Source organism: Momordica charantia (assembly GCF_013281855.1).
Source record: "Momordica charantia cultivar OHB3-1 chromosome 11 unlocalized genomic scaffold, Mcharantia_2.0 BLBB01000011.1, whole genome shotgun sequence".
Taxonomy (NCBI): Eukaryota; Viridiplantae; Streptophyta; class Magnoliopsida; order Cucurbitales; family Cucurbitaceae; genus Momordica; species Momordica charantia.
This window is the reverse complement of record NW_028275159.1, coordinates 11327358-11471536: the sequence shown is the minus strand read 5'-3', so window position 1 is coordinate 11471536 and position 144179 is coordinate 11327358. Positions and strand designations below refer to the sequence as shown.

The 144179-nt window shown below is 34.0% G+C and overlaps 4 protein-coding genes and 2 long non-coding RNA genes across 7 annotated transcripts in view; 3 read left to right on the top strand and 3 right to left on the bottom strand.

Moving 5' to 3' along the window:
• APC11 (anaphase-promoting complex/cyclosome 11) overlaps nucleotides 1–4914 on the bottom strand; it is a 9049-nt gene extending 4135 nt beyond the window's left edge. Inside the window, exons 1-3 of the transcript XR_015788862.1 lie at nucleotides 4699–4914; nucleotides 4513–4569; nucleotides 3149–3197 (exon numbers count right to left, since the gene is read on the bottom strand). The gene's annotated coding sequence lies outside the window, so the exon portion shown is untranslated. The remainder of the gene's footprint in view (nucleotides 1–3148; nucleotides 3198–4512; nucleotides 4570–4698) is intronic.
• A 48360-nt stretch (nucleotides 4915–53274) lies between these two features.
• LOC111013494 (exocyst complex component SEC5A) lies at nucleotides 53275–89449 on the top strand. The gene is made up of 21 exons (XM_022287941.2): nucleotides 53275–53853; nucleotides 54178–54329; nucleotides 64535–64629; nucleotides 71751–71945; nucleotides 72107–72234; nucleotides 72314–72472; nucleotides 74223–74327; nucleotides 75654–75728; nucleotides 82003–82140; nucleotides 82236–82400; nucleotides 82790–82933; nucleotides 83525–83651; nucleotides 83737–83947; nucleotides 84350–84465; nucleotides 84563–84797; nucleotides 85050–85146; nucleotides 87025–87102; nucleotides 87243–87299; nucleotides 87556–87705; nucleotides 88058–88267; nucleotides 89057–89449. Exons 1-21 carry the CDS (start codon nucleotides 53455–53457, stop codon nucleotides 89270–89272), a joined length of 3252 nt encoding a protein of 1083 aa, XP_022143633.1. The 5' UTR covers nucleotides 53275–53454; the 3' UTR covers nucleotides 89273–89449.
• A 5243-nt stretch (nucleotides 89450–94692) lies between these two features.
• On the top strand, nucleotides 94693–96984 carry LOC111013491 (uncharacterized). 2 transcript variants are annotated; one of them, XR_002601701.2, is made up of 4 exons: nucleotides 94693–95699; nucleotides 95763–96085; nucleotides 96163–96332; nucleotides 96532–96984. It is a non-coding gene; the product is annotated as an uncharacterized LOC111013491 (long non-coding RNA). The 2 variants fall into 2 exon arrangements; XR_002601700.2 differs by having other exon boundaries at nucleotides 94694–96085.
• A 5656-nt stretch (nucleotides 96985–102640) lies between these two features.
• LOC148208116 (uncharacterized) lies at nucleotides 102641–106011 on the bottom strand. The gene is made up of 4 exons (XM_088119701.1): nucleotides 104988–106011; nucleotides 103239–104711; nucleotides 102814–103118; nucleotides 102641–102646 (listed from the first exon to the last, which is right to left on the bottom strand). The coding sequence occupies exons 1-4, from the start codon at nucleotides 106009–106011 to the stop codon at nucleotides 102641–102643; spliced, it is 2808 nt and encodes a 935-aa protein (XP_087975827.1).
• A 13885-nt stretch (nucleotides 106012–119896) lies between these two features.
• On the top strand, nucleotides 119897–120223 carry LOC148208115 (uncharacterized). Its single transcript, XM_088119700.1, has one exon. The coding sequence runs from the start codon at nucleotides 119897–119899 to the stop codon at nucleotides 120221–120223; it is 327 nt and encodes a 108-aa protein (XP_087975826.1).
• A 10924-nt stretch (nucleotides 120224–131147) lies between these two features.
• LOC111013523 (uncharacterized) lies at nucleotides 131148–131785 on the bottom strand. The gene is made up of 2 exons (XR_002601703.2): nucleotides 131661–131785; nucleotides 131148–131562 (listed from the first exon to the last, which is right to left on the bottom strand). It is a non-coding gene; the product is annotated as an uncharacterized LOC111013523 (long non-coding RNA).
• Nucleotides 131786–144179: the final 12394 nt, after the last annotated feature.

Here is a 144179-nt window from a genome sequence, read left to right as displayed (position 1 = left end):
TTTGCTAAAACCAGTTATCACACCAACAGCAGCCGTTTCAAATAATTCCATGGTTCCAGAGATTTTGTGAAGCTCATCATTGCTGTAATAACAAAAATTTAAGATGTGATCAGCAAAATAGAGCTGATTAATAGGAACATTATGTGAGGTATCTCCTCACAGAGTTCTTTGATTGAATTTCCAAAAGCAAGCCCAAAGGTGATACAGAAAAGCAAGATAAACAACCCACCAATTCGAGAGGGTGGGGAACTCTCCTAAGCTACAATGTAGCAACCAAAACACTGAAATCCAGACTGATTCTTCCTAACGACATTCCCTCCCTAAAAAGGGACAACACATCCCACTAACAACCTCCAGCTAGGCTCACAGCTAGGCCTACCTCACTCTCTCTGGATTGTTTGGCCTACAATCACTCAATGACCATCTTACCCTTCCCCTTCTCCTTCCTACTATATGTCCTCACTCTTTCACTCTCTCTGCACCTATTCACTCTTTCAATTTGTCCATCCGTCTGAGGGTGGTACGCGGTGCTTCGTTTCAGCGTTGTGCCCTAGAGTCTAAACATCTCTGCCCAGAAATGGCTAAAGAACACCTTGTCTCTATCCGAGATGATGGAACGAGGAAATCCATGTAGCTTGATAATTTCTTGGACGAATGCGGCTGCGACCATCTTAGCAGAGAAGGGGTGACTAAGGGGTAGGAAATGAGCGTATTTGCTCAATCGATCTACTACCACCAGAATCGAGTCAGCCCGTTTAGATCAAGGCAATGCTTCCACAATCCATTGTTAAATCCTCCCATATCCTTTCCGGAAGAGGCGGGGGTTGCAGTAATCCAGCGGGGGATAAAGCCTCTGTCTTGTGCTGTTGGCAAACATCGCACTCCATCACGTGTTTCTTAACATCTTCCTTCATCCCGGGCCAATAAAGTTGCCCTGTAAATCGCTTGTAGGTTCTCAAGAACCCTGAATGTCCACCTATCACTGAATTGTGATACATTTGCAAAATAGTCGGAATAAAAGAAGAAGCTCTTGACAATACCAGTCTGTTTTTGTAATAGAGGGTCCCCTGGCGCAGTTGGAACTTGGTGGACCCCTCTGGGTCTTCTGCTAGCTTAGTCATCACCTTGGCGAAGTGGGGATCAGCGGCTGTTTCTTGCCTAATCGCCTCGATATCAATCACTACTGGAGCTGACAGAATAGTTAACTGTGGGGTCTCGGGCATTCGAGATAAGGCGTCTGTGGCCTTGTTTTCCAACCCCGACTTATACTAAATCTCGAATTCATAGCCTAGAAATTTGGAAATCCACCTCTGGTATTCCGGTTGAACTATCCTCTGTTCAAGGAGATGTTTCAGCGCCTGTTGGTCTGTTTTCACCACGAACCTCTGGCCCAACAAGTATGGCCTCCACCTCTAAATCGTTAGCACCACGGCCATTAATTCCCTTTCATTGGTTTTGCAGGGATAAGGTGTGGCTGAAGTAGGCGAGTCCTGTTCCCGAAGCATCCGTCTCGATCACGAAAGGAGTTTTGAAGTTCGGGAGTGCTAGAACGGGTAGTGTTACCATGGCTCTCTTGAGCCTTTCAAAGGCCTCAGTAGCTTGTTCTATCCAGTGGAATCCATCTTTCTTGAGTAATTGAGTCAAAGGGGCGGCTATCGTCCCATAGTCAGCCACGAACTTTCTATAATACCCTGTCAAACCTAAGAAGCCTTGAAGCTCTTTGACATTGTTGGGCATCAGCCATCTTAGCATTGCTTCTACCTTGGTGGAATCTGCTTCCACCCCTTGGCAGACACCCAGTGTCCTAAGTATTCCACTTGCATAGCACATTGAATACCATCGGTAAGTGCGTTAGGTGAGTCTCCAAATTTGCACTATAGACAAGGATGTCATCAAAAAGACTAATACACACCTTCGCAGGAAGGGTCAAAACACATTGTTCATTAGTGATTGGAATGTGGAGGGTGCATTGGTCAGCCCGAATGGCATTACTAAGAACTCGTAATGTCCATTGTGTGTCTGGAAGGCTGTCTTGTGAGTGTCCTCTACTGCCATCCTAATCTGGTGATCCCAATATTGAGGACATATAGTAGGAAGGAGAAGGGGAAAGGTAAGATGGTCATTGAGTGAAGGCCAAACGGCCAAGAGAGAGTGAGGTAGAAATAGCTGTGAGCCTAGCTGGAGGTTGTTAGTGGGACGTGTTGTCCCTTTTAGGGAGGGAATGTCGATAGGAAGAATCAGTCTGGATTTCCTTCTATACCATTTCACATCGCGTTTCTAACTCTTTCACTGTCATCCTTGCTCGCTATTCCCACAATCGTACTGCTCTGATACCGATGTGTGAGGTATCTCCTCATATAGTTCTTTGATTGAATTTCCAAAAGCAAGGCCAAAGGCGATACAAAAATGCAAGATAAACAATCCACCAATTTGAAAGGGTGGGGAACTCTCCTAAGCTACAATGTAGCAACCAAAACACTGAAATCCAGACTAATTCTTCCTAACAACATTCCCTCCCTAAAAAGGGACAACACATCCCACTAACAACCTCCAGCTAGGCTCACAGCTAGGCCTACCTCACTCTTTCTTGGCCGTTTGGCCTACAATCACTCAATGACCATCTTTTACCCTTCCCCTTCTCCTTCCTACTATATGTCCTCACTATTGGGGCCTAACACATTAATAAAACCACTCACAATATTATTACAACCATTTGGTTGAATCAACCTGCTGGCCTTGTTTTGTAAACCTTTCCATTATAATGCATTCTTATTTCTATCCAAAACAGGGGCTTTATCACCATGCCCAATCTTTTAGGCTTAGAAAAGGATTAAGATTTAGAATGGTATCCATGTTGAACATCATATTTGAGCTTCAAGCATGAAAACATATGGATTAATTACCCATTTTGCATCAGAGATCAAGGGGTTCAAAAACCAAAAGCAAGGCAGTACATTGAAATTTTCTTTTTTGGTAAGAAACAAGAATTTCATTTATGATATGAAACATACAAAAGCCCACAAGGGCAAGTTACAAAAAAACGCCTTCTAATTATAGATTGAAATTTTTGTTGTCCCTCAATGGGATAAGGTATAACACAACAATATAGCAGCAGATATTTTGATAATGGGCAAGAAAACAGATATACAATGGATACGTAATATTTTTACTTTCATCTCCTCCGAGAAAACCAAGACCTGTCATCAACAAAAGTAATTGTTAAATAGAAAATGGCATGCATGAAGTAATATCATTTACAAAATTTTGATTGAATAAGTCTATTGAGAAAAGTGGAAAATTAGTTTCAAGGAACTAGCTGGAAACAGTGCAAGGGAAACAGCAAAGATTATCAGATCTTTCTCAATTTCGTATTCGCGTGTAAAGGCTTAAAAAGCATTCACAGAACTTATTGATAAAAGGATAGCACTGTAGATGGCAACAGAATAATAAAAGTTGCAAAAGGAAAAAAAAATGAAAAAACGAAAAAGAATAAAAAAAGAAATAAACTAAAGGGAACCATGCAAGACAAAGAAACGACATATTCAAGGGAATTGTTAGCAACATAAGGTATGATGCCTGCTATAGGTTTCACAATTGTTCTATGATTTTCATGTGAGACTGCTCTATGACAGTATTCCTTGATGGTAAGAAGGCTCTATGATAGTGTTGCTTTTTTTTTTCAAATGGATATTTAGTGGGGATATATTCTTTGAAGAATATAACCCTTAGAAGCAAAAGCAAACATTATAATGTTACACGGTATATTTGTAATTACAATGCTTCCAATCCAAAGCAAACACTACGATAGATCCCTTTAGAGAGGGTTCGACACCAAAGACAAGACCCAAAAGAGGAACCCATACATAGCTCTCTCCCCTAGCGTAGGAATCCTCTGCAATAATGCTAGCGAATCACAAGACCATACATTCATACATTATCATTATGCTACCTCCTTTTGGCACTCAGTTCTCTCCTCTGGCTAGTTTCTCCCCATGGAACGTAAAGCCACATCTAATTTACACTCTTTTTTAACTAATCATCCCTTGAAAAGGAAGGGATAAGCCTGGGTGGTTGTTTCACAAAAAGTACTCATTGTCTCGGCATATAAGCATGGTTATCTATATGCTAGTAAAATCACGAAGAAATTTTAATACGAACATTCTTCTTTAGGGACTATAATAAGTTGGGTAGTTGACCTTTCCAACTGTTAACCTTCCTCTCATTTACCTGTGCTTGGTAAGACTGAATCCAGAAACTAAGAATTACCAGCATATGTTGCCTAGTGCAAAAAATTTAATTTTAATTTTTGGGCCTCTGACGAAACACAGAAAACCAAAAAGCCATCAAACCTTTGCATATCTACTTTTAAGAATCAAAAATTAAATTCTGTGGTTCAGATCATAAAACCCATATGAAAATTTAAACAAATTGTTCAGCATTTATTGGTACCGGAATTGAGGAACACAAGTGAATTATCTGGAAATTAAATGGTGAGTAGAAATGAGAGAATACCTGTTTCTTGCCACCTGCTGTTTCAGTGACTTCCAATCAAACCGAGAGTAAGACGATCTGAAAGAGACCAGAGAAAAACAAGCAAATTAGGAACAGAGGAGAGGAGTTGTGACAGATCAAAGAAAGAAAAGACGCCGAATCCTAAAACTAAAACAGATTGATGAGAGCAAATAAGAAAGCACAAACCGACTTGCAAGCAGAACCAATAGCGATCATCGGAAAACTTTGGCGCCTTGATCGTCTCGTGGAAATCTTCGCCTACATGAGAGAGGGTGAGAGGGAGAAGACGAGGGAGGGGTTTCGAATGCTTGGGAAGCGAGGGAAATTGATTTTTGGGATTTTTTGAGGAGAGGGAAATATTATTGTGTATTTTTCTTCCTCTTCACTTGCTTAACAGATCTCATTTTTAACTGCCTAATCGAAGTATATAGTTTATTGAGTTTTCTTTTAATACGTTCGGGTGGGGATTCGAACTCACACCCTCTTGCTTAAAAGTATCCAATTTTAGAGGTATGCTCACTTTGATTAGAATTTCACCCTCTCATCAAATACTAAAAAAACTAATTTTTGACTACATTTAAATTTTTAGCTTAAATTAAATCTCTTTTAATCTAATATAAAAATCTTGGATGGATTTTAATTTTTAAATGTATAAATAAAATAGAAAGGAAAAATTAAAATTTCAAAATTTTTTGCATTAATAATTAATTAAAGATCTTTTTCCTAAAATCAAGAAATTTAATTTATATAGATGAATAAAAACAAAATTAAAACCAAATAACTAATTTAAAGCTCTTAGCAACAAAAATCAAAATTTGAATCCAGTAGGGAAGAATTTGAATATGTAAATTAAAAGAATTCATCCCAACCATTACCTAAACATTAAATTTCTAAAATTTTGAGCATTAATATTCAAATAGAGATATTTTTTCCAAAATCTAGAAATTTAATTTATAAATTATGATACTCGAGTAGAGAGGAGGGGTATATGAATGAACCGATACCAGATCCGAACGAGAGGGATCCTAAGATCATAAAATAATGGTCAATAAATACTTAAAAGAATTGATAGTCACTACCTATATTAACAAGGTACACCTTCTCTTTCAGTAACTCAATCGTAACTTGGAGCAATATTCGGCTCGGTGACCTACTAGTTCCTTTGCTAGGAAGCATGTGAGTGAATATTAACTATATGGAGTAAAAGGAAAGTTGAGTATAAGATTTATAGGTCTATAAAGATTCTTGAGCATGTTGGATGAGTAGTATATCAACTATCATGCTGGAAGAACTTTTCAGAATTTAAGATGTGTTTCATGTTTCTGTGTTATACAAGTATTTATCTGGCATGTTGATTGTTCTTAGTTGCAGTGGGTCCAGGTAAATGAGAACCTGTCTTTTGAAGAGAAGTCGAGGCAAGTTTTAGGAAAAAAAAAAGAACTAAGTATTGCAAAATAAGATTATTCCTTTCGTTAAGGTTTTATGAAAATTGTGTGTAGTGAAAGAGGTATCTTGGAAATGTGAAGATCATATGTCTGTTCAGTAATCTCAATTGCTTTCTCGATAGTTGTGGCTGAATTTCGAGGACAAAATTCTCAAAAAGAAGGTAATATTTTGTAAGGAGTTGTTCGTCAGTTATTTCTAAATTGGAAAAAAATTGAATTTATTGAAGTTAAGGTTTAAAGGGTGTAATGGTCTTTTAGCTTCAAATAAAAGGAAAAGAAAAAAAAATATAAGAAAATAATTTGGTTTTGGAAACCAAATTGGTGGGACACGTGTGTTCGTTTTTTTTAGTGTGAACATGTGGCTTGAGTTAAATAAAGAAAAGAAAATGAATGAAATAAGAGAAAAAGAAAAGCAAGGGTTTGCTTCTCTCGTGGATTTGAAACATGGGATGCAGGAGAATACCGAACCGATTAGGACCAAATCCGAATTCCGAATGTTAGGCATGGACGTTACATAAAAAAAGAGAAAAACTAAATAAAGCCTCCTAATAAATCATTAAAAAAATCTCATAATAATAATAATACAATATAGTAAAAGCTCAACCCATAAATATCGAGAACTAAATAAGTTATTGGATAAAGAATTTTTAATCACTTCTCCAACTTTAAATCATTTCTTGAACATTCTTGATGTCAACACACACCCAAAATTATTTGTGACAATTTTTTTTACGTATAATTCGAAATGGTTAGACAACTTTGTGATGATTCAAAATACGAGGGCATGATTATATATCATGTTTTTTAATTGTAATGAAATAGAAAAAAAATAATTGACATTGAATAAAAAAATTTCATTTTTTGTGACAGTTTTTTAATTGTCACAAAGTTATACGAAATTCGAAAATTAGTGGTTTTTCCCTTCAAAATTGTACCTCATCATTTTGTAACAATTTTTAACTGTCATTGAATCATGTTTTCGTGACAATTTTTAATTATCATATAATTAATTATGCAAAGTAACGCTTTTTCCCGCAAACAACGTGCCCCACAATTTCGGACAGTTTTTTTTCCTCTCTAACTTTTGCATTGTTCATAACTGTCATAGAAGCATAGTTTTGTAGCAGTGAAGTTCAATTTTTTGTATTTCTTGTGTGAAGATTTGTTTCCTGGTATGATTCGTTGCATTTCTTTTTTCATTCCTCATGAGAAAAATATATTTCTTTCCTTGACTAAGCACCAAATTTTTGCAATATTGACATTTTTATTTAGTTCCACGCTACAACAGTAAAAACATTATAAACGTTAAAAATTAATAGCATTCAAATCATTTATATCAAAGACGCAAATAAAGAAACATATTAAAATTAACAAAAGGATAAAATTTTTTCTTATATTTTTCATTTCTTTGGCATACTCAATAATAGAAGATCCCATGGGATATTTTGCTACATCAAAAAGAGCAACATATGGTTCAATTCCACAATTTGAAACAACCATTTTTAATAACGTCTTTGTAAGAAGTTCTTGGATTATTACATTGAAGACATAAAGTAGTATCACTATCTAGAGATGACTAAACTCTTCCGCTACAAATTTTGCAATTTTCATACCATGTTGTTCTTTGTTGAAAACTTTGATTACAGTCGCCTTGAATGAATAGTGCAACTTAGCAATTTTTAAAATCAACCATTACACCTTTCTTCAAGTCTCTTTGATGATGAGATGATATGATGAATATTTTTTCCACATAGTGATGATTTACACATTTGAAAAAATAAGTATAATTAATATGTAATAAAATAATTTTAAATGTTAACTTAACCAATTACAAAAAATACAATTTATACAGTTTACCAGTCTCATGCATTTCAAGATTAACTTGAATGGTACTAATTGATGAAGGCGAAATTTTATTCCAAGGACATGTCATCGTTGAATCGACAGTTAGTCGTGCGTGCCAACTCTGCAGGGTGAGTTCGAAAGCAAGTTCGGAAAAGTCGAACTGACGAACTAAGTCGATAACGTAATAAAAGTTCCAAACTTTATTCTAACGTTTAAATACGTAACCGTACAACTGTATTTCAGTCTCAACGTATATTCATGCCTAGAATTTCGAGGATAACCGTGGGTTTGAATCCATGATTCCAACGGTTATCTACCCTCCATATAAATATCATAAAATTGAATAAGGGAGGTACGCAAAACTTTGTTGTTTAAGATTTTACATATTGAATCATGTCTAACAAAGCCTTCAAAGTGCTAACTATTTTATGCAGGATCTATTTCTTATCTTCGAGTGTTTTTGGAGATCTTAATGCTTTAATCGAATTTCTCGGTTAAAACACTAATCGTTGTAGTTGCTAAACTAAATTCATCTACGATTATAAATATAATAGTCATAGTGACTATTAATTGATATAATTAAAAAGTGTTGGGAATGACAAGGTTGGATAGAGTTGTGGGAGTCAAGGGACACATGAAGACCTTCAATTTTTTAGGTTTTTAATTTTTACAAAATAAATTTCTATACTAGGCATTTTCAACACTTTAAATTAAGTGTTCCCCTCCACTCTTTCATCATTCATTATTTTCTCTTCCTCTTTATTCAATTTGTGTTTTCTTAAAGATATTATGAGCTAGTTTGATTCCACTCTTTTCCGACGACTGCACGTCTGAGTGGGAGGTTGCGTTAACCTTAAGAATCATTCCGGCAATACAACGATTTAGCGTCAAGGTCATGCCAATTTTGCTTTCAAGGCAGTGGTCTTGTCCACATGACAATGAAATTATTGCTCATGGTTCTATTTTTGTCCTTCTTTTCCAACAATTTGAAAGCAAAATTCTCATCATGGTTGCCATCGAATTTGGGAAGGTCTTGCTAGACCTATCAAAATTGGAACCACTCGACGTGTCAAATTACCACCACTGGTCCTAAAAGCTGCTGATTTTCTTTGAGCAGTTGGAGATCGACTACATCCACATTGGTGCCCAGCCTACTACCGTTGTTGTCACCACTGTGGCTGCCACCACCACTACTAAGCCCGTCAACATTGTTGCTGCTCAATACACCGCCACTGCTTTAGCCGTCACGGTTGACTCCAGAACATCTTCTGCCATTGTCATCGATATCAACAAAATCGAGAAAGACAACAAGACGGTCTGTGGGCATCTTCTCAACCATATGAACGACTGTCTCTTTGATTTGTTTGTAGTCCAAAATCTGCAAAAATTATTTGGGATACGTTAGAGTCCAGATATGGTGGGGACGATGCAGGTAAGAGGAAGTATATGTCGTCGGTAAATGGCTGCAATTTTAGATGTCAAATGACAAACCGATAATGGATTGGGTTCGTGAGTATGAAAACCTGGTGGCAAGTGTGTTGTTTGATGGCATAAAGATGTGCGAGATTTTTCAAGCAAATGTGCTACTCGAGAAATTCCCTCCTTCTAGGATTGATTATCGCAACCACCTGAAGCAGAAGAAGAAGGACCTGACTCTACAAGAACTTATCAGTCACGTTCGCACAAAGGAAGCCAACGAGCAAAAGGATAAGCTCTCTTCTCAATCCATAAATTGAGTTAAAGCTAATCTAGTTGAATTGTCTAGTGCTTCCAATGGTAGGTTAAAAAACAAAGGGAAACAAATTTTAAAGGATTTAGCACAAAAGTACAAGGGATTCTAACTAAAAAATACTGGTGGAAGAATCGAGAAAACAAACTGGTATGTTATGTCTGTGGAAAACCAACACAAATCATACCAATGCATGTAGAGGAAAGAAAGGAAAGATCAAAAGCCGGCTCCACTAGCCAACCTTGCAGAGACGGACGATGTCATTACAACTGTGGTCGTGGAAGCCAATCTAGTAGAAAATAAGTCTAACTAGATTCTTGAAACCGAAGCGTCCAGACACTTCTGCTCGAACCGCAACCTCTTCCACGACTTTCAAGACTCCATTGACAATGAGTGTGTTTTTATGAGGAACTCTGCTACAGCTGGAGTACTAGGAAAATAGAAGGTTCTCTTAAAACTCACATATGACAAAACTATACCTTAAGTAATGTATTGTCTGTTCCTTCCCTATGTAGGAATTTGGAGTCAAGAGGTTTGCTAAATCGGGCTAGACTTAGACTTGTGTTTGAGATCGAAAAAGGTTATCATCACCAAAAATGGTGACTTTGTTGGTAAGAGCTATTTAGCAGATGGTTTGTTTGTTCTTAACACCACTTCTACTAATGAAATTATTTCTCATTCCGCTTATATCGTTCAATATCTTGATGTGTGGCATGGTAGATTGGCTGATTGGGACATGTGAGTGTTACATCAATTAAAAGACTTAGAACTTTAAATTTAATTAATGCCTCTGAATTACCTGAAACTGTAAAATGTCTTATATGTATAGAAGCAAAGTTTGCTAAAAACTATTTTAAACCAGCCTCAAGATGTACTGAACTACTAGAATTGATTCATTCTGATTTAGCTAATTCAAAAAGGCCACTAACAAAGGTGGGAAAAATTACCATATTTCCTTTGTTGATGATTTTTCTTGATATACGAAAATATATCTCATAAAATCTAAGGATGAAACAAGTAGTACGTGTTTTAAATTCAAAGCTAAAGTAGAAAATCAATTAGATAGGAAAATAAAAAGGTTAAGATTAGGTAGATGTGATGAATATAGTGATAATTTTCTTAAGGAATTTTGTGAGTCAAATAGAATTATACATGAATTTACTACATCCTTATTAACCTCAACAGAATGGAATAGTCGAATGCAAAAATAGAACTTTAAAGAAAATGACGAATGCTATGCTGTTAAGTTCTGGTCTGTCTGATAATATGTGGGAGGAAGTGTGCTTTCTACCTGTTTTATTCTTAGCAGAGGTCCTCACAGAAGAAAAAGAAGGAAAAAAATGGATAAGACATCATATGAGCTCTAAAAAGGATACTTGCCAACCTAAGCTTAAGAGTGTGGGGTGCTTAGTGTCATGGTCATGCTTGTCCAGGGCCTGTTGCCTGTGGCCGCATGCCCATAACAACATCTTTCCACATACTTTTATGTCATGTATTTAGTTTTGCTTGTTATTTTCTTTTCCTTGTACTTTTGGTGGTGAGTGACTCCTCGCCACTTTGCATGTTCACGCCTGCCATAGCAATTATGCCTTAGAATGTACTATAGGGGGGTACACCTAGTCATCCTCTCTACATTGCGTTGTATTCTTGTCTTGCCGCTAATCTATTCTCTTGCATTCAAGCTTACAACAACTTTCTAAAATACTTTCAAACGTTTTCCAAAACCTTTTTCTCTAACCCCGTTTTCCAAAACCGTTTTCTCGAGAATGGGGGTGGAGGTTGCGACATATAGCCTTTGTGCCACCGACTATTCGTTTCCGCATTGACTGACTTGCTAGAGGGTGAAAGCAAGTGTCGCACAGTCGCTTTCTGAGTCCCCTTAAAGTGCGATTGTGACACTTAGCAAAGGTGGGCATATCTAACATTCAAATAACCTACAATTAGATCTAAAACTTTTGATTATGTTTTTATTGGCTGTAGACACCGTATTCGATCCAGTTTAATTTTCATTATTTTTATTAAGTATAATTTTTAATTGTTTTGGTTAAAAGTAACATAAGTTTTAATGTAAAGTTTTAATTAAATTAAATTTTAAAAGTAGATTCTGTTTTAAAAATAATTTGATTTTTTTTATTATTTTTATATACAAATTATGATTTTATTTAAATAAATGATTTTTTTATTAAGAAATAAATTTTGTTTTCCTTTGATTTTTTCTTCGTCAAAGTTCCACATGTGGCATTTCCTATACTTTTCCTTCCTTTTTTTTCTCTGGTTTTACTTGACTCACGCCATATTACCGTTATTTTTTTTATGTATTTAAGAGCCTGTAGTGAAGAGGAGGCAGACAGAATAAGAAAATAATAGAGCAAGGAAGAATCAAAGAAGTTTTTTGTTTCTAAAAGCCCTAGCCTCCTTTTTTTTCATTTCATTCTTTATCTAGAATTTAGCCACTCCCACTCTAGCCTTCACTCTTCCCCCGTTAACCTCAACACCACACCCTCTTTCTTTCCACCAACCTTATATATATATATATATTTTCTCTCCCTTTGCAAATCCGACGAGGCACCACCACAAATTCCGGGTCTCGCAACGAACAGATCTAACAATATTTCGGCCACTACCCAACATCAACAAACTGATGGCAAACGGCAGTACAGTAGCGGCACAAGCGAGACCAGCGAGCCACTCTAACACCCACAAGCTCCAACGTAGCATATTCGGCGATGCGAACGACATCAGTTTTTGGCAAAAGTCCGACGGTAGAACACCCTGCACAAAAACAGTAAACCGGATACTTCTTTTAATATTAATAAAAAAAAGTTTCTTTTAAACAAAAGTTCCTTATAAAGCAAAAAAAAAATAATAATAATAAGTTTTTGAAAATAATGTAAATGATTTCACAATCAAGATTTGTTTTAAAAATAAAATAAAAGAAGTTTTTAAATGAAGTAAATGATTTTTTTAAGGAATATGTATTAAAATAAAGTTTTTTTAAGATTAAAGAAACTTATTTATTATTGTGATTACCGTGCCCGATAAAGTTTTTTTAAGGAATCATAAATAAGTTTCTTTAATTAGTAAAGTTTTTTAAGGAATTTGTTTTAAAATAGGAGTAAATATTTTGCATATGATTTTAAAATAAGTTTCTTTAATTAGTAAAGTTGAGTTTTCAAAAACGGAAAAATTCTTGTTTTCGCTAAGAGAAAAAGATTAATGAATTACTTGTTTAACGAGGTTTTATTTGCATCACTTTGCAATCTTCTCTTATTCTCACTTTTTTAAAATAAATAAAAGGTCTTTTTTAAATAAAGGATTTTATTTCAAAAATAAGTTTTTCTAAATAAATTTCTTAAAAAAAAAAGAGTGAAAGATTTTTTAAAATAATTTTGTTTTAAAAATTAAAATGAGTTTTTTTAAAGGTGAAATTTTGATTAATTAAAGTCTGGAGAACTCAAATCTACCATCTTTTTTTAAACTTATTCCAATTATAAAATATTCATCATTTCTCCCGTGGTTCAAGCCCCCCTCATCTTCTATCAGAACCTATGTTTGAGCCTCCATCTGAAGTTTCTTTTTTTTTCTTTTCTTGTAATCCGTGTTTTTTTTGTCTTTTAATGTAATTCGTTTTCTTTTCTTTTTTCCTTCCCCCGAGCCCACGTTCGAACCTCCATCTCAACATTTGTATTTTGTTTTGCCTTTTAATATAATTCGTTTTCTTTTTTTTTCTCTCTTTTTTGTAATTTGTTTTTTTTCCTTTTAATGTAATTCGTTGTTGCCTCACCTTACTATCATTCATCATCTGTGTTCGAACTGTACATCCACACTTGTTTTTTTAACGTAATTTTTTTTCTTCCATAATTGATGTTTTTTGTATAATTTTTCATATTCATTTTTTCGTGAGTTTTACAAAAGAAAATTTTTTTCATTAATTTTATTTTTGAAGACAAAAGAAATCGTCAATTAGGTCAATTTTAAAAAATGAATATAAAATGGGAAATTACAAATTTTCTATATAAATAAATATGTCAAAATTTTTTAGACAATTAAATATGTCAATTTAAAAAAAATATTGAAGTTGGTGGAAACTTTATGGTCTAATTATTGCTAGCAATTCAAGACTTATTTTTGTTTTTAATTTATAGGTTGTCATTATAATATTTCTTCTTATAAATTCATAGATTGAGATTCAATGTTCTGTTTTTATATAAGTTTAAACTTTAATTTTGTATAATCTAAAAAAATCAACGATTTCGAAATTAATTGTCTATGGTATATTTTTATTAACTTCACATTTTATATACTATGAGTTTAACTATTTGATGTTATTTTAAAAGTAATAGTTAGTGAAATCTTCATATACTATGAAACTAAACTAATTTTACTATTTGGAGAATAATTCTTATTTTATCTTTTAATTTTTTATTTTATTTTTATTAATATTCTTGTAGATTTAATTTGAAATTTAAATGAAGAGATACTATAAAAAAATTGATAACATGATTAAAAAGTAACAATAGTTCTTATAGATATTTTACATAATAAATTAAGAAAATTTATAGACATACCTTGATCTAAAAGTTAAAATTGTTATTACAATTGTAATATTCGACACTAAATTAGTAGAGCATATTTACAAAAAAAATCTTGCTAGTTTTATGAATTTTTTGGAATTACTTATCCTAAATTAAAATGAAGCCCCCCTAACAAAATTTCTGGATCCGCCACTGGTGGTTATGGTTTTGGAGAGAATCTTAGCAAATACATTTTGTTTTAAGTAAAACTGATTTTTTTTGTTAAATTAAGAAATACAAATTTTTCTTTAAAAAAAATCTCTTTAATTTCAAAATAAATAAATTTTTTTTTGTCATTTAAAAAGTTTCGTAGGTCTTTTTCTTTATTTTAAAAAAATAAATTATAAGTTTTGTGTTTTAAAAGAAAACAAAATCTACGTCACAACGTGTTGGCGTAGCGACAAAAAGTCTGAGTTCAAGCCCTCCTATACCTTGTTTTTATTAAAAATAATTCAAGTTTTCTTTCCCCTAAATTTATTATTTCAAAAACTCCCATGACGAAAATTGAAATTTTCCAATATTCTTGAGGGGATAAAATTTTTCTAATGGCTTTCGTACCACTCATACCTATTAATTCATATCTTATATCAAAATGTGAATTAGCATAATATGAGACATTTAAATAAAAACACAAAATGTTTTATTTTGGACAAAATAGTAATTCATGACAGAATTTGGTAATCGTTTTTAAACAGGTGTTGTAGGTGCGAATACATTCCCTACGCTCAACCGACTCCCTAATCAAAAATCTCTTTTCCACATATCGTTTTTATTTTTTTAAGGTGACCAATCACACCTCGTGAATGATTGGTGGCCACTTCAAACCTTTATCTTGCAAAAGACCCTTGATGGGATGATGTCGACCACTCCATGTCGCGAAGACGTTGCGACATTGGTTATGCTCATAATAGTTCTGCATATAGGTTCATGTGCTTAGGTGATAACTTAATTTGTAAATATAGTGATGTTTTTTTTTAATATTTTCCATGTAACTAAAATTGCTGGTGAATCTAAGGAAATTTCAAAGTAAGCATCTATTATCCTTGCCCTTTACTTCTATTGATATGATAGATCCTAAACCTAGGACCGATGATGCAATATATTCTAAACCTAGGGAAGTAAAAGGCAAAAGATTAGTACAAATATCAGACCTGGCCTTTTAACTAACTACCTAGTGGAAATTTATGACAAAACAGATGATTAATTTGCTTAGATGTGTCTGATAGATGAAGAACTAAAACCTACCAAGAAGCTATACATTCTTTAGATTCTAGCTGATGGAAAGAAGCAATTAAAAGTGAACTAGACTCCATAGTTATGAATCAAATCTAGGAATTGGTAGACCTACCTGTAGGAAATAAACCTATTAGGTGCAAATGGATCTTTAAAAGGAAGATGAGATCAAATGGTGCAATAGAAAAATACAAAGCTAGACTAGTGTTTGTGGGTTACATACAAAAATATGTAACCAAAGTAGCTACTTAATACATCAGATAGATGTAAAAACGACATTTCTTAATGGGGATTTAGAGAAAGAGATCTATATGACACAACCTGAAAATTTTCTAGTTGCTGGTCAAGAAAATAAAGTATGCAAGCTTAAAAACCCTCTTTATGGTCTTAAACAATCTCCTAAACAATTATATGAAAAATTTAATGGTACTTTAGTAAAAAATGTTTATAAGGTTAATTGTTCTAATACATATGTTTACTCAAAATTGTTTGGAGCTAAACTGTGTGATTATATGCTTATATGTTAATGACATGTTTATTTTTTTACAAACTTAGATGTCATTAATGAGACCAAGGTACTCCTATCTTCACATTTTATAATGAAAGATTTAGGAGAGGCTAATGTAATACTTGGTGTCAAGATGAGGAAAATGACAATGAGTTTTCTTTAGGTCAGTCACACTATATTGAGAAAATGTTGAAGAAATTTGATCTCTTTGGTAAAATACATGTAAGAACACCGTATGATGCTAGCATGGGTCTTAAGAAGAATCAGGATAATAGTGCATCTGAAACGAATATGCTAAAATCATAGGTAGCGTCATGTTTCTGATGAACCACACTAGACCGGATATTGCATACATTGTGAGTAGACTGAGTAGATATACACATAAGTCTAGTAAGGAACATTTGATTGCTCTACATCATTTGTAAAGGTATCTTAGAGGTATAATGGATTATTATTTGCATTTTAACAAATTTTTTGTTGTGCTATAAGGATATGTTCTGATGCAAACTGGGTTACAGATAATGATGAGGTAAGCTCCACTGGCGGATATGTGTTTACTTTTGGCAGATGAGCTATCTCATAGAAATCAGCAAAGCAGACTTGCATTGCTCGTTCCACCATGGAATATGAGTTCATTGCACTTCAACTAGCAGGACAAAAAGCTGAATGGCTTAGAAATCTTATTGGAGACATGCCACTGTTGGAAGAACATGTACCTTTATCCTTACATTGTGACTCACAAGCTTCCATACGGATTTCCAGAAACAGTGTATACAACGATAAGAGATGCCATATACGCCGAGACGTAGAGTTGTGAAACAGTTGCTGAGATATGGAATTATCTCCTTGGAGTACATGAGGTCTAAGAGGAACTTGTCGGATCCTCTCACCAAAGGCCAAACGAGGAAGGTAATTCTAGCGTCTTTTGGATGTATGGGACTCAAACCATAATGTTTCTCACTTATGTGAATCCGTAGCCTATCATTTGGGTGATCCGTGTATGGACTTGATGGATGTAGTGAAGCATTATATGAATCCATAGCCCTTCTTTAGGTAGTCCTTGTACAAACTTGATGGATAAATGTTTAAAATCTTCATAGCTCGAAGGTTTGAGTGGTTAATCTATGATAGACTTGATGAAGCAATACGTGACAATGAAGTTGATGTCATCTTCTATGAAAGAGTTAAGAATATCATTCTAAAGTTTTCACTATAACCCAAGGTGTTTATTTGCATGACCATTAATAGCACTTGACGAATATCGCGGAATCAAAATCAAAGATTTATACGTGTTATTGGGGTCTCAATCATAATTATTGGAAGTTCAAGAGGCAATTTACTTTCATGACTCTGGTTGTTGCCCTACTTTCACTATGCATTAATTCAAATCGAAAGATATTAATGTTTAAGTTTACTTTCTTTTTGCTCAGAAAATCTTTTTTCTCTCTTATCTTATTTTACTATCTGTCATTCGTGGGAGATTGTTGGGAATGACATTTTAAAAGAAACTTTTAGCCACAAATTGTCCGACACGGGAAGATTATCCCTTGGGAAGAGGCTTTATAAACTAAAGTCTTGTAATGGGCTTGTAAACATGGTTTGGGGTAAGCCTAAACCATGGGCCACATGCTTGGGCTCGGGCTTATTTTTTGTACCTCACCCCTTTCTAATTTAAATCTCCATGGATTTTTAATTTTGTCAAACACACGTGGCGTACTTTTGAGGGAAATAAGCTTGGTGAAATCTACAAAGGATAGGTGGCAAGGTTGGAGAGAGTTGTGGTAGTCAAATGACACATGGAAGTCCTTGGCACAACGAAATTATTGCTTATAGTTCCATTTTTGTCCTTCTTTTCCAACAAAAAGATATTAAGTAAATGTTACTCAATTATATAATACTTTTATACAAATCTTCCTATACATTGGAAAGATGCAATTGGTTTTTGGTTGACTTCATCTTCGAGTAATTGTCCCTCGTTTTCTGCTAAATCTCCTAACAAACCTATCTTCATACCTTCGAACCTATTTAAAATTGTAAAACAATAGTGCAATGTTTTTGTTAAACCTTAACTATTGTTTTTTTCTCTATACTTTATTGAGATTTATTGTTGGGTGAATCGAGATAAGATATTGACTTTCCGTTTTAAAAAATGGATTTTTTTTCCTAAAAAGATTTAAAGAAACAATTTATAATGCTAGAAAGTTTATTGGATTAAATATATATAAAAATAAAAAATAAAAACTTATCTTTAATGCTCAATAATTTAATCAAACTTTGTTCAAAATAAAAAACGATTTAATCAAACCTATCTTCAATGTTAAATGATTTAATCATATAAATATTATATATATATATATATATATATATATATATTAAAAAAATTTATCTTTAATGCTAAATGATAAATGATTAAGAAAAATGTTAATGATTTATGATTAAATCAAGCAAATTATCTTTATCTCTATTTAAGTCGTGCTATTCTTAACACGATTCTCTTTTTAATTAATCTCTAACAGTTTAATAACATTTATAACAATTCTTTCAATGTCTAAGAATCTATAGTTTACAAATATTAAAATTAATCAAGAATAAAATTCATTAATAATTTTTTTTCAAATATTAAAATTATCATATTCTACATTTAGACATTTTTATAATCAAAGGTAACTTCATAAATCTTTCTCTCATATATATATAAATTTTGCTATTTCTACCATGATTTCTCACTTGAGGTAATCTCTAATACTTTAATAATTTTTATAACAATTCTTTCCATTTCTAAGAATTTATACTTTATGAATATAATTTTTGTAGGGACACTTGCAATTATAGCAAAATAATAATAATAATAAATAAATAAAATTAGAAATTTAGCATCTACCTTCTGTTTTTACAGATATAGCAAATATTCCTAATAAAATCGAGGCCCAAGTGAGTAAATTTCAAATTTACCCTTAATTAGCCCAAAAAGCACGGAGGCCCAATAGCCCAGTTTTGTGGGATGTTGGATTCAATTTCTCTCAGATTTCTACTAATATATATGTCTGATAATACTTGATATACCTCTAATTTACCACTGGTATACAACTGATGTACCACTAATATAACTATGATATATGTTTATATAACTTCTTATATGATTACATGATTTACCATTTATTAATTTACTACTGATATATACTTGATATACGTCTGATATACAACTAATTTACTTATGATATAACTATGATATCCAGTGATATAACTTCTTATATGATTATATGATTTACCACTAATTTACCACTGATATAGCACTGCTGATAAATAATTGATATACCTTAGATATAACTATGATATCTGTGTGTTGATATATATTTATGATATGATTATATGATGTACTATTGATTTACCATTGATATATCACTGATATACTAATGATTTCAAATATATTACCTCTATTTTTTACTTCAGAAAAAAAAATTTACCTCTATTTTTTTGTATACTACTAATATATCCATTAATTTTTTTTTGATGAAAACATACCTCAAGATTGTGAAGAAGAATCTCAATGAAGAAGGAGAACCCATAAAAAGAGCTCTCTCAATAAGTCAATTTAACACAATAGGAAAATTATCAATAAGAAAAAGAAATTTGTCTTTTCTCCAAATAGAGAAGAGATGACAATTATATTAAAAAGTGAAAATTTTGTGATGGCAACTAATAGGCAATAAAGCGGCTAGGTAAAAGCCTAAGCGAGGTGATTAGAGAGAGGAGGGAGAAGAAGGTGGGTGAGAAGGAGGATCTATTGGGGTGCCTTCTAAACTCCATAGATGAAGAAGGGGAAGTTCTAAGTGATGCCCAAATTGCAGATAACATAATTGGAGTTTTTTTTGCTGCTTAGGACACCACAACCAACGTCATGTGTTGGATCGTCAAGTACCTCCACAACCACCACAAGCTTCTTCAGGTTATCATACCATCTTTAATCTTTAATCTTAATTGAACATTTTCAAATTTTTTTATTGGTTTGTGCTTTCAGTAAGAGGGAGTTCGACAATCAAATAATTTAAGCTTGAACTAGGTTCAGACTAGAAACATGCCAATTAAAAAGAATCCCTAAGTTTCACGAATAATTTGAAGATGGTGAATTAAAAAGAAGTCCAAGGAAAAGAAAAAGAATCGATTCTATGTGAGATTTGCTGAAGATGCGAAAGATGAAGAAATTAAACGAATTGAAGAATAATTGATTGTGAAGATGCAGGAGATTATGAAGCTGTAAACGAAGGAGAGTGCGAAGAAGAAGATTACAATTTGCAAATTGGAATACAATAAGAAAGGATAAAATTGAAATATGAAAATAATAATTATGATATTTTGCTATATTTATAAATTTAAAAAGAGGTTGACATTTTTTTAAATATACAAAAGATTTTAGCTACCCAATGCAATTAAAATATGTAAATATACAAAAAAAAAGCTTAAATATGTAAATATACAAAAGAAAGCTTAAATACATAGCTATTTATAGTAGGCAAAAAAACCTTACTATAAATATTTTTTTCAAATATTAAAATTTAACCATCTACAGTGTCTAAAAAACAATTAATTTTCTTTAAAATAATAATTAATTTACAAATAAATATTAATACATTGACTTGATCAAAATAATCACTTTTTCATACTTTGGCCATTACTATTTTGACTCTTGATGTTTATAATTGGACTTATGGTAGCGACAATTCCAATCATATCTGTACGAAAAAAATATATTGAATTAATAAAATTGTAACCTATCATACTATTTTAAATGTATAAAAAAAACACATACCTATTGTCTTCTTTTCACTCAACAAATTCACTCTGTTGTTGACAATAATGAAATTGTGGGTAAATTTCTTTGTTGACATTACTTCATTGGACTCTCGAACTTTAATATTTGTTGATAAAGATATCTCAATGTCTTGGTTAACATTAAGAAATCTATTATCAACTGGTTTCACATTTCCATTGATAATGAATTTGGAACTATTTTTCTTCAAAGTGTGCTCTATGGCAATAGTTTCATTATACATCATAGTCTAAATTTTGAGTTCCCTAGAAAAAAAAAGTATTAGAAAACAACCAAAATATAAAAATAGATATAAATTAAAACGAAATGAATAATTTCAAAATAATTTTATGTATAAATAATAAATCTTCATTGGAAAAAATACCTCTTCATTGATCAGAATCAACTTCAACACTTAAAGTAAACCTTGATGGTTTGTATAAGTCTCAACTATTCCTCTTCAAATTACCATGATTTTTACTCTCCTATTCCTTTTCAAATGACTCCAACTTCTTCAACATAATATATTTTTTCAAAGACATGTTCATATATTACTATTAAAAAGTTGAAAAACAAAGATGTGATTTTAATTGACAATGAAAAAATGATGAATGTGGGGTATGCCTTAAACCCAAGACAATTCATATGTATAGTAAAAAGGTGAGAAAATGAAAAGCTGTTAGGGGCCATTTGTTTTTCGGGAATGTAGATGCCAAGCATCTTGAAATGCTTGGACTTTCAGATGCTCAGAATTTTAAATATCCAGCATCTTTATATAGCCACGTTTGTTTTGTAGAAAAAATTATAAGGATATTCCATAATATTTGGACAGCCACGTTTGTTTTGCATAATGTATTCTTGTGAATGTGTTAAATTTATAGAATGTTCCAAAAATACCCTTGCGAATACTCAAATAATTTAGGTTAAAATAATATTTTGGTCATTGTACTTACAGCTTTGATTCATTTTGGTCCATGTACTTTGAATATGTTCATTTTCGTCCTTATACTTTAAAAAAACAATTCATTTTAGTCATCGCTGTTAATCTACTGTTAAAATACTAGTAGATTCACCATGTGACATTGACTATTGAAGGGATCGGATCCCGCAGCAGAAGTGCAGGAACGCGTGTGCTTCGAACTTGTTTTAGAATTACAACAAAGAAAAGACATAAGCATGAGTAAAAGGAAGTTAGTGAAACATACATTTGAAGACACTTCTTCAATTTTGACACTAATGCCACCAAAAGAACTTCCTCGCTGTCATATGGATGTCAAAAACTTGGTTTGTGGGAACGGTCTTATAATTGACAGGGAGATCGAGAGAGAGATTTCTTGTTTGGAGTTTCGAAAACTCAACAACCGTGGACCGAGTTAAAAGGAAGGGGAGAACCTCCCTTCTTATAATGGAGGAAAAGTGGTGGGGAAGTCACAACTTTCCCACTCACCACTTTCCCACTTCCCACCAAAAACCTCCCCACTTCCAACTTGGGAAGTGGGGGTTTTCCTCTCATTTCTTTCCTTTTCTTTCTTATTTTTTTCTTATTTTTTTAATTAAAACAATTTTAATTAAAATAACAATTAATTTAATCTAATTTAATTAATTAGAAAAAATAAATATTAATTAAATTAAATTAAATCTAATTTAATTTAACCATATTAATATATCGCATTAATTTAATTAAATCATATTAAATTAAATTAAACTTAAATTAATCACTCGGACCAAGACATAACTTTTACTTGTTCAAATAACAATTAAGGTGAAGCAGGGTCAGGAACAACGAATCTCTTTATGATAAACAGATTCATTTTGCAAGTTCGTTATTACGGGTAGTTCTTACAAAGGATCAGACTAGTGACGTATACAATACTTGAATTCTCGACATAGATGTTACATAGTTGGTTCTCATCCTTCAGAGACTACGAGTGTAATAAGAGCATCCGTCGACAAAAGGATCACCCTAAGATGATCATCACATGGCTATTGAGAACGAATTAAATAAAAAAATATGGTTCTATTTCTCAATCTTTTCGACCTTAGTTCCGTATATTTAATTAAATTAAACTTAAATTAATCAACTATATTAGAATCAAATTCTAATATCCATCTTTCTCGTAATTTTGAATCCAATTCAAAATTAACTTTATATTATAGTGTAAACATACATTATATTAATTGCATCTCATACAATTAACCTTAATTCCCTTTAATTAATTTGAACAATTCAAATTCTTTTCATGACTAAATGTTCTTAACTATCCATTACGAGCTAGCAAGGGGACCTAATGGACCTACAGATTGGAAGCTCCAACGATACGATATTAATTGATTAAAGTCATTAACCATATTAATCAACATTTGTTAACTGTCAATCACTCCACTAAAGACCCACAGCTGCACTTTTCTCATTATAGAATATTTTGCGTCCACGGATTTTGACCATTTATGGTAAGTCAATCATTCACGAGTGTTCGTAGCCACAGTTGGGCTAAATTACCATTTTACCTCTGTATTACATTTTGTACCATAAGTACCGCTAATCCTCTAATGAACAACTCGGTTATGGTCCAACTAATAACTGGAAGTCCCTCTCAGACCAGTAGAGGGTGGGACCCTTGTTCAAGTCCCGGAGTCAGTATTTAAGAGAACGCCCATCTACTTACCCTAAGTCGGGAATGAGTGAATTTCATCTTGTGTAGTTATGTTTCCAACTCTCCATTCGGTCTCGTCTCCAAAATGGTAGGAATATTGAGTCGGCGACTCGGCCCACTCTCACCCATACAAATCAAAAGATAAGCCCTAAGAGGCAAGAGTCCACAACTCACTCAGGATTGAGATCAAGTTACCTGGTCATCCTATTGAAATATTAATCAATTAGCTAATGTTTTACAACTAAAGATTAATTATTTCGCAGTTCGGTCTTATACAAACTCATTGTATAGGATACCCCCACTCATATGTCTCTACACGAACGACTTGGATCAAGTCATTTGTAACTATTACAAAGTGGGTCGTATCCATAGTGTTACCAGGATAAGGTACCCAACCTTATCTATATACTATAGACCCTTTAAGTTACTATTGGAAAATTATCCACTTGTATATCGAATATATATTGTATATATACATTGTACATCAAATATATATGTTGTATATTAAATATATACTGTATATCTGTTATATATTGTTCAAGTTACATGATATAACCTCGGATGTTAGTTTATTCGATTTGGGTTAATGCAATTCTAAGAGAAACGTTAATTACAACATTGAATGAATATTTGTTTTATATTTACAAACCACAAGTTTAGGGCATAAAACTCAACAAATGAGCCTAGGTGGAAAACTTAGACTGAATCCCTAAAATCACCATCATGGTCGAATTGGTACTAACCAGCCAACCCACTCGCACCATGGAAAACCGACGTTGCGTTGAACCAACAAGCCATGAAGTTCATCATTCTCCCACTCACAGAGAAACTCAAGGTAGAGACTTCACGATCGATTGGAATCGAAAATGAGATGAAATGTGGGAAGCGATTGCGAAAGATGAAATTGATGGTTCTCCTCCTAAAAATTAGGACTTAAATCAGTTTTGAAATCCTCTTTGGGCCTGACATGGAAGAGCTAGACATTGTAGGGAAAACCCAAATGTAACCGATCGTTTTCAGGAATCCAAATGCCTTCAAAAGGAAGACGACGCGTCAAACAAAATCAGAAAACGTGAAAATAACCCTAAACAATAAATTTTAATTAAAAAAAGCCTGGGAATATTCGTTGAGAAAACGAGGGATAGGTGAGGCCAAATTTTTTTGCTCTGTTGGGGGGACGGGGAAATTTGAGTTCAACTGGAAGCAGAAAAAGAATGTCCGAAATTAAAAGTAGAGAATTTTTATTTTCCTTTTGTGGGTTTAAAGTAAAGAGTGATGATGAGTGAGAGTATAATTGAAATGTTGGGATCTCCACCGTAAAAAATGAAACTGAAGTGTAAGACGATAGTTGGAAAATGATCTGAAAAATCAGAGAGAGAGAGAATATTATGCTCACAAAGATGCTCATGGTAGAGTCTTCACGGGATTAGAATTTGGTGGCGATTGGAATCGAAAAATGAAGATGAAATGAGGGAAGCAATTGGAAAATATGAAATTGCGGTTTGTCACTGTGCCAGTAGGCTAGCTAGGCAGTACCAATTCAGATCAATGAGATTTGATGGTGAGTTTAGGGACTTAAGCCTATTCTACAATTAAATTTGCCACCTATGCTCATAGTCAATGCAACATGGTGAATCTGTTAGCATTTTAACGATAGATTAACAATAAGAACTAAAATGAACAATTTTTAAAAGTAAAGAGATAAAAATGAACAATTTTCAAAGCACAGGAACCAAAACGAACCAAACTTGTATGTAGAATGACCAAAAAAGTATTTTAACCTATAATTTATATATTCATTTAATATAATAGATTTATTTACATTAATTTAATATTTTTTATATGCTATTTTGTACAACAAATCAATTCATATTAATTTAATATAAAATTTATTATCAACTTAATTTTTTTTCTTCAAAAATGCAACCATATAATTGATGTTATCTTTGGTGAAATTTCTTTATCTTATCATCGCATTATATTTTTTTAAGAAGAAAAATATCATAGGTATGCCGGTCGACAAAAAAACTTTGCTTGAAAATTATATATTTATGATAATAAATATTATTAATAATATAATTACTTCAAAATATTAAAAATAAATAGGGAAATTATATAATTTAATTGTAGTTGATTTAGTGGTCATTAATATTTTAAGTGGAGTTGGGTTATGGAAGAAGCTAGAAAGTTTTTTAATTTGTTTTTATATATATAATATAATTTGTGTTATTAGGGTGAGTGTTGTTGTAAGTGATAAAATGAAAATCATTTAATTTAGATGAAAAGTTTATGATTTGATGTCAAAATGTATTTGTTTTTTTGGAAGAAAATGAAAAGTGTTGCGTGTGAGAATTTTTCTTTAAATGAATGAGGTATGAAGTTTGAGAAGTTTCTTTTTAATGTGAAAATATTTTTGTGTTTCCGGAGAAAATGAAAAGCCAAGTCTTACATGTGGATTTTTTTCTATAAATAAACAAGGTAAGAAGTTTGAGAAGTTTCATTTTAATGTTGAAATGCTTTTGTGTTTGGGGAAAAATGAAAAAGCTTTTGTGTGAGTTTTGATAAATAAACGAGGTCAGGTGGGTTGAATAGTGAGGTGTGGCCAATAATAGGTGATTAAGAATAAGTTTTTTTTTCTTGGTAGATTTACTTTCTACTTTTGATATTCTACAACTTATAATATTCTATAATTAAACACTATTAAATAATGATGAGATATTTTTTTATATTCTAATATGTTTGATATCTATAGAAGTGTTAAAAAAAAGGAAGAAGTAAAAAAAATTAATGAAATCAAATCTTGCGGGCAGAATATTATAATGGGTATACATGGTATTTAATAAAAAGTAAAGGATAATTTTGTCCAAAAAAAAGTTTATTCCACATATGCACTTTTATATATATTATAGATTTAATATTTATTTGATTCAAAATTTATTAAAAAATTTAGCGAAAAAATAATTTTCACCCAAATTTCCAAGGTATATCAATTCTTATCTGAATTTTTTTTAATAATGTGTTTTTTTAAATGACATAAATAATGTAGTTTAAAAAGTATTTAAAAAATAAAATATGAAAATCGCAGTCATTGGCTGCAATTTTATATAAAACGCATCCAATGGCCACGATTTATATTCGATATGTTTGAATAAGTCTCTAGCTAGAATATTAAAGGTTGTTAGTCTGAATAAGTCTCCTCGTTTGTTGGAGTTCTGTTTGCTCCTTTCTACTTGGGTAGTTTCTTGAAATCAACACTAATTTGGTTTAGCCGTTATCTCTTAGATATTTTTCTTTTGTAAATTGGGTATATATATATTTGAAACAATAGTTATTATATTATAACTATAAGCGTCTCTTATTTAAATCATTCATATCACATGAATAAACTAGTAGTTCTTTCTTCATTAAATACTTTAACAACTACTCTATTTTTTAACATTATAATATCAGAGCCTCTCATAGGCCTGATAAAGCGTAGTTGCAGATAGTTAAGTTGTCAAAGAGACAGAGAGTGATGGCAACAGAAAATACGTTTGTGCAACCTTCAATTCCTAAGTTCAATGGTCACGATGATCATTGGATAATGTCGATGGAAATTTTTCTACGGTCAAAGGAATATTGGAGTTTAGTAGAAACTGGAATGTCAGTTGTACATGTTGGAACGACACTAATAGAGGCGCAAGAACGTCAAATTGATAAACATAAACTTAAGGACTTGAAAGCAAAAAGATATTTTTTCAAGCCTTAGATTGTTTCATTCTCGACACGATTCTCAAGACGGACACATATCCAAGGACTTATAGGACTCTACGAAGAAGAAATACCAATGTTCGTGTTGAGTTAGTTAGAAGTTTAGATTGTGTGGACTTAGTTAGAAGTTGTTTTAAAAGTTGTTTGGGTTATTTGTTTAAATTTACCAAATAAATCACCTTTTTGTTAAGAAAGTTAGGAGGTTAATCCTAGATTTTGTTTCCTCTTGTAACCTATATATAGTATCTTTATTCCTCATCTTGATCATTAATTTGGGAAATAAATAATTTTATTTCTTCTCTCTTTGCTTGTGTATGTATCTCTGATATCTCTATCCTTAGTTCTTATAGTATCAGAGCTAGGTTTAGATTGACACCAGAGTGGTTAAAATAGTCATGATGACTAATGTGCATAAGAACGAGAATTCCGAAGGATCGAATAAGACCTAAATTTCTCTCATTATAAGCACGTCCATGACACCTCTCATCTCTCTCTCTGAAAACACTTCGTTCCAAATTATTTTTCCAAAACTCAACGGGAAAAATTTTCTACAATAGTTTTGATCAGCCCTTCTAGTTGTCCGCGACAAAAGTCAACTAAGATACATCAATAGCACGATATTAAAACCAGATGAAGCCGACCCTTCTTTTTTCGTATGGGATGCTCAAAGCTCGATGGTCATGACATGACTCATTAACTCGTTGGAGGATGACATTAAAGAATCTTTCCTTTTCTACTCAACGACAAAGGATCTTTGGAATGCACTCACTACGGTTTTTTCCGATTTTAATAACTCGGCTCAATTATTTGAATTACGGAATAAGGCACGCTCCCTACAACAAGGTGAATCCGATGTCACCCCAATACTACAGCTCATTACGTCGGTTGTGGGTTGAACTTGATCTAGCCATGACATAATCTTCGCAGAAGTCTGCTGGGAGTCAAGCCACAAACGCGTGATGATGGGTGATACATTCGCACAACCTACATCCCTCCCGCTAGAATCATCAACTCTAGTGGTGCGAGGCCCACCACCACCTCCATCTCGATCTACTCATCAGAATAACCTATGGTGTGATCGCTGCAAGTGCACAAACCATACAAAAGATCGGTGTTCGGAACTCCATGGTCGTCTGCTAGGAAAACTGACCACATATACTCCACTTTCTCGAACCAGCTCCTCTAGCTATTAGGTGTGCCCTAGTGTGTCAAACTCCCAAGATTTGACCATCTCTCTCCCTCCATTTTCGAAGGCACAACTTGAACAACATCATCGCCTCTTAACGCTTTCTTTTGTGTCTACTCCTTCGTCAAGTTTCATTGCACAACGAGGTATTTTTAATGTAGCTTTAACAAGTCAGCAACATTCTGGTTAGTGGATCTTAGATTTAGGTACGACTGATCATATGACTGTTTTTCATAATATGTTTACCATGTACTCACCCAACAAGATTCATACACATTCAAGCTTGTAGATGGGTCATTGGACATTATTAACGGCTTTGGTTTTATTGTTTTTAACCCGAATATTACATTGCAGTTAGTGCTCCACGTACCTAATTTATGTTGCAATCTAGTTTCTGTTTAGAAGTTGACTCATTTAAAGTGTCAGGCCCTGTTCACTGACTCTAAGTGTTTGTTTCAAGACTTGATTTCGGGAACGACGATTGGTAGTGTTGATGGCTTTGAAGGGCTCTACTACTTTATAGAACCAAGTCTAATAAATAAACAAGTTCTCTAGGTTGGTGGTGAGTTAACTTCTAGAGAACAACAAATTTTGTACTTTTACATCACTGTTTAGGGCACCTGAGCTTTCAATATCTTAAACATTTGTATCATTCTCTTTTTCATAAAGACGACCTTTTGAATTGTGAAGTGTGTCAACTTGCAAAATACTCTCGTACATCTTATCCTACTGTTGAGTATATACCATCCACTCCATTCACAATGATTCATTATGATTTATGGGGGTCATCTCCCATCAAAACCATGTCCAATAAACGTTGGTTCCTTATCTTCACTGATGACCATACTAGAGATTTTTTGGTCTATTTACTTAAAGAAAAATAAAAAACTGCATCAATCTTTCAACAGTTTCACTCCCTCATCACAATCAATTCAATATGAGAATCAAAATTCTTCATACCGATAAGGAGACAGAATATTTTAATGAAACATTGGGTACTTTTCAGTATCAAAATTGAATCATTCACCAAAGTTCCTGTGTCAAAATGGAATCATTCACCAAAGTTCCTGTGTCATTACCTCCAACTAAATGGTATAGCTTAAAAGAAAAATCAAGTTCCCTCAGCCCAAAATGCCTATCCAGATTGTCCCAATCACTCAGACAAAAGAGTCAGTTCCTATTATTTCCTATAATAATCAGGATGATCAAGCCAACCCAAATCGAAGTGACAAGCAACGTAAGACTCTTGTTTATTTTTGGCGACAAACGATTCAAAGAGGAGTGGAGCCACCACAACCTCAATAGCAAAGTCATGAATCCATCTCGTCTTTAGATACTGAACAATTTACCATTGCCTCAAGATAATACTAATGATCTTGTACTCAGCATCCAATTGCTCGATGTGTTGGTTATGGTTATTTATCTTTAGCAGTTCAGACCTTGGCTCTCAATCTAGAAACCAATGAGGTGCCAAAATCAATTCAACAGGGTATGAGTGATCCACGGTGGAAAAATGTGATAGATGATGAAATGAAGACTTTGAAGCTTAATGATACGTGGTGTCGCAAGGCTTAATTCCAAATAGAATTTTTCCCCCTGTGCGGCGGAAGGTTTCCACCTTAGTACAACCTAACACCTTTATACCCAAGATCTTGACATAATAGAAGAATGTAGAACACAAAAAATAGCATCACAACACACATAATTTGAGGGGGCAATGCCCCCAATTTTCTTTTATAGTGTTACAATCTAACCAACCACAAACCAGTAATTGTAGTGTCACCTAAATAAGTGTCACTCACTCCTAAATAGGTGGTTTACTATTAATAGTCATGCATGACTTTTGACTTGCCTATATTTAGAGTTCACTACTACACATTGTCTAACCTCCTCCCACTATCCTCAATTGTAGGAAGGTTAACCATAATGTGAGAAAAACTTTAATCTAACACATAGATATGATCTACCCACGTGGATGCCACCTATAAAAACATCATCATGTCTAGGAACATCGTTTGGACTAGAACCAACCATTACTCTGAACCCACCTGTGCGCGCGTGACTGTGTGGACACCCGAAACTTGCGAACGCCCAGCCACCTACGTCTGTTATGGCACCCGCCTACTATGTCATGCCTGTGGGGCACTCGCCCACCTTCGCGCATTTGCTCTCGCTCCTACCCCCGCCTGCGTGTCCTACCTAACGTGCACTTACCTACGCTCTCGCTTACGTGCATCGATCTTTTGGCCATTCGATTAGCCGCATGCTGTCCGCATGTCTCGGGCTACCAGGCAACCTCCAGAACCCGTCTGCATTACAACATGTCGCCTTGATGTCAACACACATCATCCTACGTGCTTCACGACCTGCTCACCATCAGTGTCAGTCTCCCGTATGCAAAGTAGACTAGATGGAATACTCGACAACAAGCTTTGAGACTTGTTTGAACGTTCACCTACGCTCAATGTCTACAACTTGTACTCCTGCATGCCTGCTGCTACAAATTTCTTCACATGTTGATCCACCAACTTATTGTTACTCAAGCCCTTGGTCCAGTCCACAATGTTATTTTTATTCCGAAATTCACCCTTATAACACATGGACAGTAGTTGATCATCATCAAGATAAACCAACAGTAGGATGCCGATGGATCTTTACTGTCAAATATAAGGTTAATGGGTCAATTGAAAGGTATAAAGCAAGGTTGGTGGCCAAAGGATACTTTCAGACTTTTGGGGTAGACTACCAAGAGTAATTTTCACTCGTTGGAAAACTAAACACAATCTGTGTCCTCGTGTCCCTTGCTGCAAATCTAGATTAGAAACTATAACTACTGGATGTCAAGAATGCATTCCTAGAGATTTGGAAGAAGAGGTGTATATTGACCTTCCTATTGGATTTGACATTGATAAGTATGATGGAAAGGTGTGTAGGTTGAAGAAATCTCTTTATGATTTAAGACAATCCCCACATACGTGGTTCGTGCGATTTTCAAAGGTTGTTTGTAAATAAGGGTATACCCAAGCTCAAACCGACCATACAATGCTCTACATGCACTCTCAAGGTAAGATCACTATCCTTATTGTTTATGTCAATGAAATTATCGTAACAGATGACCACCATGAAGAAATAGAGAGACTAAAACAGACATTTAAAAAGGAGTTCGAAATAAAGGGCCTTAGGGCACTTCGGTATTTTCGTGGGATGGAAGTCGCAAGAAGTAGAATTGGTACATCTGTATGTCAAAAAATATATATATACTAAATCTCTTGAAGGAAACCGGAATGCTTGGATGTAACTATCTGATACTCCAATAATGCTCAACATAAGTTGGGAAAGAGTCTAGATGGGGTACCAGTTGATAAAGGGAGATATCAATGTCTTGTTGGAAGATTAGTCTATTTATCCATGCATGCTCCTACGGAAGAACACATGAAAGCCGTGTATCATGTTCTTAGATATCTTAAAGGAACTCTAGGACTTGGATTATTTTTCAGAGAGGATGATGATAGAAAGATTAAGGCGTTTATGGATGCAAATTGGGTAGGTTCTGTTTAAGATAGGAACCTACAACAGGATATTGTACCTTTGTATGAGGTAATCTTATTACATAGAAGAGTAAGAAACAATCAGTTGTTGTAAGAAGTAGTGCTTAGGTTGAATTTAGGGCATTATCTGATAGTATTTGTGAAATAATGCAGCTGAAGCTTCTTCTCCAAGAACTCAATATCATGTTTCATAATTCAATAGAAGTCTATTGTGACAAAGCATGTTGAGGTTGATAGGCATATCATCAATGAGAAGATTAAAAGAAAATTATAAATCTGATGTATGTTCCATCATCATATCAAGCTGCAGATATCCTAACAAAAAGATTATTGAGGCTTGTATTTGAAAGATTGTTCGTCAAGCTGAAAATGTTCAATTTGTATAGTTCAGCTTGAGGTGGTGTGTTGAATTAGTTAGAAGTTTAGATTGTGTGGACAATTAATTAGAAGTTGTTTTAAAAGCTGTTTTAGCTTGTTTGTTTAAATTTAGCAAATAAATTTCCTTTTTGTTGGGAGGTTAGAAGATTATTCCTATACTTCGTTTCCTCTTGTAACCTATATATAGTGTCTTTATTCCTCAACTTTGGTCATCAATTTGTGAAATGAATAATTTATTTCTTCTCTCTTTGCTCGTGTATGTCTCTCTGGTGTCTTTATTCTTAGTTTTTAACTCAATACGAGTTAAGCTAGCTCAATTGCAGGCATTGAGGAAGGAATTTGAGACACTCCACATGAAGGCTAGAGAGACTGTGAATGACTATTTCGCACGTAGACTTACGGCTGCAAACAAGATGAAGGCTAATGGTGAAACCAAAAGTGACAGAGAAGTAGTGGAAAAGATATTGCGATCGATAACTTCGAAATTCAACTTTGTGTTTGTTCGATTAAGGAGGCACAAAAACTATCAAACTATCCATGGATGAATTGCAAAGCAATTTGATAGTGCATGAGCAAAAGATGATTAGTCCATAAGAGGAATAAGCTTTGAAGGTGACTTATTGAGAATCGTTTAATTTAGAAAGGGGTCGTGGTGGCTATCGAGGACGAGGAATCGCAAACTTTGACAAATCCACTGTTGAGTGCTTCAATTGTCACAAACTATGATACTTTCAGTGTGAATGTCAAAGCAACGAAAGCAACCATATTACACATGGCGTGGGTTGGAGATAAATAACTCCATAGTGACAATTGGTTTTCGGACTCTGGTTGCAGCAATCACATGTGCAATAAAAAAGAATAGTTTGCATACTTTAATGAGCGATTTGCAGACGATGTGAAGCTAAGTAATAATGTGGTGGTGAAAGGAAAAGGGAATGTGTGGCTGCAGGTTAATAATCAAATCCAAGTAATAACTTGAGTTTTTTATGTGCCTAATTTGAAAAATATTTGTTAAGTATTGGTAACTTCAAGAGCAGAGTTAATTGTGCTTATTCAACATGACAAATTGAAAGGTTTATCTGAAGGGATCGAATCTCACAGGGAAAGCGTGTGAACGCTTGTGCTTCGATTTTATTTTAGGAAGAACTACTAAGAAAAGAAAATAAAACAATACAAAGAATAAGAATCTACCTTTGAAGACCGTTCTTCACCGTAGACACCAACGCCACCAAAAGATCTTCTCCGCTATTCTCTTGGCAAAGACCGGTTTGTGGAAATCGTTTTTGAAAGAGAGGGAATTTGGTTTTCGAGAGAGAGCTTTTGAGAAAAATTATTAAACTAATTAAAATAATAAATCAATTATTAAACTTATTAATTAATTAATAATAATTAAATATAGTTTTATTTGAATCATATTCAAATGTATATCTTTCTTAATTTTAACCTATAGTTTTAATGTGAATCTTATTCACATTAATTTTAACCTATAGTTTAAATATGAATCAAATTCATATTAATCATTATTTAAATCTTATTCAAATATAACTCTCATAACATATAGTTTAATTATAAATGTTATTCATAATTAACTTTATATTATAATGTACCGATATACATTATATTAATTGTATCTTATACAATTAACCTACATTTCCTTAAATAAGTTGAATCCCTCAAATCCTTTCACAAGTCTTGATCTTTGTTTTACCCGTTGTGAGATAGCGGAAGGACCTAATGGACCTACAGATTAGAAGCTCCAATGATACAAGATTAAATGATTAAACTTATTAACCAAAATAACCAACATTCGTTAACTTTAAAGATCCACGACTGCACTCTTCACACTACAGAATATTTGGCGTCCATGGATATTGACCATTAATAGTAAGTCAATCATTCACGAATGTTCGTAACTTCAGTTGGGTAAAATTACCGTTTTACCCCTGAGTTACATTTTTTCTCCTTAAGTACCACTGATCCTCTAATGAACAACTTGGTTTAACCATTAAACAAAAGTCACTTTCGGTCTAGTGAGAGAGCGAGGCCCCTTGTTCAAGTCTTGGAGTCAATACTTAAGAGAACACTCATTTACTGACCATATAGTCAGGAATGAGTGAATTCCATCTTGTGTAGTTATGTTCCCAACTCCCCACTTGCACTCATCCCCAAAATCGGAAGAATATTGAGTTGGAGACTCAGGCCACTCTCACCCATACAAATCAAAGGACGCTCCGTTATAGGCAGGAGTCCATAACTCGCTTAGTATGAAGATTGAGTTACCTGGTCTTCCTATGGAATAATAATCTATTAGTTAACTGTATTACAGTTACATATTAATTATTTCGCGATCCAGTCTTATACAAACTCATTGCATAGGTGAATATTGCATAGGTTAATTATTTCGCGGTCCGGTCTTATGTGGAGACACTCGCATTCTCCACATGAACGATTTGGATTAAGTCGTTTGTAATTATTATAAAGTAGGTCTTATCCATAGTCTTACCCGGATAAGGTACCCAAGTTTACCCATATACTATAGACCCTTTAGGTTATTACTAGAATATATCCACTTATATATCGAATATATACCATGTATATCGAATATGTTGTATATTAAATATATACCCTGTATATCAATTATATGTTGTATATTAAGTTATATACTGTTCTAGTTACATGAAATTAATCTCGGATGTTAGTTTATTGGATTTGGGTTAATACAAATCTAAAAGGAACTTCAATAAAAGCTTTATTGAATAAATATTTGTTTTACATTTACAAATCACTAGTTTAGGGCATAAAACCTCAACATTATCATTCTCAGGTTGGTGTTATCATGAAATCTGTGATGTCCTCTAATCACATGTTCAAAATTGTGGCAGTGTCTCCAACATCTAGTCCAACTTGCTGTGAGACAATAACAGAAGATGTTGGTCAATTATGACATCATCTCCATGGCCATTTGAGTTTCAATGGATTCAACACCCTGCAACCAAAAAAGATAATGGTGGACTTACTACAACTTATAAAACCATCAAGGGTGTGCATGGAATGTTTGAATGGAAGCAACAATGAGATCCATTTCCCAAAAAATGTTCATGGAAAGATGAGTTGTTGTTGCAATTGTTTCACCCTGATTTATGTGGTCATATTCAACCAATTTCCAAAACAGAGGTACTTCATCACTTTCATCGATGATTGTACTCGAAAGACGTGGATCTATTTTCTATATTATAAATCAAAAGCATTTAAGTTCTTTAAAGAATTTAAAGCCAAGTTTGAATGTGAAGCAAGTGGGTCTCCGAACAAATTGTGGAGGCGAATTTACTTCATCAAAATACTAAAGTTTTGTGCTGACAATGGGATAAAAAGGCAACTCACTGCTCTTTATTCACCTCAAAAAAATGATGTTGTAGAGCGAAAAAATCATACCATTATGAATACAGTTCGAAGCATGATGATTGCAAAAAAGTATCTCGTAAAATTATTGGCTAGAAGCTACTGATCAGGCAATACATATACTCAATAGAAGTCTAACGTCAGCCATGCAAAACAAGATGATAGAGGAAGCTTGGAGTGGGGAAAATCCTTTTGTTTGATATGCAAAGTCGTTGGATGTGTGGCTCATGTGCATGTGAGAGATAACTCTCTAATTAAATTAGATAAACTAAGTGTAAGTTGCGTTTTGTTTGGAAGTTAGTGAAGAATCAAAGGTGTATTGACTCATAATTCCATTGATAGAAGGATAATTATCAATCGAGATGTGTATTTGAAGAGGATGGATGCTGGAATTTGGGAGAAAATTTACAAGCTCAATTCAATTTTAGTTGGATTGGAATGACAATGAAAGTGATAATGATGATCCAGATGAAGAATAGAAGAAGAAGATGTTGAAGAGGGCTATGCATAACAACATGGGTTGACCAAAAAGGCAACACACTCAACCTTCTTGGATGCAAGATTGTGTAACAGGTGTAGGGTTATCTGATGATGATTTTGAGTGACACCTTACAGTCAACGATGAAAATGATATTGCCTACTTTGGAATTAGAAAAGAATCCAATTTGGAAGAGAGCCATGAACAAAGAAATTGAAGTTATAGAAAGAAATGACACATAGTATTTAACTGAGCTTCCAGGCGGTACTAAAAAGATTGGAGTCAGATTGATCTTCAAAACCAAGCATGATGAAAAAGAAGATGTCAATAAGCATAAAGCACGTTTGGTGGTTCGAGGATATTGTCAGGAATATGAAGTAGATTACACAGAGGTGTTTGCTCCTATAGATCGCATGGAGACTATATGATTGGTTATTGTTGTGTATCTTGTACTTTTTAAAGTTTTCATGTGTCTTTAATTCTATTTAGTGATAAATTTCGACGAATCACAAATTGCACATAATTATAATGACAAAATTATGTCATTAAATTGAGGCCATTAAATAATGTCATATTATTTTTAGGCATTTGAATTTGACTAATCAAATTTTGTTATGACCATATGATGACATGGGTTGATCTAATCAGATTGCGCCACATATGACATATAAATTAGTCCAATAAAAATTTGTCATGTCTATTTGATTACATAAGCTGACTCAATTGAATTGTGTCATGTGGTAATGGACTTATAATCAGATGGGTCCAAGCCCACCTAAGACCCATGAAAGACCCTATAAATAGAGGAGTTCATTCACCGTCTAATCCATCCTGAAAATGATCAAAATCCTTCATCCTTTATCAAAATCCTCCCTCTTATCTGGCAGATGATCAAAATCCTTCATTCTCCATAGGATCAAATCTCTTTGCCTTACGAAGATCAAGGAGAAGCCAAAGAAGATCAAGATCATCATCAACGATCGAGATCAACAAGTCCATAAAGCCTAGCCAATCAAGATCATCAAGCTCGAGGCCTATTAAGATCATCGTCAAGCCAGATGCCGATAAAGATCATCGTCAAGCCCGAGGCCGATCAGATCATCGTCAAGCCCGAGGTCGATCAATATCATAGTCAACCCAGAGCCCGATCAATATCATCGTCAAGCTGCCCAGAGACCGATCCAGATCAAAAAGCCGCCAAGAAGTCGATCCAGATCAACAAGCCAATAATTTAAGGGAAAGAATCAGAGGATAAATTTAGAGATTGTACTAACCCCCCAAATATGAATACAAATTGTATTTAGTCCACGAATTATAATTTATCCGGAAATCTCATGTGAACAAATTCTGTTTATTTGATGACTCTAGTTAGTTTTCTATTTTTGTGAAGATAAACTAATCGGTTAATGAGTTTTTGCATTTTGAAATTGATTTGTTTTGTGTTGTTTGTACCCTAGTTTTTAGTTTTGATAAATTCTTTAGGAGTTACTTTAGTAGTTTTTGTCTTCTTTTAGAATCATTTTCAATTCTTCAAGATAGTTGCTCATCATGGATGGTCCATCTACTAGTTGGATGTTAAATTTGTCTTCTTGCATGTGAAGGGATGTAAATCCCGGAGTGAAAGCGGACCATCGTTCATGATTTTTGGGAAACAAAATCTAAACGTGTTGAGAAGAAAATACAGGGGAAAGACTTTACCTATGAAGAACTTTTCTTCAACAATTTCCCATCGAACACCACCACTGAATCTTCCTTGCTATCCTTTAGAGTCTCGAGACCGTGCTTGTGGGAGCACCTCGTTTGGAATAAGTGGGAGAGTTGAGAGAGAGAGAGCTTTAATTGAGAGAAATTCTTGGAGTTCTACTTTCGTTCTTCTCTTCTGAACTGCAAAAGAAGAAAACAAAAGCACTTAACTACCCACTCCCCTGCAATTTTGCAAGTTAAATATTAATATTAATATTAATATATATATAATAATTAATATATATATAATAATTAATTAATCATATTAATTAATGAAAATTAATTAATTATTAATCTAATTAATAATTAATATATATATATCAAATAAATAATTAACCCTTAATTATTTATCACAAAAAATAGAATCATATTCTATAGCATTTCTCTCGTATAACATATTGTTCTAATGTACATCTTATGCACATTATTTTTAACCTATAGTCTTAATATGAATCTTATTCATATTAATTTTATTTGAATATCATTCAAATAATTTCTCTCATAATATATAGTTTTAATTTAGAATTAACTATATATTATAATGTATCAATATACATATAATTCCTTAAGTAATTTGAACAGTTCAAATTCTTCCAAAAACTTGATCCTCGTTTTACCCGTTATGAGCTAGCAAGGGGACCTAATTAACCTACAGATCAAAAGCTCCAACGATACATGATTAATCGGTCAAACTCATTTATTGAGTTAATCAACATTCGTTAACTATGGGTCACTCCACTAAAGACCCGCAATTGCACTCTTCTCACTGCAGAAAGTTTTCGTGTCTACGAATATACAACCATAAATGACAAGTCAATCCTTCACGAGTGCTCGTAACTCGAGTTGGGTCAAATTACTGTTTTACCCTTTAGTTACATCTTACTCCTTAAATACCACTGCTCTTCTAATGAACAACCCGGTTATGGTCCGACCAATAACCGGAAGTCCCTCTCGGGCCAATGAGAGGGTGGGGCCCCTTATTCAAGTCCTGGAGTCATCATTTAAGAGAACACTCATCTACTCCCCTAAAGTCGGGGAGGAATGAATTTCATCTCGTGAAGTTATGTTCTCAGCTCCCCACTCGGTCTCGTCCTCAAAATGGTAGGAATGTTGAATCGGCGACTCGGGCCACTCTCACCCATACAGATCAAAGGACGAGCCCTCATGGGCAGGAGTCCATAACTCACTCAGAATTTAGAATGAGTTGCCTGGTCATCCTAAGAAATGACAATCTATTAGTTAACGGTGTTACAACTAAAGATTGCCTATTTCGCGGTCCGGTCTTATACAAACTCATTGTATAGGATACCCCCACTCGCATGTCTCCACATGAACGACCTGGATCGAGTCGTCTGTAACCTTTACAGAGTGGGCCGTATCCATAGTGTTGCCAGGATAAGGTATACAGCCTTATCCATATACTATAGACCCTTTAGGTTATTCACGGGACATTATCCACTTGTATATCAGGGGTATATCAATTATATACTCAGTATATCAAATATATACCCGGTACATATACTGTCCCGGTTACACTAAAATAACCTCGGATGTTTAGTTTATTGGATTTTGGACAATACAATGCTATGAATTCAACAACAAATTTATTGAATAAAACTTTATTGAATATACATTTGTTTTTACACAAAATACAAACTACGAGTTTATGGCAACACACCCAACAGCATGGGGAATTAATTGAAGATGTTTTTGTTGAACAACCTTGAGGATTTGAGTAAACGGGGAATAGGGAAAAGTCTAAAAGCTGAATGTGATTTGTATGACTTAAACAGGGCTTGGTACAGTCGCATTGAAAGATGTTTTCTAATCTATGGATTTGCTAAATGTGAGTATGGACCTACTTTATTTACTAAGATGGAGAAGAACAGTATTATTGGTGCTAAGCTTGTATATGTAGATGCTTTGATTTATACCTGGAATGAAAATTAATTAATTAATTTTGCATCATTGGACCTTATAAACTATAGGTCCATAAGATCCCTTTGCTAGGTCACAAGAATATTAATGGATCAATTATGTTGAAAGAAAATTGAATTTGAAATGTTCAAATTCAAACTTAATTATTTAATGTATTTGGATGCATTAAATAATCAAAGGAATATGAATTAATGTATTTGATACATTAAACAGAAAAAAATTATATTTTATTAATATATAAAACATACTGATAAAATATCTATTTGAATAAGATTTAAAAATATAAAATTTTAAGATATGAAATATTAAATTTTTTTTTTGGCTAAATATCATCTCCTAATTAATTTGATACATTTGAAGTAAAATTATAATTTATTATTATATAAGACATACTAATAAAATAATTATTTGAATAAGATTCCAATAATATAAAATTTTATTATATGAGATATTAAAAGATTTTATTCAATTGATGTATTTGATACGTTATAAAGAAAACAAATATTTTATTAATATATCCGATATATTAAGAAGATATTTATTTTAATGTGAATCAAGTAATATCAAAATTTTAATATACGAGGTATTAAATGAATCATCATTAGCTACTATAAATAGTTCCATTTGTTGGCTTTTTGGCCTTAATGTCAAATTAATTAATTTTAATTAATTAATGTTTTGATGATAACAAACTTAATTTTATTTATTGACATTTTTTTGTATTTTAAAGTGTCCACAGTGTAGAGCTCGTTACAACGATTCCAACGACTGTTAGATCATCCAAATCGGAGCTCAAACGGAGAAATTACGATCGAAACAAATTGGAAGGAAAAATACCCGAGAAGATGACGTGGACAGTTCGTAAGCTGACAAGTGACAAGCTTCTTTTTAAAGAATATATATATATATTGAAAAAGAAAAGAAAAAGATTAAAAATAAAAAATAAAAAAAAATTCAAAAAGAAAAAGTCAAAAGTTACCGTTGGTAACTTTGTTAAAAAAAAAGGTCATTGCACATTAAATGCTGTCAGTTTAAAAAAAAAAATTTTTTGAAAAGTTACCGTTTTCTCACATATATATGTATATTATTATTATTATTATTATATATATATATATATATATATATATATATATATTATTATTATTATTATATATATATATATATAATTAAAATAACTTGTCACATCACTTTTTTTATATATTTTTTTTATTTTATTATCATTATTATATATATATATATTATTCTTAATTTAATTTTTTTCAAAATTATCTCAACCGTTCATTTTTAATGATTAAGATCTAATGGTTTAAAATTAAACTTGATTTTTTTTACCATTTTCTTCCTTTTATTTAAACTAAACTTCTCATTCAAAATTATACAACAATTCTCTTATTCTCAATCCTCCATAACTTCAAAATTCTCATTTGCTAATCTCTCCAAGTTTTCAATTTTTTCTTTCCATTTTATTTGTGAGAGAAATTTATTGTTGTGAGGATTGAAATTTTTGTGAGCTCAAATTTGTATATTTACTCTATTTGAGAGTTTGTAAGTGTGTGTTTCAAAATCTTCAACTCATTGTAACGGTGTGATCCTCACCGTGGAGAGGATCGTCTTTGCTCTTGTGAAGAGCAGTGTACCGGTTTGACTCCTACCGTGGAAAGAGTCAGAATTTCAATTTACAACTCAAGAGGTGCTTGGGAAGTGGAGTAGGACAGTTGTGCCGAACCACTATAAAAATTTTCGGTGTCAAATTTCTCTAACCCTCTCTCTTATTTATTTTTGCAATTAATCTTAGAATTTGATTGTTTGCTTTAAATTTCTCTTGTTTGCCTTAGAATTCATTTTACCTTACTTTGTTAAAATTGCATATCTCAAAAAGTGTATTATTTTTGTTTAAATTGGACTCATTTATTAAAAAGTTTATATTTTGTTAATTAAACCCTATTCACCCCCTCTAGGGTTGCCATACCGATCTAATATCATTGGGGTCAACCAAACACACATTTTTCTATGAGAAAATTTTCTCCATAATTTTACTAAGCCTTGGAGGAATTAAGTTTTCATTTCATTTATTTTAAGTAGGTTCCCACCAACCTTGCTCGTTGTTTGAGTCATAGCAAGGAAGATCTTGTGGAGCATCAAATTGAGAATTCTATAAAGTTATTTTCCTAATCCTAATTCATAATTTAGTTATAAATAGACATTCATGTCGATCCAAAATTTCTAAATTGTTTAGAAAAATCAAAATTATGCAACAGAATGAATTGTTCAATCCTACAACTAATGTAGAGTATGAAATTGATCATTTTGTGGAACATAACCAACAAAAACGTCAATTTTCTAAGTGCTGTAAAGTAGCACCGAGGCGCTATCTTCATGGAGTTAGCGAAACGCCTCGTTTTGAGCTAAGGATAGCAAGGACATTTCACAAATATGAGGATTTTGTCTAATTGTCGCAGTTGAGTCCGTTTTAATGATATTTAAGTCAAACGCCACCATTTTAGCTTCAACTCCATCGTTTCGTACTGCATAGTTGCAGTAGCTTTAGATCCTATAAATTCCCACCATTCCTGCATCAAAGAGATCACTTAGGGTTTAGAATTTGTTCTCCATAATTTTTCAGTTTTGTTGAACTTAAATTATTGTTTACAATTTTATTTACCATCGTTTCTTCATTCTTTTCTACTGCATATCAGTTTGTATGTTGTTCTAGCGAGATGATTCTCCCGTCAAGCTCAAAAGAGACAAAGGTCAAGCTAGAAGAACTTATGGTTCTTATTATTATTGAAATTTATTTGTTAACTTCATTTCCAATCAATGACAAGAACTCCTTTCATTTTTACAAGTACTTTTTGCATTATCATCACGAGTTAAGTTAGTTTTTCAACCCCTCTCTATAATACCTTAGAAAAATCTTTTAAAAAGAACATGAGTAGAAAGTCACATGTGCATCGGTATTATTGACTTTTTGGCCCTTTAATCTCAAATTAATTAATTTTAGTTAATTAGTTGATTGATGTTTTAATGATAACAAACGTAATTTTGTTTATTAACAATTTTGATATTTTGAAGTATCCATAGCGTATAGCTCAATAAAACAATTCCAACAACTTTTGAATCACCAAAATTGGAGCTAAAATGGAGAAGTGTGCTCAGCACAAATTCAAAGAAAATATACCCGAGAAGATGCAATGGCGGCTGAGTACTCCCAGCGAGGCCAATAAGAAAGCTACATGAGCAATTTGTATTATTAAAAAAAAGAAATAGAAATAGAAAGTAAAAAAATAAAGGAAAGAGAAAAGTGAATTTACCTAATGGTGACTTGAAGAAAAAAAAAACCATTGCCATTGGAGAAAAAATTATTTATATATTATATTATATTTATTCAATTTAACTCTCAATAATTTGATTTCTATTCTTCTTCAATCCAATGACCAAAATTGATATTGATTTTAAATAAATTTTAAATCTTTTTCCCTCTATTTAAACAACACTTTCTATTCCAAATTTATAATAATTATCTCTATATTTATCTCCCAATTCCTTCATTGTTCTTCATCTTCCAAAGCTTAATGTTATCATAAATTTATTGTGAGAGAAATTTTATTTGGAGAGATTTTAAGCTTCAAATTTTATTTTCACTTAGCCATTCGAGGGCTTTACTTTGTAAGAATTTTTTCTTACAAAAATTGTGAGCCCATAAGCATTGTAGCGGTTTGATCCTGAACCGATCAAGTTTTTTCGTTTTGCTCCCAGAAAAAAAACGTCGTACTGGTTGGATTCTAAGCCGTGGAAAGCGTCAGTTCGTCAATCGAATACCCAAGAGGAGCTTGGGGAATAGAGTAGGCGGTTTTGCCTAACCACTATAAAATTTTCGGTGTCATTTTCTCTAACCCTCTCCTATTTAATGTTTGTAATTATTTTTTTTATGATATTTGCATGAAATTAATTGCTATAATTTGTTGTTCATGTTTATGTTCAATATTTACATTTGAATTAATTAGGGTGCTTGAAATGTATTTCTAATTTATTGATTAATTGTGTGTTAAAAATTATTTATTTGTAAAAAGTTTACATAATTGTTTAAATTGGACTTACTGTGTTAAAAAGTTTAATTAAATCCTATTCACTCCCTCTAGGATAGTCATTACAATCTAACATGTACTTATTAACTCCTTTGAATAAGTTGTTCTAAATGATTCTTACCCATAGAATAAGAGTTGGTTAGTAATATTTAGGTTGTAAGTACCCATAGATATATGTGTAGTGGTTGCCTTTATAAGCTCTGAGGCACGTAATATTAGTTTGTGACAAGTGTATAACTTGTTTTCATTAGAAGTGTGATTAAGGCTCAGTGCTATCTTGAAAATTGTATTTTTATTTCAAAAACTAAGGTATAAAACAGATAAATTGTCCTTATCAAATAGCCTACACTCTTTAAAGCCAAAATACCACTGCATCCCACTTTTGTGACAAGAAAACCGATCTTTTGAAAACTTTCACAACTAAGTTTTATAAATCCCTATGGGCACAAACTTGGAAAATTCACTTTATCTCTGTATTACTTCAGGCCATGTGCACTTGCATGTATTTTTCTTCTATCAAGGTAAAGACTCAACAATGGCATGAAATGATGCAATGATTCAATTCCAAGCCGCTACCATCTAGAGCTAAGTAGCCTCTTTGAGGAACTTGGAAGTGCAAATGGATTAGCTTGCACATGATATCAATCTAGGCCACAAGGTGAATTGCCAAGACATACTAAGATTTCAAAAAGAGATGGTAAGGAGCAACGTAAGACGGTCACTTTAAGGTGCATATTGGCTAATGATAAACCAAATATGTTTGTAGACATAAAAGGACAATCCGCATCAACTCAAGTAAGTCCACCGGAGGCAGAGTTGTCAGTAAGAGAGGAAATTCAGGTAATGGCATAGCACTAAACGCTCTGCTTAAGTTTAAGTGAAACTTTTAAGCATGCTCTCCCTTCCTGCAAATATTCGTAAAGAAAAATCAGGAGTCTAAATTTCATAAATGGTAGGATACTTTGAAACAGTTGCATATAAATATACCTTAGTTGATGTCCTAGAACAAATGTCGAATTAGGCTAAATTTTTTAAAGACATTGTTTCTATAAGAAAAAATTAGGTGAGCATAAAATGTTACACCGACTAAGTATAGTAGTGATGCAATAGGAAGCTCTTTGCTCGTTAAATGCAAAGATCCCTAAAGTTTTACTATCCCATGTTCAATAGCAGGTAAAAATCTAGGGAGAAAGTTATGTGACTTAGGAGCTAGCATAAATTTAATGCCCTTATCTGCATTTAAGGAGTTATAAATACGCAAAGCTAAGTCTACTACTGTCGCCCACCAAATAGCGAATAGATCTATTAAAAAGCCAGAAGGAAAGATAGAGGATATGAAGGTGTCTAATATACTGGGATAACCATTTTTAGCAACGGGAGACTAAACTCAAACGTGAGAAAAATGAGAGATTACAATGAAAGTGAATAATGACAAAGTGAAGTGTAACGTATTAGCTACAATGGAACTCCTTGAAGATATAAAAAAATGCTTGGCTGTTACCCTATATGGTTTGAGAAATTTTATAATATGTTGACTGTCGGTTTAGAGGAAGAAGTAGAAGCAACAGAAAAATTTTATAATATGAGAAATTTTATGCAGTTGACAATGGAAAAGTTCGAGTCCCTAGACTTGCAAAACCATGTGGCAATATTTCTTAGCAGTGTAACTTATGCTAATAAGAAAATGTTGTATATAAGAGCTAAGACCAAATAAGTTGAAATTAAGTAGTTATAGAATGAGATATATGTTGGAAAAATTAAATAAACCCTAATTCATGAGTATTCTAAAACAAAAGCCATAAAATTCTAGAACAATCAAGGCCAAGGATCTAAGCATGGAAGAAAACCAAAATCTATAAAGAGATTAGAATTACCTGAAACCATTAGATAGATTGACCACGATCTGCAAGAAGTTGTGGTTTGTGGTCTTCCTCAACTATGCAACCCAAACCAAATATGGGCAATACTCTCTGTTTGATGGGGAACAGGAGGCTCAAGAAATATAGTGTATTGGGGACCATAACCATATATTTATAGGTTAATCCTAGGGTTTCCCATAATCCCCTAGGATTAATGGACTGGTTTCTACTCAGCAAGTCACACCACTAAATGGGAAATCATATGCCCATAATTAAGATCACTTGTATGCCCATTAAATCGCCCAAATATAATTGCTCTTTAATTTGTTACCCACATATGAATTAATTATTAAATTAATTCCAACAATCTCCCACTTGGGTAACAATTTTCTTTATTAGCAATTATATTAATTTAGTTCTTTACTTCACATCTCAATGCTATTAAAACAAACTTCCCTTTAATAACAATTTGGTCCATCTCGTATATCGATGAAGAACCAAAGCGGCTATTGTCACATGAATAATCACGACTCAACCTTCAATGATCACCACACCAAATATACTCAATGACATGGATCAAGTGTGGAAGAGCGGCATGAGAATTACATGTAATGTGATCTAAACATGTCTATTCTCAATTGGTCCAACTTTATTCTTTAAAGAGATCCAAATTTATGCTTTCTAGCTTTATGTTAGACTACATTTAGAAAGAAAATCATTCAGAGTAACAAAATAAATCATCTTCTTTATTCTGCAGAAAAGAAAAACAACATGTCTAATTTAAGAAAATACAAACTCCCACTCAACTGACATACCATAATTTTCACATCTATATGAGCATTATGCTCGTAAACTTTTGTGAAAATTCTTAATGAGCGGATTCGCAATGATGGAGTTACATTTCTTTAAACAAAAATACTCTGAATTTTCTTTATCAACTAAAGCTTAAATATTCATACAAAAGATTTTGTTGTTATAATATGAAAAAATACAAATCTTTGTCAAAATAACCTAATGACAAAATTTTTGATAACCATATTCTTAAGTTCGTTGCCACATACAAAATGTTATAAACACAAACTTTAGTGGTGAAAGGGACTAAAGTGACTCTCTACCATGAGATAGTAGTATCCTTTAACATATTAGTGAATATAGCCTCAAAGGTGGATCTAGATGACAACTCAAATTATCAAAATCAAATAGCCTTATGATCTCTAATTAATATGATTATGATGAGTGAGCATGCAACTTTTTTTTTTTTTAACACCTTATAACTCTTTAGATCCAATTAAGAGTTATCAAAAATTGCCTTTCATTCTTGATATGAATATTGCAACGAAAGCATATAGACTTTAAGCATGAATTTTTTTAATTTTACTTTATTATTCAAGAGACCTCTATTGACAGTGAGTTTATCTTCACTAGTGATTCAATATCTCCTAGTGCATAAATCTTTATACTAGAGAACTTGCAATACCTTTCAACATAATACTTTTGTGAATTCTCAATGTTCCTTGAGATTGACTTTACAATATCATTTCACAATATAAAAGAGATATGTTCATGCAAGTTTTCATCCTCTAACAATACCTTTATTATGTCGCAAACATATTACACTAGGTAAATAAATTTACTCTCACTAAACCTGTAATTCATAATTATTACTCCTATTACCTTCCGATATTTCATATGATAATATCAACATGTAATGAAAATTATGAAATTGCAGATAAAAAATTCTTCATTGAGATCACAGATGAATATAAACCTTTTGAAACTTTGTGTTACTAGATCAAAAGTTTCCAAAATATACAAATTTATTGATTTCATAAATTATACAATTAAGAAACCAATCTTTATATTCATCTGACAAAACTCAAAAAGTTATAAGTATTGTCATTTACTTGAAATAACTTTTCGAGAAGCCATAGAAAAGATCTCTAAAAAATTAATGTCAGCCTTAAGATTTGAAACCATAACAACTAGATGAGCCTTATATTTGTTAACATTGCCTTTTAAAAGCAATATAACAAAATGTAAAATATCATCGTTGTTTGTTGTTTCAACACATTCTTTATGACATTCATTTTTCCTGTTAAGAGATAAGACTTTGTTTAACTGAAGAGAATATACTCTTTTTATCAAACTTTAATCTTTATAATCATATTTCTCCTATCTCTTTTACTTACTTTAATCACATTTTTAACAATATTGAACTTGTTTTACTAAAATGAGGAGAATCTTAATTCTTTGCTAATATTGTTATAAAGAGAAAATAACTAAATTTCTCTTAAATACAACATTCTTTACTTTATCTTCCCCCCAAACTTAACATCCTTAAGAAACTTTAAGATCTTATCCATATTAACTTTAAGTGGGAACTAACTTTAGAAATTATATATATTGAAAGACTAGTGTATCTAGAGTGACAACTAAAAACCTTAAGTCCAAGTCTCGTAAAACCTTGAATTGTAAGTGATTTTAGTTGTTTCTTTATTTGGTACATCACTTAAACTTTTTTATAACAAACTTGAGTGCTTTCTCCAAATAGACTGAGGGTAAGGAAAAATGATTTGTCATATTTCCTACCACACCTTTTTGAGCTTTGAATCATTTTATAAGCAACATACATCTCAGGTGTGCCTGAAAATATATGTTACTTATTAGCTCTATAAATCCTTAAAAGAGTTAGCAAATGGCTTAGACCTTATCTTTTCCATCCATCATATTTCCTAACGATTTCATTCACTATGAATTAATATATGATGACTTTTAAGATATCCAGGAATAAAGACCTCTCCTATATCAAATATCGGTGCCCTTAAATAGAGTAAATTTAATTTCTTATAACTTTATGCAATGTTGTTAAACATTTAAAGAAGTCATATTGAATAGGCTATAAATTGATGTTCTACAATACTAAAACTCTCAATAGCACCTAATTTGACAATTCCAGTTATGTCTCCTTGATCATTCCTAATACAGACTTAAATGTCTATTTAACCTTGAGAACCAACAAGCAACGAATAGAAATACCAAAGTCTATTCAACACATAATATAAGTTTTCATATGCAAGTCTAGCTTGTTAAATACCCTAAGTGAGAAGCCAAATTTTCTTTATACCTCATGTGACAATGTATTTGGACCATTTTTTTGTTTTTCTTATATATGTTCAAATTTCCTAAAAATATCAAGAGAAGTCCTAAGCTTGATTCTTTTGTGGTTTAGGCGAACATATGTTCCAAATAAACCTTAGTACCAACTTTAATTTCTTTCTTTAAGGAAATAAACAATTAATGAGTAAAACTTTATCTTTTCTTACTTAACCCATTTTCCTTGAAACATCAGTTATAAGTATCATAACCCACTACATACCTACTGTATAATGTCTCAAATGGTATCAAATGCACAAGTAAATCCTTGAATATTTTAAATTTTGTGCATTAGATCCTTTAATGTACTCACTAGTGTTCCTTTATTCTTTATTAAGAAATAGTCAACAAAGATTTAAATTCTATTCCTTTTGTACTTTTCAAAACAATCCTTAAGGAACTTTCCTAATTATTTCCTCATTAAACATAATCCCCTTGAATGTTGCAAAACACCGTCATAATACTTATGTAATTAAGGTTACTCCGACTTTTCAAGATCCCAATTAAACCTTAGAGGGATATTGATTTGCAAAAGTTGAAGTGTTTCCTTTCTTTATCAAAAATTCATGCAAACTTGAATAGAAATTATTCTTAAATACACAGTAAGACAATTAAATAATATTTAACAATAACTAATTCAATAATAAAACATGCTCAAATTAACCTTAAGTATTTATAAAAATACTTTATAATTAAACTCAATGAAGACAACAAGATACCTAACACAAGATTGATAGCCTTCCTTTGGGCCGACAATATCAACTTGCAAGTGGTACTCTCCATGTGGTGATCAAACATTGATAATCAATCATGTCAAGTGAAAGTCTTCCTTTGGGCCGGCAATCACTCACATGACATAACTTTATATTATCCATGTTTATCACCATCTTAACTATATGTGGACCTGTTATTTGGCCAAACTGAAGTCTTCCTTTGGGCCGACTACAGAGTGCATAAATACACAGATCCACAAACATCTGATAATTTTGAAAGATATCAATATCAGAAATCAGAGGCTACTTTGGTAGCATGATTCATCAAATTAACACCAACCAAAAGAATCAAACAATTATGCAACATATATAACTTTAATTATTATTAATTTTATCTTATTGAAAATAAAACTACCAAAATTATTTTCAAAATTAATAATAATATCTTTATATGCATAATTTAATAATGACAAAAGTCCTCTAAACAATTTATTAAATCCAGAAATAAAAAATAAAAACTGGATTTTCTCAAAAGGAATATTATTGATATTATAACTCATCAACAAAGCACTAATTGTAGCACAATAATCTAATATCAATAATTAATTCCATAATTGTAAGTGTATTTGTTATTTGGCCAAATTGTGACCTTCCTTTGGGCCGATCACAATTCGCATAAACAACAATACTCAAATCTCGCAAAATTATTACTTAATTATTATTAATTGTTTTCATATGAAAATAAAATACCTAAGTTATTTTCAACAATTAACAATAATATTTTTAAATCAAAACATTCATAGAAATTTAAAAATTGTGCAAAGTATTGATTAAATTGTTAATTTATTCACCATAATCAACAATCTTTAATTAGCACAACATAAAAGGAAAATTAAATCGATCTCCATATTTAAATTTGCCTAGAATATTCAAAACAAAATATAAATTGATAACTAAATAAATAATTATTAAAAATTAAATAAATAGCCACAAAAAAAACATCTGTAAATTTACATTGCAACATTTAAAATTAGTTGGTGCTAGGGCATTATCTCCATGCACTAGCCGTTATCTTCAAACGACACCTTATTGGAGTGCCGCAATTTCTTTAATTTTTCTTTTAATGAAAACTAAAGATTCACCGTCATAACTAATTTGTTAATAAAAAAAATAAACTTTATCAAATTAGTCAGGGATAAATTCGAACAATTTTCAATCAATTAAGAATTTTAATCATGCGAAAATTGTTCAAACATCTTATCAATCCAAATAATTTTAATAACTTTTTGTTTAAATAAATAAGTTATTAAAAGAACAATGAGCTTAACTCTTAGAGATCCAGTAATCATTCATGCAAAACTTGCTCTGATACCACTTGTTGAAAAAATTAAATAAACCCTAATTCATGAGTATTCTAAAACAAAAGCCATAAAATTCTAGAACAATCAAGGTCAATGATCTAAGCATGGAAGAAAACCAAAATCTATAAAGATATTAGAATTACCTGAAACCATTAGATAGATTGACCACGATCTGCAAGAAGTTGTGGTTTGTGGTCTTCCTCAACTATGCAACCCAGACCAAATATGGGCAATACTCTCTGTTTGATGGGGAACAGGAGGCTCAAGAAGTATAGTGTATTGGGGACCATAACCATATATTTATAGGTTAATCCTAGGGTTTCCCATAATCCCCTAGGATTAATGGACTGGTTTCTACTCAGCAAGACACACCACTAAATGGGAAATCATAGGCCCATAATTAAGATCACTTGTATGCCCATTAAATAGCCCAAATATAATTGCTCTTTAATTTGTTACCCACATATGAATTAATTATTAAATTAATTCCAACAATATATCGAAAGGTCAACCTTAAAAATGTTGCTAAAATGCAAAGGTTTAAAGATGAAGTAAAAATTCGAAACAAAAAAAAATGTTCCTAGAAAAGTTTCGTTACCGCATTCAACTCTAATATCTGATCTCATTCTTTTGGAAGTACGAGTAGCTATTCATTTTCAACCATGGAACACATTACAAGGAAGAAAAATGCAATGCTAGTACACTTGTTTAATTGTACCAACACAGCACTTGATAATTGAATCAGTTCAATGCTTTCAGCTAATTGACTATTTTGTTTAACATCTATATTGAAGGAGTTTTCTAGTCCACCGTGGTTGCTGACTCAGCTATTCCACAATACATAGCTGAAGGATGTGTTGGCAGGAATATTTAGCATTGAGTGTTATGACAACAAGGAGAATTCAAAGCAAAGGTAATACTTGAAAACAACTTTACTTGCTCCATTCAGAGTGTTGAATATGTGAAACTTCAGACATATGATGGTTTGGAAAGGGTGTTGTTAAACGTCAAATATGTACCAAAGCTAAAGCACAATTTGATCTCTTTGGGTGAACTTTATAAAGTCGGTTATTCTATAAGTCTGAAAATTGAGTTTTCAAGGTGTTAGAAGGTTCATTATTAAAACTGAAGGAGAAATTAACGAATGAACTTTACATTTTGGAAGTAAAGATAGTAACTGGAGAACTAGAAGTAGTTACTAATAAAATGAAACCTTTTTATGACATAAAAGGTTTGGACATATAAGTAAAAAGGGTCGGGATATGCGACAATGTGGGCGTATGGATAATCAAGTCTCTAGCTGCATGAATCTAATCGTTAAACTCAAAAGAGAAAAGTTAGATTGATTATCTTTATGGTCAAATACTAAAGTAGACGGATTAGTCACTATACTCAGGATCGAAACAATCCACAAGCTTGGTAACAAAGCTTGAATATTCTTTGTCAATGCATCTTAAGTTCCACAACACAAAGGAATATACCAAAGAGTTTTGCATTTGGAAGAGGAGAAAAAACTCTCACTCTATTCTCAACTCTTCAAAAGACTACAAGAGGGCCTATTTATAGGATGAGACCATCGCCCATTGGATTGGACAAAGATTTGAAAAACAAAAATAAAACGCTAAAATCTAATGGAAATAGAATAAAATAAATGCTCCAAGATTCTTCCATAATCTAAAAAATACTTGCCTAAAACCAATAGAGAAAATAATTCTTAAAATAAAATTAAAGGCAAAAATCTAAGACAAAATAAAATATCTTTTGATAAAATAAAGAAACAACTTTTCTTAAATGAAAATGACGACAGTTGGGCAGGCATGGACAGGCAGGTGCGTGCATTGGCACAGGTGGTGTGGTTGTTTGCAAGGAACATGTGCATGCATGAGGGCTCACGGGGGCGCTGGACATTAAGGTTCTGCGCAGGCAAAGACGTGCGACTGGCGTGTAGTTTAGGGGCTGGGTGCTGGGCTTGCCTTTTTATTATTCTCTCTTACTTCATTTCATAAAATATATTAATTTAATAGTTGCAAAATATATTTATTTAATAATTTTTCTTTGATGATTAGACTTCTTCTCTTTTACGAGCAAACGATCATTTTCCTCCTCTGCACACCATTTCACATTTTTTCAAATTAACAAAATATAGTTAATAACTTAACTATTACATCATCGTACCATAAGTAAAATAATCGTAAAAAGGTAAAAGGACCTTTAGAACCATTTCTAACCCATCTATCAACTCAATTCTTACCATTTTTTTACCCCTTATTTTTAATTACATTGTGATCTATTGGGTAAAAGATCCCATTATTTATTTGTGTTGGAGCCACGTGTCCTCCCGGTGAAAAGAAAGACGACCTCCCCCTCAATTGGGTGCTTCGTTTTCATCTCTTACATTTGTTTCTTGCTCCTCAGGCGCTGTTCATATTCTTCAATTCCAAATTCCAAAATCCCAATTTCCAAATTCCAATTTGATTTGAGGCGTTTACTGCAGTTTCCTCAGATCTACTCTCAATTCCAAATCTTCCGTCGACACAGAATCGGAATCGGGAGGAAATGTCGAGCGACAGCGACGACGAGGACGAGCTGCTGCAGATGGCTCTCAAGGAACAAGAACAGCGAGATGTCAATTATCTCACTAAGTCTCGCAAGCCCGTTGCTAATTACGTCCAACATCCGTCTCAGACTCGGAAATCTGCTTCTGCCGCCGCCGCTTCTTCCAAAACCAGTGGCAGTAATGCGCAGCCTAAGGGTGGTCGGAGGGTTGTGGACGACGACGATGATTCGGAGGTGGAGATGCTGAGCATTTCCAGTGGCGACGAGGATTCCACCAAAGATCATCGACCCTCTGCCTCTGGAGGTCGCGCCGGTAGGGCTAGGTCCGCTGGGAGGGACGATGATCCGGTCTGGGACGGCGAGGAGCCTCACTGCTGGAAGCACGTTGATGAAGACGAGGTTCTTATACATCGTTATCTCTGAATTCGCTTTCTCTTCTAGTTTGAGTTGTTTTAAGGAGAGTGATTAAATTTCATCTTCCCAAGTTTCGTGGAAATCGTTTGAGAAGTATATTTAGATGGGTAGCAATCTTTAATTTGTCAGATTTTTTGGAAATGGGATTCAGTAACTAGCAGTTCTACGCATTTAGATGGCTGCAATCAAGTTTTATCTATCTTTTTGGGTTAATTCCTTCGGTCGCCCACTTGGGTGGGGAGAATGCTGACTCAATATCTATCTATAAATCAATCATCAATTGAGGATGAATACTATTTTCTTTCACAGCTTGCTAGAAGAGTACGTGAAATGCGAGAGACAAGAACGGCACCCGCTCCTCAGAAGTTTGATCGTAAGGTATCTGCAGTCGTTAGACCAGGACTCAACCATTTGCAGTCATTCCCTCGTGGCATGGAATGTATTGATCCACTTGGGTTGGGGTAAGTTTCTTTCTGTCTTGGATTTTGGAATTGCTTCAGGATCTTACGACTACTACTGTTGCAAACTTCTGTAACAACTTTTAAAACAATGCAAGTGTAGGTGTTTTTTTGGTGATGTTGGTAATAATTCTACTTCTAGGAGGCTTAAGTTATCATATCCTTTCAATTTATGCCATGCTTTAGAACTCAAGGAAATAGTTGTACAACCTATAGAACAGATCCCGTTCAAGTAAGGTCGTACAATTTATGCCGTGCTAGACTCCCTTTATCTCGAAACGAAGACTTTTTTTTATTTGAGAAGAAATAATTTCATTGATAAGATGAAATAAGAGAACAAAAAAGTGGGGAAAGCCCATTCCAAGGGAGTAACAAAAAACCTCTCCAAGTATAATGGTGAAAAATAGGAGAACAATATGACAATATAAACTGTAGATTCAGAAAAATGGTCGTTAGGCTGCTCCATTTCTTGAAATATCTGGTGATTGCTTTCCATCCAGATTGCTCGAGTGAAATGCATCCATAAGACCTTCTTCTCCTTTTTGAAGGGGTGACCCACCAGAAAATAAGCCAAGAGTTGTTTTGCATCAGAAGGGATAGGGGTGTACCAACCAAATATGTAGAGCATTTTGTTCCAAAGCCTAAATGAGAATGTGCAAGTGGTGAAAATGTGGCCTTGGGATTTGGTGCTGCCTTTATAGAGAACACACTAGTGAGGAGAGATTGCCATGTAAGGCATTCTCTGTTGGAGCTTATTGTGAGTGTTTAGCGCTTGTAAACTAACCTCCCACAATATCAATATGAATTTCACCTTTTTGGGATAATGTTCTTTCCATATTGCTTTGTAAAGAGTGGAGGTCTCTTTGGTCTGTGGGCTTTGCAACGTATCATGAATCAATGACTGATTTGAAAAAAGACCGGATGGGGGGTGTGCTACAAGAGATGGGTCTCTCTCTTTGTCTTCCGTTTAGAGTGGAGAACTGGTAGAGGGAAGCGCTTAACGGGTGGTCCCTAAGAGCAAACTGAGAATTTTGTGGGGGTGTGCTGCAAGTGTCTTTGGAAGGAAAGGAATCAGAGGATTTTCAACAACAAAACTTCTCCTCTTTTAGTTTTTTGTAACACTGTACAGCTCAATACCTCTTTATGTGCTTTTAAACATAGCAATTTTTCCTATAATTACAGCTTAGTGGTCAGGATCAAGCAGATTGGTTACTTCGGGTGGAATATCCAGAAGAAGTGTGGTTCCAGTAGGGTTAAAATCCTTTATAACCAAACCAAGGATGGAAGTATATTTTGGAAAGAGAAGCTGTTTCCCACTGGAAAGATGAAATTGTTGTCCTTTCTCCTTATGTTTAGTGACCGAAGGCCCTGTCAAGGGTAGTAACACCACCGTTTTGCCCATCCAGGAGAATTCATAGGTGTTGTCACACCCTTTATGAATTGCTTGAGTGTCATACTGCCATGGCTGTCCAAGAAGGATACGACAGACATCCATGTCAAGCACGTCACAAATGATTTGGTCCTTTAGTTATTCCCAATAGTCAAAGGGACAGTGCAAATCATAGTGACATGAGCTTCATCCCCTTTCTTTATCCAATTAATATTGTAAGGTGTTGGGTGAGGAGACACCTTGAGATCGAGGGCAGACACTAATTTGTTGGAGACAATATTCTCTGTGCTCCTCTGTCAATGATAACGTTACAAACTTTCACATTGATGGTGCAACCGAGTTCGAAACAAAGAATGCCGTTGTGGGAAGGAATCCGTTTTGGGAGTAAGAAAAATCCTCTCAAGGATACAAGAAATTGGGTCTCCCTCATCCAGTTCAATAAACAAGCGATCATGCTCATTGTCTAGATCAACCTCTTGGTCAAAATCCTCGCCATCATCCACAATATGGATTGCCTTTCGTTGGGGACATTCATTCGGCAAATGGCCAACCTGCCCACAACAAAAACATTTGCCTAGAGTTGGGCGGGTGTAGGCGTTTGCTATCTTCTTGGTAGTGTGTTGATCCCCAATTTTCAGCTCTTCCCCATCTTTGCCTTTGGAACTAGAAGCCGCACCTTGAGTTGGTAATTTATCAACAACAGATGTTCCTTTTTTATTAGAAGCAGAAGTCGTGTTATCGCCAATATTACGGCGCTGGTATTGGAGCTTAAATTTATTTGCTTGCTATTCTTCGATGGTGACAGCAGTGGTGATGGCTTCATTTAAATATCCGATCAGCTGTATTTGTAGGCGTTCTTTGATGTCTGCACGTAAACCACCTACGTATCGTGCCACCTGGTATTGCTCATTCTAACCAAGATTCGTTCTTGCCCCTAATTAATGGAAGTCTTCGGTGTACTCTGCTATTGATCTTGACCCCTGCCGACAGCTTTGGTACTGATTACAAAGAACTTGTTCATAATTAATAGGCAAAAACCGCTCCTGCATTAGTTTCTTCATTTTCTCCCATGTCCGACTGGTAGCTCACCAAAATGTTGTCAGTTTGTCTCTAATTGTTCACACCATGCGGATGCGCTGGCTTTGAGCTTTAGAGCTACAAGCTTCACCTTTTTATTATTCGGGGTACTCATATAATTGAAAAAACTTTCTACATTCTTGATCCATTCAAGAAAATGCTCAATGTCTAGCTTACCATCAAAACTAGGTAAATCTATTTTCATTTTACACTCATTGTTGTCGCGGTAGTGTTGGTCGTGAAACCGATTGTCCCTCCTATCAGCTTCCCAATCCTGAATATCTTCTTCATCGCTAGATGAATCAACTAGAATCTCTCGTCGGCGGTGGGCAAGGAGGTTTCTGTGATGGTTGGCATGAATACCTCGAGGTTCTTGAAATCTTCTTGGCGCTAGAACGGGATCTTGCAACAATCTTGGAGCTGGTTGCAGGTGATCTTGATTGCTTGCACCCTCTGTTGCAGTTCTTGATCCGTTCTACCATGAATTGGATGCAAATTCATGTCATCCAACCGTGCCACTATATCGTGTAGAAGCTGACAAATCTTCACCACATTTCTTTGGACGTTTTCAAACGCCCATTCAACCATCATTACACGAGTGGTTGTGGATTGTGGAGAGAGGACGAGTTTGCTCCGTCTATTTTTGGGCAAAAGAAGAATCACCAATGCTGGTCGTATTTTTTTCCCCGCCATTAGAGCCTAAGAACAAGGTGCTCTGATACCAATTGGTCTAACCAATGAGAGAGTTGTGATAAGAATGTTCAAACTTACAAGTCGGAAATGACTCCTATTTATAATAGAGGAGTCTCGGGTAAGGGAACAAGCCAGCTAACCGAATGACTTTTAAAACAAATAAGCAACTAACAGACTAATCAACTAATAAAACAGCTAACTAACAAGAATACAACTAAAGACTACATCACTTAGCCATGATTCTCCAAGTTTGGAGGGCTACTTTTATTAGTCTCTTGGGAGGGGCCCCCTCGTCCCCCTGCCCTTAAGCTGTTGCTTTTGTGAATGAAGTTTTTGTTTCCTATCTAAAAAAGGGAAAAAAGACCAGATGGTTCTAGTCTCCAGACCCACCTGTCATTTTCCAAAGAGAGATTTTTTGTTGCCAAGAGCTGAAGAAGAGAGGTACATACCACTATTCCAGCATCGTTTAGGTTTCTTCTGAATCTAATCTCCTAAGTAGCCAATTCTTTGGACCAAAAATCCTCCATGGAAGCAGATCTATAAAGGTATAAGGTGTAAAGAAGGGGAAATTCATACAAAGCGGTTCATTAGTCAGCCATGTGTACTTCGAGGAGGCTATTTCTCCATTTCCCACTTTGATGGAAATCCTATTGAAAGCCAGGGATTGCAGCTTAAGGATATCCTTCCATGGGCCATGAGCGGCTGCTGCAGATGTGGGATTTGAGTATAGAATGTAAATAAATTGTGCCTTTGAGTGAATGACACCCCAAATTCATGTAAAAAATTCCAAATAGATCTTAGTTAATGGTCAAGAATTCGATTTATCAAAAAAAGAAAAAAAAAGCTCAAGAATTTGATTGGTATTTATAGATACATGTTTGCTTCCCAGAAGTTTCACTCCTCTATTTGCTGCCTTAGGCCCCTCCTTTCACCTCCCTCTGCCACCCATGGCATCCTGATAGATCACCTATTATTCACATATATCCAATCAAGGAAAGCATGTGAGGGGATGGGGGCCCAGAGAATGAGTTAGTTAGGGGGCCCAACTTCGTAACTAAATTTAATGCTGTAGAGTTGTGTGCAACAGGGTATTTAGTGTTAGATAGCTGATGAGAAGGGTGCGCTTTTGGTATGTTAAGACAGTAGAGGTGGGGAAAGACAGAAAGCTGTATAATTCTGTCCTTGGCTTGTACCCCATTGTTAATAAATAATATTGATGTTTATCACTTTGGTATTAGAGTGGTTGTATTATGTGAGGTATCTCACCTTACGTTTTGTTATTCAAAGAACAAAATAGCCCATAGGCAATAACAAAGGGAAATAATCAGCCAATTCGAGAGGGCTGGGAACTCTACTACTGTCCTAGCACCGACTTCCACAATAACAAAAAGCATAACCAATCCCAAGGTCTTTCCCTACAATATATTCCCCCCACCTCAAGTCATCCCTGCAGCTAACTAAGGATGGGAAATCCTCTTTTTACCACTCCTAGAATAATTATTAACAATAGGAGGCCTAACATATTATAGGAGACGACAACGAATAAGCAAATGGATACTAGACTGGATGTAGTGGGGAGCACATGGCAAGAATTCAAAGTACCATGGAGAAGGAAATCAGAATTTTGAGGGAAGTTAATGTACATAACTTTGGGAAAGGAGTAGAATAGCTGGTGAACAAGCGTGTGGATGAGATGGTAAAAAGAAACCCAAAAGAATGTGGAAGGCTAGTGATGTGAGAGTGACTACGATGAATGGGAAAGAGAAGGAGCATCAAGGTAAGGTGCTTTGCTAACTCCCACTTAGCTTTGTAGTTTTATTTTATTTCTATTCACTTCTTTCGGAGTTTGTATTTTTGAACAATTTTGTTCATTTTCATTTCTCAATGAAAAGTTCGTATCTTGTTAAAAAAAAAAAAGGTAAGGTGGTGAGGAAGAAGTTACTAGAAAGCTTTACTATGAATATGGGAGTTAGCAGTGGTGATATGAGCAACAGTAATGTGCTCGCAACTATGTTTGACACGTGATTACAAAAGGTAGAGGTTACAATTTTTTTACAGGACAAACCCTCATGGCTGGTTACATCAAGTGGAACATTACTTTACGGTTAATTGGTTAACTAAAAAGGAAAAGCTTGAGTCATTGAGCAATTGAGTTTGTGTGAGAAATTGCTATTATAAATTAATATTCCAACGTTTCAATTTACTATGTGTCTCTATTTATGCCAAGAAAGGTTTGTCGAGACTCGAGAGAGAGAAAAAAGATGAGAAAATTTTAAGACCATGGAGTTGGAAAGCTAAAACACCTTGGTGGGTGGAAATTTGTTCTAGAACAACAGATTTATTTGTTCCAAGGAATATACCTGAAGCCTTAGAAGATCAAAATTGGAAAGTAGTAGTTATGGAAGAGATGAATGCTTTAAAATCAAAATAGGACTTGGGAAATAGTAGAGTTGCCAAGACATAAGAAATCAGTGGGATATGAACGAGTGTTCATCGTAAAATGTAAAGCAAGTGGTAATATTGAGAGATACACGGACAAACTGGTTAGCTCAAGGCTTCACTCAGACCTATGAATTGATTATCAGGAAACATTTGTTCTTGTTGCTAAAATGAACTCTATTAGAGTCATTTTTGTCTCGTGTAGCTAATTCAGAGTGACCTCTCCACCAATTTGATGTGAAAAATACTTTTCTCAATGACGGTTCTAATGAGCTTACCACTAGGTTTTGAAATGGAACTTGGATGTAATAAAATCTGCCGATTAAAGAAATTTCTCTATAACTTCAAATTTTCTTTGAGAGCTTGGTTTGTAAAAGTTGTGTCTAGCCATGGATTTCTTAGAGTCAAGCTGATCATACTATATTTAATAAATACTAAAAGAATAATAAAATATCAATTTTGATATAAAATGTTCTTTTGAGTCATGTGGCGAGAAAGAAATCAATGAATCTTCCAAGGAAAAGAGCTCCCTTTTGACCGTCTTTTGAGGCTATAGTTAATTTGGTTATCTCATGGTGTAAAGGCTCTCATTTGTTTCATCACTATTGCTATATATCCTCTTTTATCCAAATGGAGATGTTTTATGTAACTCCCTTAGATTGGATTCCCCATTTTTTGTAATTTTATCCATTATTCTCATTGGTGATAATGAAGTAGGTTTAGTCGATCTCAAGAAAAATCTTGCAAGTGAGTTTCAATCAAGGACTTGAGAATGTTACAATATTTTATAGGGATGAAATTCGCAAGATCAAAGGCAATATCAAAGAAAATATCTCCTTGACTTGCATGGAGAAATAGGATTACTTGGTTGCAGAGTTGCAAAAACTCCTAGTGAACCTAATCTAAAATTACAAGCAACAAACATATAAGAAATAAGGATAAGAAATAAGGATCAAGAACGATGCTAGAGACTTGTGGGAAGGTAATTTATGTCTCATACACGACCAAATATTACATATGCTGTAAGTATGGTAAGTCCATTTATGCATGTGCTTGGATCGACTCATTTTGAAGCTGCCTACAGGGTCTTGAGATATTTGAAAGGAACTTTGGGGAAAAAATATTTTATTTAAAAAGAATAACCACTCTCAAGTAGAAGTTAATATTGATGTAGACTAGGCTGGAAGTGCTATTACTAGAAGATATATTTATGGTTAGTGTTCCTTTGTTAGAGGAAATCTGGTTACATGGCAAAACAAAAAAAAATGTGGTGGTTAGGAGCAGTGCTAAAGCAGAGTATAGCGCTCAGCCCATGAAATTTGTGAAGCTATATGGATCAAAAGGATACTTGAAGAATTGAAGTTTCAAATGACACCTATATGGAATTATTGTGACAATAAGGCTGCCATATCTATAACACATAATCCAGTTCTATACGACAGGACAAACATATTGAGCTTGGCAAACATTTTATTAAAAAGAGGATTGATGCAGGTGCAATATGTATTCTTTATCTTCCGATGAGGGACTTCCAAAGAAGCAATTTGACAAACTAATCGACAAGCTGGCTATAGAAGATATCTTTAAACCAACTTGAGGCGGAGTATTGGAATCGTCTGTATTATTTTCTTCTTGTTGTAGTAGTTTTTTATCCTATATAAGAAGACTTGGGTTGCACATATTTGAAAGTATCATAATATTACTATTCTTTCAAAATTAAAAGGGTCAATGCAGTCAAAGCCACTATTTCAGAAATTTTCTTTGAACAAAATGAAACAATTTTTCAAGACAAACACTTAGGCATGGAGTGGGTGGATTGATTTCGCTAAATTTAAGTAAAAAAAGTACACTAGGGCCTGTACACCAGGGATCCATCTTCTTGCCATATTCAACTAAATTCACTAATAAAACCTCGGTATGCATGTCCTTTTTATCTATAATATGTAGAGGTGGTGAATTTCCGGGATCATTAAAAATAGGTAATGATCCCAAAAATTCACTTGGTGTGTGAATTCGTATTTTTCATTTATTTTCTAAAAACACAGATATCACATTCCACCTCTATATATTAAAGAAATTATGTATGTAAAAAACTACATATTATAGCCATGTATCGGGTTTTATTAGTGAGATATGGTAAGAAGATGGGCCTGGTACAGAAACCCCTTTTGTACTTTTTTATCTCAATGGTGTTCTTTTTCTTCGTTGTTCGTTAGTTACACTTCATCGCTTGCTTATTTGATAAACACTTGGTATTTTGGGCTTAGAATCTGTTCTGAGAGGGAGAGTTACCTTTGGAAGCGCTAGGGTGGTTCCCTGTATTTTTTTTTGGCTATTTTTCCTCGAGTTATTGTGACTGAAAGGTCTTCCGAGACTTATCAGTATCCTGCCTGTATTTTTCCTCAAGGTATTTCATCATACTTCAGACATTCTTAATGGAATTAGTTTTCATATAAAAGAAATGTTCTATTTGAAATATATAGTTATATAGATTCCTTGTTTTCTATTTCTATTTCTATTTCTTGCAAAGATGAAGACCTTATTGCTATTTATAATTTTCTGGATATATGTTAAGCAATTATTTTTCTAAAAGGAAAAAAAATTTTTAGTCGACAACCTACATAATTTACATAGGAAAGGGATCATCAAACATCAAATACATGAAACACGTACAAAACTGAAACATCAAGAACAAACACAACATTTAAAAGACTTCTCATTTTGAAAATATTAACTTCCACCATCATTTGGTGTAAATTGTCATCTCTTTTTCACTCTAACTTCGTTTCACCTGTATCTCATTGGAGAAGTTTCATGGAACTCTTTTGGTTTGAGGTTTTCTTTCCCTCTTCTTTTGTAAATTTCATACATCAATGAATTTATATCTTTTGTAAATTTTATGCAATTAATAAATGGCTACCAACGGTCAAAAACATCATTGCATACCAGTAGTTTGATGGTTTTGGTTAAGCTAACTTCTTCCTTCAAAATGAGCTTGTTCAACTAAGTTTTTCAAGCGATCTTATAGGTCTCATCCTGGATTACTTGAGATTCAGGCGTTCAATGTTTCTTTGGAGATTGAAATCTCAATACTGGTGCATTGAAATTCACGATTAGGTCTAGATCCTTGGTGTGAAGTTTCTACTTTTGAAACCTCTTGAAAGAAGTCGAGATTAATGGATTGTATTTTATGAAACAGTTTATTTGAGGATTTTTGAAGGTTTTAGAGGTGACAGAATTAATGTTTCTCGGGTTTCCCATTTTTAGGAAGCTTTTTGAAAGTCCAAGCATCCCAAGAAAATTCGTATCATTTCTGGTAGTGGCTGCAAATTTTCAGGTCTATTCTGCTCCCAAGATTGCATCTTGCAGGTTTTTTTTTGGAACAAGAAACAACTTTTCATTGATATATGAAAAGGATAAAAAGTTCAAGGATACAAACTCCCGAAGGAGAGAGAAAAAGAGAAAAGAAATAAAATAAAGAGAGGCCCAACTAGGAGCAATACAGATAATGAAGAGACAATAAAAGCCAAAAAGACCATGCTAACTATTAGCAAAATGATCCATCAAGATGCAAGGACACAATAAGAGAACTTTAAGGATCTTTAACTTCGGGCTCGCTAGCAACTTCATCAATGTCTTTAACTTCTGGAAAAAGGACATTGAGATCTTGAGAAAATTTAGCTTGAATTTCAGCTGATTCTCTTTCCCGATCAGCTTGAATCGTTAACACTTTTCTATAGCATTTTGTAAGGGTTATTGCAGTCAGACGAACAATTTGAGTTATAGTGAGATCAACTCAAAATGTTGGATTGAGCTGTTTTGATTAGGTTAAGTCTAAAGCTTTCCAATGAGGTTCCCACTCTATTTTGTTTGCTATCTAATCATTCATTGATTTTGTATGGATATTTTTATATGTCTAGCGTAGCTTTACTATGCTTTTCTTTCTTATTTTTTCACTCCTCTTGGAGTTTGTATCTTGGAAAATTTTTGCTTTTTTAGATCAATGAAAAGTTTGTATACTGTTGAAAAAAAAAACTAGAATCTTTTCTACAAAATACTCCATCACATTGGACCACCAACACCATCATATTTAGTCAAACACCCACTTTAGTTAAAACAAAAGACAGAACAAAAGCTTTCCTCTGAAACAATGAACCACCAACAGAAGTTGAACGCCTACATCAATCGAACCAGCAGCAATGGAACAAAACAGGATTTAGAAATCAAAACTATAACATCATAAGCTGCAGTAAAACTCAAAAGTGTAACCATGGATTTTCAAACAAGCAGCTGCAAAGCTCAAATGGATACTGTGATTATAGAAAAATCAAAATCTTTCCACATTTTCTACACTTCCTGGGGTTGTTCAAGTAGATCAATTTATTTTTTGATTATTTGTGTTAAGAAATTTGATATTTCTTCTTTAGATATGCTGTACCATTGATGGAATTTTTGTCCGAAAAGATGATGTCATGTCCCCTAGATTCAACGAACTTCTTTTCCTGTTTGTTTTCTTTTTTAATAAAATCTGAAGGTTAATAAAAGAAAACCTAAAGAAATGCTTACAAAAAATCATTCTTGTTTATGTGGGTATGTGTTGCATTTACAGGATAATAGACAATAGATCATTGAGATTGATCACAGAGACATCTGAGAGCTCTCCTTCTAAGTCTGAGAAAGATTTCATTGACGGTAACCTGCGTGGTATGTCTTCTTTTTTGGTTCTGGAGTACAAATGCATGTTGACCTTGTTTTTACTTTTCTATAATAGGAAAGAGATATTTTGTTGAGGAAGAAAATTGCATTTTTCTACAAATATTCTTTGTAATTACTTCAATAATGAAATTGTGTCTTTTAACTCTTTTTTATATTTCAGTTCAAGGTCTAAATCCTCCCAATGACTTGACCTACTTTTAACTCGGTGTGGCTTCAACATGTAAAGTTGGGCTTGATATATATATATATATATTTTAACTACGCACTTTTCATCTATATATGAAAAGGAACAAAAATTGTTAAAAAATACAAACTCCCAAAGGAGGGAAAGGAAAGCTAATACAGAATAATTAGAAAATAAATCAGAAAGTGGTGCCACTGGAAATCCTTGATCTAGCAAGAAACTTTCAAGTGATGGTCTCCTTTTTTCTTCAACCCTTTGGTTTCTTTCAAACCAAAGCTCGGACACAACTTTTATACCATTGACTGAAAGGAGACTTGATTTTGAGGGCAAACACGACCAAAACAGAAATCAGAGATGATCTTTAGGACTTTCGAATCAAAAACCCAAAAGAAATTGAACAGCCGCACCAAATAATTCCAACAACTAGCAGCATAGGGGGAAAAGAAGAATAGATACATCTGGCTTTCACACCAAGCTGCACAAAGAACACATATAGATGGCTGGAGGGCCATGCTAGGGAGCTTTCTTTTCTAGAGAACTTACACTGTATTAACCTTACCATTGAGAAGGATCCAAGAAAGAACATTAACCTTCTTTGGGCTGCCGGAATTCCAAAGATTTTCACAATTGTCTTTTGGCAAAATGGAGGAAAAGCCTCTTGGCTTGCTTAGAACTTACCGAGAAGACTTCTGAAGAGTCCACAGTCCACAGTCCATCTTCTACAATCTTCTTCTTCTTTCAGAACAATCGAATTAAGGCTGGAAAGAAGTTCCAAAAGGTCTTCAATCTCTTCATCCTTCAACGTTCTTCTAGTTTCAACTCTCCAAGAGGAGGTATTCTGATCCCGGCATCATGAACAGAAATAAAAGGGAAAGAAGAGACCCTGAACAAAGTAGAAAATCTGACCTTTAACAAGGGATCACCCAATCACAAATGGTGCCAAAAAAGTATGCGCTTGCCATTCCCTAATTTGAATATGGAGAATTTTTCCACCAACTACCACTGCTAGTTAATGAAATTCCGAGGACTGTGGTCAGAACCATACTTCTTTTCTCATGCGTTCCAATCAAACCGATCAGTACCATTAATACTAGCCATTACCTGTTGCCATAATGTAGAAGATTCGGAGCTAAAACGCCACCCGTTTTTAGCTAAAAGCGCTCGATTCCTCTTTAAAAGTTTCCAACTCCCAAGCCACCTTCTTCATGAGATTGAAAGGTGATGTTCCACCTGACTAAGTGCTTTAACCATTTGCCTTATCTCCCCACAAGAAGATTCTTATAGATTTTTCTATTTGCTGGCTAACTTTCACGGGCAAATGAAATAAAGACAAATAATATAATGGAATACTATCCAAAACAGAATGGTATTAGGTCAATCTGCCCTCTTGAAATATGAAATCTCCTCCACTTATCAAGCTTCATTGAGATTTTTCTTGAATAGAATTCCAAAAATCAGGGTGTTTAGGATTCCCTCCCAAGGGAAATCCCAAATACGTAATTGGCATAGAATCAGCCTTACAATTTAGGCTAGTTGCAATCTGTAAAATTCTTTGCTTCTCGATATTAATCCACTCAATGCAGATTTGTCCCAATTCACCTTCATACCAGAGAGCCATTCAAAGACCTTTATAGTATCAAAAAGAATTTTCAAGATTGCATTGCATCATCATCCTTGCAAAACAGCAAAGTATAATCCGCGGACTGTAAGTGAGAAATATTTACAAAATCTCTCCCAACTAATAAGCTCTAAAAAATTCCCAGTGAATATTTTCAAGCAAACTCCTTAAAACATTACTAATTAAAAGGAAAAGAAAAGGTGAGAGGAGATTCTTAAACCTCTTGAAGGTGCACAAGTAGGTGTACTTGCATGGGTGTTAGCATGGACATGTGCGGTGCACACTTGCTGGCGTGAGGCCCTCTGGTTGTTGGTGTGTAGGCAGAGACATGCAAACAAGTAGATGCGTGCGTGGGTGTAGTTGGTATGTGTGAATGAAGCAAACATGTGGGGTGTGCTCTTGGGTAGCTAGTGCACCACGGGAGTTCCATTGGGGGTTGGTTCTTTGCTTGCCAAATGTTGAAGTATTGCTGTCCTTCCTTATCCAACACTTTAGTTGATGTCACCATGTCTTTGATAAGCTTGAGAAGCACTTCTTGAAGCTTTTTTGCTTTGGATCTCGTGATTGGTCTTTGGGGTACGGTTGGTACCCCAATGGCCATATCACATTCCTTCAAGTTTCATGTTTTCTTTGTACAGATACTGGCCTCTTCTTATCGAAAAGAACAAATAAGTTTTAGCAAACTTCCTTGCTTTCTCTTTCATTCCTCTTAATGAAAAGTATTGTTTCTTGTTAGAGTATTTATATTAGTATAGTTTATATTATTGTAATAATCTGTACTAGTTTGTCCTTTATTGTCCTTTTACATTCTTAGGCCTTTCTTGTATATTTGTCTATATATATTCTTCAGTAATGATAATAGAATTGTCTGATTATCTCAAACCTTAATCTCTACATGGTATTAGAGCATTAGGTCTTTTCCTAAACCATTAGGGTTTTGTGAACTTGGAGTTTGTGAAGTTTGAACCCTTAGGGATTTGTACAAAGATTTTGTCCCTGTCGTTGTCGTCATCACGTCGTCGGCCGCGACCACTGCCACGTTGGGCATCCTTCCTCCAGCCGTCGTTCGTGATTAACGTGGGTGGAGTCGCCATGCTTTGCTGCTTAGCGTGGCCTCTATCCGTCGGTCGTCAATCTCTTCATTGCCGCCCATCCGTGAGGTCCAGTTCCTCCTCGTCGTGAGATCTGGCTGCGCCCCACACTGCCACTGTTGCGCCAGTCCGCCCACTGCCCTTCTCTGCTCGATCGTCGCCTACTCATAGGGCGTCTGTCGTGGGGTCTTTGTCGTCTGTGAAAGCTGCTAGGGCTTCCACTTTCAAGTTTCAATTAGAAGCTTGAGTTGGTATTGTTTGGGTTTGGTTCGCTTTGGTTCGATTTGGTTTGAGTTCGGTTCGGTTCATCCGGTTCACCTGGTTCGATTCATCTAGTTGGTTCACTCGGTTCTCCCGGTTCGGTTCATCCAAGAGTCATTGACGGTATCGTCCTCTAATCCAATTACTGCCATCGTTGAGTCAGGTAATACTAATAAATATCTTCTTTCCTCTGCGTTAAAATGGGTCATTGACTCTGGTGCTACAAATCGTATGTCAGGTAATCCACATTTATTTACTACCTTTTCACCATCTACGTCTTTGCCTGATGTTACTCTAGCAGATGACACCACTTATTCTGTTCTTGGATCTAGCATAGTCCATCTTTCTAAATCTCTCTCGTTAATCTATGTTTTAAATTTACCACAATTCTCTTTTAATTTAATTTTTGTTAGTAGACTTACTCGTGATCTCAATTGCTATGTCTTATTCTTCCCTGGTTATTACTTATTTCAAGATCTTACGACGAATAGAACTATTGGTGGAGGGCGTGACTCTGGAGGCCTTTTACATATTTGATACCCAAATTCCTACGGCCACCATATGCACTATAATGCCATCTCCTTTAGAAGAACATCGTCATTTGAGTCATCCATCTCTCTCAGTGTTGAAGAGTCTCCGTCCTCAATTTCGCAATTTTTCCTCTTTAGACTGTGAGTCTTGTCAATTTGCTAAGTTTCACCGTCTAAGTTCATATTCTAGAGTCAATAAACGAGCTAGTACTCTATTTGAGTTAGTTCATTCTAATGTTTGGGGTCATTGTCCTATTGAATCTAAAAGTGGATTTTGGTATTTTGGTACATTTGTCGATGATTTTTGTTGCGTAACTTGGTTATATTTAATGATAAATCATTCTAAGCTACTTTCTCATTTTCGTAACTTTCATGTTGAAATTCGAACTCAGTTTGGTGGTTCTTTTAAAGTATTCCAGACTGATGATGCTAAAGAATACTTCTCCAATGTCCTTGGCTCCTATTTAGAAGATGATGGTATTCTTCATCAATCCTCATGTGACAATACTGCATCTCAAAATGAAGTTGCAGAATGGAAAAATAGACATCTTCTTGAAACAACAAGAGCCTTAATGTTTCAAATGCATGTTCCAAAATATTTTTAGGCTGATGCTGTTTTGACGGCTTGTTTCTTAATCAATCGTATGCCTTCATCAGTCTTTAAGGGTGAGATTCCTTATCGTTCTTTATGCCTTGCACAACCTTTGTTTCCTATTAAACTTAAAATATTTGGTTGTACATGTTTCGTTCGAGATGTTCGCCCCCACCTCACAGAATTGGACCCTAAGTCATTGAAATGCATTTTGCTTGGTTATTCTCGTGTTCAAAAAGTGTATCAGTGTTATTGTCCTGATCTTAATAGATATCTTGTATCGCCCGACGTCACGTTCTTTGAAGATACTTCTTTTTCATTATCCTTGGTAATAGTCAAGAGGAGCATTCAAAAGAAGATGATGAATTTCTTGTCTATTCCATTGTCTCTTCTCAGAAGTGCCCTCTAGCAATACATCTCCGTCTGTGCCTGATCCTCCTCCCACCTATTACTCAGGTTTATTCTCGTCGGCAACCTCCTCCGGTCTCATGCCCCTATACCAGCAGCTTCTTCGTCAGTGGATCAAGGAATGAGTGATGATCTTCCTGTCGCTATTCGAAAAGGTAAATGTTAGTGTTCTTATCCTGTCTCTTCTTTTGTGTCGTATAACCACCTGTCCCCCCTACTTGTTCGTTTATTGCATCCCTTGAGTCTTTATCTGTTCCTAAAACTGTTCGTGAAACTTTGTCTCATTCTGGTTGGCGTGCTGTTATGTTGGAGGGGATGATTGCCTTAGATGACAATGATACTTGGGACTTAGTTTCTCTTCTTGCAGGAAAAAAACCTATCAGTTGTAAATGGGTATTTGCTGTTAAAATTAATCCGAATGGATCAGTCGCCCAAATGAAAGCTGTCTTGTTGCTAAAGGCTATGTGCAGACTTATGGAATTGATTATTTAGTTACTTTTTCTCCGGTTGCTAAATTGGCTTTTGTCAGGTTATTTATTTCGTTGGCATCCATCTACACCATTGGCCCTTGCATCAGCTTGATATTAAAAATGCCTTCCTACATGGCGATCTTTAAGAAGTATTGGAGCAACCTCTTCGTTTTGTTGCTTAGAGGGAAAATGGAAAGGTATGTCGCATTCGTAAATCCTTGTATGGGTTGAAACAAAGTCTGCGAGCATGGTTTGAAAAATTCAGTCAGGTGATTGAGGACTTTGGAATGAAGAAGAGTAAGTCAGATCATTTTGTCTTTCATAAATGATCTAAGTTTGGTGTTATCTTACTAGTTGAACATGTTGATGATATTGTGATTACTGGTAAGTGGTAATGATACATCAGGCATCCTATCACTCAAGACTTTTCTCCATGATCAATTCCACACTAAAGATTTGGTAACGTTGAAATACTTCTTAGGAATTGAGGTAATAAGAAGCAAGAAGGGAATTCTTTTATTACAGAGAAAATATGTACTTGACTTGCTAACTGAGACAGGAAAGTTAGCTGCTAAGCCACGTAGTACCCCAATGATACCTAATTTACAACTTACAAAGGAAGGGGAGTTGTTGAAAGATCCTGAGAAGTATAGGAGGTTAGTAGGGAAGCTAAATTACCTTAGAGTTACTATGCCAGACATAGCTTATCTAGTAAGTATTATGAGTCAGTATATGAGCTCCTACGACTGACCATTGGGCTGCACTGAAACATATTCTAAGTTATTTGAAAGGTGCTTTTGGACGTGGTTTATTATATAAAGATCATGGTCATCTTAATATTGAATGTTTTTCAGATGTTGATTAGGCAGGTTCTAAGGAAAATAGAAGATCAATCTCAAGATAAAAATAGAAGATCAATCTCAAGATATTGTGTATTTGTCGAAGGTATTTTAGTTTATTGGAAAAGTAAGAAACAAAGTGGCAGTTCAAGTGCTGAATCAGAATATAGAGCTACGACATAGTTTGTCTGTGAATTAGTATGGATATATCAGCTCATGAAAGAATTGAGATTTGACATCACCACTCCAATGAAACTTTTGATGTGACAATCAAGTAGCTCTCCATATTGTATCTAATCCAGTGTTTCATAAACGAACAAAATACATTGAAGTCGATTGTCATTTTGTACGTGAGAAAATACAGCAAGGATTAGTGTCTACAAGATATGTGAAGATTGGAGAGCAGTTGGGAGATATTTTGAATAGAGCACGAATAGATCATCTCTCTAACAAGTTGGGTATGATTAACATATATGCTCCAACTAGAGGGGGAATGTTAGAGTATTTATATTAGTATAGTTTATATTATTGTAATAATCTGCACTAGTTTGTCCTTTATTGTCCTTTTATATTTTTAGGCCTTTCTTGGATATTTGTCAATATATATTCTTCAGTAATGATAATAGACTTATATGATTCTCTCAAACCTTAATCTCTCTCTACATTTCTCATGAGAAGTAAACAAGTTTATCATGAATAGAAATATGGGGTTTGCTCCAATGCTTGGTATTTCCACTAGGCTTCTTTGGCCTTGAACTGTAGCCCTCGGGAGGCCATCGTTCGGAGTCATCTTGAGTTCTTACAATTTTGTTCCTTCTGTTCTTTTAATGGGGACTGTATTTGATTTTGGAGGAGAGTATGTTATCCATATTGCTCCTTCTCTGGTTTAGAAAAAAAAAATACTGCTCCTTCTCTGATTGCCCTAGACTTTATATCTGTCTTTGCTCCAACTGGCTATGGGATATTATTATGAGATCGTAGTTACATTAAGGTGTGGTTGTGAATTCGTACTTGATATTGTTGGTGGTTGCATAAGTTAGGTACTTCAGGCTTTGGTGACATTGTTGCTTTGGTGTCATTGTTGCTGACGCATACATTTTATGTGCATATTTGCAGAGAAGTTGCTGTATTTATCTGAAAAATTTGATGCAAAGATTTTTCTTTCTCGGATACACCATGACACAAGTGCAGCAGACTTGGAGAAAGGTGCTATTGCTTTGAAAACTGACCTTAAAGGACGGACGCAGCAAAGAAAACAGTTAGTCAAAGACAATTTTGACTGTTTTGTATCATGCAAAACCACAATTGATGGTATGCAACAATCACTTGTTAGGTTTATCTTTGGCTGAATATGGCTATTGGCTACTGAGTTAATATTTACTCGAAACATGTTATATTCAGCTTTTATAATTTTATCTTCTGATATACAAGTATTTTCTATTGATCATTATGGTAATATGTTTTGTTCTTAGATATTGAGTCCAAGTTGAGACGAATTGAAGACGACCCTGAAGGTTCTGGAACTTCACATTTGTTTAACTGTATTCAAGGAGTAAGCAAGCAGGCAAATCGGGCTTTTCAGTCTCTCTTTGAGAGACAGGTCAGTGTAGTTTCAAAACTGAAAGGGATTTTGAAGTTTTTTTGATTGGAAATGGATTATATAAAGTTGCATTTTTTAGGCACAAGCTGAAAAGATCAGATCAGTCCAAGGAATGCTACAAAGGTTCAGAACACTTTTTAACTTGCCAAGTACTATTCGCAGCAGCATCAGTAAGGGTGAATATGATCTGGCAGTTCGAGAATACAAAAAAGCAAAGTCAATTGCTTTGCCATCTCATGTAAACCTCAGTTTTATACCCTCTCGTATTTTGTTTACATAATGTCTTACCACTATGCATGAGGGAGAAATCATTGATTTTTGGCTGAACCACTCTTAACTTTGTGTCATCTGTCAGCAGAGGTGTTTTCAATATAATTTGCAAAGTTGTGAGCCTTAGTGCTCCACCCTCCTTCAAAGCTCTGTTTATAAGTTCCTCTCTTCTTTATGCTCTTGTGCAAGTCATATCCAGTTTGGCAAACATATGCTACCTATCTATAATGACTTTCATTCTTAATGTAGAGTGAATAGTGTTGATAAGTACTTTGTTTAAGCTCTCTCGGATCCCTGATTTTTTCTCTTGTTTAGTAAATTGTGCTGTATTGTATATCTTATTTATTGTCTTGTGGAAATTTTCTACATCTATGGAAGTTCTTGCTTGAATGATAAAGATATTGCAAATTTATATCACTCAATTAATTTGATATCTATGTTGCACAGTCCGACAGTGGCAAAGCTACTGGACTCGCTTTATCCTGAGATTATTCCGTACCTTAATATTCTTCGTGTGGTACATATTTATCCTATATTTTCTAGTAAAATGTATCACCTTAAGTCAATGATAACGTATTGGAAGAGTTCTAGTGAATTGTAATTACAGTTTTAGGACATTGGAAACGTTATCTATCATCCAAGCACCTAAAAGTTTGAACTTCTGAACAAACAGAATGATATAACCCATGATATTGAGATATTTTTGCATTGGACCATGCTTTCCTGGAAAAATAAGATAGAACTGGCAAACAAAATTTTCAGCATAGACTCGTTACATTGTTTGGCTTGTAAATTTTAGTCGAAGAGTATTAATTTTCTTCCACTTTCCTGATGTCACTTCTGTTATTTCCTTTGCGAAGAGCCTCTTCCCAGTTAGTTTGACCGTCTCGCTTTCTTCCTTCGCTTTCTTTTTCTTTGTCTTCTCCCCTTATTTTAATGCTTTCCAGTTTTCCACTAATCCACTTCTCCCTTACTTAATATTTTCTGGTTTTCTTTGGTGGTTTTGGGGGAAAAAGAAAACTGCTAGCTATACTGCCTACTGCAACTTTATTTATTTATTTCTTTTTTCTTTTTTAAAAATAATTTCATTTTAATTGCACTTTTTTAATTTTCTCCCTAGAAGAAAATCAATCTTAAGTTTCCATTTAATTTTAATGACTATATTTTATTTTTTGCTTCATTTTTAATGACAATGTTTTTTAGAACCAATAGAACTTGGTTGTTTTATTCTTGACATTTTGATGTATATAACATTTATCTTTAATTTTAGACATTTTAGAGTATATTTACTATAATGCATTTATATTCTCTCTCAGTATTTATTTATTATAGTGGGCCTTGGTTCACTCAGGCGATGCCATTTTGTCACCTCTCACCTTGAGGTGGTCAAGTTACTTGTCTAACTTGACCGCCTTGGAGTGTGCCTCGCTTTGAAAATACTGCTCCTTGATAATGTCCTCTTCAATTACAGTGCAATGCAATATTGGAATTCCTAAGCCTTTAGTCCTATGTGGCATAATAATTTTGCAGAATCACATTTAAATTCATTGTTTCTATGTATCACTTCCTAAGATTTGTTGTATAACATCTTATATCATTCCAAAGATCTATTGTAAAACAATTGTAAGTTAAAAGGCAATGTATTTGGTATACGTAGTTGGATTTCGTTACTTGCTGAATGAAAATTAAGTGTTCTCATTGCTATGCGTTACTTTCAGGTGGGAATTTTAAAAAAAGTTCTTGAAGAGGTTGAAAAAGTGATGCATGAGTTCAAAGGCACACTCTATAAGTCAATGGAGGACCCACAAATAGATTTGACAAACGTGAGCTTTCTTTTTAACCATTTTTATAATTTTCCCTTGATCCAATAAAGGTAGAAAGGTTTGGAGATCATCCTGATGCCTTATGGCTGGCTAGCATGAGCTTCTTTATAGTCTGTGCTGGGAGCAACAATTATTGCTCACAAATTGAAGAGAGAACTCTGTTTTTTACGCATTTAGTCTTCCTGTTGCTGGAAGGTCCGCATTATGGAAATATATTTCAGATAATTATCTTTCATAGACAAGAAAAAAAATGGTATTTGCATCTTAGTGAGTTCTTGGTTTTCCTTCATATCTTTAATTCAGTTTGATTGATTGTATCATATGCATGATTACTGATGATGGTTTTCTTTTGAGAATGGAAGTTTTATACATCAGAGAACCTAGTAAAATGGTCGTTCATATACATGGTTACTATTTTTCCTCCTAGAAAAATGGTTGTTCAATTTGCCTATTGAGCATTTTAAGTTGTAATTGTGGATTAATGCCTATAAAAATTGAAACTGTAAACAACATAATTTTAAATCTTGAAGCTGTGTGATTGTTATTCAGATGGTTGTATATGGAGGATATGCATGACAAACCTTAGAATGTACAAGAATGTGTCTTACATAGGGATGTTAAAGGTGCGCTGCTGGGGCTAGTTCTAAAAGTAGCACTTATGTTTTCTAGTCATTATTCTTTATTGTTTACTTCGGTTTTATCTCTTTTTTTTGTTCCTTATCTCCCATTTCTTTATTTTATTTCTTTCTCTCTCCCTTTGGGAGATTGCATCATTTGAACAATTTCGTTTTTTTTCAAATCAACGAGAAGTTCGTATCTTGTTAAAAGAAAAAAAAAGGATGCATTGATGGGTCAAAGCAACCTGCGACAATAAAAACCCAATATATAATCCATAGGTCAACTTAGTAGTACAATCCATCAGTAATTTTTTTAAAGAGACGGAAATTTTCACCCATCGGGTAATTTTGTAAAATATTTTGTAATTTTCACTAGATGGAAATTTTCATCCATAGGTCAATTTTGTAATTTTTTTAATATGTTGTTTACATTCTTAGGAGTGCCTTTAAGATTCCCATTCTTCCATCCTTTTTATTTCGTACAAGGGGGTGGAGATTCGAAGTCACGACCTTTTGGTAGAAAATATGTGTCTTAACCAGTCCTATTTTCCCATCTTAATTCCTTCCAAAATCACAGAATAAGTTAGGTTTGTTCATTTTGTATATTATAATGTAATAGTATACCAATTGATATTTTGGGATGTTCTTATTTTTATGCAAGCTTTTTTTTTTTTTGGGTAGCTAATTTTTCTTTCGATATTTCATACAGCTTGAAAACACATTGAGACTATTAATGGAGCTGGAGCCTGAATCAGATCCTGTATGGCATTATTTGAACATACAGGTAACCAGTGCTTTCTCATGACATTTGGGTTTTCTGATCATATCATCCAATATGTGTGGCGTGCTGGTGCTATTAATATTGGATTGGCACATTCTATACTTTTTTTATTTTTTGACAATCTATAGTAGTATAGGTTTTTTTTTTTTTTTTTTTTAAACGAGAAACCAAGCTTTCGTCGAGAGAAAATGAAAGAATATCCAAGGGGCATACAAAAAACAAGGCCGACAAAGGGGATCCACCTATAAGAACGGACCCTAATCCACAAGAATGACACCTAATTGGTAAATGATAATTACAAAAAGCCTTAGACACCGAAACTCAAAGAGAGGTATTAAATCTAGCTAGCTCCCATACCTCCTCCCAAGACCTCCCAACTCCACTGAAAATTTTGTTATTCCTTCCAACCCATGTACCCCATGGCAAAACAACAAGCCTGCCATAACAAAAGTCCTCTATCTTGAAAAGGCAGGAACAACAACACCTCCTTCAACGAAGCCATGCAATCCCTATTTCCAGCTCATGAAACCCCTAAAACGTTTAGAAATCGATTCCAAATATGTTCAGGAAATTGACAACTCCATAAAATATGATTAAGATCATCAATATCATTTTTGCAGATGACACACCATTGAGGCCCCAAAAACACAAGGAAGAATGTCAAGGAAGAATGTCTTTGGATATGATCTGTGCTATTAACTTTCCCTTGCAAAACTTGCCGGGCAAAGAACTTAACCTTCTTCGGAATCTTTACCTTCCAAAGGGAGGAAAATAACGAGGTGATAAAAGGGGAGGGATGGAGCACTCCGAAGCTGAAAAAAAGAACTACGAGTGAAACCCAAAGACGGGTTCGGGACCCAAGACACGAATGTCTTTCCTCCTTTACACGTATTAGATGTCCCCCTATCAAAGCAAGCAAAGCAGTAACCTCCCACGCCTCCTTATTCGTCAAAGACCGATAGAGATCCAAAAAAACAGAAGGGGTATTCCTCCAAGACCCCTACACTTAGGCCACTAAATGCAACCTCATCTCGAAATGGTGGTATAATCAAGGGAATAAGAGACAAAAGGGCTTGTCATCCACCTAACAATCTTTCTAGAAATAGGTTTCAGTACTATCCTCGATAGAGCAAACCCTAACCCTAATCCTACCCGCCGCCCTCTCCTTTGCCGTCCGCCATCGTCGCTGCCTGCCCTTACCTTCGCCATTGCCGCTGTCCACATCCGTGCTGCTAGGGTTTTTCTTCGTGGCCGTTTTCTCCAATCTTCCTCCTTCCTTTTTTCTTCGGCGTAGTCGCCCAGTTCTGGGTCTTTCGCTGATGCAGTTGTACCTTTCATCTTCCTCCGACGCCCCAAGCCGTTTTTCGACGTTTTTGCAACCACCAGAATACCCATTTTTCGACGTCTCTGCAACCACCAGATTACTTTCAGGAGTGGGTTATGGATTTGAGAAGTTGCAACATTGAAAACAACTATTATTGGATTTGGAATGACAGTGACCGTTTTTTCATAAAAGACTATAGGAAGAATGGTCAGATTTCTCTTCAAATTTCCCAACTTCAGTGGTTAGAAAACAGTTTGGTGGAACTACTGCATTTTCCATTACATTCGAGGTTTCTTATGCAAGTTAGGGACGGGAATGGAACTTGTCGACTCTAGAAAAAGAGATTCTTGCACGACTGATTTTTGGAATGTGTTGTTTGGCCCACATCGGGTGGAAGAAAATTCATAACTGTACCTGCAGGGTGTAGAAAGAATAGCTGTGTAACCTTTTGGGACATGATAAAACACTCCTGGGTGAACTCCAATGGAAAGCTTTTGAAGGGGGCCTCCAACTCTCCAATGGAAAGCTTTTGAAGGGGGCCTCCAACTCTTCATTTGCAGAGAGGGTTAAGAAAAGAGATAGTATGATGGCATCCCCTACCGTAGAGGATGAGGCTTTTAAGAGAAGCAAAGGGAGCAACTCATATTGGGTTCCAAAGGAATCCGAAGTTGTGGAAATAGATTGAGATAGTGCCATGGTTATTTCACGGTTTAGTGCTCAAGATAGTTGGAAGACAATTGCTATCTCCCTCAAAAAAATCTTCTCAGAAAATTGCCAAGTCAACCTCTTCTTGGTAGATAAAGCTTTATTTAGATTCGAAGTGGAAGGTCTTTGAACTATAATTGGCTCAATGACAAATGGTGCAAGTTGGATGGATTTCACGTGAAGATGGAGAAGTGGGATCTTGAAAAACACGGCAGGAACAAAGTGTGTTTTGGTGGCTTGGTGAAAATTTGCGACTTAACTTTAGAGCTTTGGAACACAAATTGCTTCAAGGCCATTGGAACCCATCTCGGAGGTTTGAAGAAAATCTCTTCAACAACACTAACCTGGTAGAGAAGAATTTTTGTGGCTTTATTCCGGCTTCTATTGAGATAACTACAAAATATGGAGTGTTTGTGGTACAAGTGGCTGCCATAAATGAAGCTACCAAGTCATCATTTCCCTCCGTTTAGCTTTCAAAGACTTCGCCTATTGCTGATTCTTCAAATCCGTTGGATATCCAAAGATTGCAAGAAGTCTTGGTAGATGAAGAGTTTAAACTTGACAAAGCGTTTTTTAATAAGGTTAGCTTGGAAAAGCAGCCTGCATCTGACACCTTTTCTCCTCAAAACGCTCTAGTTGGCCCAACAATTGTGACGGGCTAGTTGAGCACCCTTTCGTCATTAAAGTCGTCGGCTTTTTGATAAGGAAATGGACAATATTGGCCCTACTGTTTGTCAAGAATTAAATGCGGAAGCTATTTTAAAACAAAAGCCGAAGGGCAACCCTTTTCCACCTGGTATGAAGAATACCGAAACATTAATTCAGCCTCTTCCTCTTTACTACTCTCGTAGAAAGTCTACCACTATTTTTGGAAAGGAACTCGAAAAGCCTTTGTTAGCTGGAGGGGTTCAAGTTAACTTGAATAAGGCTTTCAATAAGGAAAGGGAAGGAGTTAGCAAAGTTAGTATGGACAAGGTAAATGCTCTGTGCATTGGTTCTATGCACTCCACTAATGAGGGTTGGCCTCCTAGATCATCCTCCTTAGAATGCTCGGACAATGAATTTTGAAGATAACGATGATGCAATCAGTATTAGTAGCTTGGACTCTTCCTCAAAGTCAGACGTCCCTATTGAGGATGTTTCCGAGCATTCCTTCGAGGGAGATCTTCAAATTTTATTTAATGAGCAAAAAGAAGATGTGAGTTTAGTTTCCCCATAGCAAACAACCATTCCTTCCTTTCTGAAGAAGTGAGGATTACTCTTGTCCCATTTGAGTCTGTCCTCTGAGTTTTCAGTTATTCGGAAAGTTGGAATGTTCTCTCCTACGCCTTCTACAGTTTCAAAGCTTTGCAGTTTTAGTTCGGTTGGTTGGTTGGTGAGGCTTTCAAAGTTTTTCTCCAGTGTGTGGATTGGCATATGATGGTTTATATTTGGAGGTTTTTTGAAGACAACATTGAGGTTTAGTATTTGGTGATTACTCATTATTTGAATTCCGGCTGCAGTCTAGTTCTTGTGTCCCTAGATTCTACTTGGTTCTTTTTGGAGTTTGGTCTTTGCTCTTGGTGCCAAGGAAGGTTTTTCCCTCGTGCGGATGTTGGCTATGGATTTAGTTTGGTTTCCAAGCTCTCAGTAGCAAGCAATTTTTCTGAGTTCTGTTTTAGAATGTTTTTATTTTTTTCGAGCTTGTATTGCTCTTGTTGTACTATTTCTTCGTTATTTTCTCTTTTCTCTCTTCTTTTTTCACCCCTTCGGGGTTTGTATCTTGAACATTTTTCCTTTTCATATATCAATGAAAAGTTGTTTCTTGTTAAAAAAAAAAAAACTAACCCCGATAGAGCAGGAAACAAACCGAGAGAAGCTGAGAAAAATAGAGAAAATGGTATTCTAGGGGCACTTACTTAGAGGAATGACTTGAGAGGAATGGTAGAATTTTTAGAGGTAGAGAAAGGTTGGATAGAGGTTAGGAAGTTGTTAGGTTTAATACTTCCTTATGCGCATCTACATCTTGACCATTTTGTAATTATCAATTAGGGCTTATTCTTTTTTATTCTAGTTCGCTTTTGCTTAGTTAGGGCTTCAAATCCTTTTGTGGGGTTTGGTTTTTTGTTTGTCTCTTGTATACTCAGGAATGGTAGAATTTTTGGTTTTTTGTTTCTCATTTAAAGCTTGGTTTTTCATTAAAAAAAAGCCCTTGGATTAGAATTCTAAACATTGGGACTAAGAATTTTAAGTTAAAAAAACTAGGATATCCTAGATTAAGATGCCAAAACATTATTTTCTCATTAACAGAAGGAGAATTAACAATCATTACTGAAGTTTTGAGATTTTTTATTATTAGTCGGGAGCTCATCGAAGAAGTAGGTACCTTCGAGCATCCTAGCACGTCCAATCATTCTCTTCGAGTCCCAATCCTAAAAGATGCAATATGACAGTTAGGATCTCTAGAGATTTTACTAATAGAGAAAATATTGCATGCTAATATAGGAACAGGAAGGACATATATTAAAGCCATAGTATCTGTTAATTGAATAGTTCATTTTCTGCGATAGAAGAGAGTGGCATTTGCTATTTGATTTCTTTAATTACAGTAATATGGAGAGTAGGAATGAAAAAGTTCGTGAGAAACTACTCATATGAACAAAAGCTCTGAAATCTATAGTCCACGGAGATGACTTGATGCAGTGTGAGGTTACTGATTGTGTCAAGGAAATACTAGGATTTGTAGATGATGAATTAAGTAGTGTAACTACATAGAATTTTTATTAGCTTCAAGATTAGCCTTTGAAAGAGTACAATAACTCTTATTTATATGGAAGAGGCCACAACTTTTAGATGATTTAAGTAAACTAGTCCTTAGCCACACATCTAACTAACAATGCCCTTAACTAACTAACTAATCTTTAAAAATAGTTAGTTACACATCAATTTCTCTCCGTCCTAAGAAAGAACTCTCCTCGAGTTGAATGGCTAAGGTAAAACCATCTAGAGCTTGAAAAGCGAATATATCAGCAACATTAAAATAGGGCTGATGTTGAAATCTGATGGTTGGTTGATTTGTAGGCATTGGGTCCATATTGCTTCAAAATTTCTAAAGGTTCCACCTTCTTTTTCTTCAATTTGTTATATGTACCCAAGGGGAATCTTCCTTTCTCAAGTGAATCATGACTAAGTCTCCTTCCTTGAATTTTTTCGGCCTCTTTGTATTTGGAGTTTGCTTCTTCGATATGGTCACGAATCTCTTTATGTAGCTCACTTATTCTAGTGGCCTTAATACTAAAATCAAGCGAAGAGGGTCAATCATTACACGAGGTAGTTTAGTGTAAACAATTTCAAATGGGGACTTCTGATCGATTTTGCTTATGATTGAAGGTAAATTCGGCTTGAGTGAGTGCTACGTCCCATTGTTTTGGTCGATCACCGCTTAGGCAACAGATTTAATTGCCCAAAGTTCTATTAGTCACTTTAGTTTGTCCATCGGCTTGAGGATGATTCGTGGTATTGAATTTAAGGGTAGTGTCACATTTTTGCCATAAGGTTCTCCAAAAGTGACTAAGGAGTTTGATATCACGATCCGAAATGATGATCTTACGAATCCTGTGCAAACGGACTATTTCCCTGAAAAGTAGATTAGCTACATATATGTCGTTAGAGGTTTTCTTACAAGCCAAAAAAGGGACATCTTACTAAAACGGTCAACCACAACAAGAACTGAATCAAATCCTCTTTGGGTTTTGGGGGTCCTAAAATGGAGTTCGTAGAGAGGTCCTCTGTATATTAGTTGGTGTCGAAAGAGGTGTGTAAAGACCGGTATTAGCTTTCGGAGTTTGTTTGGCTCGTCCTAGAGAGTGTAACGCTATGTTAGAAAAGACCCTCCTCCACTCCCTGCTTTGGGATGAGGGCCATTTTCTTGGTTTGCAGGTTTCGTTGCTGTTTTTGGGGCTTTGGATTAAGAGGAATAACAAGATTTTTAGAAGGGTTGAAAGTTCATGGGAGGAGGTTTGGGACCTTGTTAGGTATCATGTTTCTTTTTGGGCTCCTATGTCTTCGGGCTTCTATGTCTAAAGCCATTTATAATTACTTCGTCAGATTTGGTTAGATCGAGCCATTTCTTTTAGTTTGGCTGGTTTTCTTGGGCTGCCTTTTTGTATGCTCTTTTGAATTCTTTTATTTGTGTTAATGGAAGCTCAAACTCTTTATTAGGAAAAAAAAGCTCAATGAGTTACTTTTGTTTCTTTGTTTTTTTAATAGAATCACAAGATTCGAGGATTCCTTGAGAAGTGCACCTTAGATCATGAATCAAGAATGGAATCATTGCATAATAAGATGCGTGAAAGAGCTCTTGCTGATGCAAGATGGAGGCAGATTCAGCAAGATGTGAATCAATCTGTAAGTCAAATCATTAAAGATGATTATCTTATGATGGTGTGAACAAATTAATTAATTTGAGCATGGCCTTAATTTTAATTTTTTATTGTTGTCAGTCAGATGTTGATTATTCAGCAGATATGGAACCAGTGGAAGTAAATAGTGAAGAAGTTGATGCTCTTAGAGCTAGATATATTCGGAGATTGACTGCTGTACTTATACATCACATACCAGTGTTTTGGAAAACTGCTCTTTCTGTTTTCAGTGGGAAATTTGCGAAGGTATTTTAACAATTAAATTCTTCTACATGCGAGATCAATTAGTGATCTAGTGCAAGTTGTCTTTTTATGTCCATATTTTGGTTACTATCTATGTTTTAATGTTGATTGGGAGTGCTTTCTTTGACCCCTTTATTTTTAGCTGGTCCCCCCTCCCCCCCCCACCAAAAAAAAAGGACAAAGGAATGGAACTTATCGGCAGTATTGTTCTCCAACTTGTAATTTTCTTAATGGGTTGATGCATGAGTGACCTTTTAGTTAAATTTTAACATTTTTGTTTGGTAAAAGTTACTTTTCTCTGATATTTAATGCTTGCGAGGATAAGATTATTTATTTGCTTAGCTTTTATTATAGCCGGCCCTTATCTTGATGCTTGATTTTCATCATTTCAGTCTTCTCAAGTTTCCACTGAATCAAATGCTAACACCTCAGCAAGCAAAAATGAGGACAAGGTTGGTGAGGGGAAATACTCAAATCATTCTCTAGAGGAAGTTGTTGGGATGATACGCAATACCCTGTCTGCATATGAAGTTAAGGTGCGAATGCAATTGGACAATCATATGTGTATATCTTGGATAGTCTCTAGATTAATGGTATTGGATTGGATGATTTCTGCTCAGGGCATAAATTTACTGATGCGCTATATGCACACATTACAAGTTTTTTTATAATCACTCTTGACTCTGTTTTTGAAGGATACTCTGTTCTCATCCGTGAAAAGCAGACTCTTTAGAATGGGGAGAGTATTTCCCCATGACATTTTGGAGGGGATTGTCATTCATGTAGTTGGCTTGGAAAATTTGTAGTTACCCTTTATTTTCTTTTTACCTAACCAGGAGAATTTAAAAAAAAAACCTCCTTGGCCTTAGGAGGACGACTAAATATCCTCTTTGTATCTTCTTATTGATACAATTTTTATCATGCTTCCTCATTATATAAGTCTATGCTCCCATGTGAGCAGGGCGTTAAGAAAATACTCCTTTTGTTTTTCTTCACTCAGAAATATGAACTAAATAAGTCATATTAGTTAATTCAATCTACAATTCTACATTCATCACAATTGGTCCCTTCATGGCGTACAGGCCCTTAACTTAGGCAATTGTGTTAAATGCTTAACTCGTGTGCAGGTTCTAAGCACCTTTCGTGATCTTGAAGAATCAAATATCCTTCTGTCATATATGAGTGATTCCATAAAAGAAATATGTAGCGCATGTCAAGCTTTTGAAGTGAAGGAATCAGCTCCTATAAGTGCTGGTATCTAGCTAGACATCATTTATACCTAAATCTTGTTTACCATTCAAAGCATTCTCATTTTTTTTTTTGCTTTCTGTGAGCACAGTGATTTCAATGCGAACACTTCAATCAGAGGTGACAAAGGTTTACATTTTAAGGCTTTGTGCATGGATGCGAGCTACCATTGCAAATATTTCAAAAGAAGAAACATGGGTCCGAGCATCAATTATTGAGAGGAATAAATCTCCATACACAATCTCTTTCATGCCTCTAGCATTTCGGTCTGTCATGTCTTCAGCAATGGATCAAATAAATTGGTAAGTCTCTAAAGCTCGGTGTTATACAAGTTTTCTGTTGTATTCTGTTTCTGATACCACAGAGGAGAAAATTATAAAAGCAGAGGTCTTGCCTGTCTACTAAGCTATTTTCACAGGAATTTGCTATCGAAAGACAACTGGTTGATCCACCTATTAGAAAGGAGATCTCTTAGGCAGGCAGGACCTCTTGTCAGCCTTTAGACGTATACTGTTTAATGGAAGATTATTTGTTTGAAAAATGTGTACATGCATGACTATTTTTTTGCCCCTTTTGAATAACTTTCAGCAAAATGTTATTGCAAGATCTACTACTTTCTGGAAATACAATCAGGAACTTCCTTTTTAAAAGAATAATTAATTATTTTATTAAACTGATTCTCAATTCTTGCATTAATTTTTCAGTATGGTTCAGTCTTTAACAAGTGAGGCTTCAAAGTCGGAGGATATATTTTTGCTACTTCAAGAAATTGAGGAATCTGTTAGACTTGCATTTTTGAACAGTTTCCTTGATTTTGCAGGTATTACGTGCTACTAACTGTCTTCGTTATCCTTGCATGGATATACTTCTTAGATGTAACTAGTGATATAAATCTATTTTATGCATACCTTATCTAGGTCATTTGGAGAATATTGGAAGTGAGCTTGCCCAGAACAAACAAAACAAAGAAAGTCCACAGTTGCAGAATGGATTTTCTCATGTCTTGCAAGAAAAACTGCTTTCAGATGTGCCTGGGAGTATTGTGAATCCACACCAACAATTGTTAATAGTCTTGAGTAATATTGGATATTGCAAAGATGAACTTTCATGTGAATTATACAGCAAGTACAAGCATATTTGGTTGCATTCTAGGTGAGCAGTTGAGGCTCACTTTGCCCTAGTAGATATAATGTTATATCATTCAGGCTTATGAAATTGGTTATAATATTTTTTCCTAGATACAATATAAGATCTAATGGTTGACATGAGATGTATAATATTAAAGTGCAGTGCTTTATATATTTTTAATTTTGATCACTTTAAGCTCCTTGGATTGAGACTATGAATGCCTAAAGAGTTCTATAATTTTGCGAGTTCTCCACTAACACTCTCTCATCATTCCAGGATAAAAACTGAAGACGATAGTAGTGATCTACAAGATCTTGTTATGTCCTTTTCTGCGCTTGAAGAAAAGGTTCTTGAACAGTACACATATGCAAAGGTATTGTAGAAATATATTCTAAATTTATATGGAATTCATTGTTTTAGAGCAGCAACTCTCGTTACATGATTCCAGCTTTCTCATTAGAAGTATATTCTTACCATCCCGAGTTCAGACTTTCTTGCAAATATTTTGAAATGCGGAGTGAGTAATCTGCAGCTCGACCTAAGTGCGGCCTCCACATTTTTTCTTGAGCCTAAGTGGAGTAGGACCCATTTAAAGGCAGAATAATCAGGAACCTTTAAAAATATAAAGAACTATAGGATATCGATCAGAATGAATCCTAACTTGGAGTTTCTTTAGGTCAACCTTAAAAATGTGTAAGGTATCACCTTACTTGATTTTCAAAAACAAGGTTAAGTTGCTCTTGGGCATTACAAAACACTCCAGCCTATTAGAGAGGGCTGAGAAACTCTCCCACACCGTGCCTACAGTCCTTACACAAAAAAAAATCTACCCGCAACCTTTTCTTGCCAGACAATATTTCCCCCCCTTACATACCATACCACAAGGATTCTAACTAACAGTGGGTGGGAAATTTCCATCTTTGCCCTTCCTAGCATGGGTATTCGTAATTTTTCTTCTTTTGTTAGTTCATAAGAAGAAGGTTGTCGAGGGTGCCTGATAATCTTTATGTTCTGTTGTACTTTATTTTTTCATCATGAAGTTTTGTTTCAGATATAGATATATACATACATGGGAAATTTTCTGCTTCAAAAGAAATAGTTCTTAGTCGTGTAATTAATCCTGAATTGCGATGTGATATCAAGGATTCACTATGTATCTCTTAAGAATTTAAATGAACCCGATGCAATGGGATGAGTCTCCTTTACAATTTTTCTTTTTGAAGTTTCTTTAGAGGGAAATTTCTGTGCCTAGCTGGCCTTAATATTGTCCTCTGGAGTTTAGTCCTTGAGAGGATGGGAGGATAGGAAGGTTTTCAGGTTATGCAGACTCTTGGAAGGAGGTTCGGAGTACTGTACATTCCAGTACCTTCCTTTTAGTTTCTCCTAACAGGAATTTTGTGATTATTATTATTATTATTATTATTATTATTATTATTATTATAGTTCATCAAAAATGGGTGGAGTGTAGTTTGAACCTTTGACCTCGTAGAATATTAATTTATGCTTTAACCAGTGAGTTTTGCCTAAGGTGGTGATTATTACTCATTTTAGTTGCTTACAATCAGAGATTTTTCTTATTGTTTCTTTTCAGTCCAGCTACTTTAATAAAAATTGTTTTCTTACCAAATGAGAAAGTAAAAAATGTGTTCTCATGATTTACAGTGCATTATAATTGTAAAGTGTATAATATTCTTTTGTATTCTTTCATTATTCTCAATGAAAGCTTGGTTTTCTATAAAAAGAATGAAAATTCGCTTCTATTTAATATCTTGATGAGTTCCCTCTTCTAGCATAATCAGTCGCATTGTTGAGGCTTAAAGATAATTTGAGACTCATATTGCACATAAATAAATGGTAAAATTAGTTAATCTGTGATGGAATATCGAATTTTATTTGAATTTTAAACATTCAATAAAAATATCGGTGATTTTTTCTTGTAGTGTATATCTATCAAATAATTTATTGTTTCTTATATAATGATTTTGAATGAAAAGTTGTACCCTTATAGAGCAAATGAGAGAATATACAACTGGGCATTAGAAAAAACAGGCAAACGAAAGTGAATGCAAAAGCAAGACAAAACTAAATCATTTTCCTTTTATCATCGCTTAGTTACAAAATTTTTTCCAAATTTCTAATTAGATGGTCTAGTATTCCTAAAATTTAGCAGATAGTTTTGTTTTCATCATTACTTTGTACAAACTTTTACTGCAAGCATTCATGCCCTAATAGGTGATTGTCTTCACATCAGGCAAATTTGATGAGAACAGCTGCTATGAATTATTTATTGGATTCCGGAGTCCACTGGGGAGCTGCTCCTGCAGTTAAGGTAGGTACTGTCCACTGTACTATACGCATGAGTGCCCCTACTAATAGCACTGCCACTGCCCTTTATTTTCCTTATTTATGCTTCCTATATTCATCTAAAACTAGTACTCTTTGTTATTTTATTCTTTTATTTTTTTGCAGGGTGTGCGTGATGCAGGTGTAGAGTTACTCCACACTCTTGTGTCTGTTCATGCTGAGGTAATCTTACCATGAAATTTAGGATAATACCATGTTTAAGAGGAATTGCATTCTCGTTGTTCTGAATTTCCTTCTGGATATTAAAACATTTTTAATTATTAAACGTTTTTAATTCTTGTATGCCCTGAAGGTGTTATATCCTCTGTCGAAAAGTTGCTTCTGTAACACATTTCTTGTTCTCATTCCATTTGCCTCTCTCCTTACGTCTAATTACTGGTTCCAGCTAACTGGCTCCCATATTCATCTATTGTTTCAGGTTTTTGCTGGTGTTAAGCCCCTTTTGGACAAGACACTAGGCATTCTTGTTGAAGGTCTAATTGATACTTTTCTCAGCCTATTTGATGAGAACGGAACACAAGAGCTTAGGTCCCTTGACACAAATGGCTTCTGTCAACTCATGCTTGAGGTAAAATTAGTGTTCCACATTGGGGAAGCGCTGTATATTTCAAATAACCAAGGGGTGCTCGGAGATCTGCTTTAGTATGATACAATTCTGGTCGAATACTCTATGTTTTTCATAGATTTTAACAGAGGAAAGGGTTAGAAAATGAAGTGTTGGTCTATGTCCTTTAAAGTCAAATGAAGAAATAAATTGCCCACTCTCCAATTCCAACAAAATAATAATAATAACAATGTGATGAAGGGGAGGATAACCTGCATCTTTCTCATGTCTCCTTTTTGTCGGAATCAGGATTTTCTGTGCATTGGAGCAGCTTCATTTAGATGATTATAGTGCCTGACTTGTGCTCTGTTTGCAGCTTGAGTACTTTGAGACCATATTAAATCCTTATTTCACACCTGCCGCAAGAGAGTCTTTGAAGTCTTTGCAAGGAGTGCTTTTGGAGAAGGCTACTGAAAGTATGACAGATGCAGCTGATAATCCAGGTCATAGTCGTCGGGCAACTCGCGGGAGCGAGGATGCTGTAGATGAACGACAGCAAGGGGCAACTGCCCCAGATGAACTTATTGTAAGGAGCATCTTTTGACATCTCATTCTCTTTTAACATGTCAAAGTTCAAAATAATGTTTTCCTAGACTTCCTCTTTATCATTTTAGATTTGTCATTATTATATTGTTATTCAATTTACGCTAAATATACATTTCAGTTCCTATGTTTGGGTGTTTTTTAAATTTAGTCCCTTATGTTTAAGGTTTTCAATTATACCATTTTTGCTTGTGAATATTAGAATTGATTGTTGATAATTTATAGGACACGACGCTTAATGAGCTGAAAGAAATTTAAAGGAGGAATTATGCTCTGCTTAAGAGAGAAAAAGTCAAAATTCCAACCAACTTCTTAGAGCTTTTTAGAAGGAATTAGAAACTTCCTATCTTGCAGAGCATAGTTCCTTATCTAAATTTCTTTTTAACTCACCCTAGTATCACGTCTGGTAAACTTATCATCAATCAATTTTAACATTCACTTATGAATATTAAAACACAAGGAATTAAATTAAAACTTTTTAAACAATATGAACTAAATTGAAAAATTACGTAAATATTAAGGACTAAAACATATCATTAGTTCTAGTTCAATTTAGGGACTGAAAGTGAAACATATACTTAGTTAATTTAATAGCCTGATAATGGAATTATCTAAAAACTAGGACAACTACGACGTCAGAAATCATATTTTCATGTGTTACCAATTGCAACATAATAATTGCTACCAACTACGATTTATATGACCAGAAATGTCTTCTCTTCTAGACGGTACTGTCCATTGGGCTATCGTTGAGTATTTTTCTGTGTTACAGGCAATGGCGCAGCAATATAGCACAGAGTTACTTCAACAGGAGCTTGAGAGAACACGAATAAATACTGCTTGCTTTGTGGAGGCGATTCCATTAGATTCAGTACCTGAACCCGCCAAGGCAGCATATGCTTCATTTAGAGGATCAGTAGATACCACTTCTAAAGGCGTAACTGCCACGGGATCTCCATCTTTCTCCTCCCGAACCAAGCGTCGATAGTAGGCTTGTTCTTCTCTGTTTGATAAATTTCCCATGTCAATGCACGAGTACTTTTTGGTTTCGTTCATCCTTGTAATTAAAACGTCATTGGTAATCCTAGTTTTATTCTTTCAGTGGTCGGTTTTTACTGTATTTGATTAATGTCTCTATATTATTTATTATATTTTGCTCCGAGTATATGTACATTTCCAACGAAACTTTGTGTTAGTATTATGCTCGATTGATTGGGTTTATACACAGCCAGTTTTTCATCTTAGAACTATGAAGCACTCATTGTTATGCTCTCCCTGGTTGTCTAAATGTGCAACTGTCTTGTTTGATTGATGTTGGCAATTTTTCAGTTTTTCCATTGTTTGCTAGATGGGGTAGCAACCAGAAGCTTCTAGATGAACTCGGCTCATTAAGGTAGCCTAATTCTCAACTCTAATAGGTCTACGTTTAGAGCTCGTTGCACTGAAAAATAAGTCGTCATTTTTAAGTATTCAAAAACTATTGATTCAAAAGACTTATTCACTGCTTGTTGCAGGATCGAAGGTGGCAGTGCTCGAGAATGGAAGATCGGGGAATAGCAGTAAATATGTCATCAAAGAGAACTCTCATGATATTCCCTACTGCAAAAATGGAGTATAAAATGCTTTATATTGACAAGAGTCAAGATTTCATTGATATAAAAGAAAACAGAACATTAATTGCATCCAAAGATGCACCTCAAAGTTTTGAGCTTGAGAAGTGGAAATATTTAGTTGGATCTTATATTGAATTTTCATGAGTTCATACTGCAAGAATGGGAGTACTTGGGGGAGGAGAAGATTAGTAATTGGAATGAGAGCTCTTTTTATATCCATGAGGTTGACATCAATATAAAACGTGAATCAACAGTTCTACAATATCACAAGAAAACAAATTGATAAAATATAATGTATCACAAGGAAAAAAAATTGATAACATATTTAAAATATCATTAATGTGGACGTTAAATTAATAATAAGAGTTTATAATTTATTTAAAAAGGGTTAAATGTTTACTCGTTGATTAAAATATTTTTTTATGATTTTTAAAACAATTATCAATATTTTTGTCGATATTGATATCAAATTTTGATTTTTACAAGGCACGCTTCGCTGCTTTCTTGCGGACCTATCACTTTGGAGTCAAGTGCATGTGGAGATCAATTATACCATAATGTTTAAACTAACATGCTAATAAAGCTATAGATACAAGACATTTTTTGCCTCATTGGGAGAAATATGAATTTTTGCACAAAATTATGATCCATTTATTCGTAGTCAGCATTTTAGATTAGGAATGTCCATGTTTCAAAGGATACTTGATGGGAATTTGAATAAGATGTTAAATTTATGTGACAAAGAATAATAACAAGGTTAAATATATGTTTGTATCTCTAATGTTTGAGTATTTTTTTTTTTTAATTTAGTCCTATGACTTAAAAAGTTTTAATTTCGTCCCTCATGTTTTAGTATTTTAATGGTTACCATAAGTGGATGTCAAAGTTGGTTGATGATAAACATTTATGACATATTGTTTAGTGGATTGGCATAAGTTTAGAAGAGAAAATGTAATCAAAGGAAGAATACTCGAAATTTCTACCAATTTCTAAGAAATTTGGACATTTTTTCTCGTTTCATAAAAGTAAGTTAAAATTTGTTAATAAGAAGTTCATGTGCCATAAAATTATTGTTTTGTTAACATATTTGGATACGTAGACAAGTCACTCTAAAAAATGCATTTTGTTGATGAACCGTCCACATTTTGTTAATGGGCTAATTGATAATGGGCTAATTGGGTTTCATGAGTCCAAAAGTATCCAAGTTGTATATTAAATATATTAATAAGACAATAGTTGAAGGGTTAATACACAACTAGACTATTTTTAATATCATAATTATAAAAGTGTCAATAACCTTAAATATTTACCCTAGAGATATCGGTTTGCCCATATGTAAATTACCAATTCGACTATAGTGATATTTTTAATAATAGAAAAAGGAATATAAGGAAAAGGAAAGTTTTTAATTTGACTCTTGTCTCTCTCAAACCTTAATCTCTTTCTCTCTCTCCCTTAGAAATCCAATTGAATGTTTCCTCTCTCCTTTCTCCAATTGGAATGTCACCGAAAACACGACAAAGAGCACCAAGAGTCGAGCCAAGCATCTAAAAAGTGATACCGAATTCTTTCTAACTAACTATTGGAAACGTTGATAAGCCCCCACTAAAATTCACTCTAAAACTCACCAATTTTAAAGAGAAGAAATTTGTTATCTTATGAAATTTTTTCTTCAATTTCTATCTTCTTGGTTACGAAGGAGGGAAGTGATTCCTTTGTATAATATCTAAGAGACACCTCTAAAATATACAAAATAAATATGGATACATTTATACACATCATTCATGTATCTCAATACATTAACTTACATATATCTAACCATTAATGTACCTAGGCATTCATGAATGCGTCTAGGGAGAATTAATCTAGCTTAATTCTAACATCCCATAAGCTAGACTTCCATGATTCCAAGCTTCTACTTCATTTTCAAGAACAAATCTATCTTTAGTGCTTTTGTATATATATCTACAATTTGATCTAGGGTCTTGCAATGCTCGATTTCTCCATCTTTTATCAATTATCTGATAAATGATATTTGATCTTTATATGTTTACTCATTCCATGAAAAATTGGATTTTTCAAAAGAGCAATGGATGAGGTATGTCACAAAACATGATAGTCCCTCTTTCTTGAGAACACTTCAATTTATGTAGCACATTTCTCTGCAAAAGTACTTGACAATTAGTCGTAGATAAAGAGATGTATTCAACTTCAATTGTTGAGAATGCTACAACATCCTACTTCTTTGATGCCCACGAAATTGCACTAGAACCAATACTAAAAACATATCCAGAAGTGCTTTTATAATCACCAATATTTTCTCCCTAATCACTATCACTATATCCAACAGAACATTATCCATATTCTTCTTATTGTGAATTCCATGATTAATAGTTCCAAGAACATATCAAAGAACTCTTTTTCCAGTTTCCCAATGACTTATCTTTTGTGATGCCATAAATCCACTCAATAAACTCACTGATAACATAAGATTAGGTCTATCGTAGATAAATACATTAAACTTCCAACGAGACGATGGTGGCATAAAAATCTCCACTTTCATCATGCTTGCTCAATCTCAAACCTACTTCCATAGGAGTATTGACAGGATAAGCATTCTCCATTTTGAACTTGAACAGCAAATCCTTTGCATACATCTGTTGGGAAATATTAATCCCAATATCACTTTGCTTAACTTCAATACCAAGAAAGTTATGAAGTAAGCTCATATCAATCATCTCAAATTCTTTCTTCATGCTCTCTTTGAACTCATCAAGCATCATAGTTGAAGCTCCTGAAAATATTAAATCATCAACATATAAACAAATGATCAAGAAATTATCATTTTTTTTTTGTCTTATTTGGTGTAGAGAGCATGTTGATATAGACATCTTTTGAAATCATTCTTTAGGAAGAAACTATCAATACAACTGTATTAGACTCTCGGTGCTTGCTTTAGCCTGTACAATGCTTTCTTCAATCGACACACCTTATTCTCGTCTCCAATCTTCACAAAACCAGGGGTTGCTCAACATATATTTCTTCCTACAAGCACCCATGTAGAAAAGATAACTTGACATCATTTGATGTACTTTCCCGTCATTTGTACTGCAGGAGCTAAAATCAATTTTACAATCTCTAAGCGGGTCACAGGTGCAAAAATTTCTTTATAATCCACACCATACTTTTGCTTGTACCCTTTAACGACAAGTCTTGCCTTGTGTTTTTCAACTTCACCATTTTGCTTTAAATTCATTCGATAGACCCATTTTGACTCCAAGAGCTTTTCTATTATCTAGTAAGTTGACTAACTCTCATGTCTCATTTCTTCAGATTGCATCGATCTCTTGATCCATTGCAACTTTCCAGTTTTCATCTTGAATTGTCTCGTCAAAGTATGTAGGATCAACATCTACAAATAAAGCAAAATCAACATGATCATCTTAAAGTATTCTTTTTGAAGCATTATAGATCTCTTGAATATTCCATATCTTCCTTTGTGGAGTTGATTCATCACTTGTGGAAAGTGGATATACTGGTTGAGTTTCTTCAAGCTCCAAGTCTTGAGCATCTCCTTTGTCATTTATGTCAACAAGTAATGGATTATGGTTTTCATTTGTTGCATCCCACCTCCAAAATTCTGCTTCATTGAATTTGACATCTCGGTTGATAATGATTTTCTTGCTTATAGGATTGAATAATCTACAAGCCTTGGACTTTCTCACTATACCCGACAAAATGCCATTTTCTGATTTATCATCTAGCTGACCTCTTTTCTCATTAGATACATGAGAATAAGCACAACTAAATACTCTTAGGTGACTAACAGTTGGCTTTAATCCATTCCATGCTTCTTGAGGAATAAGACCTTGAACACTTTTGATTGAAGCCCGATAAGATAAATAGCACATGTCACCGTATCTCCTCAAAATTCATTTGGGAGATTATTGGCCTTCAACATAGTCCTTGCAAGCTCCATTATTGTTTTGTTCTTTCTCTCTGCAACTCCATTTTGTTTAGGAGTTCTTAAAACAGTCTTTTGATGCTTAATTCTATTTTCCTCCAAAAAATCTTCAAAGGCAATATAATCTCCATCACGATAAGAATGCAACATTTTCAATTTCAAGTTGCTTTCATTTTCAACCATTGCCTTGAATATTTTGAAATACTCGAAAGTATAACTTTTTTCTTTTAATAGGTAAATTCATGTCTTTAGACCACAAGCATCAATAAATGTGAGAAAATAATGATGTGATTGGTCACCTAAAACAAAAAAAAAAGGTATGCGAAAAGATATTTTTCTTGATTAGTGGATTGAGTGTAGGAAAGATGTTAGCACCTAAAGCATCTATTCAAAAAGATTACTATATTTTATCTTAAATTGTCCTATTATTTTTTTTGTCCAAAAAGAAAACTATATTTGTGTTTTATTTTAAATGTCCCATGATATTAATTCACATTTTAATAATAAAATATGATTTAACAAAAATGCCAGGGAGGCCTATAAAAAAATAGTCACCTCAATGAGATTGGAGAATTATCCTTTCAAATTTATGTCATTAGAGTTTTTAAAAGAACTCGTTTTAAAAGATTTATTTTAAAACAATGATAGAGTTAAGAAATTTGGTCTTATTAAAAATGTGAGAAATTTTAAAAACTTTTTTTTTCACTCTTATCTGTAACTGATTTTATTTTCTTTATTTACAAAAATGTTCTTTTTATTAAAAGGGAAAAAAAGAAAACAGAATCCACTTACTTACACTTAAGGTCCGGATTGCCGGATTAGTGGTGGTCGTTGGAGGTTTGGCGCTGTGGGACGGTGTGAATGAGCTGTTGTGGTTGGATTTGGGAGAGATTTGAAGAGTGAGAAGAACAAGGGAGAGAAAGAGGTAATAGAAAAATTAGAGAGAGAGAGTAGTAGTGGATTTTCATTCATACCGCTCCACTTTACCATTTTCTTTTGAGCTCCTCGTCCCTCATTGAAGAGAAATTAAATCTCTTTCTCAGGATAAGTAAGGTGGGTTGCTCAAATAAAGTTAGAGATTAAAGAGAAAAAGTTAAGGATCGAAAGAAAAAGCTCAACAAATGTTTAATTGTTTCTTTATGTTACCACCTGACTATGCTTGGTGTACTCTCTCTATTGTCTTTTCTGCTATAGTTGGGAGTTAGTAAGGAAGTAGTTCATCTACTCCCTTGTGTTTTCTTGAAAGCTTTTACTTCCTCTTCTCCTCTTTGTCTATTTATTCGTTATGTATTCTTTCTCTAAAACATTTGAATACAATCACAAAGTGTTAAAAGAAAAACTCTCTGGCTTTCCATCTTCTTGAATATTCAAACTCAAACTTAGTATCAGAGCATCAATATGGCTTACCCAAATCCTAAACCCAATCCCACAGATGTTCCTGTCCATGTTACCAAGCCCCAGGGAGTCATAGAAGTGCGATCTGGTACTATCCCAGTTGGAAACCCACTCTTTGCAACCTTATTGAATCAAGCCTCATAAGCTTGAGGGACACCACACTGGAAAAAGCCCAGCACCAGAAATATCCATTGTTATTTCTCCAACTGAAGAGGAACCTGAAGGCCTTCTGCTACCAAATCCGGAATATGATGTATGGGATGCTGCAAATCAACTACTTGTTGGATGGCTCTACAACTCAATGACCCCAGAGGTTGCATCCCAAGTCACAAATTGTAACATTGCTCAAGAACTTTGGACCGCCCTTCAGGACTTCTATCGTGTTCAAGCCACCTCTCAAAAAGATTTTATCAAGAGCACGATGCAAAAAACTCGAAAAGGGGGTATGAAAATGGCCTATTATCTAAGTTTAATGAAAGGTTATGCTGATAGTTTGCATTTGGCAGGTTATCCAACGGAAATGAAAGACCTCATCTCTTGTGTCATAGCTGGACTTAGAAGTACACGCCCATTGTGGTTGTTATAAAAAACATGAAGCTGAATTGGAATGAAGTCCAATCTCAACTGCTCACTTTCGAGATGCATCAGGCACAATTTCAAGCCTTAAAAAATGTGGTTCCATCACTCAACCCTCTGCTAATATTGCTACTAATAGCACACCAATAAACAGCCTCACTCACAGACCAAGAACCACAATAGCAACTTCAACAAGGGCTATAGAGGATTTGGCAAGGGGAGAAACTTTGGAAACTCTAAACCAATCTTTCAGGTACGGTGTCTGGTAAGGTTGGTCATACTGCAGCAGTTTGCTACTTCCGTTTTAAGAGAAATTTTCATCCTAATCAGAATTTCAGCAAGGGGGAAGTTCTTCCTATTCAAAACAACATTCTGGCAATTCTTCAGCTATGCTTGCTACTCCAGAAACTCTTCATGACAATGCTTGGTATTTAGACAATGGTGCTAGCAGTCATTTGACATCAGATATTGGCAATCTATCCATCAAGACTGATATACAGGTATGGCACGAATTACTGTTGGAAATGGTTCTCAAATTCCTATACAATCCATTGGTAGTTCTGTTATTCCATCAAATATGAGAAACTTAGTCTTGAAGGATTTATTGCATGTTCCTCGTATTAGCAAAAATAACATTTCCCATTTGACTATGGATAACTCTGCAATAGTTGAATTTCATGAGCCTTTTGTGCCGTTAAGGACAAGGTCACGGGGAAGGTTCTTCTGGAAGGAATGCTTAAGGATGGACTGTACCAGATTCCTCAATTCAAAGCCTCATCTCATGCTTTTGGTCAAGAATATCCATGGAAACGGTTTGTTTTTGTTGCTTTTGTTTCTACGATGACAAAGAAAAATCAGGATGATGTGTTGTTAGTTACATCTCCTGTTAGTCATCACATTTTGTATCGCTTTAAGAATGTATGACTTAGTAGGCTTGGACATCTGTCTCCTAGAATTTTGAATCATATCTTGACCTCTTGTAATCTGAAAAACAGAATAAATGAGAAATTATCCTTTTGTGAAGCTAGAATGGAAAATCTCATAGATTGTCATTCTTTACTTCTCAATCTCATGCTGTGAAACCAGTAGAATTGATAAACACGGACTTGTGGGGGCCCGCTCCCATTGCCTCCTCACAAGGATATCTTACTATATCAGTTTCCTTGATGATTTTTCTCGCTTCACTTGAATTTTTCCTCTCAAAAGTAAAGTTGATGCTGTTGTTATTATCACAAAGTTCAGATCCCAAGTGGAAAATGTGTTGGAACACAAAGTTAAAACTGTACGCTATGATGAAGGTAGGGAGTTTAAGCCTCCTTATTCAGTTTACCTCAGAAAATGGGATACAAATTCAGCTAGCCTGCCCCTATACTTCAGCCCAAAATGGGAGAGTCGAAAGGAAGCACCGACATATTGTGGAAACGGGTCTAGCTATGTTTGCTCAAGCCAAAATGCCTCTCACTTATTGATGGGATGCGTTCCACACTACAACATTCTTAATTAATCAAATGCGAACTTCTGTTATTGAAGGAAAAGATCCCTTTTGTGCGGCTTTATGACCGACAACCTGATTATAACTTTCTTCGGGTCTTTGGTTCTGCTTGCTACCCGTGTCTTCGGCCTTACCAACAACATAATTTTGATTTTCATACCACCAAGTGTGTTTTCTTGGGCTACAGTAACAATCATCGAGGCTATCACTGTCTTAGCCCATCTGGAAGAATATATGTTTCTTGTCATGTGTGTTTCAATAAGGAACAATTCCCATTTGCTGATTGCAACACCAGTCTTCCACCACCACCCTGAGCACAGACACCATACTTTCTTGGCTCCTCATTCCTTGTGTAGTGCCCTCTATTCCTATCACATCTGATTCCCCTATGTCCCCCTTCTACCTCAACTCCAACTTCAACAGAGGTTAAACCTTCCTCACCCTCCCCATCCCCTATGTCCTTTTCTAGTTCTCAATTGGAATCCCCTATCCATCAACGTAGTCCCTCCCCATCCCTTACCTCTGTCTCCCCCATTAGTAGCCACGGAACTTTCTCAGACCCCTGGCATTGATTTCCAGGAAGCTTATAGTCCTGTCATTAAGTCTGTATCCATCCGCTTGGTCTTAACTCTTGCTGCCACTTGGAATTGGTTGGTCAGACAACTTGATTTAAGTAATGCTTCTCTCAATGGCAGGCTTAGTGAAGCCTTGTTCATGCCTCAACCTGAGGGATATGTCGATCCCTTGCGCCCTTGTCGTGTCTGCCGTCTAAAGAAGGCTCTTTACGGCCTCAAACAGGCTCTTCGAGCCTGGTACGATAAGCTTCGCCTAAGTCTCACTAATTGGGGCTTTCGTCAGGCAACCAATGATCCCTCGCTTTTTTATTGTCGTACTGTTAATGGAGTGGTCATTCTGCTCATCTATGTTGATGATATTCTAGTTACTGGCTCCAATGCTCATCTCATTAGTTGCCTAATCCAACATCTTCATCAATAGTTCACACTTCGGGATCTTGGTCCAATTCATGACTTTTTGGGGATTCAAGCGACACGTACCTCTACTGGTTTTCTGTTATCTCAGGCCAATTACATTCAAAATCTCCTAAAGCACTTGAATATATCAAATATCAAGGCTGCCCCCACCCCGTTCACAACCACCTCTAGTCTTACTTCTTCGGCTAGTGAACCTTTTTCGGATTCCTCTCTGTACCGCAGTGTGATTGGCTCTCTTCACTATATGCTTCTAACTCGTCCAGACATTGCCTTTGTGGTCAATAAGCTAAGTCAATTCGCTCAGACCCCGTCTACCTCTCATTGGCAGTCCCTCAAATAGATTCTTCGCTACCTCAGTGGCTCTCTTCACATTGGGCTTCATATTCAACCTGCCCCATCTCTCACTCTAACCGGTTTTTTCTATGCTAATTGGGCCGCCTATTCCGTGGATCGTAAGTCTGTTGGTGGATACTGTATTTTTCTTGGTTCTACTCTCATCTCTTGGTCTTCCAAGAAGAACACGTCGTAGCTCGTTCTAGCACCGAATCCGAATATCGAGCTCTCGCACACGTATGCTGTGAGCTCAAATGGATCCCTTCTCTCCTTTCTGAGCTTGACCTACCTCTTGCATCTACACCTGTCACCTGGTATGACAACCTGTCCGCTGTTGAAGGACATCCGTCATCAGGTTCATCAGCGACAGTTAGATATTCGGTATGTTCCCTCCATTGATCAACTGGCTGACTGTTTCACCAAGCCTCTTCACATCTTCAGATTCTGTTATCTTCGGGACAAACTTGGCCTCGTTCCGCTCCCATCGCGTTTGAGGGGGGATGTTACGACATGACTATGCTTGGTGTACTCTCTGTATTGTCTTTTCTGCTATAGTTGAGAGTTAGTAAGGAAGTAGTTCATCTACGCCCTTGTGTTGTCTTGTAAAGCTTTTAGTTCATATTCTCCTCTTTGTCTATTTATTCATTATGTATTTTTTTCTCTAAAAAATTTGAATACAATTACAAAGTGATAAAGAAGAACTCTCTGGCTTTCCATCTTCTTGAATATTCAAACTCAAATTCTTTAATATTTTTTTCTCTTCATAAAAATAATAAGAATTAATAAAATACGATGTCTAAATGTATGATTAAATTTATTCTAATAGTGAAAAATTATTACTTTAAATTTTATAAACCTCTAATAATAATTAATAATGATAAAAACACACCAACTTTGGAAGATTTTAACACTGTTATTGCATAGGATTAATTTACACATTTTAAAATAACATAAAGTTGGAAGATAAAAAGCTTTTTACATGGAAGAAGTTGCTCATCTATTATTTTGGTGTAAGGAATAAAATACAGAAGAATAAATATAGGTTAGATCAAGAAATTAAAATTAATTTATACTAGAAGGGAGAAGCAATGATGAACATCACAAGCAGGCGCCAACATGAGCATAGTTCAACGGTATACTCCTTCTATTGAATCGGATGTTCGAACCCTCTTACTTCCAACTTATTGTACTAAAATAAAGAGAAAAAAATATCACAAAGCAGGCACTGTCCATATTTAATCTCGAGTGGATGAGTGTTATACGATTTGAAACATTTTTAATATTTTTTTTTTTGGCTTAGACGATAATTTATAGTTAAAGAGTGTAGCTTTAAAATGTTAGAAATCTATTAAAGGGTGATCATTTTTTTACTCAATAAACATTTGTGAGCTTTAAAAGATAAATGCTGGTGGATGACTTCCCCATGTCTCATCTCCAGTGGTTAAGTTTTATTTGGTTTAAAAGTTTTTGTGATGTTTTTGCAAGTGGATGATACCCTAATTTATAGTTAAAATTGTAGCTTAAAATGGTAGAAAATATTTATTAGTCGCATATTTTAATAGTAAATTGCATGTATATATTATTAAGGATACATATACTTTATAAGTCTGCAGTAAAATGTATGTTTTAATCATATAATTTCATATGATAGTTCTCCTTTATTATTTTTTTTAGGAAATATTTCTCATTTATTGAGTTCTCAGTGTTTTTGGAAAATATATATATAAATGGAGAATTACTTTAGGTTGGGTTGTTCTATATATAAAATTAGATATATGCACCTTTTAAATTAGCATTTAGTGGCTTTCCATATTAGCCGATGAATATTTGATATTTTAAAATACTTTATTGATTCTTTCCATTAATCGTGCTAATTAATAATAACATTCCTATTTGTTTTATGATACATTAGAGGTTAAAATTAATAATTTTAAAAGATAGGACCAAATTGAAACATTAAAACCGTTGTTATTGCTTTTTTGTTTCTTTGTTATTGAGAAAGATAAAAAAAAAGGTTTTATGATATTATATTCTCTAAAAGTTTAAATTAAGTAAAGGAAGGTTTTATTATAAAATTGCCGTTTTTAAAAAATAAACTATTTGTTGTAAAATTGAGGAACGAAACGAGGCAACATCGGGGAAATAAAATAAACAAAACAATTCAAAAATAAAGCAAATTCAAAATTCAAAATAGCATTTTCCACCAATTTTCAAATTTGATTTCCCACCAAATTTCTAGATCAAATTTCTCACTAATTTCTCACAAATTCTCACCACTAATTTCTCACACATTCTAACTACTAAATGAGCACCACATTGACCGGCCATGGATAAGCATGTGGTGTGATTTACATAACACTAATAATGTCTAAAATTGAGACACATGGGACATTTAGGGTTTCAACACATGGTGCATGGATAATGGAAAATATGGGGTTTTGAATAAAAGACACATAGAGGACATATGGAGCATGGATTTTGAAACACCTCAAAATTGGACACTAAGCAAGGGTTAGTGGGCATCTATTTAATTAAAAATTCATAATACTCCCCCTTAGATGCCTACTGTATATATGAAATATGCCTCGTTAAAACCTTACTAGGGAAAAACCCAGTGGGAAAAAATCCTAGTGAAGGAAAAAGACTACATATTTCATATAATCTAATAAACCCAAAATAATACAATATATTTAACTCCCCCTCATGGAAACATCACTTGAGATCTCTGAGTCGTCGTATTCCAATGTCGCGCACCAATGTTTCAAAGGGTTTTGTAGGTAATGCCTTTGTGAATATATCTGCCGAGTTATCTTTCGAACAAATTTGTTGAACAGTGATAGTACCATTCTTTTCAAGATCATGAGTATAGAAAAGTTTTGGCGAAATATGTTTTGTTCTATCTCCTTTAATATATCCTCCTTTGATTTGAGCTATACATGCTGTGTTATCTTCGTAAAGTATCGTTGGAAGATTTTTACTAGATGATAGACCACATGTTTCACGAATGTGTTGAGTCATTGATCTTAACTATACACATTCTCGACTAGCTTCATGAATTGCAAGAATTTCAGCATGATTTGAGGAGGTGACTGTTATGGTTTGTTTTACTGATCGCCATGATATAGCAGTTCCTCCACATGTGAATAAATAACCGGTTTGAGATCTAGCTTTGTGTGGATCAGATAAATATCCAGAATCTGCGTATCCAACTAGATCAAAATTTGATTTGTTTGAATAAAACAAACCCATATCAGTCGTTCCTCGAAGATAGCGAAATATATGCTTAATCCCATTCCAATGTCTTTTTGTAGGATAAGCACTATATGTAGCTCATAAATTAACTGAAAATGCTATATCTGGTCTTGTGTTATTAGCCATATACATAAGTGCACCAATTGCACTAAGATATGGTACTTCAGGACCAAGAAGCTCTTCATTATCTTCTCGAGGTCTAAATATATCTTTTTTCACATCAAGTGAGCGAACTTCCATTGGAATATTTAATGGGTACGCTTTATCCATATAAAATCTTTTCAAAATTTTCTCTGTATAAGTTGACTGATGTACAAATATCCCATCTGCTAAATGCTCAATTTGTAGGCCAAGACAAAATTTTGTTTTCCCGAGATCTTTCATCTCAAATTCTTTCTTAAGATACTCTATTGCATTTGAAAGTTCTTCAGGAGTTCCGATTAGATTCAAATCATCAACATATACAGTTATAATGGCAAATCCCGACTGTGATTTCTTTACAAAAACACAAGGACATATTGGATTATTCTTATATCCTTCTTCCAACAAATATCCACTTAGACGATTGTACCACATCCGTCCTGATTGTTTTAATCCATATAATGATCTCTGTAACTTTATGGAATACAAATCCCGAGCATTAGAATTGGGTACTTTAAATCCTTCAGGAATTTTCATATAAATATCATTATCAAGAGATCCATATAAATATGCAGTGACTATATCCATAAGATGCATGTCAAGACTTTCAAACACAGTCATGCCAATTAAATATCTCAGTGTAATCGCATCCACCACAGGAGAATATGTCTCCTCATAATCAATACCGGGTCTTTGTGAAAAATCCTGTGCAACCAATCTTGCCTTATATCTTGTGATTTCATTGTTTTCATTTCTTTTCCTTACGAATACCCATTTGTATCCCACAGGCTTAACATTTTCCGGTGTTCGGACTACTGGTCCAAAAACTTGACGTTTTGAAAGTGAGTTAAGTTCTGCCTGGATTGCTTCTTTCCATTTAAGCCAATCTTTTCTCTGTTGACATTCTTTCATAGATTTTGGTTCACAATCGTCACTTTCAGATAAAATGTCAATACCAACATTATAAGCAAAAATATCATCAATAACTACATTAGTTCGGTTCCATCTTTTTCCAATCATAACGTAATTCATTGAAATCTCATTATTATCTTCAGGTACTTGACTTTCCTCAATATCTTTATGAGTAGTCATGTTTAGGATTTCTTCTGGAATATCCTCATTCTCAATTGTGTCATTTTGATTATTGACTATTTTTCTTTTCCGAGAATTTTTATCTTTGGAACCCATTGGTCTACCACGCTTATGGCATGTTGCAGATTCATTAATGACAACTTTCTGCATCGGGATGCCAATTTTTGATGGAACATTCACAGCTGGTATATGTGACTTGGTAACTTTCTTGACATCAATAAATGCATCTGGTAATTGATTTGCTATATTTTGCAAATGAATTATTTTCTGAATTTCAAGTTCACATTGATCTGTACGGGGATCGAAATGAGACAATAACGATGCATTCCATGTAATTTCTTTTTCCAACTTCATTATTTCTCCCCCTAATGTTAGAAAATTTGTCTCATTAAAATGACAATCAGCAAATCGTGCAGTAGGTACATCACCCTTCAAGGGTTCAAGATATTTAATAATTGATGGGGAATCAAATCCAACATATATTCCTAGCCTCCTTTGAGGACCCATCTTAGTACGTTGTGGTGGAGCAATTGAAACATATACTGCACATCCAAAAATTCTCAGATGGGAAATATTTGGCTCTTGGCCATAAGCTAATTGTAACGGGGAATATTTATGATAAGATGTTGGTCTAATGCGTACGAGCGACGCTGCATGTAAAATAGCATGTCCCCATACAGATGTAGGGAGCTTGGCTCTTATAAGTAATGGTCTAGCAATTAACTGCAATCGTTTTATGAATGATTCTGCTAAACCATTTTGTGTATGAACATGAGCTACAGGATGTTCAACATTTATCCCAATTGCCGTACAGTAATTATTAAATGATTGGGATGTAAATTCACCAGCATTATCAAGACGAATACTTTTAATTGTATAATCAAGAAATTGTGCTCGTAACTTTATTATTTGAGCAAGTAGTCTTGCAAATGTAAGGTTTCGACTTGATAATAAGCATACATGTGACCATCTACTTGATGCGTCTATTAACACCATAAAATATCTGAAAGGACCGCTTGGTGGATTAATAGGTCCACATATATCACCATGAATTCGTTCTAAAAATGTAGGTGATTCAGTCCCTACTTTAAATGGTGATGGTCTAATGATCAATTTGCCTTGAGAGCAAGCATCACATGATAATTCATTAGATTGAAGAATCTTCTGGTTCTTTAATGGATGTCCATGTGAATTTTCAATGATTCTTCTCATCATTATGGACCCAGGATGACCTAATCGGTCATGCCAAATGGTAAATATATCTGGATTTATGAACTTCAAGTTCGTAGTTGCATATGTTTCCATTACTCGTATATGAGTATAATATAATCCAGAAGATAAAGCAGGCAACTTTTCAAGTATACGTTTGTTATGTGAGACAATAGATATAATATAGAGATATTCTATATTATTCTTGTTATCAGTCTCAATATGATAACCATTGCAACGTATATCTTTAAAGCTCGGTAGATTTCTCTTTGATTGACTAGAGAACAATGCATTGTCAATTGTAAATTTTGTTCCTCTAGGCAAAATTATGTCTGCTTTTCCAAAACCTTCAATCAAGTTTGCAGAACCTGATATAGTACTTTTGCTTTCAGCATTGTCAATTTAGAAAAATATTGTCTACTTTTCAGTATTGTGTGCGTAGTCGCACTGTCTGCCAGACATAGATCACCATTGCTCATTTTCGAGTCATCCAATATATGAAAATTGTTCATGCTTCTTCATTGAACAAAATAATTACAATAAGAAGAAGGAAGAAGAAGAAGAAGAAAAACTTGAAATACAAAACATACATAAAAGATATAAAAAACATTAGTTATGAACATTCTCAAAATCAATAGAAGCACTTGCGGTTCCATCCATTGTGCTCAATGTGCCAATTTGTTCTCCAGGAGATTCAAGAAAGTTAGCCACATCCAAACTTGTAATGTTGGCAGCGTCAAAGATATCACCATCCTGGTAGGCAAGATTTGCTTCCATATTTTTTCCTTTTTCTTTCAAGGAAGCTTGATAAAGATCCACTAAGTGTTTCGACGTACGACAAATATGTGCCCAATGCCCAGTCATACTGCATCGGAAACACTTATTTTCAACACTTCTGGAATTCTGATCTTGTGGAGCTTTTTCTTTATGATCAACATTTCGTGTGGTTCTTTTAAAATTTGGACGATTATAACGCCCACCACGAAATGAAAAATTATTTCTTCCTCTGCCACGGTCACGCCCTCGACCACGACCTCGACCTCGACCACGATTATTAAAATTTACAGCATTCGCCTCTGGGAATGGCGTTGCTCCCGTTGGTCGAGATTCATGATTTTTCATCAATAGCTCATTATTTTGCTCAGCAACCAGAAGACATGATATGAGCTCAGAATATTTCTTAAAACTTTTCTCTCGATATTGTTGTTGCAAGAGTATATTCGAGACATGAAAGGTTGAGTATGTCTTTTCTAGCATATCACTATCAGTAATTTTTTCTCCACATAACTTCAATTTCGAACTGATTTTGAATAGTGCAGAATTATAATCACTTACTGATTTGAAGTCTTGGAGCCTCAAATGCATCCATTCATAACGAGCTTTAGGAAGAATAACTGTTTTTTGATGATCATATCTTTCTTTCAAATTTTGCCACAAGGCAAGGGGGTCTTTTATTATCAGATACTCCATTTTCAACCCCTCGTGAAGATGGTGACGAAGGAAAATCATGGCTTTTGCCTTTTCCTGACTTGTGGTTGTATTTCCTTCTTTGATGGTTTCTCCCAGGTTCATGGCATCAAGATGGATTTCAGCATCTAGTACCCATGACAAATAATTATTGCCATTGATATCAAGAGCGGCAAATTCTAATTTGGTCAAATTTGTCATGGTGACACTTCGGAACCTACCTTCAACAGGGGAAATGACAGAGGCTCGTGCTGATAACGTGTTGAAAAATTGAGGAACAAAACGAGGAAACGTCGGGGAAATAAAATAAACAAAACAATTCAAAAATAAAGAAAATTCAAAATTCAAAATTCAAAATAGCATTTCCCACCAATTTTCAAATTTGATTTCCCACCAAATTTCTAAATCAAATTTCTCACTAATTTCTCACAAATTCTCACCACTAATTTCTCACACATTCTAACTACTAAATGAGCACCACATTGACCTTATTTATAGGCCATGGATAAGCATGTGGTATGATTTACATAACACTAATAATGTCTAAAATTGAGACACATGAGACATTTAGGGTTTCAACACATGGTGCATGGATAATGGAACATATGGGGTTTTGAATAAAAGACACATAGAGGACATATGGAGCATGGATTTTGAGACACCTCAAAATTGGACACTAAGCAAGGGTTAGTGGACATCTATTTAATTAAAAATTCATAATACTATTCACTATAATTAGGATTTATTTTTTGATAATGTAGTTTAAAGAATTACAAAATGTGATTAGTTTTTAAAATAATGACAAAAATAGGGTAGTTAATTAAATTGGGGTATAAGCATCAATTTACATAAATGACAATCAAATCTTATGATGTAAAGGTAAAATACACTCAAATCCTACCATTTAAAGGAAAATTGCTGAGTGTAATCTATATTTGTGAGATGATTACATTTCTACCGTAGAGGTTAATCATTACCTTGGTTGTGGGATCACTACGAAAAAATCATGGTTAAAAACATTTTCTAGGGACGAAAATCAAAATCGAAGATATATGCCAATTACTGCTGAACTATGCTCACCTTAGCGATTAAAATGATTTTCGTTGCTCTCTAAACAACGAAATACTTTTATGTCGCTGTTCCAAGTGACAAAATACTTTTAAATTCATTCACCGTTTTTGGAGGTTTTCTTTCGCCTGCGTTATTTCATTCAATTGTTATTATGCATCGAAGGATTTAATACTATTTGGTAAAATTTTTGTTTCTTTATTAAAATTAAACTATTATAAGATTTTGTTTCAGATAATGTAGTTTAAAGAATAAAAAAAATGTGATTAGTTGGAAATAATGACAAAAATAAAGTAGTTAAATTGCTTGTACAAGCAACAACGTACATAAATCATTGTCAAATCTTATTATGTAAAGGTAAAATGCCCTGAACTCTACAATTTAAAGGAGAATCGCAAGTGTGGTCTATATTTGTTAGATAATTACACTTCTACCGTTGAGGTAATCATCACCTTTGTTCTTGGAGCACTACAAGAAAATGGCTGTTCAGCGACATTTTATGTTTCTAAAGACGAAAATCAAATTCGTCGCTAAAAAAACAACGAAAACAAAACTTGGTCGCAAAGGGAGAGCGACAAATTTTAAGTGATGAAATAATCTCCAGTTACTTTTCTTCGCGACGAAATTCGACGATTAGCGCAGGCTCAAACAAGGGCGCAATTTCACCCTTTTCTGGAAATGAAATGGTGCTATTTTGGTGCTAGGCGCGCCCATCTCCTTCTAACAAAATCCACTCATTCTCCTCCATTTTGATTCTGCCTTCCCCTTGCTTCCTCTTCATTCTCCAAGATAATTTCAGATCGACAATGATTTCCATAGTCTTGTACACTATATATTTCTTCCTCATATGAATGTAAGCTCGTGACTCCAGTGGTTTGATACTTGAATTATCTTCCTTCAAAACTTTAGCTATCCGCATTCAGTAGATCTTGCACACAATGCTTAAGTGTCACACAATCTTCGGTTGAATGCCCCTACAACCCCTCCATGACAGGCACAAAAAGCATTGGGATCATACCACTTCGGGTATGAAGATTGTACTGGCTTTGTTGGTATAGGCATCAAAATGTTGTCATTGAATAGGTGAGGTGACAACTCGATATATGTTATTGGTATTGGATCAAAGTTCACTCACTTTGGTTGCCTCTTGCCATTACGACCGTAAGAGAAATTTGGCCCCATTGGCTGTGGAAAAATTGCAAAGCAAGTGGATTTACGAGGGTAGATGCACATATGTAATAATTGGAGAAGAAGTTCATGGCATAGAAGTTTGTTGACGTTTTCTGTACTAACTATTTAACCCAAAGCATAAGATATTATTTGGACTTCACTGTCGGCCTTCATAGTGGAATATTCTTTATCTTCCGTTGGTGATTCATCTATGCTGCCAATTATTTTGTCATGTTTTACTCCATATTCAATTTTTTCCCCAATAATCATGATGTCTGAAAAATTGATTGATGCATTTTCTATCCTTCAATCATAGTAAGGAGATTTCAATGTAGGAAGAAACATAGTCATCAACTCAGTGTAAATTAAAGGCATTGAACTTGCACAATAGTGCCTATCCACTTTTGGGCATACTCTTTAAAGCTCTCAGTATTCTTTTTCTCCATTCTCTGCAAATTTAGTCGATCAGGAGCCATGTTTATATTATATTTGTATTGCTTTCTCCATTCTCTGCAAATTTAGTCGATCAGGAGCCATGTTTATATTATATTTGTATTGCTTTATAAATGAGTTAGTTAAGATTTTCAAAGAATAAATGTTTGTATTATTTAACTGCATATATCCAACAAGTAACTAGTCCAATTAAACTATCTTGGAAATAATGTACAAGCAACTTACCATTTTGAGAATGTGTTGGCATTTTCCTACAATATATAATGAGATAGCTTTTATGACAAGGTGTCTCATCATACTTCTCAAATTCAGTTCAGGTACATTGAAGTTGGGTGGAATAACTACACCTGTCACGAGGCATAGTTGTGTTGGATCGACGTTGCCGAAGATGTTAGTTCCTTCCATTGCCTTTACTCTTTCTTCGACCATTTCAACTTTTCCACTCATGATAACTTCTTTGTCATTTGTTTTTTACTTACGTATAAAGTAACTGAGATTAGAGACTGCAATATTGGCATTTTGTGATCCATCCCTTGGAAACGTAAATCTAACTTGACTGCTTGTATGAATTTGTTTTCAATTATTTAAGAAGCCAACTAATCCCTCGTATAAAGGATCAACCATGAATATTGTCGGGGTTCCCTTGTTGGCTTATGAAGAGTGAAGCTAAATCTTGATAGATCTCGAGAGTCATTAATTGAGATTCCAGATTGAGATTCCAAATTGAGATACCATGATTATCTCGCCTTTTTCTAGATTAGAAAGAATCATCGCGACTAATGCTTGAGATTCATCTCTTATTTTCTTTAGCCTGACATTAAGTTCTTCCATGGTTTTTGTTATATGTACCTTAGGGTAGAAAATATGAGGTTGTCTAACTATATATTCTAAAAAAAGAAGAGTTATTATTGATGATGCACTAGAGAATGCACAAAAATTTTATTTTTTTATATATTTTTTGTAAAAATAAAATAAAAATTGATGCATGAGATGATGTTATGCACCTAGTGAGCCACAAATTGGGGGAATTTTGTTGAAATTTTATGAACATTTGAAATAATGCTTGCGAAAGGAGAACATTTTTTTATGGACATATAAAATTATGCATGCAACAGATAGTGTTTTTTTATTTTATGATATGGGCATGTGAATATGACATGTGAAATGATAGTTTTTTTTAATCAAATTTTCTTTAAGAAAAAAAATACTTGCCTAAATATGTTACCAATTGTCCCAAGGTGACATATACCGACTTTATGCAATGCTAGATTCTAAATCATCCTAAGAGATAGAAACATGAATATGCCTATGAAATTAAACTCTAGGGATGACGTTGAACTCCTAAAATTTGGATAGAAGTGAATGAACTCGAAACTCTTTTTGTGCCCACACGGAAATATTTATAATCTCTTTGAAAAGACAACACTTCTAAACTCATTTAGAGGTAGGTCAAATACATGACTCAATGAAATATGATGTAGATGCATGATATAAAAGAAATAAAAAATAATATATTACAAAAAAAAATGTACATGATTTTTCTTTTCAAGTGGTTAATTTTTGAAACCTTACAATTAGAAACTCCAAATTGATCATCATTTTAAAAGAATAATAAACAAGATAACCATGGATGACATAACAACACAACAAAATAATAAAATGCAATATGAATATGAGTGTAAAGTTATGTTCCAATGCATCCTAGAGGGAAACGATCTCCAAGTGTCCCATCCACTCTCACTATGTGGTTAACTTGAGTGGAAAATTCATGCACTTGGACGAAAATCCAAATTCCACGAAGGTCACATACTATTCAATCTTCAATCTAATCCTAAAAGGTAAAGTCCCGGGCAGGAGGCTTGTGATTGTGTGTGAAATGCATGATGATGGAAAATAAAATCATAATAAAATAAAATATTTACAACAATACAAAAGAAATATCAAACCAAGAAAATGGACAAAAACATATCATAATAGGATAATAAATGACAAAATGAAATGTCTTCACTCCCTTATGTGATCCAAAGTGGGTCACCAATCTCTAGCAACGTCCTCGCAACATGGAGCGACCGACATCATCCCATAAAAGGTATCTTCCAAGACAAAAGGTTTGGACTCGCCACAAACCATCCACGATGTGTGATTGGTTACCTAAAAAAGAAAATGGTATGCGAAAGGAGGGTTCGGGAGCCAGTTCAGTATAGGAAGGTATTAGTACCCTACAACACCCGTTCGAAAACGGTTGCTATATTTTATCTTAAACTATCTTATTATTTTTTACTAGTCCAAAAGGAAAAGTATTTTAAGATTGCTCCAAGCCAAGCACGCTTAACTTTGGAGTTCTTATTATTAAGTGACCGAAAAGGAAGGTGCACCATGTTAGTATAGGTACTAACTATGAATGCTTTTAAGCCTTTTCTTAACCATGTATCTATGGTCTCAGGATCCCTTTCATTCAGATGTGGTATCGGTTCATTCATGTATCCCTCCTCTCTATTCGAGCTTCACAATATGAGTTAACAATAATGAGTAGTACGAATGTCATTAGAAAATTTGTTATCTCAAGAAGATTGGAGAATTATCATTTTCAATTTCTGTTATTGGAATTTTTAAAAGAACTCGTTTTAAAAGGTTCATTTTAAAATATCGATAGATTTAAAAAACTTGATTTTATTGAAACTGTGATGAATTTTCAAATCTTTTATTTTACTTGTATCTTATCTTATTTCATTTTCTTTATTTAAAAAATGGTTTTTCTTTTGATTAAAATGAAACAAAACACACCTTACTCTTTTGTTTACTTTTTCAATAATAAAAATCAATTTGTTCATTGTTATTATGCTAAATATATCAAATGATTCATGATATTTAATTTTTTTCTAAATTCTCTCCTGAACCTTTCAAGCTTCTCAACTTTAGTACTAAAATTTCTCAATTAAACAATTCTTCCATAAAAAAAATTGTTAAAACTTGTTAATAGGAATTCCATGTGTTACTGAATTAATATTTCGGTAACATATTTGGATACATGGTCATGTCATTTGGACGTGCCACTTGGAAGAAATACACTTTGTTGATGAGTGGGTTGGATTTTGTTAATGGACAAATAGAATTTTACGTATGAAATAGTCCTTTGGAGGATGCACATGGTTAGCGTATGTCGTACTCTCGCGACTAGGAGCTATGATTTGACAAAAAAATTATTTTTATTTGGTAAGGATAGAATGATTTTAAATTTTATAAACCTCTAATAATTCTTAAAATTCACAACAACCCACCAACTTTCGAATATTAATGGCAGTGATCGAATAAGAATAATTAAGACTTTTGCCAGAAACCTAGAGTTGGATAATAAAGAGCTTTTACATAAGGAATAAGCTCATACATAACTTTTGTGTAAAGCATGAAAATACATTTCTAACAATCTTATGATATATATGGTCGATCGAAATGATGGGTGCGGGTAGGGGGAGGGCTTGTTTGCAATCCAATCTTCATGGAATTGTCTTTAGTTTTCCCAAATGTTCAGGGAAGATTTTGTCAAAAAAATTCACTTCAGATGCTGGGTGACAAAAGCATAGGCTCAGATTGCAATCACATTTGGTTGGATCAAAACAATCATTCGGAGTATTGCATCGAACGTTTACGACATTTCTTGCATATGATACGAACACACATCCTGTAATATATTCATCAATAATTTCCATTCAAGTAAACATGTATAAATGGTGAAAGAAACAAAATATATAGGTTAGATGAAATTAAAGTTAATTTATACCCGAAGCAATGAAGAGCATCACGAGCAGACAAGCAAACTTAGTAGACGAGTTCTCCATGTCTAATCTCTAGTGGATAAATATGATTTGATTTAAAAGTTTGTGATGTTTTTGTATGTGGCTGATGTGCCTAATTTATAGTAAAAAATGTAGCTTAAAATGGTAGAAAATATTTGTTAGTTGCATATTTTAATAGTAAATTGCATGTATATATTAATAAGGACATATACTATATATGCGTGCAGTAAAAGCTTTTAATAATATAGTTTTCTCCATTTATTCTTTTTATTCTTATTATTAGCTTTATTATTATTTTTTTAAGAAATATTTCTCCTTGATTAAGTTCTTAGTTTCTGGAATATATATATATGTGGAAGTTGGGAGAATTACTTTGGGTAGCTTTTTTTTTCTTTTTTGAGAAAACTTTACTAGGTTGTCCTATAACATTAGATATATGCAAATTTTAAATCATTTATTCATTATGCAGTTGTGTATATTACTTTTTTTTTTTTTTGTTGTCTATATTGATTTCTCCATCAATAATCATGCTAATTAATATTTATTGATTCTCCATTTTAGTGGATGAATATTTGTAATTTTTAAATCATTTATTGATTCTTTCCATTAATGGTGCTAATTAATAATAACATTCCAATTTGTGGTTTTATGATAAATTAGTTAAAATTAATAATTATAAAACATAGGACCAAATTGAGAAAAACTTGAAAGATTAGAACGGTTATTATTCCTTTTTGTTTCTTTGTTATTGAGAACAAACAAAAATGGTTCTGTGACTTTTTATTCTCTAAAAGTTTAAATTAAAAAAAAGGAAGGTTTTATTATAAAATTGCTTTTTTTTAAAAAAAAAAAAGTATTCACTAAGATTTCTTTCTAAATAATGTAGTTTAAAGAATAGCAAAATTGGGCCATATCTCAACCGATGGAACGGGTGTGGCTCCAGGAGGGTCCTTCAATTATCTCCCGACTTGTTTGTAGTGATAAATCTTGCTGTCTTTCTTAATTTCCTGTTGCTTTCGGCTGATAGTAAAAAAAAATAAAAAATAAATAAATAAACTGGCACAATTTACATAAATCAGAGTCAAATCTTATGATGTAAATGTAAAATGCACTCAACTCTTACCATTTAAAGGAAAATCAGGAGTGTAGTCTATATTTGTTAGATAATTACTCTTCTACGGTCTAGGTAATCATTACCTTTGTTGGGTCTTTTGTGATGTGACACGCAGTCAACGAATATTAGTTATTTTGGTTAATGAATTTAATCATTTAATCTTGTATTGTTGGAGCTTTTGATCTGTAGATCCATTATATTCCCGCTAACTCACAACAGGTAAAATAAAGATCAAGACTTATGAAAGAATTTGAGGGATTCAACTTATTTAACCGAATTTAGGTTAATTGTATAAGATATAATTAATATATAATATATATAGATACATTACAATATAAAGTTAATTATGAATGACATTCATAATTAAACTATATATATTACGAGAGTTATATTTGAATAAGATTTAAATAATGATTAATATGAATTCGATTCATATTAAAATTATATGTTAAAATTAGTGTGAATGAGATTCAGATTAAAACTATAGGTTATGAGAGAGATATTCATATTCAAATAAAGCTCTAATTAAATATATGATATATAATTACTATTATTAATTAATTAGTTTTATTATTGATTAATTTATTTATTTATTTAATTTAATTAAATAACTCACCCCTTACATTTTTCAAGAAACTGGGAATTTGGTCGGTGGGGAGGTTGCTTACTCCCTACTCCTCTCCTTCTCTATAAAATGAGAGTGGTGATTTTGTTCTCAGTGAACGGTGGATCTTATCATTCTCTTGAATCGTCCCAATCAGTGTCATCTATATTGCAACTCTGTATTAAGCTCTCGAAATCATCTTGGAGCTTGTTGTGACCTCCTTTACAGAGTCAAGAACCATAGTTATTTTGACCATCACCTTAATAGTTTTGATGATACTCGGTTCTGGCATGGGCACAGTTGATCAGCATTCACTATTCGAGGAATTGATGGATGTGTTTGCTGCATAGAGGTCTGTAGGTTAGTCTGTTTTTTCTCTACCTCTGTCGTTTAAAGTCTATCGCAGATCCCCTGCCATAGCATTAAGGTAGTCGTGCAGGTTCCCTTGTGGATCAGTCGTCGCCTTGCGTGACCTGCCTCCTTGTTGTTTTCTAGGTGGACCCAAGTTAATGCGGTTCTTCGAGGGGAGTAGTTTGCCCTTCTATCGCTGGACTCTTTCCTTTTAATGGGTCCCATGAGAGGGGTGAGGAGGTATCCTCCTCGATCACCACATGACGTCGTGTTGATGGTCCAACCATGTTCTCTACTTGAAGCAGAGACGTCTAATTTTGACATAGAGCCATAGTTAGCTCCACTATTTTTGCGTGCAGATGGGTGACACCACCTAACTTTGGTTTCACATCATTTAACTATGCCCTCAGCCGGTTAACTCCTGCTCCATCCTCCTAGATTGAGATGAATTTGATTGGGTCGCATTTCTCCGAGCGGCTCCGCTTCTGCCACTCCCATCCCTTGATATTCAACTTTGGTGCACGAGGTGGAGTGAACCAGTCTACTAGAATCCAAGCATCACCAATTGGCACCGTCTGTGGGGACTGTCGCGATGCGGAGTGGCCGACGTCATCCCTTGAAGGGTCTCTTTCGAGATAAGGGTTTGGAGTCGCCACCAATCATCTACGAGGTGTGATTGGTCACCTAAAAATAAAAACAAGGTCTGCAAAAACAGATCATTGGTTCGGGAGTCGACTGAGCGTAGGGAAGGTGTTAGCACCCTACGACACCCGTTTGAAAACGGTACCACATTTTGTCAAAAATTATCCCATTATGTTATTTGGTCCAAAAAAAAATAGTTTTCTTATTTTAAATGTCTCATATTATATTAATTCACATTTTATTATAAAATATGAATTAATAGATATGAGTGGCACGAAAGCCATTAGAAAAATTTTGATACCTCGAGAATATTGGAAAAATCCAATTTCTGTCATTGGGATTTTCGAAATAATTATTTAGTAAGAAAACAATGATAAATAAAAAAAAGAAATAAAACGAAATCAAGGTACACATAAAGACTTAAACTTTTAATATGGTTGTTAATACTCAAAGCTCTTGCCAGTGTGCAAAGACCTTAGTATGCAATTTAAAATCGTTTTTTATAATATAAAATTTTTATTTTTTAATTTTGTTTAAAAAAGTAAACGAAAAAATTTATTAAAAAGAAAAAAAAACTTTTATTTAATAAAAACAATGATAAAAAATGAGGCAATCAAAGACTTGAATTTGTGTCATGTATGTCAATACCCTAGTGCATTGCCAATGTGATATTGCCTTAGGATATACATTATGCTCTTTTTTAAAATACAAACCTTTGTATTTTTTAATTTTATTTAAAAAAAAAAGGAAAACAAAAGTAAAAACGAAAATTTAAATAAAAAGAAAACTCTTTATTTTGTATTCCTATAAAACTGTTTTATACAAAAAAAAAATGAAAATAAAAAATCTTATTTAAACAAACTTATTTAAAATACCTTATTCAAAATTTTCAAATCTTAAATAACAAATCTTCTAAAAACAAACTTTACATACGTATGATTTTAGATTTATTAACTTTAAAACAAAATTTATTTAAAAAAAAGAATCAATATTCTTTTATTTATAAATAAAGGGAGAAACCGATTAAAAAAAAAATGCAAGAGGAAATGGAAAGAGACAGAGAGGACGTGAATTGAGACTGCCATTAGACCATCACGGAGAATCTCTATTTCTCTGTTAAACGGGTGAAAACTCAATAATTCGTCCCACTATAAAACTTGTCTATTGTATTGCCAAAATCAGGGATTCATGCTCTCCCCCATCCCCGTTTATCATCCACTTGGGACAAGAGAAAAGAAAGGAAAAAAAAAACTTTCATAGTTGACTGATGTAATCGAAATAGGGTGAGATGATTGAACTTACCATGTATGAATTGGAATTTGAGGAGATTTCGACAATGAGAGTGAAGTAAAGTCAGATTTGACGCCCAGGCAAATTCTCAAACTTGTGTGATGCGCAAGGAAATTTGAATTTTTAAAGCCAATTTCTATGAGATTTGTGCTGCCCCTGCTCTCACGTTGTCTTCTCTTTCTGTGTCAGTTCCCTTTCTCCTCCTTAAATAAGCAAAAATGTAACAGTAACAATGGGGAGGGTCAAAATTGAAGAGAGAAAAAAAAGAGGAAGATAACGGAGAAAAGACCACGTTATAGTAGTTTTGAGGAGTAAAACAGAATCAGTTTTATTAAAAAAAAAAACTTTTTTTTAATTTAAACAAATCTTTTTATTTACTTAAAATCAAATCTTATTTATTTATTTATTTTAATAATAAATCGAATTCTTTTAAAACAAAATCTATTTTTTTAAATTTAATTAAAACCTTACCTTAAAAATAATAAGGTAAAATAAGTTATTTTTAATGAAAAGAAATAAAATTTTATAATATAAAATATTAATATTAATGTTAATAATAAATAAATAAAATAATAAAATTTGAGCCGGACCAAATACAGTGTCAACAGGGACGATACAAGATTAAGCCGAGACAGAGCCCAGATCCGAGGAGGGTCGGAATGAAGCGAGTTTGTACGAACCCTGGGGGAGGTCAACAATGTTTTGAAGAAAAAAGCCCCGGTGTGGCAGTCGACAGCTCGGGAGAAATATGTCCGAGCCCTGGTCACCAACCAAATCCGATCACCTTCGACAGAAGAGAACTGGCTGAAGAGGTGGAATCCATCCCCTTGACATCCGAAGATCGACGAGTCAACATTAGAACTAGATTAGGGAATGAGGAGAGAATGAGCCTTATAAGTTTCCTTAGAAGCAACGCTGATGTGTTCGCATGAGGATATGCCCGGAATCGGTCGGGAAATCATGGTACATCAACTTAATGTTGACGAGAGCTATAAACTAATAAAACAGAAGTGTCGTGCTTTTAACTAGGAAATGAACGAGATTGTGGCTGAACAGGTGGAAGAGCTGCTAAAAGCTAGTTCCATTCGAGAGGTCCATTACCCCCAATGGATATCCAACATGGTATTGGTAAGGAAGGCAAACGACAAATGGCGAATGTGCATCGACTTTACAGACCTAAACAAAGCTTGCCCAAAGGATTCTTTTCCCTTACCTTGTATAGATCAACTGGTCGACGCTACTGCTGGACGTGAAAGGTTGAGTTTCATGGACACCTACTCCGGATATAATAAGATTAAAATGCACCTACCGAATCAAGAGAAGACCTCCTTTGTCACAAGTCGAGGCCTATATTGCTACACGGTAATGCCCTTCGGGTTAAAGAACGCAGACGTGACTTATCAACGAATGGTAAACCGAATGTTTGCAACGTTGATTGGTAAAAATATGGAGGTCTACGTAGATGATATGCTGGTAAAAAGCCTGAAAAGCAGTCAACACGAGGCAATTTGGCAGAGGCATTTGGAGTTTTGAGGAAATATAAGATGAAGCTGAATCTCAACAAGTGTACGTTTGGGGTGACCGAAAATTCCTTGGGTTCTTGGTACACCAACGAGGAACCGAGGCTAACCCAGATAAAATCAAAGCTGTGTTGGAGATGAGTCTACCTAGAAATTTAAAGCAACTACAAGGGCTCAACGGGAGAATAGCGGCACTCAACAGGTTTGTCAGTCGTTCAATCGACAAGTGTCTACCATTCGTTAAAGTCCTAAGGAAAAAATGGCAATTTGAATGGAAAGAAGAATGTGAGACCGCTTTCAGGGAGTTAAAGCAATACCTGAGGGTGACTTCACTCCTCTCAAAATCGGTCACGAGAGATGAACTCTACTTGTACCTAGCCGTATCCAACACGGCGGTGAGTTCGACATTGATAAAGGAAAAGAACGGGCGACAATCTCCAATCTACTACACGAGCAAAGCAATGGTGGAGGCAGAAGTTAGATACCCGCAAGTGGAAAAATTGGCATTGGCATTAGTCACCTCGGCTCGGAGGTTACACCCATATTTCCAAGCACAAAAGATAACTGTCCTCACCAACTTCCCCCTATGGCAGATTCTGCAAAGGCCCGAGACTTCTGGGCGACTGGTAAAATGGGCTGTGGAGCCCAGTGAATACGTCATCCACTACAAACCGAGAACTGCGATGAAAGAGCAAGCCATAACGGACTTCATACCAGAATTAATGCTGGTAGAATATCAAATATGTAGCATCGGCCCACAGCTCGCTGAGGGAGAGCAGCCCTAGACCCTTTATGTAGATGGATCCTAGAACTTCAGAGGATGTAGGGTGAGACTTCTGCTGGTCTCCCCAGATTGGGAGAAATTCGAATATGTGCTACGGTTTAGTTTTCACGCGTCGAACAATGAGGCTGAGTACGAAGCTTTATTAGCAGGATTAAAAGTAGCCAGGTATATTGGGGTCACGAACATACTAATACTTAGTGATTCGCAATTGATTGTGAGTCAGGTGAAAGAAGAGTTCCAGACTAGAGAGCCATGGATGATGAAGTATCTTTCCCGGGTAAGAGACCAGCTCGACCAATGCTCGAAATATGAGATCCAACAAATTCCTCGTGCTCAGAATGTCAACGCAGATGCATTAGCCCGACTAGCTGCAGTCTATGAAACCGACCTGGGAAGAACTGTACCAATATAAATTTTGCCCGAGCCGAGCATAGAGGTTCAGGATGTATTGATATAGACGAGCTAGGACAACTAGAGAAGAACTGGATGAGCCCTCTGATCAAATATTTAAGAGATGAGACCCTACCTGATGAAAGGATAGAGGCCCAACAACTCCAACGGCGAGCAGCTAGGTATGTGCTTAGAGATGGAAGCCTGCATAAAATAAGCTACTATTTGTCCTTTTTAAATGTTTAACGCCAGATGAAGGCAACTACGTCATAAGGGAGATACACGAGGGCATTTGTGGTAACCATTCTAAAGCACGATCCCTAAGCCATAAAATCGTCTGACAAGGGTATTACTGGCTGACCATGCTAAGTGATGCAATACAGTTCGCGAGAAAATACGACAAATGTCAGCGATTTGCAACAGTGCCTAGGTAGCCGCTAGAACCATTAACGAACATAATGAGTCTCTGGCCTTTTGCTCAATGGGGAATAGACCTTATAGGGCCCCTCCCACAAGGAAAAGGCCAGACCAAGTTTGTAGTGGTAGCAATTGATTATTTCACCAAATGGGCTAAAGCCAAGGCCGTAGCTACAATTACCGAGAAAAGATCACTGACTTTATTTGGAGAAGCATAATTCTCTGCTTTGGGGTACCATACACCATTATCAACGATAATGGAAAGCAATTCGATAATGCAGCTTTTCGAGACTTTTGCAAGGAATTGGGTATCAAGCGCATCTGCTATTCGCCAGCACATCCACAAGCTAATGGACAAGTCGAAGCAGTCACAAAATCATCAAAAGAACTCTAAAAACTGAATTAGAGAAAATTAAAGGGTTATGGGCAGAAGAACTTCTCAGCGCATTGTGGGCCTATAGAACAACACCTTGCACATCAACTGGCGATATGCCATTCTCATTATCATTTGGTTCTGAGGCAGTAGTACCGGTGGAAATCGACCTCTCTTTCCCAAGGGTAGAACAATTCAGTCTACTTGAAAACGACGAGTCCATACAGCTTAACCTCGATCTACTAGAAGAACATCGAGAAACAGCACGACTACGAACAGCCGAGTACAAAAATCGGATCGCTCGATATTACGATTCAAAGGTTAAGAAGCGTAACTTCAAAGAAGGCGATCTGGTCCTGAGGAAAGTCATGCCTAATACCAAAGATCCAACCAGCGGGGTTCTCGGACTGACATGGGAGGTCCCATACAAAGTCACTAAGTAGTTCGGGCAGGCACCTACACCTTGGAAGATCCGCGTGGGAAAACCTTACCCCATCCGGCATGCTTAGCACCTCAAGAGATACTACCACTAGCTTGGTGATACATTCCATTTATTTTATGAGCATTTTATGTTTTGACACTCGTTTATCTTAAACAACTGGGTTATGTTATTATACCTAGTTCTCTACCTAAACAATTTTCATTTTAATAAAGTTTACGCCATTTGACGGGATACTTGAGCTCTTACGTTTGTGTGAAAACAAATTTCTCAAGTAGGGGTATTATGCGTAAATGTCTACAGCTGATCAATAAACGCAGAAGGGGATAGACCAAGAAGTAGGCAATAAAAGGCTCAGCATGGTCAAAACTAAAGTAGGCAAATAAAGTAAGGATATAAAACCATTAGGCGAATGCCAAACAGGTTGGAAATCCAAAGACTTCGAGACCAGCTCTACTAAAGTTAGATCCCAAGGCCGAAAATGAATGGTAAAAATCAGATGGGTGAGAAACCAGACCCTAGAGACTTGATCATAACCAGTCAATGTGACAAAATATGAAAATCGAAAGGACTTTCAGTTCATGAGCCAACACAATATCGATACACAACCAGTAGCAAAAACCAGACGTTTTAAATCCAAAACTGGATACAAAAGCTTTTGGTAGAAGCTCAGTGAATTAAGAACCTTAGCATTGGCTAAGAATCCAACAACTAATGACATATATGAACTACTTTGTAGAACAGGCCTCACAACAACCACAGATAACGAGTACTCTCAAAATAGAAATCTTAACATGGTCACAAACTTCATCTCCAATTTTGAGAGTGAAGGCTACTGTTATATGGAGAAATACGGTTCAAAAGATGAATAAAGATTGAACTGCATTATAAGAAAGGCAACTGAGACCATCGACAGATAGGTCCAGCCCAAAGCACAGAGGCCAGCCCACGGAGAACTGCATTAGGCGTCGACCCTTATCGGCCTTAGGTCGAAAAGGTCAGCGATGATTTCCTTTCTGTCTCTCGGTCCCCATTCCAAATATGTGATGTTTGGGCCCAAGGCCGAGCCCCGTCCCTATTCCTCTACTAATGCTGGAGGTGTCTTGATCCATAAAGCCCATGAGTATCAAACCTAGGGTTGACATCTTATGAAACCCTAGGAGGCGAATTGACTATAAATAGGGGGGGCCACCCCTTGAAGGTAAGCCAAAACTACATTTTCAAGTGCCTTACTTGTTTAGTGATTTCTCCCATAGCTAACTTAGACATCGGAGCCAATGTGACAAAAGTCACACCAGGTTAGGGTTGTTCGGTTTTGCAGGTATCCGGTCCTTTGATATTCAAGTTTGGTGCACGAGGTGGAGTGAACCGGTCAACCATAATCCAAGCATCAACCGTCGTAAATGTTTGTTTATTAATATTTTTCTACACTTAACTTGAACTAAATTTGCATTCAAGACATTTGAATCAAATTCAAGATATTTTAATCCAACTTGATTTTAATAAATATCTAAATTGGTTGCAATACAATATTTCAAAAGCATTTTGTTTATATTGCTACTAGTTTAAACCCGAAGGTTGGTGAAGAGTACTTTTCTAATTGGATTGATCTTTGGAGATCAATGTTGATGGTCTAATAGTGCACATAATCAAGGAGTTCAATGGATGAACAGTAGCTAGACTCATATATTATATTGACAATGATTTATTTAAATCATTAAGTTAAATAATAACGTTATCATATATCGATTTCAAAACATGAAAATTCGTAGAGTAAAAGGGAAATGTTATTAAATTAGTTAATGTTTGAACCTAGGAATAGTTTGAATTTTTTTTTATCGTATATCTACCACATTTCTATTTGTTATTCCCCATTAATGAAATTTCTAGATCTACCAGTGCACGTCCTAGTAATCATGTATACTCCCAAAACCAAGGTAATGATTACCTCAAAGATAGAAGTGTAATTATCTCACAAATAAAATAGATTACACTCACAATTTTCAATAGTAAGATTTGAGTGCATTTTTACCTTTACGTCATAAGATTCGATTGTGATTTATGTAAATTGCTGCTTATACCTGCAATTTAACTAGACATTATTTTCAAAACTAATACATTTTGTAATCTTTAAACTACATTATTTAAAACGAAATCCTAATTATAGTGAATAATTTAAGCAATTTTTAATAACACCTTCTATTTCTTAATTTATACTTTTTGGGGAACTAGTTCGATTCACGTGCATTGCACGTGGTTTAAAAATTTTGGAACATAATATTTTTTGGTGAAACTTTACATTTTGAATAAATATATATATAAAAAACTAACAATTCTTAAAAAAATTGATTAAAGTAATTACATAATAATTAACTATCATTACATAGTAAATAAATAAAAGTTAGGAAATATTTTTTTAACATGGTTATTTTAGATTAAGTAATTATTGATTTTCTTCCCAATTGGAAGGTATGATTTTTTATCTAATACAAAAATGTATACATGTCAAAATTTGTAATTAATTAAGAGTGAAACATATATAGACAACTAAAAAATATGTTGATATTATACAATAAAGTTTTTTCTTCACACATAAAAAAGTAGTTTTTCACTATTAAATCATGTGAATCATCACATGAAATAGTTATTAAATGGTTGAATGAGATAATTCCATTTTTTTTTATTCTATAGATTTCTTGCATTGTCAAAAAATGTTAATTGTTTTTTTATGAATTTGTTCTTATTTTAATAAAACATATATTAAGTTATATTTTAAAATTTTAATGTATATTTCACTTATAATATTTTATCAATAAAGTATGACACGAAACAAATTTTTTCTCTCCATAGATTCTAAAAACTAAAACTTAAAATTCTGTCAATTTTTTAGTTTATGAAAAAAAATACCTCTTATTTTTATTTTCTATGAATTTGATTCTTATTATTGTTTCGTATAATACTTCAAAAGTTTTAACAATATATTATTCAATATTTGATCCAGGAAAGTAAGACATTAAACAAATTTGAAAAAACAAAAGTTAATAATACCATAAAATTGTATCATTACAAATTTTAGAAAAAAATAAATCATATGCATAATATACAAAGTTTCTAGTATAACGACATATTGGAAAAGAAAAAAATCATCATTTTAAGAAAATATTTGAAGTTAATAACATTGTATAGGAAGTTTTGAACGACAACGTTGTATTGAAAGTTAATCCATTAAAATTTAGAAATATAATATGAATAGTAAAAAGATTTCAATATAAATTAGTTAATAATTAGTATGAAATACTTTGTTTGAATAATGAATGTAAAGGGTTTTAGAAAATAAATTAAAGTATTCAAATAATTTAAGACTTACATTTTATATGATCTGATCAGGTTCTTGTTGAATCTCCTTATTGAAATTAGTAGGATCTTCGATTTTTGCTGATTTTTATTCGAGAAGATACCTAATAAACGAAAAGATCTTTCACGAATGAATATGATCTAAAAACTTACTTGATAACTTTTAAATATGAAAATAAAAAATTTATCTAGACCAATGCGAATCAAAGGAAATTGAACCGAAGCATCTTTAACTATTTAAAATAGGACATTAGAGGCTGAAGTCCATATATAGATGATTGATCAACAATTAAAAAAAAAAACCTCCAATCACAAATATATGATGCCAATGTCGTCTTCATCGTCACTGATGGAGGTCTTCAATTTTCAAACTCTCATTACTTTAATTTTCTTTCATCATTATCAATCACTTGCACCACATTTTTTGCTCAGCTACACAATTCAGAAGGACATTTTACAGTGTCTTGAACATGAGTTTTGGGCAAAATTAAAAAATACATGGGTTTCTTTTCTTTTATAAGTGGTTTGCAATCACACCTATACGTGGATGGATACATCGTTGATTTATTCAACAACCACATCTCTTTTATATTAACTTATCTCAACATATATCTTCGAATAGTCGTGTCCCGTAGGAGTTTCAGGTGTAAAATAGGTACATATTAAAAGGTGGGGGCAAAATGGAAGGTAAAGATTCTCCTTCATAACCTCATTTATTGAAAAAAAACAAACATCCAATCAATTCACCAAAGAAGTTTTACAGTGTCTCTCGAACATGAGTTTTGGGCAAAATAAAAAAATATATTGGTTTCTTTTCTTTTATATGTGGTTTGCAATCGCACCTATACGTGGATGGATGCATCGTAGTTTTATTGAACAGTCGTATCTCTTCTAGATTTATTTATCTCAACAGACATCTTCGAATAGTCGTGTCCTGTAGGAGTTTCAAGGGTAAAATGGGTATATATTAAAAAGTGGGGGGGCAAAGATGGAAGACAAAGATTCTCCTCCATAGCCTTATTTATATATAGTATAGATAAAAAAATCATACAACCAATTTTGTTTCTTTTTGAATAACAAAGAAACAAAAAGCAGTAATAAGGATTATAATCTTTCAATTTATTAAATTAGCAGGATTAATGGAATGTTATTATTAATTTAATAACAGGATTAATGGAAAGAATCAATAAATGATTTAACAATTTCAAATATTCATCGGCTGTTATGGAAAGCCAATTAATATTAATTAGAATGATGGATGGAAAAATCAATATAGACACAAAAAAAAAGGTAATATAAACAACTGCATAATGAATAAATAATTTTAAAATTGCATATGTCTAATTGTATAATTCAACGTCAATCTTGACATATATCTCCAATAAAGAAGTTGTGAGTTCGATCCCCCATCTCATATGTTGTACTAAAAAACGTCAATTACCTGCCTAAATTAATTCTCCCACCTCCGTATATATATATATATATATATGAACTCAATGAAGGAGAAATATTTAAAAAAAAACAATAATAAATGAGAAACATCATACAAAATTATATTATTAAATAATAAAGGATAAATATTTCCCTAAAAACAATAATAAATGGGAAATATCATATGAAATTATATTATTAAAATATATTTTACTGCAGGCATATATAGTATGTGTTCTTATTAATATATACATGCAATTTACTATTAAAATAGGCAACTAACAAATACTTTCTACCATTTTAAGCTACACGTTTAACTATAAATTAGGGCATAAGTCGCCTGCAAAAACATAACAAAATCTTTTAAATCAAATATTACTTATGCACTAGAGATTAGATATGGAGAAATCGTCTACTAAGTTTGCTTGCTTACTCGTGATGCTCTTCATTGCTTCTGATATAAATTAGTTTTAATTTCTTCTAACCTATATATATTTTTTTTTCTTCCACCCATTTATATATGTTTACTTGAATGAAAATGATCAATGAATATATTGCAGGATATGTGTCCGTGTCAAATGCAAGAAATGTCGTAAACGTTCGATGCAATACTCCGAATGATTGTTTTGATCCAACCAAATGTGATTGCAATCTGGGCCTATGCTTTTGCCACCAAGCCTCTTAAACGAAATTTTTTGACAAAATGTTCTCTCAAAATTTGGGAGAACAAAAGACAATTCCATAAAGACTAGATTTCAAACGAGCCCTTCCCTTGCCCCCACCCCATCATGTCGATCTACCATATATATGGTAAGATCGTTAGAAATGTATTTTCATGTTTTACACAGAAATTATGTATGAGCTTATTCCTTATGTAAAAGCTCTTTATTATTCAACTTTCGTGTTGTTTTTTGCCGGTCTTAATTAATCATTGTCCTTAATATCTTTCAAAGTTGGTGTGTTGTTATTAATTTTAAGTATTATTAGGGGTTTATAAAATTTAAATTCATTGTATCCTTACAAAATAAAAATAAAATTTTTGTCAAATATAATTGTTGCTCCTAGTCGTGAGAGTAGGACAAATGCCACGTTTTGTGGTATGATATTGTCCACTTTGGACATAATCCTCACGACTTTGCTTTTGATTTCACCCAAAAGACCTCATACCAATGAAGATAATTGTCCTATTTTATGTATCCATGATCATTCCCTTCTTTAGCCAATATGGGACTTTGGTCATTTTTTTAAACTACATTGTTTAAAATAGAAATTATAATTATAGTCAATAGATAATTTTTTAAAAGGAGTTGTTTTCTAATAAAACCTTTATTGTTTCCTTAATTTAAAGATTATATAACAAGAAATCATAAAAGCATTTTTGTTTCATTCTCAATAGGAAAGAAAAAGAAAAGCAGTAATAACACGGCTTATATATATATATATATTCAATTTCATCATCAATTTTTTAATAATGTTAGTTTTGCTTCTAATTTATAAAAAATTCTTAGTTAGGTCATTACCTAAATAAATTATTTTTTTTTTTTAACAAAAAGTTGATGTATCATCAAATAATTGTCTTATTAACATATTTGGACACATTAATATACTACTTAGATACTATTATATTTGACACCATGAAATCCTATTTGTCCAGTTACAAAATTCGACCCGTTCATCAACAAAGTGCTTTTCTTTCTAGTGGTATGTCCAAATGACACGTTCATGTGTCCAAATATGTTACCGAAATATTAATTTAATGGCACATGAAATTTCTATTAACAAGTTTTAACATTTTTTTAAGGAAGACTTATTTAATTGAGAAATTTTAGTCTATTAAGGGAAAAGTTGAGAATTTTAAAAGATTTTAGGAAGAAATTTATAAAAATCTAAAAGATTATGGACCATTTGATATATTTAACCTCATAAAAATAAGTAAGCTAGTAAGCTTGATTTATATTACGTAAAAAGTAATCAAAAGAATCTAAAAAAAACACTAGGAATTTTATTTTAATTAAATTAATGATTTAAAATGTTAAAAATATTCAAATTTTCTAATAAGAGTGTAAAAAAATAATAATTAAAGTCATTGAACTAGGTAAGATATATATCTCCAACCAAGATGTCGGGTTCAAATCCCCCTACATGTTAAAATTAAAAATAATTAAAATGATAATTAATATGTTTAATGGAAAGAATCAATAAATGATTACAAATTTTCAAATATTCACTCGCTAATATGGAGAGCCGATGAATAAAAATCAGTATAATTAAAGAAAATAATAAGTATGAAAAAAAAATTATACAATTGCATAATCAATAAATGATTCAAAAATCAGGTGATCTAATTTTATTTTTTATTTTTATACAAAATTTATTATACAACCAACAACCTACGCCCAAAAGCAAAGGTAGGGTAGGATTCAAATTTATTTCAAAAGTAGGGTAGATAAATCGCAGTATTTGGCTACGATTTCAGCGAAATCGTGGCCGTCACCTATGATTTAGTGTGAAATCACGGTCCATGACTGTGACTTCACTTTGACGTGGCTCCACGTGTAGCCACGTCTCAGAAAGAAGTCGCTACCACCTTCTAACAACGATTGTGACTTGCTAGGGTTTTGGTGGGGGACAAATTGTCCCCACTAGTGGCCTTCCCCCACTTCACTTTCATCTTTTCTTTCTTCCCGTGGTCCCCTCCTCCTCCATCGTCGCCGACCAGACTCCCGTCATCTAACCTTTCACCCGTCGCCTCCTCCATTGCAGCCGCCTCCTCCTCCATCGGAGCTTTAGTTCTTGCCGCCGCCGTGACCATAAGTTTATTGTCGATATACCTTTTTTTTTTCTTTTTTATTATTAAGTTGATTTTGTTGGTAAATATTTTTTTTATTACGTATGTTTTGTTTGTATATGTATTTTTTTTATTAATTTTGTTTTGTTTGTATAGTTTTGTTTGTTTATTAATTTTTTTTGTTTGTTTGTATGTATATGTCTTTGTTTTTTTATTAATTTTATTTTGTTTGTATGTCGTTCTTTATTTGTATATATATTTTTTGTCATGAATTATTTAATTTAGACATAGATTGATTAACATTGGATTATGGTTAACTGTTTTAGATTTATGTTATATGTTTTCTTTTTTTAAATAATTCGTTAACATAGTTATAAATATTGTATAGTTATGTCATTAGATTGTGATGAAATTGTGATACTTGAATTTGTTTTAGTTCTTATTTCTAAGTAACTTCCCGTTTTACCTTGATGATATATGTTTGACTTTAACCTTCTCAGAATTAAATTCAAACTAATGTGATTTAAACAAGTGACCAACAAGAAAATTAACTGGATAAATTGTATCAATCAAGATAAGCAAAGAGAACGTAATACGTCGTGTTCACTGATAGATATAATTTAAAATAGATGAACTAAACTATTTGTAAGAGAGTCGAAGAAACAATTTAGCTACTCATACAAGTGAAAGAAATGTAAACACAAGAGAAAATAACAAAAGAATGCATTTTAATTGAAGTTGGAAAGGAAGTACAAAATGGAACAAACTGATTTGCAATAAAATAAACAAGAGTAATTGCAGAAAAGTTAATTGAAAGAATAAAACTTAAAAACTAAAGTTGATAACAAATAGAAACGAAGAACAAAAACATGGAAAATGAGATGTTTTGAAGTGATGTTTGGAAGCTCTTTTTATTGGCCATGGAGGTAACAAGATATTGAGAAATGCATGGGAGGTTGGAACCAAGTGAGAGTTGTAGAGATTTTAGGAACTAATAACAAATCTTGGACCAATTACTTGGTTAAAAGTTGTTATTTCTGTTTTGACAGTCTAGGTATCGAATGTGGTTGAAGCATTGTGAAGCTAGAACTTTCAAAAGTAACTTGGCTGGCCCATTCCTCTAGTAAGCTAGACATTCTGGTCCTGCGATGTGTCTGACGCATTATGATCATCAATCCTCACTTTTCCTTAAAAAATAAACATATTTACAAAATTTAGCCTTCATTTACCTAAAACTGAATTCCAAAGTCCCTAATCACAAAATATGCACATTTTCCCTAAATTATATGCATCAACATACTTTTTCATCCCAAAAAACTAACAACAGAGCATGCAAACCTACACTTTTTAGCCTTTAATCAAGGCTTATCAAACATCAAGCCGCCAGCAGGCCGATCAAGATCAATAACAAGCCGTCGATAGGCCGATCAAGATCAACAAACCACCAAGAATTCAAGGGAAAGAATCAGAGGATAAATATTAGAAATTGTACGAATCCCCAAATATCAATACAAAATGTATTTGTCCACGAAATATAATTTCTCCGGAAATCTCGTATGAATAATATAAACTAATGCTAAAATTATATATTTGTGTTTTTCTCTAAATTATAATTTTTTTTATGAGTGGGTCGACCAATTGTGTTAATAGGTAGATTCGATCTCATGCGTCAAATATTATCCGAGTTGTATATTAATGTTTCCAAATATATTAATAAAATAATAATTTGATGATAGATGAACTTTCTGTATACAAAATTTAACCATTTTTTAGGGAAGGACCTAAATGAGATTTTTTGGTACACAATAATGGTGAAATTAAGAATTTTAAAAGATTTTGGAACAAACTAAACAGCCCTAAAAAGTTTGGGACTACAGAGTATTATTAAGATTGGTTTATATTGGTTATCTCTTTTCTTTCTTGTCCATAAAGAAACACGGAAAACTGGGATTGATGACCCGTTCAATAATTGATTTCGGATTTATGAGCCTGTTTTGAAAAACACAATCTGTGACCCCTTCCATTCTAATTTCTAACCATTTTTCACTTTTTGCATTTGTAAAAGTACCAAAGTATCCATATTTTTTTAAATTAAAATTATCTACCAATCTCTCACCTTAATCTAAGAATTTATTTTTAATTTGAATATAATATGGAAAAAGTACCAACATTTTAATTTAAGAATCAATTACCAATTCACAACCAACAACCGAACACACCTAAAATACTCCCCTCTTAAAAAATTCTTAAGGTTTTCATATTTTTTAATTGAAGAAAAATAAAATAAGACTCATAAATTGTCTCTGTTACCCATTAAAAAAATACATGTCGAACATATCCACCAAATTTCCAACCTTTTTTTTTAATCAAAATCCATCTCATCGGCTCGCCAAAATCATCTCTCTAAATTTTTAAGAGGGACGACGACTGATTTTAATTTTATGAGGAATGAGGAAGGAAGAAGAAAAAAAGGGGGCTGGAAAGCGTGTATCTTGGGTCGGGATTGTAGCCGGATAGAACAATCTCGACCCGGGATAATATAATTTAATACCATCCCGGTCTGGATATGCAATCTCAGGCTGGGATCGACACTTTCTAGCCATTTATATAAATTGCACTGAAATCTTAAACGTAAAGCCGTAAAGGTAAATCAGACCAAATCTTACCATTTAAAAGTAAATTAAGAGTGTATTTATGAGATAATCACGTTTCTATCCTTGAAAATTTCACTCCCTCGTTTTAGGAGTATTATATTTTCAACAATCACAAATTGTCACATTTGTATTTTTTAATTAATGACGAAATTACATGTTATTAGAAAATGAAAAGTTGAATTGCAAATTTGAAATAAAAAATGAATTAAAAAATCATTTCTTGACACTGAAATGAATAAATCAATTAGAAAAAATTTCAAATTGAAAACATAGAAATGAATAAATAAATTAGAAAAATTTCGAATTGACAACATAGAAATGAATATATCAATTAGGAAAATTTTCAAATTGAAAATAAATACAGAGGTAATAATAAAATGCAATTTTCCGAAAGGTATTACACAACTCAAATTCATATTCAAATATAATATAATTAAATAGTATGCAAAGAAAAAAGTTGAAAAGGTATTTTTAACCAAAATTACAATAAATAAAGGTTTTAAAGTTTTTAGAGTTGCATTTTATTTGGTTAATTGACGAAATATGGAGTAGACTACATAAACACGAAGAATAAATTCATGTATGGTGTCGTGGAAGTTCTTTATATATTGATTTTTTCTTAGTACAATATGAGAAAGAAAATTCGAATCCACGATTTCTTAATCGAGGTTATATATTTTAATCAGTTCAATTATGCTCAATTTGAGTAGAACACACCCCTATATTTTTGGAAGATATTAATAGCAGATTTGCATAACATTAATTTAGACTTTTGCAAAGAACATAAAAGTTAAATGTAAGAGCTTTTACATAGGAGAATAAGCTCATACAATATATTATTTGTCTAAAGCAGGAAAGTACGTTTCTTTCAATTTCATGATATAACGTTGATCGAAATGGTAGGGAGACAATCTTTCTGGCGATCTAGTATTTATGAAATTGTCTTTTGGTCTCCCGAATGTTCACGGAAGATTTTGTCAAAAACATTCATTTCCGATGCTTGGTGACAAAAGCACAGGGTCAGATTGCATTCACATTTGGTTGGATCAAAACAATCATTTGGAGTATTGCATCGAGTACTTACAACATTTCTTGCATCCGACACGAACACACATCCTGTGATATATTCGTTGATAAATATCATTCAAGTAAACATAATAAAAGAGCAAACGAAAAATATTTATAGGATAGAAGAAATTAAAATTAATTTATACCCGACGTAATGAAGAGCATGACAAGCAGGCAAGCCAACTTAGTAGACGACTTCTCCATATCTAATATCCAGTGGGTGAGTGTTATTTGATTTGAAAGTTTTTGTGATGGTTTTTTCATGTTAATTAGACTATAATTTATAGTGAAAGAGTGTACCTTAAAATAATTTATATCGACTTCTTAGTGTTTTTGGAAAGAAGAAAATATATGGAAGGTTAAGAATTACTTTTGGTAGGTTGTTTTATAAAATTAGATACATGTAGGTTTTAAATGATTAAAGTAGTACAATAAATTTTTTTTTTCAAATTTTTCTTTTTCATTAATCAATCACTAATTACGTATAAGTCAACGTGAAACAACATTAAGAAAGCTCTACTTGTAAAACATGTATATCATTCTAAACCACATTAATATTTTAAATGAAAGTGACTTTGACAGTCAAAGCGAGCATAACTTATCTATAATTGGCATATATATCTCCATCAAAAGGTTGCAAATTCGATCCTCCACCTCCACATCTTGTACTAAAAAAAAGAGCATACTACAAAAATATAGACTGATGCTAAAATTATATATTTGTGTTATCTCTAAATTATAATTTTTTTTGAGTGGGTCCACAATTTGTGTTAATAGGTAGATCAGATCTCATGCGTTCGAATCTTATCCAGAGTGGTACATTAATGTTTCCAAATATATTAATAAAATAATAATTTGATGATAGATGAACTTTTTGTATACAAAATTTAGCCATTTTTTTTAGTGAACGACCTAAATGAGATTTTTTGATACACAATAATGTTGAAATTAAGAATTTTAAAAGTTTTTTTTTTTTAGTACAACTTGGGGAAGGGATTCGAATTCGCAACCTCATTGTTGGAGGTATATGTCAATTACCTTTGAGCTATGCTCGCTCTGACAATTTTAAAAGACTTTGGAACAAAATAAAAAATCCTAAAATGTTTGGGACTACACGGTATTATTAAGATTGGTTAATATTGGTTCTCTTTTTCTTTCTTGTCCATAAAGAAATAGGTAAATTGGGGTTGATGACTCTTCAATAATTGATTTTGGATTTATGACCCCGTTTTGAAAAAACATAATCTTGACCCTTTCCATTCTAATTTCTAACCATTTTCCACTTTTTGTATTGGTAAAAGTACCAAAATATCCATATTTTTTTAAAGTAAAATTGTTCACCAATCTCTCCCCATAACCTCACAATTTATTTTTAATTTGAATCTAATATAGAAAAAATATCAACATTTTAATTTAAGAATCAATTAGCAATTGACAACCAACAACCGAATCCACAAAAAATGTTCTCCTCCTTAAAAAATTCTTAAGGTTTTCATATATTTTAACTGAAGAAAAAAAATAAGACCCATAAATTGTTTTTCCATGGCCCATTAAAAAAATACATATCAAACATATCCACCAAATTCCCAACTTTTTTTTTTTTAATCAAAATCCATCTCATGGTTCCTCAAAATCATCTCTCTAAATTTTTAAGAGGGATTATGACTAATTTTAATTTTATGAGGAATGAGGAAGGAAGAAGAAAAAAAAGGGGCTGGAGAGTGTGTATCTTGAGTCGGGATTGCAGTCGGATAGAACAATCCCGACCCGAGATAGTATAATTTAATACCATCCCGCTCTGGATATGCAATCCCAGGCTGGGATCGACGCTTTCCAGCTATTTATATAAATTGCACTGAAATCTTAAACGTAAAGGTAAATTTCTTACAATTTAAAAGTAAATTAGGAGTGTACATATATGTTTATGAAATAATCACGTTTCTATCCTTGAAAATTTCACTCACTCGTTTTACAAGTATTATATTTTCAACAATCACAAATTGTCACGTTAGTATTTTTTAATTAATGACGAAATTACATGTTATTAGAAAATAACAAGTTGAATTGGAAATTTGAAATAAAAAACGAATTATAAAATCATTTCTTGACACTAAAATGAAGGTAATAATAAAATGCATTTTTCGAAAGGTATTACACAACTCAAATATAATATAATTAAATAGTACGAAAGAACAAAGTTAAGAAGGGATTTTTACCCAAAATTACAATAAATAAAGCTTTGAAAGTTTTTAGAGTTGTATTTTATTTGGTTAATGGATGAAATATGGAGTAGACTTAAGTGTTAGGTATTTTTTACATGTGTGAAAGCCCAACAATTTTAGACCCAAATGGGTCATTATATTTAGAATTATATACATATATTAACCTAGCAGCCACCAACCACGTTAAGGAGAGAGAGAGGAAAAAACTGCACGCAGATCGAGGAGAGAAAATAGAAAAGAAAAAGGGAAAAGAAATTCATTCGGTATAGTAACGTTTTTTGCACGATCGGAGATCGATCCGTGGTCTAATCGAGGTGAAATTTTGATAGCGTGTTCGTAACACGAGGGTCTTCAATTTGGATGGTGGAGATTTCTTTTGGAGCTGCCTACAGTAAGATACAATGGGTAGTTAGTGCCACTTTCTAAATGAGATCTTTCTAATTTTCTTCCCCGGTTTACTCCCTTTGTTTGCCGAGATTTATTGTCTCGAGATATTATTACTATATGCCTCTAGTTATTGCTACGGAGAACTTGGTGTACCAATTATAGATTATAGTGGAGATTTTAACTTCGCTCCGTGGTTTTTTAGTCCTCACATTGAGGGGGTTTTTCCACGTTAAAATTGCTGGTATCCTGTGCTGGTTTGAATTATTATTTTTACTTGTGTTTTCCTATTAGGTGCACACAATAGGGGATAATTGGTCCATAAATTTAAGTATTTATCTCAACAAAGTGGTATCAGAGCAAGGTTAAAAAATTAATTAGGCCTTGTGTTGAACAATGGAAACTGGTACAAGTAGAATGGTGACCTTGAATGGCTCAAATTAACAAGTTTAGAAAAGGAAGATGGAAGATGTTTTATATGTGAATGATTTTTATATTCCTATTTTTCACTTGAGAAGCCTGAAGATAAAACTGATTTAGAATGAGAAATATGTCATAGAAAAGTTTGTGGCTTTATTAGACATTGGGTAGAAGAAAATATTCTAAATTATATTGGAGAAGAAACACATGCACGGACTATGTGGAATAAGCTTGAGTCGTTATAGGCCCTGAAAACTGGCAATAATAAATTTTTTCTGATAAAGCAAATGATGGCTTTGAAGAATCAAGATGGAACACCTATGTCAGATCACTTGAATACATTCCAAGGTAACATTAATCTGCTTGCTGGAATGAAAATCAAGTTTGAAGATGAGATACAAGGGTTATGGCTTCTTGGTACATTGCCAGACTCGTGGGAGACTTTCAGAACTTCGTTATCGAACTCGGCCCCAAATGGAGTAATAAGTATGGACATGATGAAAATCAGTGTTTTAAATGAAGAGATGAGAAGAAAGTCACATGGCTCTTCATCACAGTCAGAGGTTCTTGTTACTGAAAGAAGGGGGAGGAGTAAGAGTAAAGGTCCGAAGGGTAGAGACAGAAGCAAAAGTAAGAGCGGCCGGTTATTCAATGTTGAGTGTTATCATTGTGACATAAAAGGCCATATAAAGAAGTATTGTCGACAACTGAAGAGAGAAAATAAAAATGATAAAGGTAAGGGAAAAAAAATGATGATGGTAATGATGCAGATAGAGTTGTTGCAGCTATTGAGAATTTCCTTATCTTATTTGATGGTGATGTTATTAATCTAGCTACACAACAGAGCAATTAGGTGATTGATAGTGGCGCGTCAATTCATGCTATATCTAGGAGGGATTTCTTTACATCCTACACATCTGGTGATTTCGGCTGTGTTAGGATGGGTAATGATAGATCAACAAAAGCCATTAGTATTGGTGATGTGCACTTGGAGACCAAGAATGGTACTATGCTGGTTTTTAAGAATGTGAAACATATCCCTTATATTCGCATGAATTTAATTTCCACAGGTAAGCTTGATGACGAAGGTTTATGCAATACCTTCTACAATGGCAAATGGAAGCTTATTAGAGGCTCAATGATTGTAGCTAAGGGGGAGAAGTGTTCCTCACTGTATTTGATGCAAGCAATGGTTATTGATTCTGCAATAAATACAGTAGATGAGGAAAAGAGTATTAAATTATGGCATAAGAGACTCAGTCACATTAGTGAGAAGGGATTGATGATTTTAGCCAAGAAAAATCATCTTTCTGGTATAAAGAATGCAACTCTGAAAAGATGTGCTCATTGCTTAGCTGGGAAACAAACTAGAGTTTCCTTTAAGGCGTCTCAACACTCGAGGAAACCAAATATACTTTGACTTAGTATATTCTGATGTATACGGTCCTACAAAGACAAAAACACTTTGAGGTTCCTCATATTTTATGACATTTATAGATGATCATTCGAGGAAAACTTGGGTCTATATGTTGAAGACGAAAGATCAAGTGTTGCAAGTGTTTAAACAGTTTCATGCCATTGTTGAAAGAGAAACTGGTAAGAAGTTGAAGTGCATCAGGACCGATAATGGAGGCGAGTATTGTGGACCTTTTGATGACTATTGCAGAAGTCATGGTATTTGACATCAAAAGACAACTTCGAAGACTCCTCAGTTGAATGGGCTAGCTGAGAGAATGAATAGAACACATGGTCTTTGGGTGTAAAGCTTTCGTACATGTTCCTAAAGATGAGAGATCGAAGTTTAATGCAAAGACAAGACCATGTGTGTTCCTTGGCTATAGCTAAGATGAGTTCGGTTATAAACTTTATGATCCAGTACAGAAAAAGCTCATAAGAAGTCGAGATGTTGTATTTGTTGAAGGCCAAACCATAGAAGATATTGAGAAGACAGATAAAACAGAGTTTCAGCACAGTGATGATTTGATTGACTTGGATTCAGTTCCTTTGACACAACCTTCTATGCAAATTGAGAATGAGGTTCAGAATGATCAGTTTGATAGTACAGTAGAGAGTCCAGAACAGGTTGAGGTAGATGATGATGTTCATGAACAGTCGGTAGAAACAAAAGTTCATGCAGAAGTTCCTACAGAGGTTTCACTTAGAAGATCTACCAGAAATCGAGGTTCTTCCACATGTTATTCAATTGATGAGTATGTGTTATTGACTAATGGGGGAGAACCTGAGAGTTATGAGGAGGCTATGGAAGATGAACAAAAAAGAGAGTGGATTGATGCAATGAAAGATGAAATGAAGTCATTGCATGAAAACCACACTTTTGACCTTGTTAAGTTGCCTAAAGGAAAAACCGCATTGAAAAATAAGTGGGTTTATCGAGTGATACAAGAAGAACACACCTCACGATTGTATTACAAAGCGAGACTAGTTGTCAAAGGGTTCAGTCAGAAGAAAGGTGTTGACTTTGATGAAATCTTTGTTTCTGTTGTGAAGATGTCTTCTATACGTATAGTTATGGGTTTGGCAGCGAGCCTTGACTTGGAGATTGAACATATGGATGTCAAGACTGCATTTTTGCATGGTGATTTAGATAAAGAGATTCATATGGAACAACCAGAGGGATTTGAGGAGAAAGGCAAGGAGAATATTGTGTGCAAGTTGAATAAAAGTCTTTATGGGTTGAAACAGGCATCGAGGTAGTGGTACAAGAAGTTTGAATCAGTTATGGGGGAGCAAGGCTTCAAGAAGACTACTTCTGATCATTGCGTATTTGTGCAGAAGTTTTTTGATAATGACTTTATTATACTGTTGCTTTATGTTGACGACATTTTGATTGTTGGCTGAAATATTTCAAGAATTGACACGTTGAAGAAACAGTTGAGCAAATCCTTTGCCATGAAGGATTTGGAGCCAGCGAAGAAGATTCTTGGAATCCGTATAGCACGAGACAGAGCATCCAAGAAATTGTATATGTCTTAGGAGCATTACATAGAGAAGCTGCTTGAAAGATTCAACATGAGCAAGACTAAAGCAATAAGTTCTCCTTTATCCAATCATTTTAAACTGAGTAGTAAGCAGAGTCCTTCTACAGATAAAGAGAAGGAAGAGATGAGCAGAGTTCCATATGCTTCAGCAGTTGGGAGTTTAATGTACGTCATGGTGTGTACTAGACCAGATATTGCCTATGTTGTTGGTGTTGTTAGTCGGTTTATGTCCAATCCAGGAAAACAGCATTGGGAGGCAGTTAAATGGATTATGAGATATTTGCAGGGTACTTCCAGTTCGAAGCTCACTTTTGGAGGTGGAAAGCCAGTGCTTGTTGGTTACACTGATTCAGATATGGCAGGAGATTTAGATAACCGAGTCTACTTCCGGATATTTGATGACATTTGCAGGTGGTGCAATGTCATGGCAGTCAAGATTACAGAAGTGTGTTGCACTTTCTGCGACTAAGGCATAATATATTGCAGCAGCAGAAGCGTGTAAAGAGATGTTATGGATGAAGCGATTTATACAGGAGCTCAGCTTCAAGCAACAATAGTATGTGATATTCTGAGATAATCAAAGTGCTATTCATCTTGGTAAGAATTCAACCTTTCATTCGAGAACGAAACATATTGATGTAAGGTATCACTGGATGAGAGATGTTTTCAATAATGGACTGTTTGAACTTGAGAAGATACATACAGATCATAATGGATCCGATATGTTGACAAAGAATCTACCAAGAAAAAACTTGAGTTTTGTCGTTTCGTTGCTAGAATGGTAATTTCTTTCACATAGTGAAAAAGGGGAGATTTGTTGGGTATTTTTCACATGTGTGAAAGCCCAACAATTTTAGGCCCAAATGGGCCATTAAGTTTAGGGTTTTTTTTAATATATATATATATATATATATATATATATATATATATATATATATATATTAACCTAGCAGCTATATTAACCTAGCAGCCATCAACCACATTAAGGAGAGAGAGGGAAAAGCTGCATGCAGATCGATGAGAGAAAACAAAAAAGAAAAAGGGAAAAGAAATTCATTTCGTACAGTAACGTTTTTTGCACGATCGGAGGTCGATCCGTGGTCTAATTGAGGTGACATTTTGACAGTGTGTTTGTAACACGAGGGTCTTCAATCTGGACGGTGGAGATTTCTTTTGGAGCTACCTACAGTCAGATACAGTGGGTAGTTGGTGCCACTTTCTAAGAGAGATCTTTCTAATTTTCTTCCCCGGTTTATTCCCTTTGTTTGTCGAGATATTATTATTGTATGCCTCTAGTTATTGCTAAGGAGAACTTGGTGTACCCATTATAGATTATAGTGGAGATTTTAACTTCGCTCCGTGGTTTTTTACTTCTCACATTGAGGGGGTTTTTCCACGTTAAAATTGCTTGTATCTTGTGCTTATTTGTATTATTATTTTTACTTGGTATTTCCTATTAGGTTCACACAATAGGAGATAATTGGTGTTTATCCCAACATTAAGATACATAAACACGAAGAAAAAATTCATGTATGGTGTTGTGGAAGTTCTTTATATATTGATTTTTTCTTAGTACAATATGGGAATGAAAATTTGAATCCACGTTTTCTTAGTCGAGGTTATATGTCTTAATCAGTTGATCGATTATGCTCAATTTAAGTACAACAACACCCCATATTTTTGGAAGATATTAATATCAGATTTGCATAAGATTAATTTAGACTTTTGAAAAGAACATAACGTTTAAATGTAAGAGCTTTTGCGTAGGAGACTAAGCTCATACAATATATTATTTGTCTAAAGTAGGAAAATACGTTTCTTTCAATTTCATGATATAATGTTGATCGAAATGGTAGAGAGACAACTTTTTTGGCAATCTAGTCTTTATGGAGTTGTCTTTTGGTCTCCCGAATGTTCAGGGAAGATCTTGTCAAAAAAATTCATTTTCGATCCTTGGTGACAAAAGCATAGGCTCAGATTACAATCACATTTGGTTGGATCAAAACAATCATTCGGAATATTTCATCGAACATTTACGACATTTCTTACATCTGACACGAACACATATCCTGTAATATATTCGTTCATAATTATCATTCAAGTAAACATAATAAATGAGGGAAAGAAAAAATATTTAAAGGATAGAAGAAATTAAAATTAATTTATATGAGAAGTAATGAAGAGTATGACGAGCAGGCAAGCCAACTTAGTAGATGATTTCTCCATATCTAATATCTAGTGGATGAGTGTTATTTGATTGAAAGTTTTTGTGATGGTTTTTGCTGTTAATTAGACAATAATTTATAGCGAAAGAGTGTACCTTAAAATGGTAGAAAATATTTGTGAGCTACCTATTTTAATAGTAAATTCCACGTATATAAATTAATGACACAATTTATACGTCTACAATAAAATGTTTTACTAATATAGTTTCATATAATAAAATGTTTTACAAATATAGTTTCATATGATATATTTCTCCTATATTGACTTCTTAATGTTTTTGAAAAGAAAAAAGTATATGGAAGATTAAGAATTACTTTTTGTAGGTTGTTTTCTAAAATTAGATACATGTAAGTTTTAAATGAATAAAGTTGTACAATAAATTTTTTTGTTCAATTTTTTTTTCATTAATCATGCTCATTATTATTTATTGGCTTTGCGTATTAGCTTATGGAAATTTGTAATTTTTAAATAACTAATTACCTGTGAGTAAATTTAAACAATATTAAGAAACATGTACCTGTAAAATATTACTATTTTAAATGAAGGTGATTTTGACATTGATTTATTTTGGTTATGTTAATAACTATCAACCCAAGAGCAAACTACAAGTCAAAGCGATCATAACTTATCGGTAATTGATATATATATCTTCAACCAAGAAATTGTGAGTTCGATCCTCCAACTCCACATGTTGTACTACTAAAAAAAAGAGAAAACTACAAAAATATACACTAATTTGAATTGTACAAAAATATACACTAATGCTAAAATTATATATTTATGATCTTTGTGACCCTGTCCATTCTAATTTGTGACAATTTTCCAATTTGTCTTTTTAAAATTACCAAAATATCCATATTTTTTAAACTAAAATTGTCCACCAAATTGAAAACCTACAACCAAATCCACCAAAAATCTTCTCCTCGCAAAATTTCTCAAGTTTTTTATATTTTTTAATTGAAAAAAAAAAGAAAATAAGACCCATAAATTGTTTTTTGTTACCCATTAAAAAAAATACATATCAAACATATCTACCAAATTCTCAACTTTTATTTTTAATCAAAATCCATCTCATCGGCTCCCCATAACCATCCCTCTAATTTTTAAGAGGGAAAACAGATCTTAATTTTACAAGGAATGAGGAAGGAAGAGAAGAAAAAAAGGTTGGAAAGCATGTATCCCGGGCCGGGATTAAAGCTGGGATAGAGTAATCCTGGACCGGGATAGTATTTTTTTAATACCATCGCGGTCTGGGTATGCAATCTCAGTCCGTGTGCAATCTGAGCCAGTATCCACTCTTTCCAACCTTTTTTTGTCTTTCATTTTTTTCGTTCCTTCCTTATTTCTTGGTCCTTTTTTGTCACTTAAATCTGGAGTATTTAATGCAATATTAACTCGAGATTTATGGAATTTTGTTGTTTTTTTTTTAATTAAATCCGGACAAATCTTGTGATGTAATTATGTAAATTCGATTTTCCATATTAAATTATTAAATATTTAATATTTCATCATGTATTTTCAACTTTTTTTTAAATAGATTTTTTCCATATTAAATTTATAATCAAGTACTATACTTAATGTCATGACAGAATGATCTCCCCTTTTCTTAGGCTAGTTTAATTATTTTTTAACATTTTTTTTCTCGTTGTAGGAGTTGATTTGAAGAAGAGTATAAAGGCAAATAAAGAGGAGAAATGAGCCAAAAATATAGAAGGGTCAACGCCTAGGCACCAGGAAATTGAAGCGAAAAAGTAGAATGTTGGGCTCCTAGGTGCTATGAAATTTGGAAGTTGAAAATAGAGGGATTTTAGACCAATAGAGATTTTTTAGAGAAAAGTTGGAGATTTTGGGAGATACCGAAGGAACGTGAAGAACTGAAACTCGGGACATCGCCAGTTACTTTCTTTCTCTTATTCTTTCTCACTTTTTGCTTGAACTTCCTTCAATGTTGTTGATTATGATTGGTTAATCCTGGTTCTCTCTTTTCTTTTGGATAAGAAAGAAACAGGTAAATTGAGATTTATGACCCATTCAATAATTGATTTCGGATTTATGACCCTGTTTGAAAAAACTTAATATGTGACCATTTCCATGACCCTTTTCCACTTTTTGTCTTTGTAAAATTATCAAAATATCCATATTTTTTTAAACTAAAATTGTCCACCAATCTCTCACCTTAACCTTACAATTTATTTTTAATTTGAATCTAATATGGAAAAATATCAAGATTTTAATTTGAGAAGATTTTAATTTAAGAATCAATTACTAATCGAGAACCAACAACCGAATCCAACAAAGAGTTTCCCCTTCTTAAAAAATTTCTTAAGGTTTTCATATTTTTTAATTGAAGAAAAAGAAAATAAGACTCATAAATTATTTTTCCATTACCCATTAAAAAAAGAATACATATCAAACATATCGACCAAATTCCCAACTTTTTGTTTTTTAATCAAAATCCATCTCATCGGCTGCCCAAAATTATCTCTCTAATCTTTCATAAGGGAGGAAAAAATTTAATTTTATAGGTATGAGGAAGGAAGGAAGGGGGCTGGAAAGCGTGTATCCTGAGCCACGATTGTAGCCGGGATAAAACAATCCCGGACTAGGATTGAATACCCGGACCGGGATAGTATTTTTCAATACATCCCGGGCTGGGATCCACGCTTTCCAGTCCTTTTCTTTCTTTCCTTATTTTCCTTTCTTCCCTATTCCTCATCTCTTGGCCCTTTTTTGTCAATTAAATCTCGGACATTTAACCATGTGGGAAGTGGGTTTAATTCCCAAATGGGCCATTAATGGTGGGAAGTGGGGAAGTGGGTGGGGAGGTGGTGACTTTCCTCTCACTCCTCATCCCCTATAAAAGAGGGCTCTCCCAATTTCTTTTGACGATCCCCAGTTCTCGATTGTTGAGTTTCCGAAACTCCAACGAGAAATTCTCTCTCTCAATCTTTCGGTTTCCCTTTCAATTATAAGACGGTTCCCACAAACCGAGTTCTTAACATCCAAAGGATAGCGAGGAAGACTTTTTGGTGGCGTTGGTGTCTACATTGAAGAGCTGTCTTCAAAGGTATGTATCATTAACTTCCTATTACTAATGTTATGTCTTTTCTTTGTTGTAATTCTAAAATAAGATCGAAGCACAAGCGTTCATGCGCTTCCTCTGCAGGATCCGATCCCTTCAATGTTCTCTAATGTCGATGCCCAAACTGATTTTCTAAGGCTCTCTGTGGCGATTGGGCACTATTCTGCTATTTATATCGGGTCCTTAAAATTAGGGTAGTACCTGAAAACTGTATGGACACGATAAAAATTAGTGCATTAAGTTATTACATAGTCATTTATGCTAGAACATCTAGTAGACACCAGGCTCCAACATAGAAACTCTTTCATGTAGGCTTTAGCATCGCCAACAACAGACTTTGCAGCACTCAACTTAATCATCCTAAATTCTTCAAAACGCATCAAAATAACATAAAATCAACTCAAACTCACTCAGATAAAAGATAATGAGCACTCTAAATAGCTTAGGTGATTTATTCACTCAATCCCTTTCTTTTCTCCTTCATTAACCAAGGACCCTCACGTTTACACACTAAAATTGCCCAAATTACACCACAAAACACTCTCTTATAGAGAGTTATCAGCGGGCTTCAACATCAATCTTGGATCGGGCTTAATTTAACCAGAAAAGAATCCGCTTTTGCTTTTGTTTTTTTTTAATGAACACCTTCACTTGATAAGGTATATACACATCAAGGTAATTTCTCAACCATGTCAGGTTTGGTGGGGGATTCTTTTTTAGATGTATCTCATGTGCTAGTTTAGAGAACTATCAAAAGTAATGCATGGCATTGCAGATCTTGCTTGATTAAATTTCTTCATAAACTTAGTTTTGTAACTATCAAGAAGGTCAGATACAAGAAAACGAATTTGACATTATGAGCAATGGAGGATGGAAATCGTGATTTTGTTATAAAGCTTAACAATGAAAAAAAAAAGTCGGTGGACTTCAAAATAAAGTGAAAATATGTGTACAACGATATTTTTGTCAAATCTTTAAACAATAAGAGACTGGAGAATTTTTTTTTTTTTTTAAGCTTTGGTAAGAGATTATGATCAAGTGAATAGAAGAGTAAAAAAAATGATATAATTTCTATAGATAAGTAACTTTGAGAACTGGATGTGCAACTTGCGCCGAGAGTTTATCTTGTGTACCTCACTCCTTTTCTTAGCGGGAGACATTTGATAGAATCACCTTTCTATCCACATGTTAATCTTCACAAAAATGTTGTTGTGGTCCACTTTGAATGTAAAAACCATCTTTTTAGCCTTAGCTTCGATGTGCAGTTGATGCAGTATACTTTTTGAATGTAAAGGACCTCTCTTTTTCTCGAAGCTCTTTATGTGACATTGA

What these genes read in the sequence shown, in the direction of transcription:
- LOC111013494 (XM_022287941.2), top strand. Translation starts at nt 53,455, where the DNA reads ATGTCGAGCGACAGCGACGACGAGGACGAGCTGCTGCAGATGGCTCTC. An exon ending in ATTGATCCACTTGGGTTGGG is followed by an intron (nt 54,330 to 64,534) that starts GTAAGTTTCTTT and finishes TTGCATTTACAG; the next exon opens with GATAATAGACAATAGATCAT. An exon ending in ATGCAAAACCACAATTGATG is followed by an intron (nt 71,946 to 72,106) that starts GTATGCAACAAT and finishes TTTTGTTCTTAG; the next exon opens with ATATTGAGTCCAAGTTGAGA.
- LOC148208116 (XM_088119701.1), bottom strand. Translation starts at nt 106,011, where the DNA reads ATGACAAATTTGACCAAATTAGAATTTGCCGCTCTTGATATCAATGGC. An exon ending in CACAATGGATGGAACCGCAA is followed by an intron (nt 104,712 to 104,987) that starts GTGCTTCTATTG and finishes GTACTATATCAG; the next exon opens with GTTCTGCAAACTTGATTGAA. An exon ending in TGCAACATGCCATAAGCGTG is followed by an intron (nt 103,119 to 103,238) that starts GTAGACCAATGG and finishes CTACTCATAAAG; the next exon opens with ATATTGAGGAAAGTCAAGTA.
- LOC148208115 (XM_088119700.1), top strand. Translation starts at nt 119,897, where the DNA reads ATGCCATTCTCATTATCATTTGGTTCTGAGGCAGTAGTACCGGTGGAA.